General features: G+C 45.0%; 3 protein-coding genes and 1 pseudogene across 5 annotated transcripts; 2 read left to right on the top strand and 2 right to left on the bottom strand.

Annotated features, from left to right (window-relative positions):
* The window catches only part of LOC115400742 (homeobox protein cut-like 1), a 54359-nt pseudogene extending 34820 nt beyond the window's left edge, over positions 1-19539 (bottom strand).
* Positions 19540-28014: 8475 nt separating this feature from the next.
* cux1b (cut-like homeobox 1b) lies at positions 28015-93274 on the bottom strand. 3 transcript variants are annotated; one of them, XM_030108124.1, is made up of 23 exons: positions 93119-93274; positions 74845-74955; positions 70679-70726; positions 66638-66716; positions 63811-63948; positions 60033-60156; positions 56671-56747; positions 55704-55770; positions 51007-51055; positions 48436-48540; positions 47493-47684; positions 47234-47292; positions 46895-46937; positions 45915-46011; positions 43804-44613; positions 42971-43054; positions 42372-42473; positions 41698-42251; positions 41304-41445; positions 40284-40571; positions 40008-40196; positions 38425-38689; positions 34693-38317 (listed from the first exon to the last, which is right to left on the bottom strand). In XM_030108124.1, exons 1-23 carry the CDS (start codon positions 93179-93181, stop codon positions 37810-37812), a joined length of 4194 nt encoding a protein of 1397 aa, XP_029963984.1. In that variant the 5' UTR covers positions 93182-93274; the 3' UTR covers positions 34693-37809. The 3 variants fall into 3 exon arrangements, with proteins under 3 accessions (XP_029963985.1, XP_029963984.1, XP_029963983.1); XM_030108125.1 differs by lacking the exons at positions 34693-38317; positions 38425-38689; positions 40008-40196; ... (4 more) ...; positions 42971-43054; positions 43804-44613 and adding exons at positions 28015-28814; positions 28923-28987; positions 29165-29245; ... (3 more) ...; positions 30215-30327; positions 31738-31941 and having other exon boundaries at positions 93119-93273; XM_030108123.1 differs by lacking the exon at positions 42971-43054 and having other exon boundaries at positions 93119-93273.
* An 8960-nt stretch (positions 93275-102234) lies between these two features.
* Positions 102235-103571, top strand: LOC115401236 (alpha-(1,3)-fucosyltransferase 4-like). Its single transcript, XM_030109470.1, has one exon. The coding sequence runs from the start codon at positions 102436-102438 to the stop codon at positions 103537-103539; it is 1104 nt and encodes a 367-aa protein (XP_029965330.1). The 5' UTR covers positions 102235-102435; the 3' UTR covers positions 103540-103571.
* A 19885-nt stretch (positions 103572-123456) lies between these two features.
* LOC115400741 (alpha-(1,3)-fucosyltransferase 4-like) lies at positions 123457-128342 on the top strand. The gene is made up of 2 exons (XM_030108760.1): positions 123457-123574; positions 127399-128342. The coding sequence occupies exons 1-2, from the start codon at positions 123457-123459 to the stop codon at positions 128340-128342; spliced, it is 1062 nt and encodes a 353-aa protein (XP_029964620.1).
* Positions 128343-143712: the final 15370 nt, after the last annotated feature.

The raw sequence follows: 143712 nt of genomic DNA, 5'->3' as shown, positions 1-143712 counted from the left end.
GCCTAAACGCTAGCTCGCGCTAGCCTTTCACAAGGGACTGCAGATAACGATTTATATACAACAAATTCAAGAAATGTGACAAGACACTTAGTGAACATACCATCAAGTTAACAGCTGGAATGACCCTTTTGTCTGATAACCAGTGGAATGTCTGTGATTTAATGGAATTATGAGATGTGTATTTCAAAGGAGACAGAGCCATCTTGTGGTCATTTAGCACAACTGCAATAGAAAAAGATAAATCTATGACGCCGTGTGTAGAAAAAAATTGTAAACGTTGTCACCCCTAGTTTTAGATGTGAGGCTGACATGTCAATGCATTTAATTTATTTCATAGTTGAAAAAAATACTTCATTTTTGGCAGAAAAACAAGTCACAGTTCTGTGAAACCCTTTTCTTAAAGGATGCAGTTTTTGCTTAAGTTGGGATTTGATGTCATTATATTTGATACACTGAGTTTTGAGAAGTTTGACCATGTGTAAACAATTACAGGAGATTTTATTTTGATTTATTTTTGAAAAAAATAGACTGTTACTCATTGTAATTGTTTAATATTTTCGCAAAAAATAAATGAACATGTGAAGAGTCTGTACTGTTGTTTGTGTTACAGTCAATACTAAAGTATTACTTTTCATCATTGCATCTTCAATGTTTTATTCTCCTTGGTACACAATCTTCAGATTATTTTAAGATTATGAATATAAAAATAGGAATTTATCGGTTATCTGTGTCGGCCATGAGAAGTAGTTAATAATCAGTTATCGGTATCGGTTAAAATTTTCCATATCGCATCCTAAACAAAAACAATCTAAACTGTAGTCCAAACTACTGTTTTCATTCAGGCAAATGGAGAAAATGAGAAACCGACAGCGGGTGGTGAGGGCTGCAGAGAAGATCACAAACAGATGTCTTCCTCCCCTCGGAGACTTTTACACTGAGCGGCTGCTGACGGACGGCATCGTTTCGCAGCAGGAACACTTGGGAACAATTTTCAGTTTGAAAATTCTTGACTTCCACTGACTTCGTGATCTCAGATGTTCCTGCTCTGTGCCACCTGGAAGCACAATGACTTAAATTATTCCAAACACCTGATGCTGTGTCGGTCCCTTTCATGGAGGAGACTCGATTTATGTCCCGTTATCAAAGAAAACCTTTGTTCCTAATCATTTTCAAAAACCTGTACGCGCTGTTCACCTGCGGCGGAGCTTCGCTGCACTTGCACATAGGAGCGTAACGTGATGTCAGCCGAGCCTCCGGATTCGAGGGGGATCGGGTGGGCGTGGAAGTGTCTCAGCATGTCCGACACGGTGTGGAACCACAGGTGGTGGACGTGGCACTGCCCGTTCTCGTTCACTGACAGACGCAAGTGCTGGGGAGGAGAGCGAAGGATCAGAACCAAACGCCGAGCGGAGGGGAGTTACAGGCAGAGGTGTGAATGGAAGAGGAATGGAGAGGGAAGACATAAAACACAGAGGGACAGAGTTGCAGTGTGACACAGAGCGAACATCTGAAACAAACACACGTCAAGAAGGAGGTCAGGACATTATCTGGCAGTCGGAGCAGAGTGACAGCATGCCGAAGCTGACACCAGAGGAAGAGGAGGCAGCTGACACTTCCTCAACGCTGCCGGCTGGCAGGATGTGATGGGCAGGGCTCACGTTACATAAGGACGCACGACACTGACATTACTGCAACTTTTTCCAAGGCCTGAACAAGCTGGTCTGCTGTGAGTCCCAGCGAAACAATCAGTAACTCAACTCATAAGTAAGAACATCAGGATATTCGTCAAGTAAAACAGGAATTTTCATAACACCGGTCATTCGGTCAGCAAAACCCTTCTCCCTCCCTCTCGCGGTCTCACCTTGGCTTTGCCCTGGAAGTTGAAGGTGAGGACGTACTCGCCGGGCCTCGTCTCGCTCTGGCGGATCACAAAGAGCCCGTGGCTCCTCGCCCCGCCGGCAAGCACCAGCTGAGCTGCACGCACACGAGACAGCGTCCCGTGGAACCACGGGTAACCCGCCAGGCTGGCATCTCCGTCTGACTCTTTCGCTCCTTCACCACCACCTGACAAAGTGGCGGAACCGTGGCTGAGACAAACTAATGAACGGAATTCTGAACAAAGTTCCAAAAACAGTATGGATTCAGTCTTTTCTCTCCAACCACTCACCATGACCCTGTGTTTCACATTCATGAAGTATTCACCTGTTCAGACGCTGGTGTCTCACCTGTGGAGGAGCCGGAGCCCTGGGCCTCTGGGGACTGGAGGAAGCGCTCTAAAGGCATGTGGGACGGGTGCTGGGTGAACGGAGGTTCCCTGCATCGAACCGAGGGGGCGCTGTAATGCTCCGCCGCGCGGCACACGACCTCTCCGGAGCGCGATACACTCCTGCAACCACGATTTTAGCACGTCAGCAGGTCAATATGACGCGGCGTGGCCCCGCGGCGCCCTCGCTCACCCTCAGAAAGCAGCTCGCAGCTGCAGGAGGCCACCATGGAGCAGTCCTTGGAGGCCTGGCCGTGGGGACACGACGCCAGCTCGATGTCGTCGCCGCTGTCCCTGCGCACAAGCAGGCCGCTCAGCTCGACCGCAGGAACGCATACACGTGCGCGTGCACGTGCAAATAAACACCAGTCCCATCGCAGCGTGCACGAATTCACAAACACGGACACAAATAATGTCTCTGTTTATGTCCCGAGTTGCACCGGCTAGCTTCCACTAATTCCACAAACTGAGGAGGAATGTCGGCGGTGCGCGCTCGCCGCTGTTTGTGTTCGAGCGACCTGTCAAAAAGTCAACTCACTGGATGATTAATGACTGTGTGTGTTCCCCTGGTCCCCCCTTCTCATTCACTCTTCCACCGTGGCCCCCTTCCCCTCGTCCTTCATCTTCAGTCAACAGTAAATATTTATCTGGCGGTTTACCCCGGGTCTATGCAGTCCTGGATGTCGGCGACCCACGAGTTTTTCTGCAGGGAGTCGATGGTTTCCAGGATGTATTCGCCGCCGTTTTCTACCTGTGGAAGCAGACAAACACTCTGAGCTGTGCTGAAAGGGTTACAAGAGACTACACTTCTTTTCAGCCTCAGTTTTGATGTATTTTTAGCCTCTTTCTGTCAAGAGTGTGGTGTAAACACTGGTGCAGATCTTACCTTAAGGACGAACGTGTTGTCCTTGTCAGGCATCTCCAGCGGCATGGTGGTCCTCACCTCCACGATGGCCGACAGAGGGATGCTCACTTTGGGCTTGGAGGACTAGAAGCAACACAAACAGGCCAACATCACAATGCTGCAGAACTTTAACACTCAAGATGAGGAGAAAGTTACTTCACTTGACTTCCAATTAATATCTCAAACATTTTTAAGGTATCTTGTCACAAGGACACAAAAATATCTCAGAAAAGCTAAAAAAAAAAAAAAAACAAGATCTAATCGCAAAATGTCATGTTTATGTATTGAAAACCTGTTATTCTAATTTTATAGAACTACAATCATTAATTTGATTTGGTGCATTTATATGTACGAAGTGAAACAGATCAAGTTTTTGAAGTTGTATTAATATTTATTGTTGTAGAGTTTACATTTCATGAAATAAACTAAGAGGGGAATTTTTGTATGTATGTGAATTTCTAAGGTCAGTATGGACTCCAGCCATGTTTATCTGAAGAAGTCAAGGAATTATAAATAAAGTCTCTTTTAGGGAGAGATGTCACTTGTGTTGCTGCGTGTTAATATGTTGCATCAAAACAGTCTAAAATGAAAAAAAACGCTGCTTCAAACTACGTGTTCCTTCATGGTATACAGGGTTAGCCATTCCAGTCATTATTTATCTGGGAATTCCTGCTTAACATAAACATCTTGGAAGTCTCTTGCACATCACAGCAGACTGTTTAATTGTATAACTCAGATTTCTTTTAATTCTGCGGAGAAACCGTCTGATGCATCACTTCCTGTGTTTTGGGGCTGTTTTGTGCCGCTGTGCTATCACCAAAACCAGAGTGAGCCATTAGGAAAAGCTCGATGTTTAATTACATCCTGTGTCACATCCTGCAGCAGACATTTTCAGCCACCATAAAAGGAGTAAGTATATTATTTTAGCTTAAATTAAGGGTGAGGGAAAGTTTGAATGGTACCTCTCCATCGTCTGTCTTAAGTTTGAAACGTGTACGCCCTTTTCCACTCCTGCAACATACAGTCTGGTTTACTGGTGCAGCAGCAGCTTATAGATAAATCAAATGCCATTAAAGAAGCAAAAGAGCAAAAAGAAAAACTGCGAAACTCTCAAAGGAACCTCGTGGCTCAGTTTTTACAGTCTTCTGTTTCACAGCGATTATTCCTGCTGACTGACAAACAAACATTAACAGAAACAGTTTACAAGATGGTGAACACAGAAAATGGGCTGGCCTCCATTTGCCCTCTGCAGAGAGTTGGACCTACACGATAATCTTAACAGATCTGATGAGGGGTGTGTGTGTATGTGTGTGTGTGTGCGTGTCTCAGAAGATGCAGTGCATGGAGGAAGCTGACTGATAGCCTGGCTGAAGCTTATCAGCTGATCTGTCTGGAGCAACACTGTTCTCTCTTGATCTGCCCGTGCAGCTGGCTGCCGTCCACGCCCACAATTCCTCTCTCTGGATCAGATGTCAAAAAGCCACTTCCTGTATTAAACCATTTGACTCTTTCCTGCACCTCTCCGCTGTGGACAACACAAACCAAACGTCAACCAGCACAGTAACATGGGAAGCGTGTCTGGTGGCGTCACTGCACTGAAATGTAGATGATGAGAATAAACTTGAAATAGTGAGAAAACAATCATTAAAATAACTTGAAGCACACTGGAATTACAAATATTAACTGATGCTTATTACAATATAAACAACACAAACTGTTTTATCTTTATTTATGGCTGAAATTCTGGGAAGTTCTTGCACATATGAATAAATTATTAGACTCCTGAGTCCAATATTTAGTCTACTTTAACTTGTTTGGGGTTTTCTATCTTCGTGACAGCCCTGTGAAAAAAGAAGCTAAATAATGTGGAGTGATCTGGACGGCGGGCCCGCCTGCTGGCTGCACTGTCGGTCATAAACACCTTCCTCACATGCAAGAGTTCGCCTCACAGAAATCTTTCAGACCAGCGCATGTAATTTCAAGTTTGATTTCCATCACACTCATGATTTTAAAACGTTTTTCATTTCACAGGCAGGTTTGGGAACAGTCAGACATATGAAGCAGTAAAAGCTTTACCTTAAGATGGAAAACAGCTCTGGTGATGTTTTAGAATATCTTTCAGGTGAGTGCTCAAGACTTTGATACTGTTATTCAGATTCTCTTAATGAACTCACAAGTATGCAATGGTGCATTTTGTATTCATCATTGAGAAAGGAAATAATTTTTGAAACTATATTTGTGTTCCAAAATGTTCCCATCACCTCTAATAAGGAACAGATGGTCGTTGCTTACACACAAATAATTGTTTCTATTTTTAGAAAATGTTTTGGATGTGAATATCGGTGAGTTAACGGCAGTAGCTCCTGGCAGACTGCCATTTTACAGGATATATCGAAACGAATGCTGCACTCCATAACATGTGACACTAGAATGAGGGAGTCTTTCTCTGGTGCGTCGCTGCACGTTGCCGCTTTGCGCGGTGCGAAGCGGCGAGCGGGTCATCCGGGGGCCCGGCTGCTGCGTCATAATGCAGGCGGTTAGCGTACTGCAGTGTGCCGTCGCTGCCACACACGGCAGCCGGCAGATTGATGACCCTGACGGGGACGTGGAGCCGGAGCCAAGAGCGGGCAGGAGTGAGATTTTATGAGTCGGTTTATCTTTCCGACACTGTTGACTCTGCACTGTGATTTGTAAGATCTGAATGGGACGGCGGTGATAAAACAGCTGGCAGAGGGTCTGCGGAGCGGGCCTGTCGAGATATGTGAGCGTGTGTTTAATTAAAATGTCACACACTCCGAACCCGCTCCACTCGGCTGATAATGATTTCCTGGTGTGTGGATGCTAATGGGACACGGCAGATCAAACTACCGAAGCTCAGGTTTTCTCTGACTCCGCAGAGCTCAGGTGAGTCAAAACTATTTCAGTTCCTATTTTCAGTTTGTCGCCGCAGCAGTCTGCCAAAGACGCGGAAGCGATCGATATTTATTTTTGCACACTAAAGGGAAACTCAGTAATCCCCTCGCCTTATAGAAATCAATGTGGCAGCTTCCTCCGGCTCTCCACTCTCACAGCCTCTGGTTTTCTCCACCGGCTCCTTCTCCCCCCTCCCATGCCAGACTCCCACCTGTCCTTAACCCCCCCCCCCCCCCCCACATTCCCACCAGCCATGATCAAAGGACAGCGGCAGATTTACACACACTCAGCTGCACAGCCTCATGGCCCACTTAAGGTCAGGGGCAATGATCTGGAAATCCCATATAGACAAATGCAACGAGCGCCTACATGCACAGGAGCGTGTGGGTTGACCCGTGTTTGTCCGAGTCAGCAGAGCCTCATCACCACGTTAAATATAAATCTGGAGTTTGTGAAATGCTGTAACTATTGTCACTTAGATTAAAAGTCTGTTCTGGATTTTTTTCCCCATGAGCAATCAGATTTGGAAACTTGGAAATCAGCAAAAAAATTAGGTGAAAAAAGAATAAAAGGTCAATTTTGTTTAAAAATGAAGAAACTCAATGAAAACCAAAAGGGTTAGTTGCTGCTTCCTAATTTTACTTCATGTTTTTGGTGAGAAATGTGTTCACGTCAGGCAAGCTAACGTCTGACTGTCTGGGAGGGAAGAGGCTGCAGGAGTGGATGTTCTCTGAGCAGTGAGTCATCAGGCGAAACCTAGAAGTCTGATCGCTACTACAGTTTCTGTCGAGAGAGAAAACACTCGGTCAGGGAAAGTAATGTGCTTGTTTGAAATAAAATGGAGATCTTTGTGCTTCCACGTCTCTGTGAATGGTATTGAAGTAAAAAGTAAATCCTTGAAGGACATGTCAACAAGTTTCCATCCAATAATTTCAGCTACTGAGATACAACTGAATGTGTGGGACTTTTTTTGTGGAGTTATGCCATTCAACAGCGTTTGATAAGCTATACAGTGATCAGGTCGCCATAAACTAAGTGCACATTTTATATTTGACTGCAGTGAATATGTGCAGAGATGTACGTAACTATAGTCTGCAACATTATTTCTGTTTTTTTTCCCATCATGGTAAAGCTGAGAAATGTAAAGGCAACAGAGATAAGAAATTTGGTTTGTGATTCATGTTTGGATTTGTTGCTTTGCTGGACAGAAAGTAAACTCTGACTGTATGATAAAAAAATAGAAGTAACTGGATTATGTCACCCGGGACTCAAAGAGATTAACTGTTGGAACTGAACTAATCCTGAAGTATTTATTTGCTGAACGGTTCCGTGTTTCTGCGTGTGCTTCTGCACCTTGGGTGGTACGTAGAACTCCAGCAGGAATCTCTCCCTCCTTCGTCCCTCTTGGTCTTCCTCAGCAGGAGGCGGCACTTCTGCCACTGAGCTGCTCCCATACAGTTTGTGTCGTCGGCCACCATGTAGCGCAGCGCCCCCTCCCTCTGGATCTCCAGCAGCTCGGCCTTGTGGCCCTGGGAGCCCTGGGAAGCCGCAGCTTCTGGGACCACTCTCCCCCGCTGCCGCCTCGCCTCCCGCCGCCGCTCCCCCCCCCGCCCCTCCGACTCCCCCGTTGGTCTTTCTGGCCCCGGAGGGAGCGTCGGGTTCGGGGGAGGCCCGCCGATGCCACATCTCCTTCACGCCGTCCACCACGCACAGGCTCATGTTCCTCAGAGAGAAGCCCTTCTTGAAGCGCGCCTTCGGGTGGCTGACGGACGACCGCCGAGCTGCGGGACTGTCCGAGAGCCGGCACCTTGTGGGCCGCCTGGGGGCCCCTGGCGGGGTCGCGCCGCTGCCTCCCCCATCTATCCCGCCCCCTCCGCTGTCCATGCTGTCCAAGGACTCGCTGGAAGCCCCGGCGTCCTTGCGTCTCTGGTAGAAGTCGTGGCCGTAGGACAGCGGGCAACCCTGGATCCCCAGGAAAGGAACGATGCTGTACTTGGGCGCCGCAGCGGAGCCGTCCTCCCCGGGCGACGACGCCTGGTTTTCCCGGGCCTGGGTCAGCGCCGCCGAGAAGCACTCCAGGAAGTGATGGGCGAAGTGCTGCGAGAAGCTGGCATCGGCGGGCGAGTCGTAGCACGGGTTCTCCGACAGGAAGCGCTGGAACTTGTCAGCGAAGTCTGCAGCGGAGGCTCGGGCATGGAGCTCGCAGAACTCTCGCCAGTCAGGCAGCGGGCACGGAGGAGAGCTCCGGGCTACCGGGCACCGCCGCTCCGTTCATCACTGGGCCATGCCAACCCACCGAGGAGAGGCTGCGGAGAGGGAAGCGGAGCAGAGCGTTACAACGGATAGGCAGAACGTATTTGTGTGGCAACGCTTCCATCCCGCACAAAAATAATAATGAGCTCTAGACTTATTCTTTATGTACTTCCATCAAATATAATCACAAATCGCTGATCAGCTGTTCGGCCTCAAAGCGATGCCAAATTTTAAAAAAGGTGGAGCTCATGAGGCCAGGAACCAACGCCACACAGTTAATGGATTTCATTTCTACTGCACATTCCCGCCGCTTCAGCAGTCTCAAAGTGATTTACATTATTACATTATCAGGCACATTCACCCATTCACACGCAAATTTTAAACATTCAGACATAGCAAGATTGGCATAAGTGTGATATTCTCTTGGTAATGAAGGATGCATTACAATAATTATTCATCAAACCTGCTAATTATGTAGATATGAAAGGCAATAGTCATCTCTACAACTCAGCTGAGAGCTCAACATCAAGCTGTTCAATTTTCAACAGTTTAAAACTCCCAGCACAAAATACACCTAATTTAGTATTACTGTAATGTAATTGTCATGATTTGACTATAAAAAGAATTAAAAACTTAAGTTGTAACTTTTTACTTAGGAATAAAACATTTTAAGGTTGTAAAAAACATAATATTCATCATGATTTGATCTTTTCAAATACTGAATATTGGTCATGTCACTGTGTGTAATAATACATTTTAATACAGTTTCAGAGAAAGCAGGTGATGCTTTCAGATGGAAATGTTTCTTTATGTCCAGTGAGGTTGAGCCTGTTTGTTCTTTCAAATATCATGTAAGCAGCCTGAAAATTAGAAGTTACCTAGTAATGAAAGGTGTTTATTCACTTTGACCAGTGTGGGCTGCAGATTATGAGCAGAATTAAAACGTCATAAAGATTTGATTTCACCTTGGAAGAGATCTAATGTGACGGCAGATCAAGAGGCAATGATCCAGAAAGCTCGGCCTCCATCAGCTGTGAGCTTTACCGAGAGATGATTTCTGACGTGCACTCTGATTATTTGAATTATCCGGAAGTGAGTTCTGTCAGAGCGGGTTAACGCCATCGCGGATCCAACAGGAACTGATCACAGGGCTCTGTGTCCCGTCCGTCTAACTCTTCTCTTTTCTCAGCATAATGAGCAATTTCTAAAGTCCACAGTTCCGTCGTCTTTTCGTCCCTCTGCTCCTCAGCATGTGAGCGTGTATGATTCAATTCCCTGAGCTGCATCCCTCTCGGCCCCAGCAGTGCCAAACCACATCACATCACAGCTCAAACTCTTCGCCACACAGACTCATGCTAACATAGTGTCAGTAGCAACATCCAATGACAGCCCACCCCTCCTCACTCTTGGCAGTCCCGTCACAGCGGGAGCTCAAATGTTTGCTTATTGAAATCGCACTTCTAAATCAAATCACGCATATATTTGCATGGCAGAGTTTCCTGGAATTTCTCCTGCAAGCAGCTTTATTGTCATTTTTTGAAAAGCATCAGTCTGGGTTGTCTGTTCCGAAAGGATTAGAATGAAAAAATTATAAAAATAAAACCCTCTGCTGGAATTAAGTCTGACATGCAATGCTCAGCTACAAGTCGACTGCTGCATCTTGTTTCTTCTCTGAAAAAAGCAAAATGCCCGATCAGAAAGAGGATCTGATAAAAGAACCGGGACACTGAAGAAACATTTCTGAGTTTTTCACGCAGAGAAACTAAGCTGCTGTACCTGGTAAGATAACCTGAATGGAAAAAAGGAAGTGAAAAAACTGGATTAAAGAAAAACATTAAAGAAAAGGCTACAATCGAAATGTTTTTCTTATGTGTGAAAACGTCAATAAGGAATCTTGACACTGTGGACAAATGATTCTGTTTTACATCCACACTTGGCTTCATGTAGAACAAGGAGGGCTGGAGGTCCTCCTACTGTCAATCCCTGTGTTTTTTGTGTGTTTTCTGATGTTTTTCCAAGCAACCACATTCCCATTTGGTTTAACTACTTCCTGTTCTCTGAGTCTTCCTGTTATATTACTTCTTGCCGATGTCCCTGGTCTTTCCTGCCATATTATGTTTGTTATAAACTCCTTGTAGTTGTCCTGTAAATACTACTTGATTGTTTCTTTCTCCTTCTTTGAAGGTGGAAATAAGGGGCAGCTGCATCACAGAAGAAACGAAAAAGTTCCACCTCTAAGAAAAATAAACCTAACTGGTATAAAACTGGATTGTCCAATTCAAGAAAGTAAGTAAATCTCACATCATTCATGAGTTCATCAGTGAGAAATTATGTTTTTTGTTAAAAACTATGATTATGTATTCATTTATGAAACATAAGGTTGAAATACATGGAAAAAGTAAAAAAAAAAAAAAAAAAAAAAAACACTGTGTGGAGGCGAACCCTCATCTGGCCAGCTTATGTATACAAATTAAAAATGGAAAGAAAGCATAAAGGAGGTCCAGAAAAACAGCTGGAGTTGGTGGGTGAACCTTTAACACATTTTGCGGTGAAGCCCGGGAGCTTCCTGCGTCGGGGTCCCGGTCCGTTATGTCCAGCATAAACAACAAAAAACACAAGAAGTACCAAGAAAACAGACGGGTATTCAAATCAAGGTTCTTAAGAGGATTTCCAAACTAAACAGAGTTCAGATCCGAAGCAACTTTATGAGAAAGGAGTAAAAAAAAACTGCACACACCTCTTTATGCAACACACACACACACACACACATGTTGCACACATGATGCCTCGGTGTGGATAAGCCCATTCAACTGAGAGAACAGAAAGTGAATTAAAGAAAAACAAAATGTCAAAACAGGGGTTCTAATTAAATCTATTTCATATTTTCTTTGCAAATAATGTTTTACTATAATTATTGTCATTATTTTATATTATAGAGTTAAATGTATATTAAAACTCATTTTCTTCATAGAGCCGCATTTTATGCTTTGTGGTTATTTGGAAGGTTGTGTGTGTGTGTGTGTGTGTGTGTGTGTGTGTGTGTGTGTGTGTGCACACTTCACAGATAGTGACTTTTAATTTCTGGCCTTCATTCATCGCGGCTCACCTTTTGTCCAGCCTGCAGGCTCTCTAGTGTAACTCTGACACTGCTGTCATTGAACTCCGGACAGCCTCTCAGCGCTGGTTGGTTGAGCAGTGAAGAAACATGAGTAAGCAGCATCGCTCTCGCTCCCACAACCTCCCCTCCGACTGAAGCTCAGGTCCCAAGACGGAGACGCTTCCATAACCTGTCCTCAGGTGGAGGAGACGCATCCGAGCAGGAAAACAGAGCAACTCATCCTCATCTGAACAATACAATGTCTTCACTGACTCCCAAAACAACATATGTGGGTTTTTACATGAGACCTTTTAATAAACCGACACATCCTCACACCTGAATGACACCAAATTAAATCAGGAACGATGACTGGACCTTCTCTGTTGGCTCAGTCAGGCCTGATCTTGGGCTATAAAATCATCTGTCCAACTAACTGACTGCAGAGACACGGCGTGTTAAAATATCAGATGAACTTGGCCGTACACACGTGAAGGTTCATTAAAAAACCATTCATCCAATATTACCGCTGTTCCACTGCTGGTTGGATCAATATAAGCACATCTGCTTAAAAAAATAAAAAAACCTATTCATGCATAGATATACAAAACATAGATATACATATCATAGACAAGCAGTGACCCTTTGAAATGAGGAAATATTGCACCCTACATTTTTCTTTCTCACTTATTGTAAATTCATGACAATCCTACAGCCATAGGATGAAGTTAGTTCACAGTCATAAGGAGGGTTATGTAACTAAAACCACCTGCTGAGCCATGGGGTAAACCCCCCATGTCGCAGATGGCGAGTTCACCGCTCCACACAGTTAATGTTTTTTTTTTTTAAATATATCAAAAATCTGAATAAATAAATCTGTCACTTGTGCTGTTAGTTTAGTTTTTTTTTTCTTAGATCCCCAGGTTCTCTATAAAAAAGGCTGCAAACCCCCTCACTCAGTTTCATATCAGTTTCATAACATGATCAGTGGACCCAGATCACAAAAGTTTGAAGGTTCATTCATTTATAAGCACATTGACTTCATTCATTAAAATTTCCATTCATTCACTCTCACTGGAAAGTCACAACAAGTACGAATTCAACAGCTGATAATCAAAGTGTTAACTGTCATCATTTCAAACCTCTTCTGTGTGTGTGTGTGTGTGTGTGTGTGTGTGTGTGTGTGTGTGTGTGTGTGTGCGCGCGCGCGCGCATCAATGAGGTTCTGCCAATGAGGAAGTCAATATCCATTCAGCTATTTAAAAAGCTGCACAGGGCCAACTTTCCACTCATTCAGCAGGAAAACAACACACACACACACACAGAGGTGTGTTTCTCAAACTTCTGCCCTTCCGCAGAGATGAGTATGTGCCTCAAGGATACTGAAGTGAGTGTATGCTTGCCGCGCCCACACACACACACACACACACACACACACAGTTATCGAGTCAGCATGAAACTGAAGCCGTGAGACGCTGGAGGAAGTGGACAGCATTATGGTTTTCTCAGGATCAGCAGACTGGAGCAGACTAAATATTGTAAAAGCACACAGATGGATGTAAAGTTAAGAATCATTGCAGAGAAAGCAAATGGAAAGAAGTGAATAAGAAGGAATCAGTGGGGATTAAACTGCAGTGCGAATGTACGTGTTTTTTCTGAGAGTTGTACAAACTTTGAAATCTTGTTCAGAGAAAAAAAAAACACTATGGAATAAAATGCATGTGATTCATCACGTGATTGTTGGTCACCAAAACATGAAGGACTCCTCAGCGTCACTGATGAAGGGACCAATAACCCTCACTGCTGCTCCATGACCGGGAAGACCTACAGAAGAGGAACTGGATGCTTTACTCACAAAGCTGTAAATTCCAAATGTGCACGCATGAAAGTATGTCCCCGCACATTTGGGGGGAAAAAAAGAAAATACATAAATAACAAACCTTTACTAGAATTACAATGTTTTGCTTAGTAGAGTAAAAACTCCCCTGTTTGCAGTGACTTCTTCACTGTGGCGGTCAGAAAGAAATCCTTTATGGTCTTCAGGGGGTCTCAGTAAATAACGAGCATCCGGGCTGATTGGAGGGGTTGTAATCAGTTCTCCATTGTAAAGCCAAGAGCTACGATTCCCAAATCCAGGTCTGGGACCTCTTTCAAAGATATCTGCGATCACAGAGGTGCCAGCTCTGAATTTGATTTGCACATGTCAACGGAACCACAGCATTACTCTCTGTAGACTCTGAAGCACATCTAGGAATCGTTTTCATAATGAAGGCTCTGGCCTTCACCGTATGTCAGTGAGGAAGACTCTGATTTCACTATATTGTTTTCAACTTTGCTTTTCACCTGATGGCCACAGGGGGCAGCAGAGGGTTCAACTCTGAACTGAAGTATGAGTAAAAAAGGTTTTCAAACTTTTGTTTAATAAGCTATTTTGGCAGGCACATGTAGTAAAGTCTTTAAATTCCAGAACAGAATAGAATCGTCATTGTAAAACCTGACAGCGAACTTCGCGAATCAGAGGTTCAGGCGGCAATTCTGAGAGATTTTTCACCGGACAGGAGATGCAGTTTGACACATCCTGAGTCAAAAACCCGACTCCTTTACATCTAATTCATTCGGTATCTTTATGTCCTGTCCCAGACTTTGTACGTCTGCCGTTTTTATAGAAAGTCAGATTTCAGTCTAGAAACTGTTAAACTTCACCATAAAGCTGTAAACCTGAAGGCTTCTGCAGATCCATTTCTCATGTGTTCATCGCCAACATGTCATATTGCCACTTTTTTGTTTCTCTTCTGACATGTTGATTAAACTGATTGAAGCACCTCTGACTCTTCTCCTGGCGCCTTTTATTTGTGGTGATTTTCAGTCCAGGCCTTTAAGTTACAGTCAAGTACTTTTGCATCTTGTATTTTTTTTTTTTGTTTCACTTTAACTTTCGCCAGTGATTTAGATTGTTTTTCCACCACAGGAGGGGGGCATGTTTTTCGCTCCACAGGCCAGCTGCTAAAACAATCAGTGAGTGTGTGGAGGTGGAGGAGACAAGGGGCGCATAAAGAAAGGGAGACATACTACCGGACAAGGGGGAGCCGAGGCACCATGCAGGTTTTTACATCCCCTACAACTCTTTTTTTTTTTTTCTTTTTTCAGCCTCACTGGACCAGAAGCAGAAAAGACTAAAAATGTTCACCTCCATCCTTCAGGGCTCAGAAGTCCTTCCTCTATCTCTTCCCTATCGCTTGTAAAGATCTACCACGACTGTGCCCCCCCCCCCCCCCCCCCCCTCCTCCTCCACCCGGGGAGCGGGGCTGGTGTCCCTGTCAGATGGTCGGGACTTCTGTCTGTAACAGTAAACTAACCGGGGAGCAGAGGAAAGAGACATTACTGCACGGCGAGACATGATCGGCCACAGCCTGCAAAACACATCGTACAAGATCCGCTCACTTCGGGCTCGGCCTCGCAGGAGAGCCGAGCACAGCCGGGCTTCACGTCGGCCTGATTAATACTGTGGTGTTGTGGGTAGCCGACGCCGTCCAGGCTGGCAGGCAATCACACTGCAGCCAAGTGGAATGGCTGTGCGCACATTTGTGTTTTTAAAGCTGTGCATACCTTCATGCACTTGCAGAGATAAACACAGTACATACTTTTACACAGCGGTTGCATACTGTCAACATTAGTATGTATACAAGCACCACATGATCATGTATTTATCATTAGAGGACATCCAGACTGTTGCTTCTCTCATTCTTATTAATATCTGAGGTTAACATGAGGGGAAACATGATGAATAAAACACAACTAGATGACAATTCTGTATTTTAAGGTAAACCACATGTGCTAATTGATCCAACAAAATTTCAAGAAGAAAAATCACACCTTATCAAAGCCCACTTTACTTGTGATATTGTTAGATGTCACCATGGACTCATGGGAACTGTCTTTTCATATTAAAACTGATTTGGCAGCAGCATGAAATCCAGAGACTTCAAAGATCACTCCTAATTAAGACTGATTGTTAATGAAGGAGATCAATTGAACAAGACGCTGCTTTAGTTGTTTTGTGATAAATGACAGAGTCAGGCCAATCCCGATTCACCCTCAGAAGTCAAAATCCAGTAAATTAAAGCAGATATTCAGGCTGTCGCAGAGTCTCAGAAATCAGATGAACAGGCGGGAGGAGATGGAGACGCGAGATAAAACGTCCCAGGAGGAAGAGATCAGAAACAGGGAGGTACGACGAGGGTCGGAGATCAGAGTTTGCAGCAGGAGTAAGAGCAGAAACAGAGGTCAGCAGTGATAGACCCCCACATTCACCCACTTTTAGATCTGTGCACTTCAGAGCGGCGGGTCAGCGACCTTTGACCTGAGCACTGATGACCTCGTGCTTCCTCAATGTGCCTAAATGTAATTTGTGAGAGTTTCTGTCAGTCCTAATGTGGCAGAGCTGTGACCACCACAGAGGAGGAGGCCGCCGCCGCCGACGACGACAAGGATGATGATGATGATGATGATGATGACGATGGCACACCACACATTCTCAATGAAATCTGTGCTGTCTGGAGGCAGACAGATGAAACCGATGATAAGAAGCCAATCCTGATGAGAAAATGATGGGCATTCCTGAGGATGTGATCTCCAGAGTTGAATCTGCAGACGGACAGACTGAGCAGCGCTCGCCGTTTCACCTGGACTTTTTTTTTTCTTCATTCTCAGCCACTTCTGACGAAGACAGCAGGGCTTCATCGCCTCAATATTAACTCCTGTCCATTAGCGTGTCGCTCACATGGAGGCTGTCTGGTGCTTCCTCCGGCACGCCGTGACAATGTAAACGCTGAGCGAGCTCAGGCATCCATATGGTAACCCGTGATAAAGGACAGAGCGCGTGGGAGATGCACGCTGAGCTACTGACTTCTATTTCCTGTCTCTCACCCACAAGGTCTAACTAATTTCACAGATGACCACAGGCCTCTCGTGGAGGTAAAAATACTGTAAAACCACTGTGCACAGAGAGTGTGTCTAAAAGCACAGAGCAAAAGTCATTAAAAAAATAAATTGTGTCGGTGTTTCGGTTTTGAAGGCTTGTAAGTTTGCTTACATGTTGTATGTGTTGATTCTAAAATCCTAAATAAAAATGGTAAGTCATGATGATTTGGAGAGGGACAAAGGGTGGAGATGTTCACGTCTATTTACTAGTTACTTCATGCATTTGAAAAAAAAATTCTCCAAATTGAAATAAGCTAATTACAAAATTGCTGTTTAATGGTTAGAGTATGAATTACAATCAATACAAGCATTAAAATAGATGTTAAAGGTGTAACACAGGATGTTCCATTTGCTTTGATTTCCGGGTGGATCATCTAAATAATTGGTGGGTCTGTTTGTCAATCATTCTGACGAGCTGCTTTCATAAGGCGGTTCCGTGCTGCGCCCAATACGCTTCTCCCTTTTGCGCATGCGCATTCAGAGTTTATGTAGCCGGTGAGCTTCTGAGCTAGTACTTACCGATGGCGAGTCTGACATAATGAAACTGTAACTGTTTCGGAAAACAAGCTTTATGTATGAACGAGGCCGATCGCAGAAACTGTAAACAGAGCCGTGCACGCCCGGAGAAGAGGAGATCGCGCTCGCACGCTTCCGCATTTCCTGGGAGAAGCAGGAGAGCCGGGCGGATGGTCTGGCGCATGCGCGATGTTCAGAAAGTGAGGAACAGACGTTTGGCTTCGTCTTTTCGAGAAAATCCTGTATGACACCTTTAATGTTATTGTGTTTCTTTGAAATCACAGTGCTCTTTCTCTTGCCACTAACACCCCTTTCGACCCCTGTTGACCCGTGTTTTCGATCGGCATCTGACTCCTTTCCCACTGCCTGCAGGCGAGCTGCATGGCTGCGTTTTCCTGCACTGATGTCTCACGTTCATGACATCATCAGCGCGACGAAGCACAGCGAGGTAAACAATCGAACAATGCCGAGGAGCACAGTCGCCGTTACCTGTCGACAAATCTACTCTTCCCCACGGATCAAGAGAAGCTCTCTGATCTTGCTATTTTGCCAATGCTGGCTCATCTTGACGAAGGATATCTCACGCTGTGTCAAAAAAAACAAGCGTACTAACGTAGCCACGTAAATTACAGAGTCAACCCAGTTCTGCCTTTTCCCACTGAAGCCGACGGAGGCGAGTCTTATGGAGAAGACTTTTTCTCAGAAGTTCTATATGTGTATGTGTGTTATTCTATTCTCTCGTCTCTTCTTACATTAATGGTTGATCTCTAGATAATTTACACTCCAGATCCCAGTGACCATACTTAGATTAGAAGAGAAGATGGGGGGATGTTTCCTTACATTTAGGATTTTCAAACAAACACTGGGCCATATGAGAGTTGGTTTCTACACACACATCTCATACGTACATGTCGTAAGAGCACAGGTCTGAGAAATGAGGGTCGTCGTGAAAGAATGTCATCAGTATTTTTCAAATAAATCCAATATTTTTTTTTCTTTTGGATCAAAATAAAATCTCATAAAGATACATACTGCAGCTTTTTTCTGTACCTTCAAACAAATTCAGTGACATAAAGGCAATTAAAGATGCACCTTGAAAATTAAGTGATGAATTAATCTTAAAAATGTTTAGTAACTCATAACAGTGCAGGTTAATGTCAACAGTGTTTGCCCGACTTTGGTCTGAAGGACTTGCAAAATGCTGAAGGATGCTGTACCAAATATCCATTTTGTTCCTCTTATACAGAACAGAAATCAAGAAATGCAGTATAAAGTCCTATTGAATAGTCACAGCTATTATTTTATCCAATGATCTGCTTATGGACTTCAGGTTTTGGAGAGAAAATGATTGTTTCAATGTGAAATGCACTTTTTATCAATCACACAATGTCCCCACCACAATATGGCAGCATTTAGTTATAGAATAAGAAACTTAATAGTTTATTATCATGTATTCTATTGTATGTCGTGTGTAATAAAACTCTTCTCTGATGATCTTCAGTCATGTCAGTGTTTCTCCCGCACTGAGCACACAGTCACAACCTGCACCAGACCAGCAGCAGCGCCTCATATGAACAATATCGGGTTGATACAGAGAGGTATACATAAGAGCAGCCCTGTATCTAGTTAAAATCAGACTTATTGCTTCATATTAAGTGACTGTCTCGCACAGCCCATAAAGAGATATATGAGAGAAAGTCAATAGCAGGCCTATAACGGGCCTGTGCTGCAGGCCCGGGGAGCCTATTTAAAGCCAGCAGCAGCGGATCGTTGAGCAGGCTGCTGCACGCTGGACTTCATGAATGGGAATCTGCAGCAGCAGCCTCCTGCTGAATGGCTGACAGATCCAGGTCCGAGGTGAATGGGAGCCCTGCGTGCGCGCGCCGAGTCCGGCTCATGTGGAGCGGGCCTGCACATCACATCACATCACATCAGACCGGACCAGACCACAGCACGGCAGGCCCCGGAGCCGCCAAGACACTGACCACACTTTGACCCCTAAAGTCTATTTAGATGGATTATCGGGAAAAGCCCCTTCACACCGCGAGCCCCCTCAAAGTCCAGGAAGCCTCATCCACACCGTGCACGCGCCGCAAAGCCCAAACAAGCCGCCACACCACCAACATCACCACCAACCACCACCACACGTCTGCACTTGTTCTCCAGGTTTCAGCTGGATGCAGGACGAGGAGCCGGGAGGAGGAAACCGCAGCAGCCTCCTCGCGCCTCGACACCTCCAGGTTTGTTGTTGTTGTTGTTGTTTTCCTCCGCACATCACGATGCTGATGCTTTCCCTAACCGCTGCGTCTGCACGCGCACAAACACACCGCGTGTGAGGAAAAAAAGCCTCATCAGAAATGTCAGGATGGTCCAGACGCGGTAAATAAGAGACAGCGGGCTGCGGCGGCTCGTGCAGCAGCAGCAGCAGCAGCCGCCGCGCGCTCACCTCAATGCAGGACTGGCTCCATGGCGCCGGGCTCTCTCAGCGGGTCCCGTCCCAGTCCCGGGCTCTGGCCCGGAGCCGGCTCAGCTGCTGCTCCTCTCTCCGGTCTACAGGCGCTCGCTGCCCGGCTGCGCTCCTTCCATCTCCGCTCGACGCACTGAGCCGCTGAACGCTCCGCTCTCAGCCTCTCACAGCCACAGCTGCTTCCGGTCCGCCACTTCACAATAAAGCTCAGGGGATGGCTCAGAGATCAGCATCTTTCAGTGTAAATATCTTTCAGCGTGTGTAATATACATTTAAGCAAGTCTTACTTTAAAAATAAATGTTTATATTATTCATATTATAATGATTTGAGGCACCTGATTGTTGCATTTATTTCTGCCGGGCTGAGCTGTCTTAGTCTAACTACAATTTTAAAGACAATATTTGAAATCGGACTGTCAATACCAATATAAATTATGCAACAACAGGAGGTGAAGATGTATGTTTCCGGAGCAGTTAAAACACATCAAGAGAAACACACACACACACACACACACACACACCCACACACACACACACACACACACACACACACACACACAAACACACACTTTAGACTGTGATCTCACGGGGTTTTTTTTAATTGTCACCTGTTAGTTTAGAGAACTGTTTTAAACTTTTAAAATTGCCTGATAGAAAATTAGTAAAAAAAAAAAAAGGAAAACCGATTTTTGGTTTTGAATATTTGTGTTGTTGTTTTTTTAATTCTGTGGTCACATGCTAGATATTTGTATGTCTAGTGTATTTACACCACACCGTCACACATGCACAGGCGCGCACACAGCAACGTTTTCCAGATTACGACACAGGCTTTTATTTTGAAGGCCCTCCGTTATCTTGTTACATTCAGTGTGTCTTTGGCGGACTTGACCAGACACCCCCCAGGTGTGGTGTGTGTGTGTGTGTGTGTGTGTGTGTGTGTGTGTGTGAGTGAGTGATCTATTTAACACGGCCCTTAAAGGAACCACGCCCTTTTATTGTTGCCACAGTCCCCCATGTGCTGTGTCTCTGTAAGAATGTGTGACATAAAGCAGTAAAGGCAGTAGAACACACACACACACACACACACACACACACACACACACACACACCACACACACACACACACACAGTCTTGTATTTCTATCCTTGTGGGGACCGTCCATTGACTCCCATTATGTCTAGCCCTAACCCTGACCCTTACCCTAACCCCTAACCCACACCACAACAAAGCCTAACCCTAAGAAATGTTTTTGCACTTTTACTTTTTCAGTAACAACAACATGGTCAAGAAACACTGTTTCTCCTACTTAGGACCGGAAACGGTCCCCACAAGGCACGTCGTTCCACGTTTTGCTATCCTTGTGGGGACATTTGGCCCCAACAAGGATAGAAATACGAGAACACACACACACACACACCACACACACACACACACACACACACACACAACACCAGATTTGTGGGGTCCTGATTTCACTTTCTCTTAAACTTCATATTGCAGCTGATGGCTGCGTCGCTCTGCAGCACTGAGGTGGGTTACAACAGATCAGCTGCTCAGACGACCATCAGAGAAGATGGTGCATGTCCAACATGATCTCACAGTGAGTCCCGGCCGAGGATCTCTGCACACACACTATTATTGGTGGTCATTTTGTCCCCGTTAGTGGCCATTTGTGTCACTCTGTGGTCAATTTGTTTGTGTAAGTTGTCACTTTCTGACCATTTGTGGTCATTTCGATTATCTGTTTTGAATTGGCGGTGTGTGTTTTGTATCCCTGTGGTACCTGTTTTTCTATATTTGTTGTATTTGTTGTCTTCTTATGATGGTTGATGTCTGTATGTCTTTGTGATTGTAGCATCTCTTTTTAGTTGTTTTCATGTCATTTGGTGCTACTTTGTTATCATGTGAATTTTTTGTGTCTGTTTGTTTCATGATATATTTTATGTCCAAATTTTTGTCATGTTCAATCTTTAGTGATAATTTTTCATGTATATTTAGACATTTAGTTGCTACTTTGCATTTTAGTTATTTTGTACATAAGGTTATTTTATTGCAGTAGTACTCACTCGACATTTGATCAACTAATCCTCTGCTATGGTGTATTTATATGAACTTTGAGCCTCTGAAGTAAAGAACTATCCTTCAACACAAACTGACACATATTGTAGTTTGGCCCTATGAAGAGTTAAAATGCATTTAAAATGCATTTTATTCCAGAAACACTTCAATAAACATCCTCATAAGACTGTCTGTTTGCATGCATGCTGTTTCGGTCCTCTCAGTCTTTCCGTGCGGTTTAAGGATGTTACTCTCAAGTGAGTGACAGAGAGACTTTAGCAACAACATACCTCATATAATCCCCCATGAGCCGATTGACTCCGTCGGGTTAGGGGCTGAAATAATAATCTGGTCAAGGCAGGTGGGATCAGGGGACGACGAGCTGCTCTGGAAATCTAAAGCTGAATATTTCTTCAATAAACCCAACATGAACTCTGACCTGTGTCCCTAGACTCTTTGGGAAGCGATTAATTTCAATGACAAGCAGTAGATAAGAGATTAATTGAAAGCAAGTGATTGAAATATCACCAGTTTTGCTCTCCGTGTGGTGAACTGTTTTTTTAGAAAGGGGCTTAAATATCATCTCAGTGTAAGAACATTAAAGCAGATGGTTATGCTCTGTGTCTGATCAATAGAATGATTTGATAATTTCAGTAGAGTCAAACAAGGTGAGCTTTGTGTAATAAAGTCCTGCTAAGAAAAATTTGACTGATGAAGTAGCAGTAAAAAGATCATTCATGGTGATTTAGATACATGGAAGAAGACAAAAAAGAAAAAAATATTATCAAACAAAAATAAAGAAAACAGGGAAAGACAATCCGAGGTTAACTTTCATGGCTAAACCTACAACAAAAGGTTGAAAATAGTTTATTTAAAATACTTCAACTTGGCTTTGGTTAAAATGTTTTGAATGAAAGCTTAAAAAAAAAATCTTAACATGAAAGTTTTCAGAGTTACACACACGTCTGTGACTCCAGTGTCAGACTTTACTCTGATCAAGCTTCTGTAAATAAACATTAACATTAATAATTTCTCCAACACAAAGCAGTCCTGTGGTAGAGGAATAAATAGTAAAACACAGTGAATGAAACCGTTTAAACTGTGCTGTGGTCAAAAATGTAATCTCAGAGTTGTGAGATTCCTCATGCTGTTTATAAGCAGCGATTGTTTCACGATGACGGCAGAAATCTTCAGCTTATTATTCTGAATTCGGGCCCAGAGTAGAGCGCAGGGCGGCCTCATGAAACAAAGGGAGAACTGCGCTGAGTGAGGGCTGTCTGAGCGTCTCACTCCAGAGACCCTCGCTCTATTGATCCTCAAACACTTCCTGCGCGAAGGATGAATCGACAGAGGCCTCCAGGGCAGCGGCCGCCTCAGCCTCCTGCTCGCTCACAGCAGATACCCTCACTGCCACCGCTGCAACACGTCTGAGTGTGTTTGTGTGCGTGTGTGTGTGTGTCCCTTCTTTCTTCTGTTTCATATTATCACAGTTTCCTTTATTTTCTCTTATGTCCTTTTAGTTCACTTTGGTCTCAAGGACCCATAAAACACACACACTCACACACACACAGGACTCCTCAGTGGGCGTCATTGATCAGGACTTCAGATCCTGTACGTGCCATATTTAGACTTCAGAGGGTTGAACCCGGGCGGGAGGGAGGAAGACAAAAGGGAATAAAACAGAGATGCTTCTGAGTTGATTTCCTGTGAAAGCATCTAAAGTGCTGGGGATGGAGATTGGCCTCCCGGGGCTGTTTGAGGATCAATGTGTCAGCAGGCTTTAATAAGAAACTGCCCCTCAACTGTCCTCTGACCTGGAAAACACGCCGCTGATGTGCGCAGCGAGAAACTTTGAAGACGTCACAGTTACAAAAAACATCCATCTCATTTCAGTTCAGGGGCCACATGGAGCCCCACTTAATGTCATTAAATCAGTAATAAAATAACTCATTTGTTTACAAAATCAGAACCCGTCTGAAAAATGCAGCTTGTTTGGTCAAGTCACAGACTTGTATTTGTCACCTGCAGAATTCAGTTATCATCTGCCGTTTTACCTCTAATCAATATCTTAAAGCTGTATTAACGGACGGGACAACAATATTAAATGGGGAACTCTCAATCTGAAACTAAATTAGAGGTGCAGTGGTTAGCTCTGCCACTTCACATCAAGAAACTTTACTGGTTTAAACCTCCAAACTTATGGAACCCGGTCGAGTGGAGTGTTGTGTGTCCCGGGACCGTCTGCAGTCCATCACAGGGCAACGACTGAGAAACACACACTCATGCATGATCACACTCACACTCACATCCAGCGAGATTCACCAACAGACCCAGGACAAACAAACAACAAAACACGCATGAGGAGAAGAATGTAAACGGTAAAATATGCACCATCACACCATGAACACTGAAAATATCAGACTTTAATAATTATTTTCTCTGATTGACGACGGCACAGTGGCATGACCAAGATCCCAATCCACCTGTCCCTTCTCATCATTTCACCAACATGAGGTGTGATGAAAGGGGGGGGGGGGGGTGGGGGGGGGGGGGCAGGAGAGGCGGGGTCGCCGGGGTCACAGGGTCCTCATCTGGATGGCTGCTCCGGCGTCACGTGGCCGGATGAGTCAGCCAGCCGGTGTCAGAGCAATCAGAGAGCGGGGGGGGGGGGGGGGGGGGGGGGCGTTCAGCGTGGAGCCACCTGACAGAGGAGACCTGTTTCCATAGCAACACTCAGGAGGGGACGGGGGGAGGTGAGGGTGAGGGCGGGGGTGATATAAAGGGGTGGTAAACCCGTTTCCTGCAGACAGAGGGAAAGGATGAAAGCGAGCGAGCAGATCGGGGCCTTCCTCAAGGGGGTTTTCACAGGTTGAAATGTTAATGATTTTCCTTTTTTTTTCTCCCTTAAATAAAATGAATGGCACCTCTAATATCACGTGCACACGCACGTGCAACACAAACCAGCCAACTCCCCAGCAGCAGCCCTCCCCTCTGTCACACAAGACACACTCCCACACACTCTCTGTATCTATGCAACAGTCCTCAGCAGTTTTACGGTCGGAGCTGCTCGGCAGCACAAAGGGGGGAAATCCTGAATGGTGTGTTTGTTCAATGGAGGCGCTGAATGAAGCGCTCACGGCCGCGAGAGACGTGAATGAAGACGATGCCTCTGAATGGGAGCGACGTCGGAGAGGAAAGGAGGAACGTCTCACCTGCCAAACCGAAGCGGGATTCACGGGGAGAGGTCACACGGTTCCTCTCTCACACTGCAGACGACTGCAACACACATGGATCCAACATCTTCATTATCGCCACTGTGACAGCCAATCATGCAATAATAACATTTAACACGTAATCATCCTGGCAATTTGAAATGTCATAACCAGGAGATAGTGCAATAAAATATTCAAATCTAATAAGTTATATGAAGGAATAGCATTTTAAAAAAGTCTTTCAAAATGTAATAAGTGCAGCCAATAGTGTAATAGGCCACAAATTAGGCTGTATTTCTTTGAAATAATATCAGAAATTACAGTTGTAAACAATTATTATGTTACAGGCCTTTATTTTATTGTTTGCCATTATTACATTATTGGCTGTTACAAGACAAGACAGAGAAGTGTGTGTAACAGTATCTTCACAGTAACTTCAAGTGGAAACGGATGATGGTGGTAAAGATGGGTGGAGTTGAATTGGACCAAACTGTGTTGTAGTGATGACTGATGAGCACCCTCACTTCACACTGAGTATCCCCGGATTGAATTCAAAACAGTCCAAAACCTGTTTTGGGAGACTGAGGATGTATGTGTGTTTTCTGACTTTTTCCTTTTTCTCAGTGGACTGGTGATCCTGCATTATACCAAACATCAATAAAGTACATGATGGTTGTTTTGATGATTTCAATTGCTTGAGAGAACCACAACTTCAAGTGGAATAGTCAGATATTTATGATTTCATTATTCACACAATGTTAGACACTAGAATATCTACAGACGTTTAAAAAAAAAAAGCTTGGATTTGTTGATAATGCAATTAATGCAGATGTTGCCAGCAAAAAAACAAAAACAAAAAACAGACCTGGTCTACATACAGAAAGCAACAGCATGTAAAGAACTGAAGCTCTGAAACATGCATGACCTGTGTGTCCTTGTCAAACGCTTCTTCAACTGTCTTCACTTTTCAGAAACATCAAACATTTTATGGGTGAGATGAGGAACTGATGCATGCAAAAAAAAAAAAAAAACAAGATCATTTGACAAATGAATTATTAAACATTTTGCTGGAGGAAGCTCTACGTCTGTCTAATTGTGCTATTAGGACTGTTTAAAGGACACCGGAGGAGATGCTGGAAACGGAGAAAACAGAGGACAGTCAGAGGAGTCAGCTAAATAATTCATACTCATAATAAAACATAACTTTACTGCCCTCTGCTGCAGCCCTGATGGAAATGAAGCAGATGAGCGCAGCACACACATCTCTTCTTCTTCGGTCAGTTTCCCCTGGCCGCCGCATGACATTTGCTGGTTATTTGAAACGTGGCGTGATGCAGCAGAAACAGAAAGCGCTGAGCCATGTTGGAGAGACGGGAGTGAAATAAATGAGCAGCACAGTAAAAATAACATGAGGCCATTAGGCTTTACTTAAGACCTTGTTATTCCACAGATGGAGGCTGTTAATATTTATGGGGCTGGTGATGGGCAGCAGGAGGAGCAGAGAGGGAAACGGTGATGGGTGAGAGTTGGGGGGGGGGGGGGGGGGGGGGGGGGGGGGGGGGGTAAAAGCCGTGAGCATCAGATTTGGGGGTTAAAGGTGAACGGCGCTCTGGAGGGCAGAATGAGGCTGTAATTATGCCGAGATAGCTCGGAGTCTCTGCTCTGATTGATAAGCAAAATAAGGCTTCAGACAGAGGGCAGGGTGGAGGAGGCCGGGGGGGGGGGGGGGGGGGGGTACGTCTGTGGTCTGCCGGCCTCGTCAGTCTTTAATGGCCGTGAGCCGTGGTGCTCTTTAAGAGGAGGCCTCTCATGAATAATGCAGTCTCGTTCAGTCATGCTCAGATGCAGCCAGCCGTCGGTGGGACTGCCGATTCTCAAATCACTGATCAGAAAATCCACTCCCACCGTGAGCGTGTCTCAGTGCAGACGCAAGCGAGCCACGATCGGCTGCTAAATACACCCCTGGGTGCACGGCAGCAGACAGCACTTGTCTCCCCCCCCACCATCATCAGCTCATTACAGGAGAAATATCAACCGTCTGCATCTAATAACCGCTTCACTGTTCCAGCTTGAAATCATTCATTTTAAATGTTATTAATACATTAAGTGGCACAAATGGTGGCAATGGGAAAAGTGGCAGAAAATCCAGAGTGCAATTCAAGGTTTGGGGCCCTTCAGTACAGTGTGTGTGCATGTGCGTGTGTGTGTGTGGTCCTCCAGTTTGGACCGTTCAGTCCATCTCAGAGCCGCAGATCCAGATCCAGACCGCAGGCATCGACTCTGCGCTCTGCACATCCATCACGGTCTCGTCTGGATCGGACATCAAAGGGAACATGAACAAATTACAGCAAACGGGATCAATGGGAAGCGACGCGCACGTGTCTAACAGAGGCAGGAGGAAAACGAGAGCACACCCTCAGCAGACCTGCTCACCAGGCGAGAGCTGTTTCCCGTCTCACCTCCAGTAGAGCAAAACCAGCGACTCTCTGTGTTTGAAGAGATCTGTGGCAGGAACACACACAGTACCGCATTCATAACCTCTGAGCCTTCCCAAATGAAGGCTGCCACTTGTCTCCAATTCGAAAATATTCCCTCCTGCCTCGCCATTAACTCCACCCCTGCTGGAGCCAAAATAAAACAAGGTCAAATGATCCAGAACTGCTCATAAAACCACACTCTGTTCAACATCCATCTTCTTAATTCAACACGGGGTCAGAAAGGCTGCAGTGGATTCCAGCTCACACTGGGTGAAGGGCAGCGTACAATCACAGCCGTCCATCACAGAGCTCACACACACACACACACACACACACACACACAGCTGCTTCACCTAACAAGTGTGTGTACGTGTAGGAAAAGCCCTCCATGGTGACCGTGGAGAACCGTCAGCTGTTTCTTACGAAGAGTCCCTCAGTCTGTATTTCCACAGGCATCAGCTGAATGAATGTCTTTGCTGTGAAGTGGCCGTACGCGTGAGTGAGAGCGTGATCGTCTCTGTTCGCCCCGTGATGGACTGGTGATCAGTCCAGCGTGGTCTCTGCCTTTCCCCGCCGGCAGCCGGGATTCGCTGAAGCCCCCCCACCCCCCCCGCCTGCAGCACAAATGATGGATGGAAGCATGTGTTAACCTTGCACTTTTCCTCTTTTCATTACTACACTGAACTCATAATGAAAATGTTACCAAGGCTGGGAATGAACACAGGCAAAAATGGGTAAGAAAAAAAACATTACATTTTCACCAAATATCTAAAAAAAAAAAAAAAAGCTAAATTCAACTTTGAGTTAATCCTTTCAATCATTCATGTTCCTTTGACGGTTCCCTAAAAATCAAATAAAAACATGACACAATTGACTGCATAGCATTTATTAGGTATATATATCCACCACACCAGGAATAAAGCAGGTAAACATGCACAGTAATTCAGATTATCATGAAAACAACAGGAACCATGAACGCATCAAGGCTCCGTCATCAGATCCGACGAGCTCTTAAAGCAAGTCTGAGATTTCTGAGGCTGCAGGCATCACTGGACATTTTATTTACCCCTCAACTATAATCTATGAAACTCTAACTCAATCGAAAACAACCTTAGAACCGTTTTTTTTTAATCCAAACACAGTACCCTGCAAATATAATCTCATCCTCAATACACTGTAAATAGGGATATTTAGATCACAGTAAACCTATTAATCAAATTACCTTCATCCAATAATAATAATAATAAACTTACACCAAATAAATCTTAACTGAATGGATTTTCTAACCTTTCAAAACACCAGTTATTCCCACAAAAAACTTAACAAGACCCAAACTATGTGGTCCCTTTGGTTCATAACAGCAAACACAAAATTAACCTTCATTATTTATTTCAGAAGCAATGATCACTCTGACTTACTGATTATTGACTGATTGCTACTGATTCCCTTCACCTCTGTGTTAATCTAAGACTATATAAGAAGAACTCTCAAGTTCTAGTTTTAATCAACTTCTGTATCGATGACTTATCGGAGAGCAAAAGGTGGGAACCTGATGACCCTCGGCTTCTTGATTTAAAGCCCGAACACGCCCCCTGGTGGAGAGGCCGGCTGATCCATGCAGGGCGGCCTACAGGTTTGGGTCGTTCTCGTGGAAACGGTGGAGGTGGTCGGAGTACCTGCCGGAGAGGAGAGGAGAATCACCGAGGATCGGGTATGAAAGCTGTTTTTAACTCAGGCACGACGTGACATTTGTGATTTCTGACATCTGAAGGGCTGACGCTCACTTTTTAGCACAGAAAGCGGAGCAGTCTCTGCCGATGCTTTCGCTCCAGGCGGTTTTGTACAGAACCTGGAAATAAACAAATCGCAGGTGACTGATGTTCCTCTGCAGCTCAGAGGTGAGAAGCTCCTCCAGGAGATAACGTTTCAGGAAACACAATAAAGTCACTACTAATACCACGAACACTTGAAAAGCGGATGACGCATGCAAATGAGAAGGAAGTTTAGAAAATGGGCAGAAACTCACCAGGAAGACCAAGCAGTGGAGGAACAGAGTGTAAAAGAAGGCAATGGTCCTGGCCGTCTTGTTGGAGAGGATCCCACGTCCCTGAGAAGGAAACAAATCCACACATTCAGTCACCAGACACTTCAGAAGCGTGTAGCTGGTGTGAATCTGAGGTTTACCAGGCTGAGAGTGGCTTTGTCCCACGGGCTGAGGCTCAGGTATCGACGCTGGCGCTCCTAAAAACACACAATAGAACATTAACATACAAAAACCTCTGTCTGTTTCTACATTTCTGACAGATTTCTGGTGAGAACCTCATACCTTCCTGCTGAAGGAAGCGAATGGATCCAGCCTCTCCTCGTACTGGGAGGAGTAACGCATGACTGTGTCGTCGCTTCCTCCGGCCTGCAGCATGGACACAACAGGAGAGAGACGACATCCGCATGCAGGGACGGGAAACGATCAGATTTTTACCGTTCCATTTTGGTGGCGTTTTCTCCTTTTGATGAAATATAAACTTTGCAAGTATTGTTGTCATCCTTGCTTGTTTTTGAGTGTTCCCTTGCTGGCTGCGCTGGTGAATGACGTCACCACTTACACAGTTTCCAAGGAATTGAAACACTGGCAACCTTTTCTCAGCAACTGGTTTTCAATTGTTATAGCTCCAAAATGCAGAAATACAGGTTTCATTTAACAGTGACCAGAAACACAGAGATCCTTCGTTGATAAAAACACAGCGTGACGTACTTTGCCCGCGTAGCTCTGCAGGAACTTGATTTTTTCGTAGAGCTTGATGTTGTCGGCTCTCAGGCTGTCCAGCTCGTTCTGCAGGGCCTGCATGGTCTGCTGCATGGAGCGGTTCTCCTGCAGGACGAACACACGCCCGAGGAATCACTTTTTAACCAGACACAGGTCTGAGCACAGAGGTGCATGTTGGGAAAGTACATTTTATCCAACAATTCAAACTGCACAGTGAAATATTTCATGATCCTCTTGTTTTAATCGATTTAAACTCTTAAGTAACGGAAATCAAAACTGTGTGTGTGTGTGGTGTGTGCGATGGTGACTCACAGCTTCCAGCTCCTGGTTGCGGGAGCGAAACCTTTCCCTCTGGCTGGAGATGATGGAGAGCAGGGAGTCCATCTGTCCCTGAGGCAGCTCAGGATGGGAGGTCGGGCCGGAGCCTGGAGACGACACAGTGCAGAAACAAACACACACACACACACACACACACACACACACACACACAGACACACAGACACACAGACACACAGACACACAGACACACAGACACACAGACACACACACAGACACACAGACACACAGACACACACACACACACACACACACACACACACACACACACACACACACACACCTCGTCACGCAGCTCTGCTGTTGGAACAAATATCCGTTTCACACACGTTCTTTTTTTTTCCCCAACCAGTTTTGTTAGCAGCAACTAATCTGCCATTCCTGTTGGTGTGTGTGTACTGTGCACTGGTTATAGGAACCAATAATACAATTAATAAATCAGCTGATTTTGTGACCCACCTACTTCCCGTCCTGTTGTGTCCGTGACCCCTGACCTGTGTCTTAACCGATGACTGATTCGTACCATTTCGTGTTGTTTCCTTGTCTTTAAAGGCTCCTGCTGCCACACCGACATTCACGGCTTCCAGCGCATAAAGAAAGAAACCCTTGATTCTCTTTAATCAGTCCTGACTGCTGTGTTTTAAAAAGGCGGACTCCTGCGGAGCTTCCACTCAACACGTTGACCCCGTTTCACTCATCAGACTTCAGAAACGTTCGCCGCTCCGTCTGCGAGGACAGACTCCGCGTTCAAGTGTCGCCACCTCCGGCAGAACAAAGAGGGGAATTTCAAACAAGCATCAGAACCGGGTGATTAATTCAGCTTAAGAGATGAGAAACTGAAGCTGCTCAGAAAAGGAACTCAAACATCAGACTCTCCCAAATGTTATCATCTGTCTCACCTTGATGTTTTGTCACTTGAAATATCTTCACTACCGTGATTAGATTGTTTTTTTTTTAAAGCTAAAAGGTCCTCGCTATGATGGAAGGATTTTAAAATTATTTTTTTTCTGCCAAAATAACAACCCGTCCCCCCATCCTGCCTCTAACGGCCGTAACACAATCGGTTTATGAAGTCTCTAAAATAGAAAGACGAACAGTAAACAGAGCAATACAGCTTGGTGAACACGTTATGAGGAAACCCAGGACTCCAAGAACGGCAAACAGTGAAAGAAAAACGACAGCTTCTGAAATGCATTCCAGTATAAATCTCCAGGAAAAATGTATTTTCACATTTTACGGCATCTTTAAACTTTTTGTTGACACATAACTATTGTCAGTAATCCTATCAGTGTGGGCACACCAGATTAATCAATCGCTATGGCAGCTTAATGTAACTAAATTAAACTAAATTCAAGGTTTAATATGCATTGAAGCTTCCCAAAAATGTTTTTTTGGTAGATGAAGCCAGAATTGTGTCTCCTGATAAATGAAACTCCAGAAACGTTCCTCTGATGCAACACGACCTCCCTCCCCTGGCCGCTCCTCTAACCCTGACGTACCGCTGAACATGGCCGTGGCCTCCTTGATGGGCTCGGGGATGTTGCCCATGTCGCTGACCTCTGACCCATCCGCGTCGGGGCGCGGCAGGGAGGACATGGCCTGGATGGTGCTCAGGTCGTGCTCCAGCTTCAGGATCAGCTCCTTCTGCTCCGCGCTGGTTCGCACCGCGGCGGAAAACTCCACCTGGAGTTCGGAGTAACGGCCTGTCGAGAGCAGAAAGGAACAAATTAATCCACCGCCCGTCAGTGTCCTTATTTTTGTATTGATGTTATCTTTAATTTCTGGAGGAACTCACCTGTTGGAGCTATAAAAATGGCAGAAGTGGCCTCAGAATTTCTGGTAAAACTACTTTTTCCCTGATCTTTTTCTCTGAGAATACTTATGTCACAGAATCAGTGCAGACATTCAACAGAGCGCAACTTCAGAAAAAGAAAAACTACCACAACACACTTTTAGTATTTGTATAAAAGAGATTTACTTCAATTATCACACCTAGGGTGCATGTGAATAATAATGATGATGAATCAAATGTCAATCATAACAAATACATTGTGAACGTTTCATACAGTGATATTGCTTTTCAATGTTGTAGAAGGGACTGTTTTACAGTGCTGAGAACAAACAACATGGTACGTTTAGTAAATAGAAAGATAAAGAAACAATGATACATGAGGAAAAAAAACCAAAGGAAGGGTTAGAGACCCCAAAGGAGGGGGACAGCGAGAGAGAGAGAGAAAAAAAATAAAAGCATCTCAGGAGTGACAGAAGTGCTCGGGAAACGACTTTCAAAAAACATACTAACCATCCCTTTACAGTCATGCAGCCTTTTGTACTACAATACACACATACGCGCACGCACACTCACAAAAAGAAGCTGTGGGAGAAGTTATGAAAATTATTACTTCCACATCGTTGATGACAGGTTGGAAAACAAAACAAAAAAACAAAAAAAAAAAAAAAAGAATCACCTAAAAACACTCTCGCTAAAGCCTCAACAAGCATCTTAAAGCTTTCCAAAGGGGGGGTGAAGATCTCCCCAGGTCATTTGGTTGTCAGACTACACTGTGGTTTAAGCTATGGGTGAACTGAAGCGACGACACTAGGTAGCAATACACGGACAAAACAACTGTCAGCAACCTTTCAACAGAGGTGGATAAACTATTTCACTATTTGGCTTTTTGCTTCCTCTTTTTAAGTCTTGCGAGTATCGACTGAAATGTTTATTGTGCCAGAGCTCGTTCTCTGGGTTGTTTAAATCTTAAAACGTCAACTGTGGAAACAAAACCGAGGAGAGGATTTAAGACTCAAAAATGAACCGAAGCCAACGTGTGAGAGAAACAAGTAAAAAGTACGATGGGTAAAGTAAAAAGAAGGGTGGGGAACGAGTTTAGAGGATGAGTGTATTGTGCTGTATTATGTGTGTATGTATTACTGAGTGTGCTATGCATACAGCACCGCTGATTCAGAAAGTGTTTCCTTACAAAACCCACTTCATAAGATATATTTTAAAAGTATTACAAAAAAACATCTGAGGTTTTTTTTTTCTCTCTATTTTTTTTTCTTTTTTCTTTTTTTTTTTTTTCTCCTGAATATGGTGACCAGTGCTGCTGTTCGGGCTTCCATTACAACTAATATGTCAAATGAATAACCACTACTTCAACAGATCATACAGTAAAGCTTTACGACTTCAGAAAACATGATATGATATACAGCATCTGTTACACCTTTACAATGTTATTCAACAGTGTATAGAATCATCTGATTTAAATTTGTAGAAAAATATCTGTGGATCATGGAAAAGTCCTGAATCGTCCCTTCTCTCCTCCTGCCTTCAAAACAAAAGCATACTGTGACAATAGTGAGTCAATAGCTACTTGATCGACTGTATTTACACGTCTCTTTTTCCAAATAACCATTAGAATTGGCACACGTCATTATCAATACCTGTAGTGCCGTTATTAATGTCACAGCAAACCTGACACAAAACAGAAAAAATACAAAAATGCCCTATGAATAAATTCAGTGTTATTACAGTGTATGCTGTTTCTGCATGCTTCCTCCTTCATTCAATGCTCTGGCCTTTTCGCTGCTCGTTAGTTTTATGTACAACGTAAGAAATGCATTGTGGGGCGGGGGGGGGAAACAAACAAACAAAAAAAAAACAGCCGCCTGAAATAGGACCTGCAGGTCAGTCGTTAAAAGAGTACACGTAAAGTTCCTTTGCTCCTGTTACCGTTTGACTGCATGCCAGCAATTATGTACACCCCTCTCTCCGGAGAGCCGGGAAAAGTCAACTTTTCAGTACCAATGCGGAGTCTGCGAGGAAAAAGAACATGAATTTGGATGAAACGAATCGGGCGGGATCGTCTACGTCTGACGACATCACTAGTTCGGTGCCCTGCTTGGCAGTTAAAGGCACAAATCCGACGATCTCGCATGGTCTGGGCGCACCGATGGGTCTGGCTATGAGACGGCCCGTGGGCCAAGTGCTTCCACTTCGCGGTAGCTATCCGTGACCGTAGGAATGCGCGGCGGGCCGATCGGTCCGAGCCGGCGAGACGGAAGGCCGAGTTGCTTCAGTGTGTTGCAGAGGACAGGTGTCACACAGCTGTCGTCCGCGGGAAGAGCCAATATCTGACAAGTTTTTTTTTTTTTTTGTTTTTACAATTATCAGACACGTTGGAAAAACCAATTTTGTGCGGTAATGCAGCGCAGTGACGCTATCGGTACGGTTTTCCAGGCTGCATGCACCATCGGGGGGCGGGGACGGGACGGACTGAGGAGATTCTGAACAGGAACCCAGACTGGAGGTTCACTCCACGTATCTACAGCTGTACAGGACTACGGGCCTTTGAGTCACACGGACCTGTGAAATTTGAAATGAGGGCTTGTTGGACACGGTTACAGTTCATCATATAGAAAACACGGGTACAGCTATTTTATGCTTCTTCTTCTTTTTCTTTTTTTTTTCCTTTAGTGTTAGGATGTGGATAAGAGTCTGTGCTTGGTTCACAACCGCTTAAAAAAAAAAAAAAAAAAAAAAAGGCAAACACTTCCCAGGACCCTGGGATCGTACTCTGTTGTAGTGTTTACAGACCCTGTCCTAGGTTTTCATCTCAAAAAGATCCTAATAAGTGCTTTGTTACTAACTGCAATAGAAATTCTGCATAATCATAGGCTGGCTATTTCTGCTCGATCTGGCGTAGCACACCTGCTCGCTGGTACACTTCTCTAATCTCAATTTGGCAGATATGACCTCTTTCAAGTTAACATGTGTTCTCAAGTTTAGGTAATTTCATTTGACCTATTTGACAAAACGCGTAACAAATTTGGACCGGTTAATTAAGTTGATGTGATTAATGAGTGGGCGAACTCTATCAGAAGAAAGCTGCATGCCCTGTTAGTACAGGGCTTGCCCTAAAAATAAAACGAGAAGAAGAAAAAAAAAAGTTGTATCGGAGAGTAGAAAACAGGAAAAGAGATATGCTATCATATATTCACCAATCTTGATATGTCCTTTGATTCTCTAGCTAGCAATTTTAAGAGCATAAACAGTTGTGGTAAGAGCTTTATGCTTACGGGAGCATGAACTGTAGCAAACACATTTTAAAAAGCTATTGAAATGACACTAAACTTTAGGATTCATGAATATACAAACAAATGAGAACTAGTACATCTTTGTAAATATTAACCAATACTGCCGGCAGTCTATACGTCTAATAAAAATGTTACTTGCCCTCAGGAACAGTATAATCCCTTAAAAAATAGACAACTCAAATGATAAGACATTAAATGAAAAAAAAATACAGCACCTATAAATAAGCAGAATAAAAACCAAACTATAAATGCAAAATAGCAATAAAACCAAGCTACAGTAAATCATAGTATTACACTACTTTGTGAGAAGATTAATGTAATGGTAACGCATCAAACAGCTTAAAGAAGGGTGTCAGTTGTGCACTAGTAGTGTGTGCAAGTAGATACGAAATATGACCCCACTCATTGGAAACACTGAACACTCCTCGATCACGCACACACACACTTGTCCACACGCATGTATCGACAGGCATGCGTGTGCATGCATCCATGCACACACATACACACACACACACACACACACATAAAGGGGAGGCAGTGGGCTGACAGGCACTGAGGGCTTGTGTGGGACAGGGAGGAGGTGATATGCCTTAGAATTTGTAGTGTATACAGTAGAATTCAATGCAAAAAGACTTACATCCCTGGATACAGGATAGACTGGAGGAGAGCGGAGACTACTCGCACCAGGGTGGGGGCGAATTCACGTCCACGGCAGATCAGTCCGCGTGCAGCAGTTCGTTCATTTGAAACCCAGTTTTCAGTCAACAAGTTCATCATTACGTCTGATTGTGAGTGAATTGACCTCGACCCTGTCTTACATGCAGGCAATAACAAGTGCACTCCACACACACACACACACACATATACACACACACACACACACACACACATATACACAGTCACACACAATCTCTCACATGCACTCTTCCTGATTTGGCCTATAAAAAGATGTGTTTGTGAACAGAGATAATTTGCCGGTGTTTCAGACACACACTCATATATACACACACACACACACACACACACACACACACACACACACACACACACACACACACACACACACACACACACACACACACACACACACACACACACACACACACACACCCCGGCAGGTCCAGTGCCGGGTCAAGCTGTGACATGCACAACCTAAAACAGGACACACACATAGTATCACCATGTCAGACAGCTACAGTACTACGTGGATTCATCGTATTGTATTTTAAACAATGCAACATCTTTCCATTCTAATTTGCTTTCTTGTGTTACTCCTTACACTCGTATTGTCTGTTCTTATTCGTGTACTAATCAAAAATGGTTCCTAAGATTCCCTATTTTGTACTCTTTAGAGTCAAAAAGACTGTGCAATCTCTTATTGGCAACCAAATTGCAATATTAAAAAAAGAAGAGATCATCCTTCGTCCTAAAAAGAAGGGCTTAAAGGAGGCAAAAAGAGGGTTCCTTCTTTCCTTCCTCTTCAGATGAGTGTGTGTATTTGCGAGGAATTACGGATCCTTCTGGCCATCACATGGCTGTCAGCAGGATAGGATATGGGACACACGAGGTCAAAGTTCATCTTTCTTACATCAGTAACCATGGCAGCTCAGCCAGCAGGCCTTCCACTACCCTCGTAAGAGTGTAGGAGTGAGATAAAGAAGAAAACATGCTGCCATTGAGAAGAGAGCACACGGACACACCACTTTTTGGGTGTGTTTCCAAACAAACACACATACATACACACATACACACACACAGGTGCACACTGACACAACCCCTAATGTACACACACACACACATACATACATACATACACACACACGCAGTGAGTGAAAAAGGCAAAGGGTTTGTAACAGTCACTCTACAGTGTGAAAAATGAGGCGTCTCACTGAGTGAGGGGAGGTTTGTGGACACTTGGGAGGTGAGAAGAAGAGCGGAAAAAATCTCCTTTAAGAAAGTGAGAGTTCTTGTAAGAGAGTTCCTGTCTCTATCTATCATCTATCAGTGTCTATCACTGTGACAGCTGCTGTGTCAGGCCTTGCCTGTGTTTACTGAGTCCAGGTTTCAACCCCAGCTGTGGGTCAGACCCCAGCTCAGGACTAACCAGTCTGGTGCACCAGTGGCTGGTGATAGGGGGGAGGTACAGCAGGGCCAGAGGCCAGCAGGACGGCTAAGTGCTTATCTCAGTACAAAAACAAAACTCAGTTTAAAAAAACAGGAGAGACACTCAAGTTCTCTTATTTTGTTCTTCTGTGTATTCAGTAAATCTTCTTTTTAAGGGTTTTGCCAACCACTCTCTGCTCCTTTCCTCTGTTTTTTTTTTTTTTTTTTTGGAAAGCTTCTATGTAATAAAAATGGCTGCTGAGCTTGACTTTGGCTGTGTCCACTCTCCAACTGGAACAGAGCAGGAGGGGTCCAAGGTTAGAGGTTGTGAGGTTATGAGACGAGAGGGATGAGGGATGGTCAGGGGGGAGCTAGAACTCCCACTCTGAGGGATCCTCTTTGCTGGCAGCCTTCTCCAGCCTGTGGATGATGTTATTGAGATTGGCTGCTTTCTTCTTGCGCAGATTGTTGTCCCTAGGGTTTCTGACGGGGCCAGAGGCTGGGATGTTAGTACTAGAGGCCGAGCTACTGGAGGACGCCTCTGTGAGGCTGAAGAGCCCCAGTCCAGCTTGTCCGCAGCTGGAGCCCGGGCCGGATAAGCCTGAGGTGACGCAGTCTAACTGAGTGGGGGAGCTATTAGATCCCCCTGCTTCAGACTCGGCCTCCATGTCGTGGTCTTTGCATGCTCCTCTGTGATCCTCCAGGCCGATGCCGAGTCCCTGGCGTGTCTCCGCCGTGCCCTCCGATTCTGTCCCATCACAGCTGTCCCCCTCGCCTGATTTGGACCCACGCAGGGAGGGAGACCCCCCCTCGCTGCCAGGCCCTACCCCTCCAGCTGCCTGGATCTCCTCTATAAAGAGCTCCCGTCGGATACGTGACCTGGGAGACAAACGTGGGTTCAGTCAGACAACGCAGTCCCACTAAATCATACACAGGAAATATTTCACAAAGTTCTAATATACCGAACAGCTCTGTGAAACACTGACCTGTAATTATGGAACCAGTTGATAACAGTACTGGTCTTCAGGTTGAGCTGGGAGGCCAGCTCCTCAATGGTTTTGGGGGAGGGGTAGGGCTTCTGCTGGTAGGCCTTCTTCAGGGCCTCCTTCTCCTCGGGGCCCAGCACCACTCTGGGCTTCTTCAGCTGCTGCTGCCCGGGACTCTGTGAGCCCTGCACGTAGTCTGACCCCGCCAAAGCTCCGTCCACAGAGTGTCCGTCGCTCAGGGAGCTCAGTCGCCTCTTCATGTATGCTGCAATGACACAAAACAGCGAAGAAGCGTTAGCACAATTCTACACAATATGGTAAACTTTCAAAGGGTAATAAAAAAAAAAAAAAAAAAAAAGTGCTAACGGATTTGGAATAAGAAATTCAGATATATTCAATTAACTGGATGAAAACATATGGAAGACGGCAGGAGAGCCGCTTTAGATGCACAGATTTCATGATTTGAACACGAGCCATGCTGTCCTCTTCCATAACCACTAGGTGGAGGGCTTGTCTTACTTTCTGCTTCCAACAATGAACGCATCTCTTCCATTTTACAGCAAACAAGCAGCACCATTCACTGAGGGCACCAGCAGGCTGAAAATGAACAGCTCATGGCAGCTTCGCATGAGGTTGACATTTTACCCACCCCATAACGCGCTGCCAGATATATCAGCGTTGCGGGGGAAAACCCCTCAGAGCAAGGTTAGACCACGCTGAAAGTTGCGCGCTGCCTCAAAGGCTTGCACCACCAGGGTGGGAGGTCAAATGTGGCTGCTCTAGATGAGGTCCATGTCTTTCCTCTGGGCTCCGCTGGTAGCCAGGACTATTGCCTATTTCTAGCCGGATGCATTACTTTTGGTCAATAGTCTAAAACGATGTTGAGTGCAGAGTAACCCCACCGGTCCAAGCCCCCAAACACACTGATGTAAGGTCAGTGTTGTTTTTCGCCCTTGTGTGTTTAGCTTGTGATATCAGTGGCGAGAACGGATGCTGGACGGCTGAGCCCACCGGCAGGTTCAAATATCTCCTCTGCACAGAAAGCGAGCAGGACAGAGGGGGAGAGGGCTTCAAGTGAGCAGTGTGGCGGGGAGCGAGGCCTCTCCGCTCTCCCATTCTTTAAAAATCTTACAAACGGAATGATGAAGTGATGGAGCGGGCTCCGGACTCGCAAATAGTAAAAACACGAGCTTATAGACACTGATGATTATTATGATGATGACGATGATGAAGAGGAGTGCTGATGACTGTGAGTAAGCAGGCCCCCGGCAGTCCCCGAGCTGTCACATCGCATACAGTACGTGATGTCTGCAGTCCTGATTGGTACTGACATCACACCAAGATGACTGTGATCTGCACAACATGCTCTGCTGTCCTGCACAAAGGAGATTGTGTATGCAGATGTGCATGTGGTATTCAGGGGCTGCGTGCTGGGCTTTTTTTTTTTTTTTTCCTGAACGCATTTTGAAAATAAACGAACACTTACACGGATAACATGAAGGCTTTTACGAGCCTTTGCTTATCTACTTGAGTTGTAGTTGTTTTTTTTTGTTTTTTTTTCTCAAGCAGTCTTTGTGACGCACCTTTCTTTTCCAGGCGTTTCATGTGCATGAGTTTCTCCACGCTCTGAGGGTCCTGGAGCCAGAGCTGCATGCGGACAAAGGGCTCCCGACCCTTCAGGCTCAGCTTGTGCCAGGGTTTGGGCCTGGCCAGCAGGTCTGAGACTGAACCCTGAGTCAGACCCAGGATCGTCTCCCCAAACAGACGCTGGCCTGATATGAAGAGAAAGGGGAACAAAATTATAATTTCAGAATATTGGAAACCAATCGAGTAAATTAAATTTAATCCAAGTTTCTCACCGAGGTTGTTGTCAGTGAGCACCTCCTTAACCTTCTTGGTGATGGCGTAAGTATCGAGCTCAGGAGACATTGCGACCATCTCCTGGATGCTGAGACCCGAGTGACCTGGTACGGGGAGCGGGGTTCCGGGCTGGGACTCCCCGCCCGAGGGGTCCTCAGACGCAGGCTTGAGACCGGAGGACTGCGAGGCGAGCGGATCCCCGGCGAGACCGTTGACGGACTCCTCAGCCGAACTGAGCGGGGACTCGGGGGCCGGGCTGCAGCTCGCTGACGTCTTGGGAGTACCCTCTGGTGGAGCACAACAGTCAGAGCGAGAGAGATCAGAAAGGGGCTGGGTGGCATGTTAGCATGTCAGACAAACACAGCTTCACTTCCTCCCCCCGCTGGGTTCAGGAGGGACTTCAGTCAGGCTGCATCAACTAATTTAACTCCTGTTAAACAAACAGAAAAAGGTGCTTAAGTTTTCAGTTTGAAGCTTTTTTGGCTTCTTCCTCCGATTCCTTCATCTCCCTGTCTCTGTCTGTGTAGCACTGCTGTGCAGCTCAGCAGGCTGGAAGAGAGCAGTCATGAGGAGCTGTCAGTGTACATTAGCTGCTGTTTACACCCCCAGAGAGGAAAAGACACACACACACACACACACACACACACACACACACAGACATACACAGACACACACACACACAGACACACAGAGCTGCCATCTGGCGCTGCAACACTAACTTGTCTATGACATGACAAACCAGCAGCTTGCTGGCTGACACTGCCACAGCACTGGGGATGGGGGGATGGTGGGGGGACGTGGCGGTAGGTGGGAGGGAAGCATGGAGGAGGGGGTGGGGGCGCGTTGGGCGGGGTGAGTGACAGACTGACAGAAACAGCTCATCACGAGCTCTAATCAGGTTTTCAGATTAATACTGCAGCCCAAGGAGCGCAGTTGTGCTGGTCCGTACAGTGTGTGTGTGTGTGTGTGTGTGTGTGTGTGTGTGTGTGTGTGTGTGTGTGTGTGTGTGATGAGTTTACCTTGGTTCTGAGGTTGCTGGGTGTGTGTGTTTTGGCCCTGGTCTCCGTTCAGCCATGGCTGCATGCAGAGGTATGGCTCTCTGCTCCTCTGGTTCAACTTGTTCCACGGTTTGTGTCGAGACAGACTGTCACTCAGTATTCCCTGAAACACAGGACGGGGAGAAGAACTCAGATGTGCAACCATGTAGAGCAAAGGGAACACCGAGCCGCGACACAAACGTGAGATATTCCAAAAGTTTTGTGTGTGTATGTGTGTTAGCGCTGCTTTGCAAAGTCATTTGACCTGCAGTAATAGTGAGAACAGATACTAGTGTCTTCCTTATACCTGTATTATATCAAAGTTTAAAAATGAAATGTTGTGAGATTCCAGACAGACACTCCCCCCGACTCTCACCTCTTTGGAGTCTTCCTGGTTATGGTTGTCCTCTCCTGTCTGCACAGAGAAGCTTCTTCGAGTGTCTGTATGCATGTTGCTCCACCACTGCTCCCTCCAGTAACCCACTCCTCCGGCGCTCCCCGAGCGGCCCGAGCTCTCAGAGCTCCGGCCGAGTCTGAGAGCTCCGTCGGCGGACATGTCGATCCCCGAAGAAGCTCGGCCTTCTCGCTTCACGCTGGAGCTGAAGTCCAGGACTGGAGACGGGGACGAGGGCGAGGACAAGAGCGAATTGGGAGGCTTCTTGAGGGAAAGCGCCAGCGGGTTGTAGGGAGGGAGGGGGGCTGTGAGCGGGGAGCCCAGGAGGTCCCTCTGGGACAGCGAGGCCGAGGAGGAAGACGAGGATGAGGCTTTGAGAATGGGCTCCAGCGCAGCCTGTTGGGCCTCCATTTCTCTGCGGGCTTGCTCTAAGATGGAGCGGATCGCTTCGTCTGATCCGCTGCCCCCTCCACTTCCCAGTCCACCTCCACCCCCTCCTTTCAGTCCTGTGTACGACGGCTGAGCGTGGGACAGATCTAGGAGGTGAGCAGAACAGGCCGTCAGGAGAGCTGCAGACATGATGTAACATCTTCTAAACTCTGACTTTTCCGCAGCTGAAGAGAGAGAGAGAGAGAGAGAAAAAAAGTTTATCTCACCAGCTTTCTGCACCTGCAGCTCTCTTTTGGCCTGCTCCAGAATAGACTTGATGGCCTCGTCTGAACCTGCCTCTGGGGTGCGGACACGAGCCGTGATGTTACCTGGAAGGAGAGGAAGAGGGAATGGGAGGAGATGAAAAAAAAAGAAAAAAAAAAAGCTCATCAGATTAAAAAGCAGGAGTTACCAACAGAGGCGATGGGAGAGAACACTGGCAGATGATTACGCCATAGCACAGCACAAAGAGCAGCATTCCCACCACTGAGCTACGAGGAAGCGATACTGGAGGGATCGTCGAGATTTCCCTGGTCCCTCTGGAGCTCACACATGCACACGTGCTACAGGGTTCGTACAGTAAACGCTCCCAACAGAATAACAGCCACCAATAAAATCCCTAAATACACATGCTGGCTTTTCCTTTGACGCAAGCCACTGAAACTGTGTGGTTACCTTCAAGGCACATTTATATCTCGGCGCCTTCCCACAATTAATAAACGGCAACACTTCACACGCACACACAATATAGATACAAGTTCACCCCGACACAAACATGCCACACAGACAGAACGTGCTCGAATCTCTGTGTGTGAAGGGGACAGACCTGTGTGTGAAGCTGTATCGGAGAGGGTTCTCCGCTTCGGAGCATCCTGAAACACTCGGCTAAGCTGGGGCTGGCCTGAGCCCTCTGTTAAAAACAATATACCACACACTATGTTACAGCACTTGTGTGTTTTTGTTTTATTTTTACAGCTAGACTGTATGGTGCCTCGAAACGTTGGGCAAACATAAGGAGTGTCTGTTCCATCCAATGCACATTATAGAGTACTATAAATGCATTGATCTTCACCATCTGTGGCCCCAGAAGAAATCAAACGTCTACCTCTCACAGAAATGTTAAAACCACTACAGAGACAGACTAGTGAGGGATTCATTATTTAAAAGGTTTTCAGACACTAACAACAGCCTCCTCTTTTTGTCGTTTTCCTTTTTTCCCCCCCCCTCTGTCTTCGACTCTCTGGTAAAATTTGTCGTATTTTCTGTACCACTGAGACCACCTTCTATCAGAAATGTCCTGATGCGTTAAGAAAAGCAGGCCCGGGCTAATCGAATCTCGCCGTAGTTAACAGTACCCCTGGCTTCCTCCTAGTTCCCACCGATCAATAGTATCGACGTGTGAAAGGTTTCTGTATTGACCGCAATAGGTGGGAGAGGCTCTTGGGATCGGTGCGTGACTAGGAACTCATTCAAAACACACAGGTGTGGCACAGAATGGGAGTTAGGAAAGAGAAAGGAAAATAAAAAGCTAGTCCATATCGACACGCTAATCAATGTCTCTGTGCAGGGCTGTACACACACACACACACACACACACACACACATGCAAGACACACGCACTCCCCCACGCACAGGCGCATTAAAGGAACACAGACTGACCTCTTTGCCGCCCCTGGATGCTGCGCAGTGCAAGGATGTTCTGCTCGTCGGCGAGGAACTGCCTCATCTTGTGGAAGGGCTCCTTCCCACGGATGGTTAGCTTGTTCCAGGGCTTCGGTCTGGCCAGGATCTCGCTGACGGAGCCCTGGGACAGTCCCAGCACGTAGTGGCCAAACACGCGCTGGCCAATGTTGTGCTTGATCAGCTGCTCTTTCACCTGCCGGGCAATCTCCGCCGTGTCCATGTCCTCGCCGTCCAGGACGCTCCCCGTGGTGGCGTCGGAGTGGCTGGGCGACGGGGACGGGGCGCTGCCGGCCGTGCTGCTCCCGTTGACGGGGGCCATGTCGGGGCTGGCCGGGGGCGGCTGGGGGCTGCTGGCCGCCAGGGGGATGGCGGCGGACCCTGAGCCTGGGGTGGAGGTAGGGATGGAGCTGAGGGTGGGGGTGAAGGGGGTGAACAGTAGCGCCCCACTGGGGATTCCAGACGACTCCTGCAAGGCTTTGGAGTAAAAGGTCTGGAGCAGCTGCCGCTGAATCAGGGAGTTCAAAGCCATCTTACCACCCACCAAAGGGAACACGGGGGAGTAGAAGTCCTGCCCAATGCCCGTGGGAGTGAAAGGGTGTGTTTCGCTGCTGCTGCTGCTGCTGGTGGTGGTGGCAGTGTTGAGGGGGTCCGTGTGAGAGCGAGACAGGGGCAGCTGAGAGGACGAGGGAAGAGAGGGAGGGGGAGGAGGGGGCGAGGAAGAGGAGTCGCCGGGCATGGTCTCCTCCTTCGTTGCGGACTCTTCTGTCCCTTTTCGCCCGGCTGACCCTACAAGAAAGGTCAAACACACAATGCATTATGGGGGAGTCAACAAAAAAGGGGTTCCAAAATGAGAGAGGAAAAAAAACAAAACAAAAAAAAAAACAAAACAAAATAACAAAAGTTGAAGGTTATCTTATTCAAGTCTTTTCCAATTTAATGAACTTTGTTTTCCTTTTTTGCCAACCCCCCCAGACAAAGTGCCCATGCATTTGTGATTTCAACCTTTCTTGTAAGCCACAGCCTGGAAGAAAAAATAAGGACAAACAAAACAATTGACACTGTGCCACTTAACCAGATTAGCTTGGCCTAGAGCTCAGTCGCTCTCTTTCTCTCAGAGGCAATGAGGAAGCAACTGGATAGAGCAAAATGATGTCCTCAGATAGCCACGCGAGTCCTCTTCCATCCAGCTGCAGGACGCTCCGACAGTCTGAATTCTTCCATTGTACATGCAGCAGTATTGTCTTTTATTCACATGAAGCACATCCACAGAAGAAAACATTTCATATGGCTCAAAAAAAAAAAAACAGATGCAGGTCACCAAAAACACTGAGCACAGACTATTTTACCTTTTTCTTTTTTATGTTACACCGATTAAATTTTTACAGTCACCAGAGAAATATACAGCATGCATTTTCTCAGTCTTGTAACTAACTGAATTCATCTTGATGATAAGCGCTGAGAGAAATATTATTCTAATGCATAACCATTGAGACTTAACATGATCGAGTAAGACAGTAAGCTTCCCTTACTGTGAATGTTAATCAATTCAAAGCTATTCAACAATTCAAGCCTAAAGCCATGACATTTCAAACCCATAAACACTGTTGCAGAGGGCAAGCATCCTCGTGTACAGGGCAGAGGATGCTGTCCTCATTTTGCTGTAATGCAGTCTGCCTACCATGTAGGTTGACCTCCTGCTGGGGGGATTTTACAAACACCAAAGACGCCTGTTTCCCCTCCTCAAACAGAGCGCGGGGGCTGAACACACAACATATTTGTACCTTGATGGGAAAAAGTTACGACTCGAGGCATAAGGAGGCCGAAGAGGAAGATTCGAGTATTGCAAAGCATTGCAGAAACGTTCACAAAAAGATAAGTATTCTCAGAGAAAAAGTATCTGTATGCATTGATACATACATGTACTGATCTGATGTAATCTCCACATAACTCCATTTCAGCTCAACTCTCCCTCCGTCTCCAGAGTGCGACGCTTTCGGCCACGGTTTTGTTGGTTGGAGTGACTTTCACGCAGGCGGTCTGTCCCGTGTGCGCGAGCCTTTTTTCCAACGCTAACGTAACGGACTTACCACTCAGCTCGGTGTTGGCGATGCGCAGAGCGGCGCTCTCCGACTGAAGACTACGGTTCCTCTCCAGCAGCAGTACCTCCAGGGGTTTGGACGAGTCCTGGCGGACAGGGGAGAGGAGGGGAGGGGAAGTGGAGATAAGATGAGGCTTTTTGAGAAGCCAGTTGTAGTTTACAGGACTACACCATTTGAAGATTTAAAAAAAAAAACAAAAAAAAAGGGGTCCAAGTTTGTTTGAAAAACTCCCGGGAATGTCCTTTCTGATAATTTTTCAAGGAACGATTATGGATGTATTTAAACCGACTGGCATTGCTACTTAGTTGCAGGAGAATTTAAAGTATGCAGTATCATTTCAAGCACTGTAAAGTCAGGCCAAGTGGCCATTTAACAGGGTTCCAGTATGAAAATTTGGATCAAGTGAAGGAACAGTGTGCTGGTATTACAACAAATAATCCTTGAATTCTCCTTTGCCAGCATTTTAGACATTCTGTAAGTCTTTATTGATGATTTTTTTTTAAGGAAGTTTTCACTCATCTTTAGCCATTTTATCAGTTTTAGATGTTTTCAACACGTTCATTTGTCCTCACATATAAAATGTAAAGAGGAACCAACATTGTTATTGCAAAAAAACCAACCTGCCCCCTCTCGATACAACTCAACCAATTTCCTTCAAGACTTCCCATTATTTGGATTCATCCAGTATTATCTTACTAGTAACTGTAATCAGGACCTCAAGTTTTATCAGCTGCTGTGAAGGCACTGACCAGATGGCGTGTTTCAGTTGATAAAACTACTGAATCACTTTTGAAATGTTAAGAATAAAAATAAATATATTTTTTACATTTTTCACACAACATTACAAAGGAGCTGAAAGGCTCTGGAGCCGTGGGTCACAGATCCAGGGTCTGGGTGTACAATTTCTTAAGACATGAGGCCTTAGAACTTTATTGGTGCAGCATGATGTCCAAGGTCCCATCCTTTACCTGCACGGAGTCAGATGACCCGAACTCCATAGCCTTGAGGATGCTGAGGAAAGAAAGCGAAAAATAAAATCATTTTAAACACTCAGAACTACAGGTACACCTGCACATTTAGCCAAGCTTTTCTATTTCTGTCTCGTTAAGGACTCCAAAAGGTCGAGGGTCAGGGAGCAAGAGTATCACGACGTAAAGCGAGAGACATACAAGCGTCAACTTAATGCCGCCGCTCAAACCTTAAATGACGACGTGCATCTTATTTAACAATTCTAAAGACATTAAATGCGGTGAAGACATGTCAAGGACACTCCTGTAATGAACACACACGCAGAAATGACTCCTCACCTCAGCTCCTTCTTAACCTCCTCATAATCGGCTTGTTTCTGCAGTTTCTCCTCCAGTTCCTGGAAAGCACAAAGAGATTAGAAAAAAGACATGAAAAACCCCTCCAAACAATCATTTATATGTCATGCACAAACTACAATGCCTACAATTAACAACAGTGTCAGTTAAAAAGATTGCAAAGAGGAAACAGTCCCAGTAGAAATGGCCAAAAGGGATGAAAATAACTGAAATCCTTGAAAAACACGTGCTCTGCTGGTACCTTGAGAACTGCAGACTTGCTGCTCAGCTGCTGCTCCAGCTGTGAGATCTGGGAGCTGGTGGTCTCTCGGAGTTTGGTCAGGCTGGCCTGCAGTCTCTGGACATCTTCCACCAGCTGGGCGGTCTCCCTTTCTTTGGCCCTGAGCTCCGCCTCCAGATTCGAGTGGGATGCCTCAGCCTCAGCCGGCTGCTCCTAAAGGCCAGACGGGATGATAAGCAATCTGTAACCTTCACAAGTATCTAGAAAAAGCTATTTAAAACCCTGCTCGGGAAACATTAACATAACTTTACAAATGATAATCATAATGCCTTTTTTGGCACCTTCGAAGACTCGCTTATTAGACTCGCTAAACTACACAGATTTCTATAGATCTCACCTGATCATCACCTTAAAAGATCTGTCGCTTCATTTGAGCAGTAAGATCATACATCTCCGAGGAGCAGCAAATAGAGGAATCGGAGTGTAAATTGCATGTGCTTCCAAAAAAAGGGGGGAACGTTTTTCAAACAAACTAATTCTGATAGCAAAAATTATGTTCTACATAAACTGATATGTGGAGTGCTTCTCCTGTTCTATTCTAAATTCTATATTTCAAAATGCTGTGTGAAAAGGAGGAACAATAATATTTCTAAAAAATCATTTTAGCTACTTGTTTATATACTGAATGTTAAAACACGCTTAACAGGAAAATGAAAAAAAAACCCAACATTTTTTTGAGATGCAGCTGTAAATGTCTCTCCTATTGATCCAATAAATCACTTAATCGATAAACCAATCACCTGTTTCCACTTAAAAAGGCATTACAGATGATGCCGGTGCATGACCTTTGATATCAGCGTTCCATAAATCGAGGCTGTAATCGGTAAACCGCCTCTAGCGTGAAAAGAGCCCTGCTGGTCTGCAGGCTATCGATACCTCCCCGCCAGTCAGAGAAACAAGTTACCGCGTTGGGGTCGGCCTTGGCCGGGCTGCCGAGCTGCTGGGACTGGGAACCCGAGGACAGCTGCTCCCGGAGCGACTCCGCCTCCCTCTGAGCGGTTTCCGCTCGCTGGAAGGTAAGAAAGAGAAACGTCGTGAGGGAAAGCCCGCGATGGAGGCTCTTACACTGTCAAACCTGATTAATCTAATGTTTAATGCAGTTCGATTCACGGGGGCTGGAGCGGTAATTTTGGTGTGCAGCCTTCCCTTTTTTTTTTTGTCCCCCCTTTTCTCAACCTGTCTGAATTTTCCTCCAGCCCCTGAACAAAAATTGGAGCCCTATTCAACACATGCAAATTGCAACCTGGCAAGAGAATGAGAGCAAGAAAGCAAAGGTCCAAACTAAAGGCTAAAATCAAGCCCTATGCTCAAGATTTAATTCTGTCAACACAAGTCTTGAGTATGCAGTCATTTAGAAACAAGTCGCTTTTTTTTTTTTTTTTTAAATAATTTTTTATTCAACCTCAACATTGAGCGAATGGCAATCAAACTGAAGCAGGAAAGTTTTCCAATTCACAATTCCTTCCTATCAGCCAACTGTGGGTTTGCAAATAGCGGGAGCCAACCTGCTTGCAGCATAAACAAACGTATACTCGAGCGGAGGAGGGCTGAAAGGACGCAAAAAAATGTGAAAAGACTACTGAGAGAGGATGCTTCACTTAATTAAATATATTAAATTATTCCTGATACTTGAGATGATTCCTGCTGCCTGAGATTTATCGCCAAACTGCCATGCTCCGGCTGGAAATTATCCGCCACGCCGGCCAACTCGCCGTTATTAGGAGTTACAGGGAGCCGATTCCACAGCGCTCCTAATTGCAACCATATTGAGAGCCGCTATTGACTGGGTGGGAGTTGGACTGCTGGTTGCGAGAGAAAAACCCTGTTTTCCATTTTCTTCTTATAAAAAGCATTAAAAAAAAAAAAAAAAAAAAAAAAAAAACGTCTGTGACTGAGCTGCAGGCCATGCTGTCATCCTCTGTAAACCTCAAATCAGAAGTGTGAACAGTGTGTGTATGTGTGTGTGCGCGGCGTTATAGTTGGAGCGTTAACCTCTAGGCTAATATTAACATTACATGCCTATGCTACCCCTTTAACCACAAATCATACTCTTGGGCTAATAATGAAAGTTAACAACAATGACATGAACAGATACCACGGGAATATTTACAACACAGGGGCAGAGGGTGTGCCGGGGGGCTCCGTTCAGCTGGATGGCTTTAGTAGGTGTGTAATAAACATGTAAAACAAACAGCAGCCCTCACGGTGATAAGAGAGTCCTTATTTGTTAGCGTACACCACATTGCATTAGTTCTGACTAGATAAGCACGTTCTTATTATAAAGAGTGAGGAGGGTAATGCTCTGCGGTCTGACTGGTCAACAAATCTCATCAGCGAAAGGCCCGAACAGATCGTCTCAGAGGCAACTTCGTTCATTATCTGATAGCGATTGTTCTGACTATAAGGATCAAGAATGTGTGAAGCCATTTATGGGGGGGGGGGGCTTTTATTTTCCCTTAAACTGCTGAGGAGTTACTCAAAGAGGGAAACTTTAATACATCTGAAAATGTTACGTTTATTTTTTTATTTCTTTTAAATGAAAATAATGCTGCATTTAAAATTATATCACCAGTTTTCATTCAACAATAATCTATTAATTATTTTCATGTTTAAATGTCATAGAGTGATATTAAATAAATGTGGCCCAGCGTTTTCCAAAGAGCTGACTCGGCAATAAAATTCTTTCAGCTTCATCATCAACCAGGAACAAAATTAAGAAAAAACAACAACAAAAACATAGCAATGAATATCTCAAACATGTAGAACTAGGCATGTGTTTTGTACCAGTTTTATTTTCTTAAAAAAGGCTTTAAGCAGCAAACACATTATTAAACCCAGGTATTGATTTTGTGGCACCTAATCAGTTAATCACCAAATCCCTGCAAGTCTCGTCTGCAGGGGGATAAAAGTCGCGGAAACTGGAAATTCTTCCTGGTGGGATGTTCTCAGTTTTTCGTTGTGGTGAATATTAACAGCAGCGTAACACTGCATGTGTGTTTCAGCTTGGATGGCCTGGATACACAGTCATTGTGATTAGACAATACGCTGCCTGCAACTCTGTGTGGCATTTTGTGTTTTCTGAACAACAGTGAAGCTCCAAAGCAACACGGTTAAAATAAAAAAGAAAGAAAAAGAAAGAAAAAGAAAGAAAATTGCCCAAAAATGAAATTGATTATGTTCTGTTCTCTTTTGCTGATGGGAGGCAAACACTGACTAGTCCCATTCTGTTAAACTGATTACCTGTGTGAGGCAAAGCACGACAGCATCCATATTTTAACTATTTTTATGTAAGAACCCTATATTGAATACACTAACATCCCGTGGTGCCGCTTTGGACTCTTTTTGACTATCAGAGATAAATAAAGTTCTTATGATCAATATTTAAAGGAAGAAAATATGTATTTTAACTCAATTCATTCTTAACAATAAAACATGTGCCACATAACACGGACGACGGTGCGTAAAAATAGGTTACCTGATTGGCTCTTTCCAGATCTGTCATCACCATCTCAATCTCATCGGCCCTGAGAGAGGAACACAGAAAACGCAACCGTTATTCAAGGAAGCACATTAGAATGCAGCCGACAGAGAAAAGCAAAGAATGGATAAATTAATGGATGATTCTCAGGAAGAAAAGTACACTCTGCACACATCACGTGTGTGTGTGTGTGTGTGTGTGTGTGTGTGTGTGTGTGTGTGTGTGTGTGTGTGTGTGTGTAATTGTTCAAAGGGCACGCATTTAGAAAATGTTGGTGCTGTGTCCATTAAGCTACTGTCTAAATTTCACCTTAATCCATTGATTGTGAACCCCATAACCCAAACAGCTTGTATGTGTGCCTGCGTACATGTGTTTAAGTGTACGCGCGTGTGTGTGTGCATGTGTGTGTGGGTGTGCACATGTAAGCCCCTAAACCCAGGCCACACTAAAACAGAGGGATTACATTAATAGAGCTCTAAGTCCTAATACAGCAGACTAATCTGCTATGAAGCTGTGTGATTGTGTCTGACTAATGGTCTGGATGGAGGCCATGGTTCACCTCTCACTTGCTGGAGGTCAGACGGCAGGGCTACGTCCCTGTGACGCCACCTCTCATTGGACTTGCGAAAAATAGTTTGATAACCTTCTTACACGAGTGACACGAACATCTATCACTTTACGGGAAACGTAAGAGAAATGGGGGGGAAAGACAACAAGGGGAAGGAATAAATAACACTGAAACTCAAACAATGTTAAAATTCTTCGGCTGTATCAATTTTCAGGTTCAAACACAACAACAGCTAAGTTGTCTCAACATGGGTGCGCTGAAGATGCCGACCTCACACGCTGCCTTCGCATGCGTGCGCAAAACGCCGTGTTTATCTAAGACATTACTCGCCGATAACAATACATGAGCGGCGGCGCTGAGTACAAAGACGGAAGCTCGCGTGTGCACGGCCGCATCCATTAGGACCTTTTGATTTCGCCGCAATCTTTTGATAGTGAACCCAATAACCCACGCAGCTTTTGTATTTGTGTGTCACAGTATGAGAAACAGTGTTATGTCCCATAGGCTTGAGTACTACTGATTTGAATGTGTTTAACAAAACAGACACAGTTGATATTAGGTCAACATTGTGCCACAGGCAATGCAGCAAAAAAGAATCAGATGTGGGTGGGAGAGCTTTTCACTCTCCGCTTTTATTCTTTCCCCAACAGTTAAAAGGATCTAGTATGCATTTAAGCAACAATAATAGTACACTACCTCAACAGCTTTTATCCTGTCTTAAGCTATAGTGTGCGAGACCCGCGTGCGCGCCCGCTCGCACTCCCGCACACACGAATGCGAGGTCAGGGAGCCAGCAAGCTAGAAAAGCTTGTAATGGAGAGCGTTTATGGATAGTAATGCAACCCAAATACACCACCGGTCCTGCTCCAAATGTGATCATTTAATCAAAGTACAGATGCACAAAGTCTTCTTAAATAACCTTTGGATTTGGCTGTATTTGGGAATTATAAAGGCAAAGCTAGAGGCTGGGGGCCAAAGCAGATCACAGGGAAGGGATTTTCTGCATATCCTGATACAGTCAGTCAGTCGCTGGGCAGGGCGGGAACTGTCCACGGACCGCCAATGCACAGAGTGGAATTAATTCATCAAACACCGAACAGTAAGGGGGGGGTGGGAGGGGGCGGCGGCTTGATCATGATAACGCCTGATTTGACACCATTAAAACTTTCCTCTGGAGCTTCACGCAGCGGCCACAGGGAGGAGCTGCAGAGCAGACGTCCAAATGCACTTCAAATGCACACAAACAACACACAGTGGCAAAGATTTCCATGCACACACACACACACACACACTCTTGCGCCGCCATGAAAGCCAATGGGTGCACCCAGTGACATCAGTCAGTACTGTAGGACTTCTGAAACAGGCCCAGAGCCTCTAAGCCCCTACTGTACTTCCTCCATCGCAGACAGGCCTTTTCATCTCTTATCATCTTCTCTCCCTTGCTCCTCACTCAACTGCTCCTTTTCTTTTCCACCCTCTATCCTTTCCCCTCAACCGTTCCCTTCCCATTGCCCTCCACTTTCTTCTTCTTTCATCTTTCTTTCCCCCCCTTCCACCTCCCCTCTCTCATCTTTTGCCCTCTCTTCCTCGGCCTCTGTCCTCGGTGCCAGCAGGATATTCCCCTGATTTAGATTTTCATTTCCCTCCTCTATCACACTCTTATCCCCTCTTCCTCGCCGAAGCCTCCAGCCCCTGGTTTGCTTTTTGCCCTCCAGCTTTCATCAGTCCATTCCTTTTCTTTCCCTGGCTTTCTCCACATTGCGTTTTCACAGCGTGTTACCTTGGGGATTTCAAGGAGGCTTAAAAAGAAGCTAGCTGTGCGAGTGTGTCTCTGTGTGTGTGTGTGTTGTGCGCCATTTTGTGTTTATGTGTGCTTCAGCTGGACACAGGGAAGAAAAGCCCATTGACTGCTGCCTAATTATCAGCAATTAGGTTTTTTTCTTCTTCTTCTTTTTTTTTTTTAAAGAAAGAAAAATGATATCAAGCTCATCGCTAACAGATAAAGCTGTACACACACACACATGCACATGCAGAGGATCCTGTGGGGTTGAAGATCAATATATCATTAATCTTTAACAGGGACTAAACGGGTAAAATGCGGCCAGCCGGACCCTCACAGCGTCTGCTCAGACAGGGGGCTACACTGCATCTACAGCCCCGCCTCCTCCTTTCACACACACACACACACACACACACACACACACACACACACCACACACACACACACACACACACACACACACACACACACACACACACACACACACACACACACAACACACACCCAAATTCTCAGAGTGTGTGTTTGTGTATTCGTGTGTATTTTAAAAGGCAGATTACCCAAATGCAGCAAGAGGATGGGGGATTTGTCACGCAATGTCCTCCTTAGTGGAAAGTTTAAAGCAAGTGTGTGTGTGTGCGCGCATGTGTGTGTGTGCATGTCTGTGCTAAAAGAAGCGCCTGATATATATATATATATATATATATATATATATATATATATATATATATATATATATATATATATATATATATGTTTGTATTTTGTGGTGCCAAAATATATGCAGTTAAAGGGTTAAAAGTTGTGTTCAGCCAAACACTGGCGATTTGCTCAGCCAAGCAGTAAACGGGGGAAGGACTCCAAGGACTGGGAGGGTGCAGGGTTAGAGAGGGTTTGTGTGTGCTTTAAAGCGTTGCATTAAAATTTCAGATCACAGCACGCCACATAGTCAAGGACCCTGACTGCCTCAGGCTCACGAGTGAGTGAGCGTGTGTGTGTGTGTGTGTGTGTGTGTGTGTGTGTGTGTGTGTGTGTGTGTGTGTGTGTGTGTGTGTGTGTGTGTGTGTGTGTGTGTGTGTGTGTGTGTGTGTGTGTGAGCTCATGTGTGGATGTGGGCGGGCATGTGTTTATTAGCTTCTGTAAGCAAATGGGCCCTGCTATACGTGTCGTCTCAAAAAAAAAACTTGTTTTCTTCTGACTTAAAAGGAAGAGACAAGGACAGAAAAAGGGAAGTCTGAAGAAAAGGTAGAACCGCTGCGCAATATAGTCATGGGAGGGGAGGAAAACAAACAAGGACAGCTCTCTGATAGACTATGAAACCTATTGATTAGTGCCATTACACTGCGTGCAATATCTTCCTGTGGCCTCTTCTCACATTTACAGACACACAATACGGGAGATAAAAGACAAAGTGTGGGAGTGAGGGAGGCAGAAAAGACGAAAAAAAAATATTGTGAGGAAGACAGAAGAGGGATCGATCTGTTTTTAACAGCCAATCAATTTAACAACTCTGTTAATGGAGAGACACAGTGAGTTTGGGGCACAGTAAATGGGGAGGGAGCCAGGGACCTTAAAAGCCAAGTTGATACTCTGTCGGTGAATGCATACAAGACACCCTTGATGCCATATGAATACTCTTACATCTAGCACCAGAGATTTTTCTTTTGTTGAGAGGAAGAGCCGTATGTTTCTCCAAAGCGACAAAAGCTAATAAAACCCTATGAAATGCTTTGTTTTCTCCCCAGGAATTCAATTTTTTTTTTTAAAGTTTCTGAATTCAGTTTGGGATGCTAAAGTGGTTCCGGTTCCAGCCAGGAACCCTGAGGGGGAAGACGAGTGTGAATGTCATAAAGTGCCACTTCACAGCGTGGAGTGCCGACATGGAAAAGCTTCTGTTCTTGCCCTGGCCCCGCTATGGGATCAATAATGATAGATGCCCGCAGCTGGAGTAATTGAGGCCTCTTTATCGTACGGTTCCCGTTAGAAAACCTGCGTGGCTTTAAAGTCTGAGCTCTCAAAGTGACCCCCGTGAGCCTCCTGTCTGTCCTGACCCAGCTGAATCATCGCGAGCACTTTAGACTTCACCACAAAACAAATCTATTCTGATGCTTTTCTGTGGCTGCAGAATACATTACAATCCCTGTCAGTATTTACAGTGCGTGGGTAATGCTGGGATTTGGAGGCCGCTGAGCGTTACGGGAGACAATCCAGCTGTCAGGGAGAGAAGGGGGAGTTTCCAGGCAAGGAGATTCACTAAACAGGATGATTATGTCAGAAACAGACTATGGAGGAGCCAGAGGGGAGAAGTCACCCGCAAACACACACATAGATCAGCCAGACACGTACTTTGCTGTGGATTCCTCGTCATACTTTGTCTTCAAATCAAAGAGCTCGGCCTGAGTTGTTTCAAGTGCTGCGAAAGATGGGAGAAGAGCCAGTCGTGAGTGTCACTGTCACAAGGCAGCTTATAAAGTGCATCTAAAGCACGAACAACATGCTTAAAGGCAACAATAACATCCTTTTCCCCAGCAGTGACATATTATGCATTATGAGCAAAGATATGAGCACAAAATGTTGTAATAAAAATTAAAGAGAGGAGTCAAAAGTCATGAAACCTAAAAATAATGACGTCTTTGTACTGCCAATTCCGTGGTCCAGAGGACGGTTTTTGGGAAAAGAAATGACTGATTGGCAGGTAATGGTTAAAAAAAAAAAAAAACTAAATCTTTATTAAAGGTTCAGCAGATAAGTTCCACTCCACAGCCCTGCAAAACACTTCTACTTGGCTGAATTTATTTTTAAAATCAAGGTGAAATATGAGTATTTTTGGTAGAAAAGCAGAGCACGCTGAATCAAATCAAAGCTGGCGGCTCAGCAGCGGTGAACCAATGCAGCTGACTTTCAGCCTAACCTTAGCTTTTTGATCTTATTGTATTTTGGCTTCCAAAACCAGAATACTAATGTTTAGTCCTATAAATGGGTCTTCCTAAATATTGGAGTCAGCATCATAAACATTTGCTTATCATAAAGTTTATTTTCTCAAAACATCCCAAAAAAAGAAAAGAAGCTAATGTAGAAAACCCTTTGGCATCCTGCATCAGTGAGATGCTAACGTCTTGGGTGGCCAACGAAAATACTGCATCCCTGCGGCACACATTGTTTTTTTTCCACAGTCTGCTGATGGGTATTTATTGAGAAATACGCTATATTTTAAACAAAGGCTGCGAGGGTTTTATAGCCAGTTTCATTGATGGATGCGTTATAGCTGAGCTGGGTAAATCTGCGGGCCTGTAAAGTGTGAGCAGGCAGGTACCTGTCTGTAGGGACTGGGCCTTGTGTTCGGCCTCCTCCAACCTTGAGGACATGGAGTCTTGGCTCTCCTGGAGTTTCCTACAGAGGCAGGCAGAAGGCAGGAAAATGAGAGCGGGGAGCAGAAAGTCACACTTAAGAGATACTGACTCAGTAAATCTTGTGTTCACACTTTGTGGCGACTGCAGCTATTCTCTATTTTCCCACCATTTCTGAAGTGTTTTCCCCACTAAAATCCTCCCAACACAACCCACTCCTCATTAAGCAGCCCTATTAGGCAGGAATGTCTGGCCACTGGGGCACACTGCACCCAGGGGGAGAGAGAGGGAGAGGGAGAGAGAGGGAGAGAGAGAGAGGAGGGAGAGAGAGAGAGGAGGGAGAGGAGGGGGGGGGCGACAGAAACCACAAGGATAAAATAGATTCATTCTTAGCATATAAAAAGTTGGGCTTTGCTGAGAAATTGCCACTGCGTGTAAAAACATCAATAATCTAGCACAAAGACGGTCTTTATGGCACTCTTTGATGCCCCCCTTCTCCGCCAATCTGTCTCTCCTGTCATCTCTATTTTTCTGCCCGCTACTTCATCCTTTCATCTCCCTCTCTCTCTCTCTTTCCCTCTCCTTCCCTAACTCCTTGCAGGATGAAATGCATCAGAGGTGCCATCCATTTACTACCCCTCTCAGACACGGGAAGTCAGCTCTCTGCAGACAGGAAGGGGCCTATAAAACACTGACGTACAGGAAATACAGTTGGACAATTGATCTTCTACCATACGTCTGAAAAGGGAGGGGGGGGCAACCAGCTCCAATACGGCTTCGGGATGGCTGGCACCGGCAAACTGACATTTCCAAACGTCTATTTTCAAACAAACCTTAATATAGACCGACCGAGAAAGTGGGAATTTCATCCAAATTATTTCTAGCGAAGCATTTTAATGACCACGAGCGGCTCCGAGAGCTCAGTCTCCCTCATGTAAACTCACAGCTGAAAAAGTTATGAGTCAATATATCATTACTATATCTGCACTGTGAAGTGTAGTGTAGCAGTAAAAATGTCATGCCGTGGATGTTGAACACATCTGCTTACTTCTTTAAGACAATTCGGACGCGTGTTTTCAGCTCATGATTCCGGTTTTGCCTTTCTGAGGAATTATCTTTTTTTTGCATCGTGGTGCGGCTTTCACACATAAAAACCTTAACAGATGGAGCAACAAATATCAAAGAACCCCCCCTTTTGTGAATCTCTCAGCTCATTTCATGCACAACAGACATGAAAAGACTAAAACAACATAACGAGACAAATCTAGCGATGAGAGAGAGAGGGAGGGAGGGAGAGAGAGAGAGAGAGAGAGAGACTTGACCGTGAAGAAAAGCGATCCATCTAATGTGATGTCGGTGACGGGGAGGACTAGTAGCCACACAGCACAAAGTGAACCAGATAACATTGACTGCGGAGCAGATTTAGAGCAGCAACACATTCCTCATCCATGGCCTTCTTTAGGAGAAAACTTTAACGTTGACGGCTCGAGAGACAAAAAAGGAAGAAGATGCCCTTTTAACCCTCTTATGAGGAGTCTGACTGGATTTATTGTAGAATTAAAGATTCAAAAATAATGAAGTTTAAGTGTGAAAAATGAGTGCTTTTTCTGGAAAGCCTCGACCTGCAGTGTCTGGTTGTTCCTCTAAAGGAAACTGCTCTTGAGAGGCACATGTAAGAAAGTGTGCCGCGTTGTTCAATCTCCTGTCTGTGATTGGCCGGTCATGCTGTGGAAGCCCCTGGGGGCCACAGTAATGACTAGGATATGTACACAAAGCTCCATTTCTCTGCAATCTGCTAGTTTTTCAATTTTCTACTTATTATAAATGGTATGAGTCGGCCATGTCCAAAGTTCAGTCACAAGGCCATTTCAGAGTTTCCTATGTAAGAAAGAGTTTGTTTTTTTTTTTTATTCCTAAGTCACAAACAAACGAGACGAATACAACATACAAATCACATTTTAAACTCTTAATAGCATGATTGATGACGCTGGTATAGAACACAGGTGTAGCTCTATCATCTGCTATTAAGAGTAAATTCTTCCAGGAGCTTTTGGAAATTGGGATCTTTCACGTGATCAAACCAGAACCTCATTGAAAAAAGTTTAGATGCAGTTGCGACAAGCCTTGCAGCACAGTGACGACAGGAGAGGAATCAAAGGAGTAAATCATTTCTTTTTAGCACATCACAGAGCCTGTATTTTTTTAATCTTTACCAGAGAGAAAACCTTTAAACAATCCTGCTTTTGCAGGGTGTTTATTTTATTTTATTTTTTTTAACCACAGTATCTGTCTTTCTGCTCTTTTGAACAGGGACTCTACACAGATATTTAATTTGCTGATTTGAAACAAGATCACATAGTTATCCACACTCACAGGGTGTCTGAAGCCAACACTAACTGGTTATCCTACATTAGGGTGAATTAAATAAGGAATGGTGGTGAAAGAGAGCTTTACTGAAGCAATGTCATTGCCGACCGCACCAAAGGCAATTAGTTTAATAGTATTTATGCCAAAGAGTCTCCTTCCTGGAAAAAGACAGCAGTGAGGCAATGTAACATTTACAAGAATCAATATATCATCTCAGTCGTCCGAATATATTTGTCCATGTTTCTTAAAAGTCTTGCTGCAGTTGTGAGCTGACTTATTACAGCCGCAGACTTCCTGTGCATCAGAAAACTACGGACACTTCAAAATCCCTTCCTTAAAGAGGAAGTGGCCCGCTGCGTCGGAATGAGCTACTCTGCATCAAAATAAAGTGACAGCTAAGCATAATTCCTCACTATATTTATTTGGTGGGGTTCATGCCGGTGCTGGGTATTTCCAGCCGCAGCAGAGGACTGCGAGAGCTAAAATTACAGCCATAATGGCTGAAAAGCATCTTGATGAACTGAAAGAAAGAAAAAAAAAAGAAAAGTAGGTCTGAGGTGTTGATTCCCATCAAAGCAGGAATGGCAAGCACCCACATGACAAAAATGCTGGCATTGTCTTTTATGTAGGTTATCTCCCTCTGTACATTCATCTGCAGAGCGGGAGACATAAGCAACAATTTCTTGATTAAGCTGATAACTCCTAAAAAAAGTCCCAAGAGTATTGCTTAATAAGAAATTATTAAGCTGTGAATAGCTCGGCTAAATAAAGTCTTAAATAAAGCTATCATTCAAAGATTACAATCAGCGTTTTTGCCCGAGGGCACAATGACCCAGAGGTTTAAAATGGCAAAATAATGCAGAGGTTATTACTTAAAACACAGCTGCAGCATACAGGCACACGCACGCACACACACACACACACACACACACACACACACACACAGAAAGTTATACACTACCTCTCCTTCTCTGCATAGTCGTTGTGTAGCTGGAGCTGCTTTTCTTGAGCCAGGTTCTCAGCTTGATTCTTCAAAGACTGCTCGTACTCACGGATCTTCTCCTTCAAGTTCTTAATGGTCACCTCTGGAGAAATTTCACAACAGAAAGTCAAGTGTTAGGAGGTTAATGAGAATAAATACGCAAGTAACTTGGCAAAAACACGAGAAAAAGCAAGAAGTGGTGTGTATCAGTTCACTGATCGATCAGATCGCCCTCTATGGTTCATCCTGCGTGTGATCTGCAGGTTAAACGCACATTTAAACTGTGTGATGATGCCTGTCGGTCTCTTCCGGAGAACTTTTGTGCTTCAGGACAACATAAGGAGGAATTTTAGTTTTGCCAGTGAGACATGCAGCATGACAGAGGCTGACTTTTAAATCCCACCGGACCTCACCGTCGTGGACTTTCCCTCCCTGCTGCAGTAACGCCACAAGAACCGATCCAGGAGGTGTCTGTGTTTATTCCTCAGATTAGTCACATCGCACTGAAAACACAGCCGCTTCTCACGGGTTCAGGCTGGACCGCGGCTGTTCTTCTCCATCACGCCACATGAATCTTCTGCACCAGTCCAGACTGGCTTTAAACTCCGTATCAGAGACTTTCCATACCTTCAGCTGAATAACGGCTCTGGTTACGTTCATTATGTCTTCACGTTTCTCGCTCAGTCGTCGCTCCCTCTCCCATCTATGTCCGTACACCACTTTGAGGGCCACAGTATGATCTCCTTTGACTGTTAGTGTTTCCACACTCAGTGACACCATATATTTTAGCAGCTTGACAGTTATTATAAGTCTCAGCTGCATTGATCACCATCAGCTTAAAATTAGCCTCATAACTCCCGGGCAGCAGATTAATTTGACCTACTTTTCAGGTACTTTTCTCCAGGTGGTTGCTGTACTGCACCGTTTTGAAGGCACAGATAACCATTATCTGGATGTTAGGGATACTTTTACTTCTTTATGGAAAGCAAAATATATGAGATTACATTTACTGACATTTAAAGGAAGGAAGGAACAAAAAAGGAAAAGAAAAACCTGCCCTAAGAATTCTGCCCTTCGGATCTGCTTTTCTACTGACTGAAGAGAACTTAAGGCAAAGTTAGTCACAGTTTTAGGGTTCTGTGTCCTGCTCAAGGACACTTCAACAAATGACCAGACGGGGATTGAACCTGCAACATTCCAATAGAGACAACCAGCTCTCCCAAGTGAACTGCAGCCGCCTGGTGTGGAAGGCAGAGTATTGTGTAGCGAGCAGACTAAACAATATTTAAAAGAACAGAACTGAGAGACAGTTTGCAGCAGGATGATGCAGTAAAATCTAACTTCTTTGCGAAGGGAAATTACTTCAGCTTCAAGTCCATGCTGTGAGTTTGTAGAAACCAGAAATCAGGCCGCCTAAGAAGAGACGATTTTCACTGTGACAAAGAGGATCTCACTTTCCGTCACTCTGAAATAAGGAAAACATTTGGAGTTGCTATTTTTTCTAAAATATTATGTACTAATTTTACTGGTCTCAATCAATTCAGGTAAAATACAGATGCCTGTGGCTTCTGTACTAAAATGAGTTTGGCACTGCTGTTAGAGATCAAAGCCAGGTTAATAATCAGTCAAAAGCAGGACAGTACTGTTGTGATTTAAAAATAAATGCTTAAAATCAAAGATATTTTAAATAAAAATGATGATCCACCAAGGTTTCAGCACACCTTTCAATTTCGAATTCAATTAGAGAAAAAAAAAATTGGATTTACATCTGAAAACTGTACAAACCAACTACTTTTTGTTGTGATAGACACCACGGATGTGATAGATGGCGGTGCTGACAATGACGTTTCTGACGGGATATTTGACCTTCACTTAAGCAACAGCGTTTCATATCCCACATTCCTCCTCTGTCGGCGCGCACCAAGACCTTGGCCCCGATGGCTCCTGTTTAATCTTTACATCCACAGTCGGTATAGAATATTCAGCGCTCACCAACAGCAGATACACCGTATTCATTAGGACTGCATTAGGACTGAAACCCCATAACCTGCTGACGGCTGAGCGCTGAATGGGGCAGCCTGAAATAAATCTAACACATAACTGGAGTAATAAATAGGCCTCTGTGGGTGTGTGTATGTGTGTGTTTCTCAGAGAAAGATATAAGTGAGTGAGACAATGATATAGAGCATTCCTGCCTTTGACTGAGGGCTCTTAGCAGTGCGTGTATGTGTGTGTGTGTGTGCGCGCGTGTGTGTGTGTGTGTGTGATTTAAACTCCAGTCTCACTGCGCTGACACATAATCAATAGAGGAGAGTCCCCTCAGAGCCCTCTTACCCCTTAACTGCTTAACTGAACTTTAAACATTTAGGTTGCGGGGATCAATGGCCCCTGCACTGTGTGTGTGTGAGTGTGTGTGTGTGTGTGTGTGTGTGTGTGGGCGGGAGGTCCGCGTGTGCGAGTGTTTAACAGGAGTGGGAGTTCCACGGTGTGTTTTGGGGTTTAAATATCCCCCATCTATTGAGGCGGGAAGGAGGGATAAAGGATGAGGGAACAGGAAAATCAATAGCAGAATGGAACCCTGCCGCTATCGAGCTGTTCCAATTAACTCTTGCTGAGGAAAAGGGGGATTCCAAAACATTCCCCTCTCACTCGCTCGCTCGCTCCCTCCCTCACTCCTCCCTTTCCACTGAAATTACTCCACTTTTATTACCACTTCTCACTCATCCCTCTGCCTTTGTCAGTTTCTCCATCTTTTCTTCCCCGAGGTAGCCTGGCATTTTTTTCCCCTCCAAAATTCATGAAAAACTGCCTTGTGTGTTTTACCCCCTCCAAAACAAGATAGAAAATGTAAAAACTTGTACATTTTTTGTGTTGTTGAAAGATTTATAAGTCATTAAAGACGTTCAAATATGGACTCTTGCCTTGAAAGGAGCCTCCAAATAAGTTGCTTTGATGTTACATTTGCACTTAAAAGTTGTCTGCGTCTTATCGACAAGCTGATCTAATAGCCAAAGTACCCTTGAAGTACAGCTGCACAACAGTGGAGAAGTACTAAATAATAGCGGTCAATGCCAACCCCCACCAATAAGAATTAACAATCTGTTTGACAAAACATTCAGCTGTCATCAACTCTGACTTTCTTTAGTTTAAACATCATTCATGATGTGGTGTGATTTACTGAAAATTAGCTACTGAATACAGTTCCAAGCTACTTCTTGCAAAAGGAGGAAAGTTACTTTTACTAATAATAAAAGTAAGTTGTCATTTGGAAAAAAAAGTTGTGAATTACTTTTAACCATCCCTCTTAGTTAGATTATCTTAATTTATACACAAATTCATACGGTTACTGTGTTGCTGTGAGACATTTGTCAAGTTGCCAGCACTTTGCGGAGTCAGTCTAATCTATTGGGAGTCAATATTGGAGCCTTGAGAGCATGCTGTGCCCTAAAAACAGTGGTCAGTACAAAATTAAAAAAAAAAAAAAAAAACTCTATGTAAAAATGTATTGACCGCCTAAACCCAAAGTCAATAAAATGATAATTTGTACAAAAAAAAAATGTCACAGTTGTGATTCTATGTGTGCTTATTTTGCTTCTTTTAACAAGTTAGGGTGGGAGCTCATTAGGACGGCGCTGATCCTCACGAGTATTAATTGGGGGAATATGAGATTGTGATGTGTGATTAATCAATTGCTTGGCCTACATGGACGTTCTCTCCCAAAGTCAGGACTCTGTGCCCGTGCGCGCCTCTTACTAACCTTGGTTTTTAACGTCCGCAAACTCTTTGTTGTAGTCCTCCAGTGTCTCTCGAAGTTTAGTGTTCTCTGTCTCAATGTCGTGCATCCTCTGGAGCTTCAGCTGCAGCTGCTGAGCCAGCTCCAGCACAGGTACGGGATCTGGTAGACAAAAACACACACACACACACACACACACACTGTGTTAACACACTGCAAAGCAGATTAGACAAGCAAGGGCAACAAGGTGGCAGAGTGAGCTCAGAATAACTACATTCAGGGCACTGCGAGAGTGAGATTTTTTCTTTTTTTCTGTGCATGTGTTTTTGCCCTGGTGAGGTGTCCTTGAGCAAGGCAATGAATCTCTACAAGCTTCAGGACAACTGTTCTGGAGCTGACCCTGATCTTTGATCCCCCCCCACGGAGAATTACTGGCACCGGCAAGAACCACAACATATCACAATTAGCAATAACATTATGATAAGGTGGGCTGTGTGTGCTGTCAGTGGAGCGGTGGATCGCAGAGGGCCAGAGCACGACTTTATTTGATAAACTAATATCATCTGATATGGCAATAAAACAGATTTGAAATGCTCGAACAAAGCTGTATTTTTTGGCATAAGTGAGACACGTTCTTGTGCAATTTCTGCTTTTTTTTTGTTAGTTTTGGAATTGAATTCATTCGTTAGGCTCACACTAAGATGTTCAATAATTTTATTGATAATAAATTTATTTTAATATTGCCTGTGGAATTTGAATATTTATTTACAACCATTCAACAATTCTCTGTAAAAAAAAAAAAAAAGGAGTCTCTGGTATGTTGCTGTTCTGAAGCATTTCCAGCCAATTTCGAACAGTAAAATTCTGAATCTGAACGATTATTTAAAATGAAATCAGACTGACACGACTTCGCTCCAGGTCACTGATTAGACACAAAAAAAAAAAGAACAAGATACCTGACAATATTCTGCATAAGCAAAAGATTATCCATGAAGTCTACTGAAAGACAGGCTATCATATCTGAATCAAGAAACTTGTTGAGTTGCAAGAGTAACTTTTATTGAGACCGAAAAAAAAAACAAAACAAAAAAAAAAACAACTAATGTGTCAACTGCTGACACAGCACGAGAACTGGATAAGCGATACCTGGAGAGGCACACAGATGGGAGCATAGATGAGACGCATTAACATGAGAGATTACTCGGCTGTGATCAGTTTAAAGTGTTCATTACGATGCTTCTTGAGAATGAGAAATAAGAGAAGCGCAGGAGGAGACAGATGGACAAAGCGGCGCTGTGAAACAGGCGTTGCGAAAGGTAAACAGAAGATTAGAGAAACGGAGACGGGAAGAAGAAAGGCAACTTTCTGGAGGCATTTTACTAACATCTCTGTGAACACGCAGCGGGGTTAACTGTCAGTGTGATGAAGAGAGCTCTGTCAGTCAGGCCAATCACATCTGATTGGTGCTCATGGGTGGCAGACTGGTGACAGGCAGCCAAGAGACGCAGGCGACGCTCATCAGCATGCCAGCTAAAAGAGCAGTTTGTGTGTGTGTGTGTGTGTGTGTGTGTGTGTGTGTGTGTGTGTGTGTGTGTGTGTGTGTGTGTGTGTGTGTGTGTGTGTGTGTGTGTGTTGTACAGATAAGAGGAACTGACAGTTTACAGCTGGGGGTAAGGGCTGTGCGTGTGTGTGCGTGCGTGTGAGTGTGTGTGCGTCTCATGTCTGACGCAGTTAGATATCTTAACTATGCTAATGAGAGATCAACAGAGAACGATTGGGGAATTTCATGCTGATTTTGTGCTGTCAAGGTGACACACCACGCAGGGCTCGACTCAGACGCACTCGCGCGCACAAACACACAACGCTCGCTCACAGAATCTCACACAAGTACAAACAAGCGCAAAGTAACATAACTGTGTGCCCTGAATCAGGAGTCCTATCTGCCTCGGCGCCCTTGAAAATCAACTTTCTCTCCCTCTTATCAAACCTTTGTCCTTCACATGGCCCCCTCCCTCCTCCTCCTCCTCCTCCTCCTCCTCTTCAAGTCAACTGTACAGCCTGTTAAAAGCAGTTTGACTTGTGGGCCACTGGTGCTGAACGCTCTCTCGCCAGACACCTTTAATCTAAAGCAGAGCACACTGAGCTGACTAACCAGGCCTTCAGCTGATAGAAGACAGAACAAAACACACTGTTTCCTCTTTCAAGACTGCTGCATTAGTCAGGCTGGTCTCTGTCTGTGTGCGTGTGTGCATCAGGCATTACATCATTGTCTCGCTGCAAGTTAAGAATAGCCCCGTCAGAGCTGGCGCTGACTTATTGGGAGCAGTACAATCCAAAGATATTACTGTAGGTCTATCCATGTGGGAATATGATGACCTCCTTACGCTATAGATGAACTCAACTTCTCTCTCTTTCCTACATGCGCGGCCCCCCTCCGGGGCTCCCATACAGCTGAACGTCTCCAACCAGCAGCGCTGTGACTGTGTGTTCTGTAACACTCTGTGCCTCGCGTCCCCACTCGGCCTCAGTGTGCTGAACGTGACTGCTCATGTGTGTGCACTCCGCCGCAGCCAATCGTGGGCGCACTTGTCATCCATATCAGGAAGCACCTTCTGTTAAGATCCTCTAAAGGCTACACCAGTGGGGATGAGATCTCGTGGGGACACATTAAGGCGTCGCGCACGCCTGGATGAGCAGTGAAGGAGCACCAGAGGGACGGTGTCATGTTTTTCCCTTTTCTTCTGTTGGTGCTGTCTACGTGGACAAGTGTGTGTGTGTGCGTGCGTGTGTGTGTGTGTGTTTGAAGGCAATGCGATGATCACGTGTAGATAGACATGAAACGCAGTCTTACCTGGGACATCGATTATTTTCTTGTACACGTTCAAGAAGGCGGCCTCTGCTTCTTTACTTCTCTTACTCAAGGCATCAATCTGCGGAGATGAAAAGGCGACGGTTAATTGTCAGTTATGTCAGCTCACATCCCAGTGTCAAATCCATACGCCGCAAACGCAGACCCATTAATTTCACGGTAGGAGTCGTCTACATATCTGTCTATCCTCACTATGCGGTGGTATGTTGCATGCGATCACGGCTGTCTTGACGGTGGCTGCATTGGTGTTTCCTTCCTGTGAAGCCAGTTCAGCTGTTCAGCCGATGACGGATGCCTTTCGTTTGCCGTGCGTCTGTGTGTGCGTGTGTGTGTATGTGTGTGTTCGCTGTCCGTCTGTCTTCAAGTGAGTGCACCTCACTCCATCAGTCCATCTGTGTCTGTCTGTGTGTGTTTGCATGCATGCGCCTGTGCGCAAATGTGTGTGTTCGTTTCCCCTCCAGCACGCTGACATCATTAAACAGCTGGCTCAGTCTTTCCAGCCACAGCAGGGGCAGATTATTCAGTCAGCTCTTAGCAGCAATACAGTGTGGATCCATTACTGATGCAGCCATTAACACAAGAGGGCACGGCATGCATTCCATCACCGATATTATTGAAATGGACAGCATTAGAATGGATCCATAAGAGATTAATTCTAAAGTCATACTGCGGGAACTTTTACGCTGTTGTCAATGCTCAAACGCGAGGCAATGAGCTCTACTACTGGCTGCGTGTCACACTTCAATGTGAGAAGCAGACAGAGTAGGCGAAACGCATCTGAAATCAAGTCTAAATCGAGGGAAACAGATGCCAAATAAAGACATTCAGATGGTGCTACTGTACTGGGCAGAGCTACAGCTGACTACTCTGGCTCACGCACCCAGACTAAACAGCCTTGTGTTTCTCTTCCAACTCCTTCAGCACAATCGCTGAGAGAAAAGGAATAAAGACAAAAGCCTATATAAGTCCAAATATAAAGTCTTCACATTCCCAGCCAAGCCAGTAGTGTAGTTGATGGGTGGTTTAGGGGTTCTTGCCACTGTAAACAGAGCGGGCTACATGTAATACTGCCTGGGCTCCTATGGGAACCTAATAAATCTCTTCACATGGCTTTGATTCATCTCTAGTTTTTTAGCCGCAAAACATCTGGCCCCGAGTAGGCTGGTGCCAGCACCCCTCCCTCTCCCCCCCTCTTTATATTCCTCTGTGTCTTTCTCCCTGTTTCTTTCTCTCTCAAATTCTCTCTTTTGTCACTTCCATGTTCTTTGACTCATTTTTTTTTTCCTTCCACCTCAATCTTTTTCGGTGTCACTCTTTCTCACATGTTCCTCTGTCACACACTCATGTCTCACTGACATGCACAGAGCTCCTGTCCTGTCCGTCTCTTTACGAACACCCAGCTCGCATCATGCCGTTCTTGGCCATCTTCGTGTGCTGTGCGACACTGAGCGATCGACATCCTTAAATGCATTGCCATTAATGGGAGATTACCGATGCGGAGTACTAATACCGCTCACACACCAACAGCAGACCTGTTCGTCACTGTCGAAGCGTGTGTGCGTGCTATCAGAAATTCTGACAACTATGAGAATACGCTACCAGAAAGTCAGAGTACGAGAATACAACTTTAGGATAAAGGAGAAACGCACACAGACACACTAACGCAAAAAATGATGTGCCGATGGCAGTGAAGGAAGCCAGCTGCGTGACTGTACAATGACTGGGCCAAGGTCAGTGGTACAGCAGCTTTATATAGCCCAACATGGGAGGCAGGAAATAGACATTTAATGTAGGACACACCCTACAGTTAGAGGCAGGTTAACTGCAGGACCAGAGCCATTAGAAGACCACCCAGGATTTGCAAATACAACCCTGCTGTTCCAAACTGCAGCTCTTTCAACCAATCCCAATGACATCTGCTATTACATGCTTCCCTGCCCCCATCCCACACACATACACAGACCAAGCAAAACAAATGAAGTGACACAAATGATACCTCACCAGTATCAGTAGGTTACCAATGAGAAGTGCTTGCAATTGCAAAAGGTATCCCTGACACATCTGCGCACACAAACACATACATACATACGTCAGCACCTTGTGCCACCATCACTCAGCACCGCCTCGCTCCCCTATCTTACCCATGGTGTGTGAAGGGCATCAGGCTGACCCGTGTGTGTGCATGCATGTGTGTGTGTGCGTGTGTGTGGCCCCAGTGGAGTCTGATAAGGGGGAAGCTATGGGAAGCAGAGACTGAAGCCTTGGATAATGGAAAAGCTTATCTGATCGATGGACCAACAAGGAACACTGAGCATGCAACATACACACACACGCACACACACACACACATAACCTGTTTACCAAACTGAGGCCTTGCGGAAACACTACTGTTATTGGTAATAATTATGACCTGGGGGCATCCACCTTTCAATGACAGAGATTAAACCCAGTATTAAGACCTCCAAGTTTCTGGGCTAAAACTTTTTATTGTTCTGTGTGGGCTCCACATTCACTTTGTAAAGATTCAAGCTCCTGGGTGAAATACTTAAAGGATGAGTTACTGTGGGACTTCAATAGGACCCACTGGCTTCTGGTGCTGTCTTGTCCTTGATCAAAGCATCGGAGGGGTAAGCAAACAAAGCCGGGCTAAAATTACACATTCTCAGAGCGATTCATGTCGTGGCATGCAAGTGTGCAGAATAGTCGACTGATTGATGGGCTGCTCTAAGACTGGCGCGGGTGTACAGTATTATCTCAATAATCATAAGATAATGTCTTTCTCAGTTCCGCGACCACCCACTACGCGTCTCGGCGTGTTCTGGTGTGCACGCCGTCGAGGTGTGTCAACACGCCGATGGTGGAAACAGCTGACAAAGCCCCAATTATACTGCTGCTGTTTCTATTTTCTATTCTCTAAATAGACTGTGGATCATCAGCAGAACATGGAGAAACCACTATAAATTACAGCATTTTTACATAACCACTGGCTGCGGTTGACGCTCTAACACAAGAATATGGAAACTAACCCAGTGTTAAACTGTAATATTCTATGGCCAGTAGCAAAGCAGCCCTGTCACTATCTGTTGAGATGATTTTGTTTGTGTGCATGTGTCAGCGTGTGTGTGTGTGTGTGTGTGTGTGTGTGTGTGTGTGTGTGTGTGTGTGTGTGTGTGTGTGTGTGTGTGCGCGCGTGCGCTAGAGAGGAGACACTGCTCAACGCCCACCCACTCCACCCCAAATAACGCTCCAGTCTAAACCAGCCGCTTCCACTCCTACCCGCCGACATTCACATATGGGAGTGAACTGGAAATGCATGGCTGCCAGTAAGGAGGAGTCACGATGGAAATAGGCCAAAATGATGGAGGAGGAGATAAAAGTGGTGCACTGGGAGTATGGTATGGAGCGCATACACACTCACACGTAAGCCGCCTCATTTTGGTCAAGGTGTGTTAAAAAAACTTTGGGCTCAACGCGGAAATTCAAGTAAATAAATCTGCGGCGACGAACAGAAATGGGTCATGATTCACCAAAATCGGCTAAAAACAACAAATAACCTGACCAAATCATGCAGACGCACAAAGTCTGAGGAAATAGCATTCGGTGAGCTGTGACTGGCTGGAGCTGGGGTTTTGTGGTGCCTTTTTTTTTTTTTTTTTGCAGGATGCAATTTAAACACACCCTCGGGCTACAGGACTTCATGAATAGGACAGAAAATCAAGAGCAGAGCAGAGCGAAGAAAAGAGGGAGAGGAAAGAGGGGAAATGAGATAGTGACCAGAGAAAGAACAGGAGACGGCAGAGAGAGAGGAGGAAAAAGCCGTGAGAGAGAGAGAAGAGATGGCCGTTGAGGAAAGGAGACGAAGGAAGAAAAATGGAGGGAGAGAGAGAGAGAGAGAGAAAGAGAGAGAGAGAGGCCAGTCAATGAATATCAAACAAGCTTCATAAAACACTTTGCTTAACAGTACAATGGGCATGTTTGTCTATGTCAAACATGTCAATATAAAGTCCCAAATAACACACTCACCTCTCCTTGGAAGCTCTTAAGCAAGGGGGCAACCTGTTTCCGTAAATCCTAAAAAATAAAGAGCAGAGGAGATTAGTGAGTATCAAAAGGAGATAATCGACCCAACATTTTTTAATCCGAAAATAGCAGTAAATACACGGGAACATGTGGTGATGTACAGAAGCAGCAAAAAACCCACTGGGTTTTCATAATAACAGGCCCTGTTATGTTCAAGAAAATGATTCACTGAAATCGAGCAGAGGCTGTTCCTGCCGCTGCCGATGGATAAAACGTGGTGTGTGAGTGATGAACATGCGGGCAGGGAGGAGGCCACGTTTGTACCCGGAGGAGCTCTGGCGGACTGCGTTTCTCATAGAACAGGTGCAGCACCACCTGGGCCACCCAGAGGCACTGCTAGTGCGTGTCAGCCAGGGAGGGAATGAGCCTCGGCGTAGGCCTACAGTTAATGCAAATTGTCTCCGCACACCAAGTTTTTACTATGGAGCCAATGCTGTTCATCCTCCAAGTCCCATCGCATGACTTTCCAGCACGAGTCAGCAGATTCAGATTAGATAGCCAGTCGAGTATGTATCAGGGGAACATGCAAATCACCATGCTGTTAGCTGAGCCTACATCCTGACAAACTGAACTGGAGCGTACGGTAAAAAGCACAGCAGAATAGGACATTCTGTACAGGCACATTTGATTTGCACAGTTTGTGGACACACACAGGCTCACAAAACTGTCTAACGAAGATGTGAAGTAGGGCAACGACAGATGTGCGCTCAAGAGACTCCGCGCCTTTCAGAAGCCCCTCTGCCTAAAAGCCTCGCTCCGACTGCAGAGGCTGCAGGCGGCGCACATCTCAAAGTGACCTGAGACCAGTCGTGTCTGAAGCTGGCCTAATCCCAAGTTTGGTCCAGACAGGCTGCTTGTCTGGGGCTGAGGACAGGTCACGACCTTGGTGACCCTGTCTCATTGTTACCTCATCAGGGGTCAGTGTGGCTGCTTGTCTGGGCCAATTCAATATCCCCCCACTGGGGATAATGACCTGCACCCCCCCCCCTCACCACACTGGCTCTGTCTTTCTCACACAAGCAGGCAGGAGAAGCAAGAACAAAACGCATTAAAAAAAACACTGGATATGTGTTCGTTCTATTAGTAGTATTATTTGCAAGGCAATTCCATTTTTATTTTCAGTGTTCAGTTTCTTTTGAGTGTTAAGGTGACCTCCACAATTTCTTTGCAATTTCTTAAAATATATTATTATGTTGAGTTGTTAACACTATGATGACTGCAAACATCTTAACTGCAACTGCATAAGTTATTATCGCACTTATTGCTCAGTTGTTTGGTACTTTCAAATTATGCCATCACTACCATCTACAAAAGCCCTCAAAAACCCTAAAATGATAGATTTTACTTTATCAAAAGCTACATTTTTTTCCTCATACAAGACGAGAGCAACCACAGATATTCAGATTTAGAAATCCAGAATAAGCTAGTAAGACTAAGTCTATTAGCTTCAAATAAAAAATAAATTGTAGCACTATTTGAATGAATGGCCAATTTTTTTTATTCGTCAGCTATATCACCTCTAAATCTGTCGCCACATTTAAGCTGGTGAAAAGAAAACTCTTCAAGGAGTAACATTTTTCAATCATATCCATAATTTTCATCCTTTGCTTTACAGAAAAATTCTTGCATGAGGACTCACCTATTAACAGTCAGAGGTAGCTCTTTATTCATAGTGGTGACTGCATACAATCCCACATGTTATACTATTCATGTAGCTGTAGCCTTTGGGGGAGACTAAACACTGCAGCCACCTTAACGAGCCCCGAGACAAGCTGAAAACCACACTGTAGAAACGCATTTTGAAACACCGTGCAGCAGCGAGTTCCTGCTTCTGCTGAGTTCTGAACCCCTTCGGTCCACTCTGGAGTGGCGCTCCGCCCCCTGCCCTCTCCACTTCCAAAGATTTATGACCATATAATATAACAATGCACACAGACACCATGGTCAATCTGTCTGTCTCTCTCTCTCCGTGTGTGTGTGTGTGTGTGGTTGTGTGTGTGTGTGTGAGTGTGTGTAGTGAGGGGAGTAGAGTGGAGGGGCCCATGCAGCAGGAGATGGATGGCTGGTGTGTAAGCTGCCGGCAGACAGCAGACAGGCCAGCCCGAGGAATCCTCCAGGGAGTATGGAACTCCCATTCGCTGTCTGTCTGCCCCGCAGCTAAACACAAGCGTGTGTATGTGTGTGCACGTACACACACACTAACTCACACTCACACACACACACACACACAAAGTTGTTTTACTACCACTGCCTCTGGCTAGCAATCTTTGGGACATTTTACAACCATTCCCACCCTTGCCTTTATAACAGTATAGTCGAGGAGTCCTGACTAACTAAAAGGAAATTAAGAACTGGATGAATAATTTAGGGAACTTAGGAAGCACAGTGAGATGTAGTCTGGAGGAAAAAAAAAATTTAACAGTGTGTCAGTCCTAATGAATTATGAAAACTTTGTTTTCACGCTGCATTTCTTTGCACTACTTTCAAAATGCTACAAAAGCCTGTGTGTGTGTGTGTGTGTGTGTGTGTGTGTGTGTGTGTGTGTGTGTGTGTGTGTGTGTGTGTTATTATGCAGACCATGAGTGCAGTTCACACTGAGTACAGCTCAGCAGACTAGACACAGTCAACGTGGGCCGGTCTCCTGGTTGCTGAATAATGGATCAGAGACGGACTCCCGCTCAGCCTAATGCAGTCTGATCTGATGTGACTGTGATCTCCGCTGACTGGTGCGGACCACAGAGAGATGACAGCCCGCGCTATAGGCTGGTCAGCCACACACATACGGCCGCGCGCGCGTGCGTGATGGAAGACGCGGCGCCACAGAGCACACACACACACACAAGACGATCGGGGCATTTTTAATCAAGCGCGGGCCATCACGCGTTATGAAGCTGCCTGTTTGGTAGGCAGCCTTGATGCCTCCGTACATTCAAACGCCAGGAGTTTTAGTGCTGATTCTTATTGAGCCTGTTACAGCCCTGTAATGAATCCTGTCGCTCGTCTGGCCTGGCTCAGATTCCTCCTCCACATACCAGGGAGATGCCAGGGGCCACACAGACGCCAGAGGAGTCTTCCTAAATCACAGCCTTGTTACACTGATGAATGTGTGTGTCCTGTTCTGTGATCTAGGCTATCTGCCTGTGTGTTTGTGCCTCTGCTCCTCTGCATGTTTTCTTTGTGTGCACGCCTCGTTCTGCCTCTGCATGTGTGTTTCTCCCCCCTCGGAGTCTGCCTTGCCTCCTCGTGTGTGTGTGTGTGTGTGTGTTGCTAGTTATGTGGTTATACTTGGAAATGAGATTAGAGATGAATGTGTATGGGCGAAGTGAAATTAGCGTCTTTTGTATGCAGGTACTGTTTCCTCCAGTGTATATTCCTCTACACCGGGTGGGCTACATGCTCAAGTCAATAGTCACAATATTCATCCTGTGGTAACTATAATAGGCCGACTGTCAACTCCGCCGAGAGTTGACAATTTTCTATCCACTGTCTACACCATTCATACATAATTCATAGCGCCATCAATAATTCACCATGGTGACATTACCAATAATAACACAACAATACTTTGTTTTCACTGGGAGGATTGAAATGTGTTGCCTTGGTAACGGAGATGAAACAAATATTCCCAGGAGGAGTGATGGGAACACAGGAACAGGACAGAATTCCCTCCTGATCCCACTTAGTAGTGTTGTCACACTCTCTTTCTTTCTCTCCCTCCTGCTCTGGCTCTCTCTCTCTCTCTCTCTCTCTTTCTTTCCGCCTTTCTCCATCTCGTATACACATTCACGGACCACACTCTCTGCTCACATAAAAAAAAAAAAAAAAAAAAAAACTAGGTCAGATAATACAAACTCCTGAGGGGTTTTCTGTTTTGTCTCTTTAGGATTTCAGGGAAACTAATGGAGAGACTATTTTTGGGAGCAAAGCCCGCATATATGTGCCGTCTACTCCTCCCCTGCTTTCTTGGTAAATAATCATGGCTACACTTATGAGGAGGAAAGCAGACGCTGAGAAACACTGACGCCAAAAAACCGTGTTTGTCAAAAGAATTGTGGGGCGTGTGCGCCGTTATGTGGCAGTGCATGTCTGTGAATATCTGATTTTCTCACCTCTGGAGTGTTCTTCTTGAATTCACGGCTCAGGTCGATGAGTTTCTTCCTGGACTGCTCGCTCTCGTCCTGTCTGCTGGCAAGCTGTGTGGCGGTGGTGTCTAATTCTTTCTGCAATGCAAACAAACAACTTCTTTAAGGTGTGCTGCACAGTTTATCGTTTATTCCACAGACATGAGACGACCAGAATCACAATCACAACATTGTTCTGTAAATGTTCTAAACATTTCCCCAACTTTTCAAACAAAAAAAAAATCACTAAACCACAACTCGAGCTGTCATGCATTAGTTAGTCTAATAAGTACAGGAGGAAGTGTTGTGGTGTCAGAAATATACTTATTACTAAAGATAAACACAGGAAATATGCTGCTGTTTAGAAAGTGCAGTCAAGAACAAAACTAAGTGAAAACCTGAAAAAAAGGTATGAAAGTTCTTTGAATTTGAACAATAAGCTTCTCTGTTATTTCGAGTCAAGTCAGGAAGTCTAATCATAAATGTTGTAATTCTGTCTCCATGCTGGAGGAGTCCAGTCTGATCACAGCTAGACCACAGATCCCAGAACGTCTGAGCCAGTTTCCTTCAGAATAGACAAATTTAATTATGTTGAACGTTGCCTGATTTTAGCTGAAGACAACCAAACAAAAAAATGCTCCCACACAATTTATACACACAAACTGGTGTTACTTAGAAGAAACACACAATGTAGGTAAATGATGAAACTAGGTCAGAACCTAGCATGTGAGCAAGGGAGGACACGTTTAGAAAAGGTTTCATCATAAATGACACAAAGCTACAGAACTCTACCCTAAAAACAGGAGTTTCTTTCAGCTTGATTCATAGGTCCAACAACTATCACAAGACTTTGGCACTCAGAAATTACCTTTTTACATAACATTTGTTACTGTGTAATAGATGTGTGACTAGAGGACTGCTAATTTAACAAAGATCTTTTTTTTATAATTAAAATAGGAAATTCCTGTTTATTCAAATAGACAAGTTTATCCTCATATGAACCCTTTTCTTCAGCTTGAGCTACAGAAACAGTATATATCTTCCACATAGTCCCTTCCTCACTTAAAAATAAAAATGCATGATGTGGTTTTCACAAAAGGTAAATGGATGTCCTCGACCCTGTTCTCCGCCATTTTTGCACTGACCCAAAACAAAGCTGTCGCTGCAGACTGCACCTGCACACCTGCATCTGACAAAATGTTGCCAAGTTTGGTTGATGTCAAACAATACCTCTGAGTTTTTATGGATTTCTATTATCATCATTATTATTGTAATGCTTTATTGAAATTTAGTTTGTGGTTCATATTTAGCTGGTAAAGGTTTCACTGAGATCATCACTGTTAAAATCATATTCATCAATGCTGTTATTATACAGGTTAAACAAAAAAAAAACAAAAAAAAAGAAGAAAGGGGGCTGTTTCTGACTAAACAGCAGCCTCTCAGACCCATCTGGCATCCTGCAGACTACCCGTCCTGCCTCGACTAAACTCCTGCCTCGGCCCGTGTGTTGCAGCCGGAGAAACAGAGGGGAGAATGACAACACTGATAAATTACTGAGGAAAACCGCATTAGTTTGATCTGCTACCAGCGCAGCCAATATCTGTACCTTTCACGTCGTCCGTCAGTAACAGCCCTGTCAGGCTTGACAACCGCTGTAGCAATAAACCAGGAGTTGTACATATACAAGCAGTCCACAACAATTATCGACTACAGTCACCAGACAACTGCTCCCCTCTCCTTGTGTTTACAACAACAGCACAATTATCAACAACAGCGGAGTTGTCAAGGCTGGACTAAGCACCACCTTTATCCACATCCATTTTGCATTGTTATTAATAGCTATTTATGGGACTTGTTCCAGATGATGGGCCGAGTGCTGACATTAACAAGACGTTCCGGCCTTGTAAAGATTGTATCTCCCTCTGCTGAGTACGTGAGTGTTGCTGGATTATGTTTCTGTTGGATTCTTGCCCTCTGTCACGCTCACTACTTCTACTTCCCCCCCTCCCTCCACTCGGTTTTCCAGTCTGTACAGATCATCCACTCACTCATTCAACCAGCAGTTCCCACCTCCTCAGTCGAAAATCTTCTCGACTCCCTTTACTCCGCCTCCTCCCCTTTTTTTTCTACCCCCCCTCCACCTCCTGTGAGGCCGCCCACCCCTGAGAGTGATTAAACGCTGCTGAAGGGCCGTTATGCTAACTAACGCACTAATCATTTAATACACACATTACCACAGGGGCCCTTGTGGCTCAGTCTGCTGACAAGGTCCCAAAACACACGCACGCACACAGGCCCACCACCCCGACTCCCCGCATCACAACCCCTCTTCATCAACACACATACGCAAATACAACCCTCTGAAGAAATAGTGTGATCAAGTACTAATTAGGAGCTTTTCCCCCATCAGCATTAAGTTTAATTCCCTGACCAGCCGTGATCTTGTTCTATCCACAAACCATTAGGAAAAAAAAAAAAAAAAAAAAAAAAGAAAAGAAACCTAACAAATGGACTTGGTCGACTGTCCTCTGCAATGGACTTCATGCAGTAGTACAGGATGTTTTGGTTTTTTTTTCTTCTTTTTTTTTTGGGGGGGGGGGGGATGCTCACTTGCTTACATGCCATCTTGCTCTGGCTGCCCATGGAGCAGTTGATGTAGCAGCCTGTCCGCCCATGGCCATGGAGCAGCTGCGCTGTCTGTTAGTGAATTCGAGCATGCACACAAGCTTGTGCAACCCTTGATGAACGGAGGAACCTAATAAATTTTAATCATGTTAAATTAATTGTCATAAAAGCGGAATGCTCCACTTCATGAACAAAGGTGTAATTATTATATTGTTAAAGATTAGCTACAGGATCATGAACACAGAGCCCAGTTGGTTCCTCATATCAGTGGCAAATTGACAAGATATTAATCAAAATATGATTATGTCATCTTTGGCCTTAAAGCTTACTGTTCTGGGTGGTGGAGGCATCACCAATATCATTCAACTTTAATAGGGTTGTGGGGATTTTCATTTATTTTTTTAAACTTGATCTGAATTCAGATACAATAAGCAGCAACCAGCATGTATTTAACTATATCCCTCAAGTAAAGAGATAATGCTGTTAATCATTCAAGCTGTGCCACTAAACATCATGAATATGATTTAATATGACAGAAAGTCCCTTGAACACGATGTGGACTGAATCAATGCAGATTTCAATTCCTCCAGTAACAGAACAGGCTACTGAATTAAGTGCAACAACTCCAAGAATTAAGAACTCAGAAAGATCATTGAAAATTAATCATGAAAATGCCCCACACTTTCCTTCATTAGTTATGATTATATTTGTCTATCTTTGTATTTGGTAGGAGCATAAACTTTATAGAGCGCAGCAACTTTTTAAATTGAATGATGCTCTTGTCCTTCTTATACCCATAGTAAATGAATAGTTCATACCACTGCTTAACCCACTTTAATCAAAGAATGTCTTCTTATATTCTATAGATTTATCAAAAAGGTTCGAATGAGCAAATCTCACGAAGCAAATCTGACAGTCATTAAACAGCATTCTATTCCACAGGCCAGTCTATTCACTCATCAATAAGAGAATCAAACTAAAATAACCTCAGTCTTCTGCTAGGGTTGAGCTTTAGGAGGTCATGTGCCAATCCCTGACGCCCTTGATTCTGCCCAATCCCTTTCCAATACGCTGCACGAATCCCAATGTGTTACCAAATCCCCCATCCCAAAAAAAATTCTCACTGCTAAGCTAAATAAACACATCACACATGAAAGAGGATTGATTCTACGCCAAGTGGGCAAGTAATTATGGGCATGGTCTTAGTTAAAAAAAAAAAAAAAAAAAAAAATCAAAAAAAGAGGACCCTCAGACCCAGTCAGATTCTGACTATGCAGCAAACTCTCTGCCCACATCAGCAGACACAGGCAGACTTTACACTCATCTTGCTGATAGAGCGTAACATCCTGAAAGTGCACAGTCCCAGCTGCATGCCCGTTGTTCACACACATCAAATCTTACTGACCATTAAGAGGCCATTACTATTCCCATTTTAAGCCACATATTATTGCAAATGATAACCTGTCATATTTAAGTACCCTGAGTGAAATACTGAAAGAGGAGGCTCGGCTATTTTCTCTGCTGAATGATGTTTTTGTATGATGTGGGCTTCTGGCTAAACAAAACTGAACTAAAATGCGGTCAGTCTACAAGTTACAAAGTTGCACCGAAGCAAAAAGCACACTGGAGCTGTTATATTCCCACCTCACTTCTTTGTTCTTTGTTTCAACCAAGTATGAACATATAGGTCTGTCTATTTCGAGGTAAGTTTGATTCATTTTAACAGTTTGGCATTGGATGCATACTTAACAAACATGTCACTGTCTTCTCACCGGGTGACCGTCTCGAAGTTTGAACATTAGAAGGTTTATACTCCGTAAACCCAAAAATCCAATATGCAAGGCCCTGATGAGGATAACCACTGAAGCTGTGTGAATTCCTTGCAGTGAGGACTGTCAGTGCCTAATACATCGGGTTATCCGATCCTTTCCCACACCCACTTTGCAGTTTGTATCACTGTCATGCCTAAAGATAGCTGTTAGCTAGATTAATGGATGGCTAAATAGAAAGATGAAGACCCTTCACTTTCATAATAACTAGAATGGTGATATGTGTCACCAAGCTACAGCAGATATCAGAAAGGGCCAGTCCAAACACAGAGGCGAAACTCAGATTATACCTACGCTTACACCTCTGATTGGCTCAGTAAACACATCCTGGAAATGTTGAGCATTTCCACCCAAAGCTGATATACAAAGTCTGTTATTACAAAATTTCTATCCATTATCACTAAATATAATCAATTGGCAGCAGTTTGTTTTTCCATTAACAAAAATTAGCATCATTAAAATTGTTCAAGCTCAAAACATTTTAAGGGAATCCTGTTAATGTTGAATAAGACGGCTCTGTGGGGGCTCGAGCCATCTGGCATGCCACTGGGATTTTCCTTCTATCGCTGCTGACAACAGTGAATGACATCGTACGAGTTTGATAAACTTCACAAATCAGTTTGACAGTCGGAAAACACACAAGCAAAGTGGCTAATTGAAAATGACAAAAACATGCAACAAAGGGAGGCCACGATTTCTATGACAGGAGGTTAGTGAGGATGATACATCTGAGGACACAGGATGCTTCTTGAAATGTAAATAGCAGAGTTGATCCTGTTGGCCCTTGAGTGCAGTGACGTGACCACGATGTCAGACACCACACAGACCGTGAAAAGTTTGCGTCCACTGTGTTAGGGCCTTCGGGCTCAGACTCTGAGGTCAGCGCTCTCCCGCCGTCCTTGGGCTGACTTCAAAACATTTGACTTTTCCAGTATGAAAAACTGTATAATTTATTGGTGAATTAACTTATTTAACCATTCACATTATCTGCAGCACTATTTTCACATCCAGCCACGGCTGGTTAGGACTGCGCTGTCTAGTTTAGCAGAGGATGGAATATGGTGTGTGCAGGGGAGCATTAAGTGGGCTGTAATGTCTGTGTGATTGCTGTAACGGCACTGCTTGGCTTGGCTGGACTGGCCCACAGCAGCAGTCCCTGTCCTGGTTCATTTGGTCGTCTGGTCAGCTGTAAAGACGATTGGAACAGATTGCCAACACTCCCTAGAGAGACTTCAACACCGACTTGGCCAAGAAGCCTCTTGCACGCTGCTCCACACGCGTGTGCTCTCACATGAATGCACAGACAGGCCGCTGCAGTAACTTGGGGAGCCCAGTCTTTCCACATTCTTTTTAACTCCGTTTCAAAAGCGGAAGTCTGCTTACACGTTGGCCCGGCGAAATCTGGCATGGAGAGCCATGTTTGCGGCTGGGAGGGGAGGCTGGGCCAGACAGAAATGAGCATCTCTCCATCCAACCACTGTCGTAATAACACTAATCACTGATAACAGTCACGGGTAAACAAATCCTATTACCACTGGCCATCAGACCCAAGGTGTATGTATGTGTGTTCTCATCTGCTAATGAAATTCCTTCCACTCGTCTGCAGGCAGAGAGAGGCCTTCTATCTAACTAATTCGCTCTAATTACTCTAATGAGCCACAGGTGATGATACAGTGCGACTGATTAATTAAATGGGAGGCCCCAATCAGGCATGTCTGATTATGCCAATCATATTGACTACAGACTAAATGAGATAACAGCAGACAGACGCACTTTAATTGAGGTATCAAAACTTTGTGGAATTCCTTATACCCTCACGCTCCGACGATGCCGAGACAGATAGGCTGCTGGAATGACAACAAAGTTATTGTTATGTACACAGTATGAAGTCAATCTGCAGCTGCTGTCTGTGCTGCCACGGTGACCGGGAGTGCACGCCAAGGAGAGAGCGCCGCACAAGGATTTGCTTTAGATCTCATTCGCCGCTGAATAATTGGGACTGTAACTGCTCGAAACACTTTGTTTACACCTAGCCTGCAGTCACACATGCCAAGTAGGCTGCAACTACTTCTTTAGTCCAAACATCGTGTAGGTTAACTGCTCCACATTCAGTGCATGTTTTACACATTAATCTAATAGAGTACCACCCTTGAATCCAAGCCAAGCGTAGAGAAAAGGAGAGAGTGAAACAGACAAAAATATATTCACTCCTTCTCAGTAACATTAACGGAATATTAGTCACACTACAGAAGAAGCTCATATTCAAAAAATAAATATTGCCTTTTCTGTGTGCACTACAAAGTGAAGAGCCTTTCACAGGCTCTGTACTTGGCAACATAACACAGATGTTTAGGAGATGAAGTTTTCTGTCCTGCCAGTGCAGTCACTAATCTTTCCTTTTATCTCTGACATGTCTGAGGCTGTTATGTGGTTATGATAGTAAACAGTAAAGGCGTCTGGAAAGATGTCTTATCTGAAATCTACGAGGCCTACCTTTCAAACTCCCCCTCCGTCTCCCTTCCTTGGCGTTGCGCCTCCTATGTGGCTGACTGTTCTGTATGCCAAACCTACTGTGTGGGGGTGGAGTCGCGGGGTGGCGGCTCAGTCAGAAGCGACAGCCACGCTTGCTACAACGACATGGTACATGATCACAGATCACAGGCACGCCCCCTCAAAACACAGCACAACAGCGGCACAGATAAGAGGCGACGATCCTGGCTGCCTGGCTGCCTTCCTACCTTTGACATAGCGGGGTGCAGAACTTTAAATGTGCCAGCAGATGCTGCCTTCACAAACCACATAGGTTTTGAAGACACAAGTCATATCCTCCTAAATCTCCCCGTGTGTAGCTTTTCCTCGCAGCTATTGGAGTGAAACCCACAAAGTTTTCTTCACCACAAGCTAACACAATAGTTTCTCAGTGACAACTGAGGTCTGCACACTTTTTTCTGTGCGCGTGTGTGTATTTGCACAACTGCGTGTGCACATCCATGTTTGTGTGCAGAGCAGTCGGGGGCGGGGGTCAGCCCAACACTCTCCACAGTCTAACAAGACGCTTGCGGTCCCTTAGCGTTTTGCTCCTTTTTTTAAACACAGATCCATATCTACCAACAGCACAGGAGCTGTCAAGACTCACCTTAGTGATGCTGACGCAAGCCTGGATCAAAAACAGCCTTTTTACACCGCAGCTTCGTTTGTATTGATCCATGTTTCTCTGCTGAGAGACTGGTTGTTGTTTTATCTCCCCAACATCCAAGCCTTAACTCTCCTCAAGCTTACTGAGAGCTAGTCATTATTTTGCCTGACCTATTGTCTGACAAGGGGATTCAGAGGCCCGGACTGAGCCTAAATACAAATATAATGAGACTAAGATGGTTTCTGGCATAGAGGAAGTGCAGCTCACTTGGTCTCATTTTGCAGAGTTCGAATTTAGCTGGAGGCCTGTGTCACAAAGGGTGAGTGGTGTGGAGTGTGCAATGGGAGGAGAGGGGTATGGCGATATGCTGGGGTGTAATGCATTGGTGAAAGGGCAAGATTTTTCATCCCTGCGTTTACAGGGTGGAACGGCTAGGATATTGAGATCTGAGATAGGATCAGAGGGTAGTGAGCTGTTTCAGCTACGATAAAGGCCACGCATTACAAACACAGCAGAGAGAGAGAGAGAGGGAGAGAGAGAAAGAGAGAGAGAGAGAGAGAGAGAGGGAGAGAGAATCACACCTCTCATCCCTGAATTAATGCCTCCATTCTGCCAGGAAGCCATTCTGTGCCAGTGAGAGGAGATTGGGGAGGGGATGAGTGCACAGATACGGACTAAAAAATGGAAACTGCGATCATGGAGGGGGGCGATAGGGATTAATCAAGTCTGGAAGACGAGTGGGGTTCTCCAGGGCTGGCCTGTAGCATGTATCCAAGGCTGAGGCCCAAGGATTTTTGCAGGCAACTTACATTGCTGCTATTAGTTCTTGTGACATCAAATGCACAGAAGAACAGCCATCAGGGGATGACAGTCTTTTTGGCCTAAGAAGTCTGTGAAACTCAACAACTGCGCACTTTTCAAAGTTGTTCAAATTTAGTTAAGACGTGATCTGTTCCCACTTCGTTACTCCCTTTGATTCCCTGTAATTCACCCAGACTTCCATATAAGGCCGACGAGCAGCTTCACGCTGTTGGCACAGTTACAGGACAGTGAAAAAAGGTGTGCATCACTCTCATGTGCCTCTGGTACATTAAATCCCTGCTCTGCGTGATGCCCTTTTTCCACGTTTTAATTTAGCCTCGTCTATCTGTTGTATCCAGTAATTTTATAGACGCCTGATGACACATCAGCGTGAGTTGTGCCACGGCCTATAAAAGCAGCATGTTGATTTCTCCGCATAAATTAAAAGCATATATCAAAATGCCTCATTAGGCAGGACGTATCTTTATGTCTAGACTCTTTCATGTGTCCAGCCCATGCTGTCACTACTTTCTAGCGTGGCCCAGCCTTCTGACTGAGTTTGACATCCATGGTCTATACGATCAACGTCAACAGAACATGTCCTGGGGGTTAGTCTTACTCAGCCTTTATGAGCAAGAGTTTTCTGCTCCGCTTGCACGACTTTTGGAGAGGAAAATGCCGGGAAACAGTGAGAAGGAGAGAATGAGCATAGCTAATCCTTACAGTAATGACAGAATAATTAGCTTGCGTTAGGCTAAGTAATGGGTTGTAATTATATCATTTATTCTGTGTTGAGAGAATGTGATATAAAGCCTGCACAATGAAGGAAGAGGAACTGAGCTCAGTGGGAAGTAGGATGGAGCATGTGTAAGAGCTCAGGCTCTTTCTATTGATTGATCCAAACATCAAACGAACCACGAGAGTAATGGGGGGAGTGAAGGACAGCTAAAAGCTATTTGGAGCCTTCACTGCATAAAAGACTTGACCTGTTCCACACAGCCTACATATCAAAACCATCAAACAGCAATCAATAGACCAAAGCGGTCAACTCAACAAACCGTCACCCTACTAAAACATCAAACCCCCGGCCCAAGCGTCAGATGATAGGCTACACTCAGCTTATCCATTACCATCAGATAAAGAGGAGATAAAACACAGAGCCTAATCCTTTCATGTGTCGTGACAGCCACAGCAGCCTCCGAGGCATTCCTTCAGTCTGGCTCTCAAATAGTTTTATGGCGGAAGGCAGCCATTCAGTCAGCTAGCCAGCCAGCCAGCCAGGGCTGTTCTGGTCTGTTTGTCTTATTTCACAGTTTACACGCTGTTTTATAGGTAGTTATTATGGTCGCCATGGTGATGCCATACGTTTTTATGGTCTTTTGGTCTGAGGGCAGAGAGTGTAATAAACGAAAAAACACACACACACATGAAAACAAAGACTCACAAAACACACTCCTGCTGTGGAAAGGTCTCCTGTCCCTCCCTTCCTCCCTCTCTCGCTCTTTATCAGTCGCGCCAAATGCCTATCTCCCCACTTTCTGCTTCATGTGAAACATGGATAGGCTAACGCAGATTTGTCCTCTCTCATTCCACATCTGGAGCTGATCAGAGGGCCTCCTGGAAGTTGAGGCCTCTGGGCCTATTAATAACCATACCGCTGAACTCAGGGTCAGACAGCAGTCAGCGGATGAGCCTGTGTCTACTAAACACACAGCCCCTTCCCCCCCTCCCGCAACAGGACGAGTTTCACTTTTAAAAATGAGACGGTCGAGTACCAAGCTCAGCAACGTACAACCAATTTCACGCCTTTTAATTGAGGTGCGCAGAGACTCCTCTGACTCACGCAGAAGCTCACAAAATACGCATAAACAGGTAAACAAGGACTCAACTTTTACACTTCTGCCTTCACGTTGGCTCATTTAGCTTATAAAAAAAAAATTAAAATGGGCAGATCTACATATCCCAAAAAACAGAATCGGTTGATTGTGTTAGTTTTCTCTCTTGAGCCAGAGCCCCTCTTCTCTCCATGTCCAAACAAGTTCAAGTTCAAGGAGACTAGACCTGTTAAAAGCAACACAGATGGCAAAGTCATCATCTGTTAGCTCAAAAGGTTAGACCAGTCAGACAGCCCAGGTCACACTGGGGCCTTCAGGGTCACACTGGCGCTGAACCTTGGCTCCAGTCAGACAGCTGCTCAGGTCAAAGGTCAGGAGGAGGTTAAAGTACTGTCTGAGGACCTCAATGAATTTAACAGATACAGGGCATTATTTGGATAGAATTTGCCAAATTACTGTCGGCCACAGCAGAAAAGGGCCCAACTTAAGTTTTTAATGGGCACAACAGCAAGGCTCTGGCACACACAAGTAGTTATTTTGGCATCTAGGACAGGTTAAACTGGCATTACAAGCAAATTAAACCAAATTGATTACACCTTCACGACTGAAGAGCAGTCAGCACACACAGCTCCTCGGCAGCTGTGAAATTTTTTACCGACTTCAGCAAAGTTTTGAGAACCTCCAAAACAACTAAAATGTAAACCTGTGAATCTCGCACTCCGTACTGAGAACAATTTGTTAAGCATAACCCACCCCCACCCAGCACGCACACACACACACACACACAGACACACACACACATGTACCTGTGAATACAGGGTAGTTGAATCATCATAATCGGTGGTAGTTTTCTGCTGAGCCCAGCCAGCAGTCTGTGTTATTTTTAGAGGGCTGACACAGAAGCAGGACGTCCATTTACTCTGTGAGCTGGCAGTAGGACCATCGGAGCTCTGGTTGCTTCAAAACTACCAAAATGGGAATGAGCTCAACATAAACACTGCAAAAGGTGTGGACACTCACTGCAATTAAGTTAGCTTGGATTGGGAGCCATTACACTTCCATTACTTAAACATTACACTCCTTATAACACAGGGTGGTGTGCGAAAACACCACATACGGACCACTTAAAAAGTGGCAATCAATAAATTGCTTCACTTTATCTAATGTCTATGAATTGGCGTGAGCTTGTTATTAAAAAAAAAAAACTACTGTCTCTTTGTATACCCATTACAAAATATATGTAAAAGAAGACAGACAAAGATAACTAATACATTTTTCAATCAGAAAATGAATTTCATTGCAAAGCCCCTGAATGAACTTTATACAAGATGGAAAAAAGGAGCTGTACTATAAAGTATAATGGAACAAGAACTGAGGCTAAAGGTTGAAGCTTGCTCCCCTCCGGTGTGATTGATGCATTGAGCCTGAGGGATGGCGATGGATCCAGCAAACTGAAGCCATGATTGACATTGAAAATTACACAGAGTGAGCTATTAGCAGATAGCAAACCATATCATAATTCAATCCCTTCACCATCAAAGTGCACCAATATCATAATTCAATACCAAGAACCATTAGCCTGCAGCAAACCAATATCATAATTCAATCTTGAGGCCATCAGCCCATGCCAATATCATAATTCAATACTTGGACCATTACGACACACCAATAGGCCTATTAGAATTCAATACCTGTGGTCAATGATCTAACAGGACACTGATACTGGAGTCATGGGTTGACATGGGATAAGGTCTGCACATGCAGCTCCTCAGACCCTATTTAGCCCAGACGCCTAGATAACAGTGAGATAAACAACACTAAAATTAGGTAGAGCAAATGGTTCACCAATTGCTTGGCTTCGCCAGATACTGATGGCCGACCAGTATTTGCAGCAGAAACAAATTTCGGGGGACTCATGCAGAGTGACACATTTAGGGAGCAAAACGAAGCAGCGTATTAGCATCAAACTCAGCAGTGCGCTGAGCCAAACTTGTCAAGTCCTCAGTGTGCGACCATCTGCAGTCGGTCTATATTATCACATGGTGGGACGTCGGGAAAATAAGAATCCATTTTGTTTTCTGGTCCACTGCCTCTGTTTATATTTCCATGCTAACGTCTTGTTTAACTCTTCAAAATGCTGTAAATCGCATGCAGGCTCTGCTCGCTCGGTCATCAGAAATCCACACCTTAACAACCAATCAAACTGCTTCTGTAGGCTCAGATTTCCTCGGTTGTTTAAAATCATTTTTTTTTACAAAACTTGTCATTATTCAGACTTAAACTCACCACACATTTCTAGGGTTTCCACACTTACATCTCATCTTTATGTGCCGCACGTGGAGTGTAAAATGCCTCTGGAGAGTGGAAAATAAAATCCAGACTGATGCATTACTGAAAAACAAAATTACTCACATGACAGAAGATCAAATACTTTGACGAATCGTCTATGGCTGAAGATTGTTTTGTTGTTGTAAAACCAAACAGCTTTTGCTGTAAATTTCAAGAATTTTACTTTTTTTTTTTATATTTTGTCTATTTAGAAATAGTTTAGCTTTCATGCCAACGGTTGATGCACAAACATCTGATTGTGCTTCACCAAAATGCATCAGGCATTAGGTGAATTTTTTGACAGCATAAAAGCCAAAAACTAATGAAAATTTGGAGAAGTTAGCTGCCAGATTTGTAAGAAGTGATGCTATTTGGTAACACTGTGTTGAATAACATTAAAAGAAAGGATCTCATTATGTGCAGGACACGTAAATCTAAAACAAATAGGGGGTGAATGGATAAAGACAGCATATAAAATCAGACCACCTTGATCAGAGTAGGATAATTGACAACATGTGGTCTTAAAGCATAACAAAAGAGTTTTGTTGCACACGAGAGTCAAAACCCACTGCCAGTGCACTGCACACCTTGGTGCGAGTGTATTCTCACTTTGCCAGTCAGCTACAGACAAGATCAGACATTTTCCCTCCTGGGAATTCAAGGTTTGTGTTTACTGAAAACCACGGGCTTAATATTACAAAATGAACAACGGCATGTAAGATTGCATCAGCCTCAGAGGCGTTGTTTCCTCCATACACTCATTTTTCTAAATGAAGTGGGACTCCTCCTGAAACTTAAAAAGTAGGAAGAGACAGTATTCCGACGTGAGCGTAGGGCGAGGTGTCCAGTCGCTGACGCTCTCGCTCCACAGGAATACAGAGCAGCACAATAATGGATGCTTCTGTCACGAGATACGCTGAAACTCTATGATGCTGAGGGTGAAAGAGACTCCAAGTGGGTCTGTAAGCAATGCCTGCCACTTGAAAACAGGTCTCTGGAAAGTGTGCCCCCCCCCCCCCAGTATTCCTGTTACTGGTGGAAGTTTTGCTCACGCGTGTTAAAGTATATACAACATTAAACACGAAAAAATATCAGGGAAAAAGATCGAGTGTTTGGGGCCATTTCAAGTTGCGAGACACTTCATTATTGATGCATAATAAACTGCATGTATACATTTGCCATAACTATAGAGCGGGTATATTGTTCTCAAGAGCAACTTTCATATTTCTGCTGACAAAGGGACAAAGCACACTGCTGCCCTTAAAAGAATGCATGTATTATATCCTCGTAATGACCACCACAACATAAAATATTTTTATCCTGTACTTGTAGGCAACCGCTATATTTCTGAATATCTGATTCCAGCAAAAAAAAAAAAAAAAAAAAACTGGCACAAACATATTGTCTGAATTTTAGCGTGAGTGTGTAGGAGCCAAATTCAGTCAGTGGTTTATAAAATAACATCACAAATTTGATGACCCATATACTAAAAACTGACAGTATAAATTCGGAGGAGGATTTTTTTTTTTTTTTTTTTGCCCAAAGCTCCACATTCTGTCAGGAAAAACGAAAACACACACGATGAAATTCATGTTATAGCGGCCAAATTTGTAGTTTTGAAAATACTGTTTTATATGCAATGTCAAGCAACAGCAATACATTTTTTATATCTTCTGCCTGCCCTCGAATTTGACCACACTACCCCCTTAATATTATCTTTCCATTTATCAATGAAAACAAAAGGATTTAAATCAAAATCCAATTAAGTGTTAGGATTTTTTTTCCCTCAATTAGAAATTCTAGTGTTTAGAAAGACAGGCCCAAAGTCTTTTTTTTTTTTTTTAATGGAAAATATATTAAAAGTAATTACACAATGGTTGAGATAAATGTTTTCATGTCCATCCTCCTGGAAAAAACCTGAATTAAGAGCTGCTGAATCCATCTGTTTTGGAAGTCCTATTTTTAGACTGCTGTTAAGTGCTTTGTATCTTTTGCTCGAACATCAGAGGACACTGGTCCAAATTTCTTTAACCGTGCCAAAGAACAATTTGTGTCATTGAAGATTCAGATTCTGGCTCTCGTGTAGACACGGCACACTGTATTTACTCTGTGTATTAAATCGGATATCTAAAGTAGGCGCTCCTAAAATTAGGGGAGGGTGAAGAAACAGAGCCAGAGAGTGACGTGCACTTAATCGCTGAGGAGTTGGGGAGTACGGGCCTCTGCCGAGAATTAGCTGCTGATAAGGTATATGAAGAGCGGTTCTTCAGGTTTCTGAGAGGTGCACGTCGGCTGCTGCGTGGGGTGAAGCCACCGTCCGGTTACACTCGAAGGTTTTGGAGAGTAGGAAGCGCCGACTCAATCAAACTAGACTGAGGACAGACCAAAGACCTGACATGCACTCGTCCCTCTCTCTGACTCATGCTTAGTCGCTCACCACCCACCAACACAGTGAAACCTCAGTCCCAATGCCAGGTTTTGTCACTGGGCAGAGAAGCGGTTGGCTACAGTAAAAGCATGACGTTATGCCCCTTCCTCTATGCTCCCCCAGCCTGTGCAGCAACAGAGGGGTAAAAATATCCTAGCAGTGAGTTCAGACAACCAGCTCATAAATTAACACTAAAACTCCTGCAGACAACAGCGAGCCAGTCGCTGAGAGATTTAAACCACTCAGGTTGCCACTGACCACAGCTCTGGGATCAACTTACAAAACCCTTTTCCTAAATTTACCCATTAGGGGGTGGTGAATAAGAACAGGCTCTAGATCAGTTTTCATTTAAGTCACTATTTAGCTGTCCGCTAACATAGTGAACTATTTTTCAAAATGGCTCTAGGGTGGGTTGTTCCAGGAAATGTTATGAGGTGAGATGTAGTGCTATTAAGGCCTTAATTGTGACTTGCGTTTAACAGAATGGTCTGTTCTTAATTTTCCGAGCTTGTACAGAAAATACAGAGTGTAGGTTTAGGCCCAGCTATGCACTCATATCTTATTAAGGCTCGCCTGTAATGAAGCGCAATCTCTCATCGCTCTCAAGCAGAAACGCAATGTTCCAGCAAACTGCTTGGCTGGGTCAAAAAAAAAAAAAAAAAAGGAAAAAAGAAAAAACAACAGGAGAGAAGAGTGATGATCCCCTCTAAAGAAACTCAACTCTGTAATGGACGGACAGGGATTACAGACGTTAAAACCTCCTCCATCTGTAATTCACTGTCACCCTGCCATCATCTCTGAATCACTGATCCACTTTGCAAGTGTGCAAGACCTTGCTAAAAGCATCACTGTTGCACCCATTTGTGTTTGTAGTGGAGAGGGGGAGAGGAAAAAAAGAGAGGAAAAAAGCATGCAGAGAAGACAAGTTAACAGCTCGCTGTGCTGTTTCAAAGCACTCTCTGTCCTGTAACAACCACCTAGCTAGTTTCTCACACAAGGAATGGGACACGCTGATCAAATAGGATTTTAATGAACATCAGCAGTTGGAGCCTGAGGAATAGACGCTATGATGGCTTAAAGCTACTGACATCTAGGTTGGGTTGGATTTTCATCATCAAACGGAACGAAAAAAAGAGAAAGAGAGAGAAAACATTCCTTTGCGGGAGCTTCTCACACAGACAAAACAGACTGTGTACAGTGCACATTGTCCGTCCGATCACCTGGAGGAAGCAAATGAGAAAGCAATCGGCTGACAAGGCCATGTGTAGACCATGATCATATCATGCTAACCTCACATTATGCTCAAAAAGTAGATCAGAAAAAGAGTTCTTCTCTGAAGGCTTTCCTCTAGGAGCCTCTCAGTGGGAGGGAGAGTAAATAAGATGTCATCAATAATAGACAGTGAATGTTCTGAGCAATTCTCTACGCGCGCACGTGTACACATACAGACGTACGCACACACACACACAGACACACACACACACACACACACACATACACAGACGCACACACACACATACACACCAGCTCCGACTGATTCCTATCCTGCAGACAGGCCTGCCAACCGCCAGCCTTTTTGCACACGCTCAGATTCACTGTCCTGACTAATCGCTTGTGATAGGGGCCTTTGCCATAATTACCCAGGGCCTTATCACAAACTTATGCGATGCATTTTTCATGTCCTGGCTGCTGGCGGTGCCTTCACTGTCCGCGCTGGCAGTCAATATGAAAAAAGACTGATCTCAGACAAATTCTCTCTCTCTCTCTCACACACACACACACACACACACACACACACACCAGTTCAAACAGGGCAAGATAGGTGAAAGCTGGGTGAAGGGCCAGAGAAGAGAGAGGAAAAAAATATAAAAGGAAGGGAGGGGGGGGAGGAGAGGGGGGAGACAGGAAGGGGGTGGGAGATAGATAGTGAGGAAAGACAAGAGAAAGCAGTCTGATTTTTTTTTTTTTTTTTTTTTTTTTACATAATGCATGAACAAGGGGGCACACGTAGGAGGACCAAACAGGATCAAATAAATAGGAGAAGTGAAGCCTTGATGATGTGGCGTAAGTGCAACACAAAGCCCGCTGGGAAGACTTGTTCACTGTCCTTTTGTCTACCCAGTCATAGGGGCATCATGACCTAAATAAAAGTTTAAATCCCAAGCCCGTGCAATTCACACAATAATGTATGAACAATTGGACTAGTCTACATAATGCAATCTTATGTTAATGACGACGGCAACCGGGGCTCGCTAATATTCATAAATTGTGATTTGAAATTCAGCAATGCATGTGAAATGCCACGGGAAACACACAACAGTGCCATTGTCTGCGTGTCTTGTGATAGGTCAAACACGCTCTAATATACACAGGCTATATTCACACACAGTGAACAGGCCCAATATTTCCTCCTCATCCCCGCTCTCCTGTCCGTGGATATCCTCCGTGCACGCCGTGCACGCAGGCTGGGGCAGATCAGGAGTTCATCACCATCACAAGGTCATGATCTATCACATCTTTTTCTTTTATTTTTCTATTTATTTTTTTTAATTGCACCGTCCCGTCACTTTACTTCCACAAACGTGGCAACGTCTGAAAAACACACACACACGCACTCACTCACACGCACATCTCCCTGAGCGTTTGTGTGATTACCATGAGGAGCAGGCGAAAAATAGCGAGCCGAGTTCATCAAGCGGAATCACGACTTCAATATAAACTACTCCAAAACCGTTAGCCGATAAGGCTGCTAATGTTTCCCTTCAAGCGCAAGTGTTTGCGAAAAGCGCATAAAAGAGGAGAAAAAGCGGCTTGTTGTGTGTCTGTGCTGCCCGTCTCCACGGCTGGTGTCACCACAGCGCCACCGTATAATGAGTCGCACTTATTTTTTCCCCCAAATTATCCAACCTTACAGCGGCTAAAGCGTCGGGCTAACTACGGCTACTCGCTCCGGTAAAAGTTGAAGAACACGCAATAAAGACAGCCAACCGAGCGCTTTCCGGCGGAGCCCGGCCGTTTAGCCTCATATTTCGGCGCATCCCCGCGGCGTCGCCCCGGCTTTGCCCAGTTGCAGTGTCCGATCGATGTTGAATTGAACAAAGAGGATCAATTTCTGATCAGCGAGAGAGCCACTTTCATCAATGTGAGGAAGAGGTCTTGAATTCTCTTCCGAAACACCTCCGAGGCGGCCGCCCGACAAACCCCGAACCCGGCCCGGCGGAGGAGACGAGGCGGCCGCGGCGGAGGCGCCGCAGACGGTAGGAGCGGAGGTGGAACTGACCTGTAGTTGTTGTAAGTCAAAGCGCTTCCAATATTGAAACATCGATCCTGCATTGGCCGCCATCTTGAGACATATTGAGACAGGAATGAGATGCTGATAGAGAGCGCGGGGGTTGGAGTTCAGTGGAGAGGAGCGGGCGGCTGGAAGACCCGGACCGGAGCCAGGCCGCGGCGCGCGCCCGACAGCAGCGGCCGCGCGGACCGGGATCGCCGCGCGCTGCTGTCACCTTAATAACGCCATTATAATTGCTTAAATAGCGTTTTGTCAACACTCGGATATTACAGGTAAACAACCGAACTGGCGTTAAATCACTCTGAATTTTAAAATGCATGAAGAAGAGGGTTCAGTCTGACCCCATCCCCCTCCTCCTCCTCTTCTTCCTCCTCATGTTTCTGTTATTTTTTTAATTTGTTTCATGAAGACCAAAGATCATGCAAAAAATAATGTCATGAGGCTACTTGGAAGCCAAAAGACTAACAAAAAAAAAAAAAAAAATGATAGTGGGCTCTTTAAAACTCAGAGTCTCCTCTGAGCTCTCTGATGGAGAAAAATACATCCATTACTATTAGTATTGTTTTTCACAAATGCCATTAATCTCAAGCAATATTCTGTTCATCAAGTTATGATCCAACAATATAAAATGTGATGGTGGAGCAGTGGTTAGTGCTCCCACCTCACAGCAGGTATATCATGGGTTCAAACACTTGTCTGGAGTTTGCATGTTCTCCCTGTGTGTGTGTGTGTGTGTGTGTGGTTATCATGACCTTCCCTTGCCCACAGTGAACTGATCCTGTATTATCCCACGCATGATTAAACAGTAGAGAACGTGGATGTGAGTAATATTCTGTGATTCAACATATGATCCAACAGTTAAAAAATGCGAATATATCATGTGTTAAAAATTGTCAATTAAAAAGTGGAATAAACTCCCAACAAGTTAAAAAAAAAAACCTGCACGTCTCTCCTTATTTTTTTTTTAGTTCTTTTTAGTTTTTTCCTGCATTTCATTTTTTTTATTGATTAAGAAATGAGAGCTTTATTAATATATGAGCTGAATTATTCTACTCATGCCCTGAAGTTCAACTTTAAGCTATGAATTTAACACCAAATTTCCCTATTTATAATGATTTAACCAGGGAGTTTACATATTTTTTGTGATTTCTGGTGCACAAATAAACCTTGGGCCTTTGAGAGCCGGTAAAAGATGGAGTGGATCCAAACTGGCTCCAGGTGTCTTCAGCCTTTATTTTTCTTTAATTACACTGAACTGTTGCATAACCACTGTTTCCTCTGAGCACATCATGTGGCCATCACTATTTAAAGCTCTAGCATGTATGCTGCTTTATTTTTTTGTTTTTAATTTTTTTGCAACGTGAGAAAAACTGGTTTGTTTCCTGGATGCAGTCGTCATTCTACTCTAGTTGTGGGTAGTTCATCTGAATAAGGCAAACAGTATGTTTGAATTCACTTTCTGTTCATAAAGTCACAAACCAGTTTTTAGTTTTGAGGCATTGTTTAGGTATTCTTTCGCAGCACCGCCACAGCGAGCAGCCCAGTGGTCAGAGTGTCAATGTGCATACATCTCCTTTGTTGAAGTGACCTTGAGCAATGCGCTGAACCCTGGCTGTTCCTGAGGCGTCACTCCTGCTGACCATGTCCTCTGACCCTCTCAGTGTGTGGACGTGCCTCAGAGGGATATGCAAAGAATTTCTAATTACACTGTATGTACCGTGTGCCCTGAATTCCTGCTTCAAACTGCACAGCTTCAATCACCTTAAAACGCATCGCCCGCCACAGATTCCGCCTCGGATTGCTCGACACACCAAACCAGAGCCAAGCTGCTCAGGTTTATCAGGTTGACAAATCTGCCATACACATTGTTTTCATTTTAGCACTATGTGGCTTCCCACATGTGACTTGTTGAGTGTTCTGAGAAGCCAGGCTGTGGAAAACTCCACGCCTGCATTGACGTGTTCTTCTTCTTTTTTTTTTTTTTAATGTCTCGAACATTCAGACTTTTTAGATGAAATGGTTTACCGCTCATTATTCCTTTCAATCGTTATAATTTCTTCACAACCATTCCACTTTAATAGTAGTCACCAAAAATAGGCCGAAGGAGAATTTGCCATAAATAATAACACCTCTAAAAGTACATTTGTGTGGGCACAAAAGTGGGAACTTTTGTGCTTGGAATTAGCTGAACTCTCTGGCCATTATTTGATTTGAACCTGTCTTTGTCTCATACATCATATCATGTTACATAGTATAAGTAAAGTATCCTGAGATGTTGGCCACGTTTGGTTAAACAGTATGTTGCATGTGAATGGATGAAGGCGGTGTATAATCCTCTCATTCCTTTCTCTTTGTTCACCAGTGTTCCTTGACCTGGCCTCCCTGACTTGTGATGCTACCTATCATTAAGCCAAACCTGAAATACAGGTCTGACATAATCTGCATAAGCTCAATAGCCCTGCAATGTGTCCATTATGCTGCATGTGTGCAGTTATCTCTGCCCATCGCACAAAGGAAAGCCTGTCAAAAGAACTTGATACTTTTTATTCCAGCATGACTTGTGAAACAGAAACGACGTTCAACAATATTTGCTCTAAACAAAAGCAGTGTAAATGATTTTATGATATGCATTTGTACAAAGTCCCCAAAGGGACATGCAAAAAAAAAAAAAGTGTGATGCCTTATGTTGAACTTTGAATGGAATTAGAATTTAAGCTCTACTGATAATTATTGACATGTACAGCTTAGAGATGAAGTAAATGAATAACTTCGGTCTTGTAAAGGTGTTTGAGAGCACTGTGACAACAGGAATGATTTCTTTGCATTTATTCTCTAAGTTTATGAACTTTACTGGAAAAGTCAACACCTTCGCTTCATGTTTTCATAATACTGAGAAAGAAAGAAGTTTACAAGTTTCCCACTTTGTTAAAATGTAGCAGTTGCAAGATCATTTTTACCCATCAATGTATCCTGTGGAGGTTTGAGAGATACATTTACTTCCTTTAGTCAAAATATTAATCAGTTCATCAAAACCCATTTTTCTGAGAACTGATTATGTCAAGTATGATTTAGTGCAAAATCACAAGTGTAACAGTTACAAAAGTTACAGACTATGAGATATTCTGTTGCGACAAATATTCTCACATAATCTCCGGAACATCCAAACGTTGGTTGTTAAACCAAAGATTTCACATCTCCAGCGTGAGAGATGGGGGATGTGGGAGGGCCGTGAGAGGGGGCTCATCCTCCCACACCTTGAAAACCTGTCAGTCCCAATCTTTTGTGTTTTTGCAACTCTGGACCGCCAGATTTGCATTAATCTTTGTCATGAGTTGTTTATGCACTGCGCCCTGGTTTGATACCCTATCTATCTCATGCAACTGTTTGTTGACTTGTCTTAGTGACAGTCACACCCTGCAAATGTTCACATGAGGAGTTGGTTTTCTATTTTATAATGAATGTCAGTCTAGTGTACAGACATTGCCCTGTGCTGAAATGTGCACTGACCACACTTTCCAGTTCCACCTACTGATGTTTTCAAGATTTCACGATTTAAACACACACACCAGTTAAGACACACATTCTCCTGAAACAATAAGCTCAGCAGGCTTGGTGACTGAACCTCCAGTTAATACAACCCAACAATCAACCACATCTAAAAAAAATCGCTCCACCATTTCCCTCTTGTCTTCTTCAGAATTCACTGGACCTGCAGAGTGTTTTTGTACAGAATGTAACTGGGTCATGCAGTAAACACATGTGGAGGCAACTGAAATTTCAATTTTTCCTTATGGATTTATTTTGTGTATTTTATTTGTCATCCATTTGTGAAGACTGATAATGCTGTTGCTGAGATCAGGCCCCCGTCAGGCATGAAGAAAACTTACATGTGATGTCGTGCTGTAAATTTACAAGTAGCCAAAGATCCTTTTGATCATCTATGCAAGAGTAAACCCTAGAAATAAAGTGCCGCAAAAAAAAAAAAAACAAGCCCATAAATAATCTTATAATGAACAATTGCACATGAAATGAACTTGTATCTCATCTCAGACACATAAAAACACCTTTTCTTTAGGGAAACAATCAAACCTGCTTTTCCATTGCTAACAGTGCACTCTAAGATCTTAACTTTCATTCTAATTCTGCTTCACAGAATCTCCATTTGAGTTGTTGCTTGTTCTCATGCAAAACCATATCCTTTTCAGCAATAATTTGATCTGATGAATGTGGAAAAAAAAAAATCCCAAAGTGTGCACTAAAGGTCTTACAAGGCATGTACAGCCAGATAATTTGTACTGCCAGACTCTCCTCTCATCCCCTCTGCATTTTAACACGCAGCATCTCCACGAGGATTTGACTGAGGCTTCACTAGACTCTGGATTACTTTGAAGCAGCAGGGGGCACACAGTGTAAGTCGGAACAAGTAACAGTCCAAGTTATCAATCTGCCTACAAATTATCATGTTCCAGCTACAGAGGTTCATGCATGTTTGCAATGAATGAGTTGAGAGCGGTTTTTCTTTTCCTAACTTGCCTTTTTATTACACACTGTGGTAAAATTAGAGAGGAGGAATCAAACAGCATAAATTGTTCATGACAAGAGCAGCAGAAGAAAACATGTTGGGGCCCAGAAATGCAGCCTCTAAAAAGCAAAGCCTCATCAGTTCTCTTACATTTAGTTAAAGTTTAAATATAGAAAAACAAACGCACATTCTTTGTGTCATTGCCATTATGCTGCTGGATCTTATACTGCGACAGAGCTGCGGGGTATGAAATAAAACAGCCTTTCTGTCCTTTAGCTTTCCCACTTTTCTCTGTTTGTGTCCCTTTTTCCTCCTGCTCATTGACTCTGCCTGTAAGGTGCTTTTAGCGGGCCTTGTGTGGCCGGGTTAGAGATGGATGTGTGGCCCTTGGGAGCCGCAGGCAGAGTGCAACACTGATCATGTCAGACAGGCTGGGGAGGCTGCATAAGATCATCATCACCCAGCAGTGGAGTGAATCGCCGCAGTGGCACTTTCACACAACCTCTGACCTCCGGGATAACCTCAGAGGTCATGATCAAGGTCAGGGGTCAGACTGGGCCTCAGTGATCAGGCCCATCACAAGCCCCGCCTTACCCTTCCTCATGTGTGGGTGTGCTTTCTTTTTTAAGTTTCAAACTCTCTTTCCCCCTTAATTTCTCTCTCTCTCTCTTTCCTTCGTCTTCTATCTGTTTCTTTATCGCTCACACTCTCTTTCACCAGCCGGGACCAATTGAGACATCCCATCCCCTGGGATCGCAGAAAGGAAAGCAAGAGAAAATCAATAGGAAAGATGAGTGAAGACCTGGAGGTCCCATCAAAAACTGAATGCTCTGCTCTGTACTGGTATGATTCACAAAGCCACAAAATACACACACACACACACACGCACGCACACACACACACACACACACACACACTGGTGTTACAGGAAGGCAGCAGTAAACATATCTCTGTAAAACGTGCCGGAACTATTGGAAAATCTGCAAAAATGGTTTCCAAGGTCAACATGAAATATATCTTGTTGTACTGTGTTCGCATGATGTTAGTTTCAGCTGTGATGCTCATACCGAGGAGGGAGCAACACTGATGCCTCCACGGAGAATCAAGGCCTGCAACAGCAAGCGACCGTACGCGGTGGCACATTAGCATGTCACCCACATGGAGATGAGAGAATTAATGACATGAGCACAGCACTGAAAATGATCTCTGGAAAAAAAAATCTCACAAGAAATAAAAAGGACATAACCAGGTGAATAATATTTCATATATGGACAAATAAGTCATTGTTTGATTTAAAAAGAACACTTGAAGTTTGTACGGATATTACATTGCTTTAATTGAAATCAGTTACAAATGAAGGTATAATTTAACTCTGTCAAGAAGTATATCTTTCATTGTTGTTGGTTACCTTGCTAGTTGGATCATTACCAGGATAACTTAAGCTACAAGGATGGATTCCGATTGGCAGGTTAATACATAATGAGTCAAGGAGAAGCATTTTAATTTCTGGATCATGTTCTTGCCTTGAGGAGGTATGCAGTCTCCGTGTCTTTTATTCCTCCTATAAAATCATAGAGTATTATTATATTAGATATAAAGAAACTGCTGTTTTTATTAAGAAAAAAACACTCAAAGTTCTTCTTACTTTTTCAATGTAATTAGTCACATTGTCAAAATCAGGTATTGGTATAGATTTGCTCAAATTAAATATGTAGGTTCAATAGAATAACATACATGGTGAACAAATGTGAATATGAGGCAGGAAATTATCTAGGCAAAAGGCAAATCAAAAGGCTTTAACAATTGAGGTTGTGAGCAAACAATCTTGACTTATGAGTTTAAAATAGTACATTGTGCATATGATACTCAAGCATGAGAATCAATTTCTGCTTGAATAAAAACCTCAACATCCAGAAAAAATACAGTAATGTATCTGCGATTTAAAAAGTACGAAGGTTTGAATACTACAAGTCAAATCACAGCCAAGGCTGGTACATGGTCTGCATGTTTTTCTTGGTCAAAAGTCATACTGATTGAGAAACAAAGCTTTATATCTTATCCTGATGTCCTGAGAATGTGTTCATAATGTTGATGCTCAGCTTGTCTACATAACTTATGAGCTTGCCGTTTCTTCAACACCAGATAACCCCAGGCAGGACATTAAATGATCAGCCCAAAATAGAACTGTTCAGATGAAAGGGAGGATAAATAATGCAACAAGAATACAAAACCTCTTATGGGTAGAACCAGTCACACACACGCACATGCACACGGAGACATGCTTTTTTCCCCTCTTGCTTCACGGTGAAGAAAAGTGAATGGATGTAACAGGAAGGAGGAGGACCCAGTGGGGACACACATGCTTCTTGCTTCACCTCCTCCCACTCCTCCTTGTCTGCCTATTTTTTTTTTCCGCTCGGAGTCAGACTTCATGACATACTCCGTGTCCGTGGGGAGGAATAATGTTGTCCCAGCCGCGGCGTGTTTTTCCTGCCCACCAGAGCTCAGACACAACACGCAGCTCAGGACTTCCAACTCATCACTTTTTCATGAGTTCTGATCAGGATGCATCCAGAGCCGCACAGCGGCCCGGACAGCCAATCCTTTAACACGCAAAGTCATGTGTCCCTGTCTTCAAGACTGTGTGTGTGTGTGTGTGTGTGTGTTTTTTTTAATTGTTTTTTGTTTTTCTTCCAGTATTTGTGTAGGTTAGATCACCCTGCTAAACATGTGAGTCATTTATTAGCATTTCCGGTTGCAGGGTGTTGCGGTGCTGGGTCATATCTTATAAATAATACATCGGAGACAAACCTTTTCAAAGCCTCGCTGCTGCATGCCTAATTTCTAGCTGGATATGTTTATTCATTTTCAAATTAAACATGCATGTTTCTAAAGGGGAATAAAATAAGCAGCGACTACAGCAAAGGGATGCTGCTTGTAGAAGCTTTTGAGCTTGTGCAGGGAGACATCTAGTGGTGAAAAGTAGGTACAGCAGTTTATATCAGGACACGCGCATGACTATTCACGAGCTTTCATCAGTCAAAAGAAAACACGTTTTATCTATTAATTTCTTTTTATTGAATCGATCAGCTATTGTTTTATATTTTGGTGTAGCTGTGGGCATGTATAACAGGGAGGAGTGCACCGTGTGGGTATAAATGTGAAACTATAATATTTCTAAACTACTAACCCACTAATTAAATAAGCTTAACTTATCCCTACTCTTCTCAAACATGTCGAATAAGATAATTGTGTTACATGTGTGTATATATATGTATAGGAATGTATACTTATTTTTCATGAAATCTGTTTTTCATACAGTATACATTTAAGTATGTATACAGAGAGGTTGGGTTTATGTTGATGTGCGTGAGATGTGAAACTATATGTATATGTGTGTGCATATATCTGTAAATAGGTATAGATAAACTCAAATTGATATAGATTTTTATCCTTTCGTATGTATTTGTATTAGTAATTTGTATGTTTTTCATGTGTCGAATTAATTCATAACTAATAAAAACACAACCACCTTGTTTGTCTATAAATTCCCCATATAAGAGGAATGACTTTCACTGATTAAACAGCTGAGTTAAACATTGAAATAGGTGTGTTTTCTCATCTTTACTTTTATAAACCACCCCCAACCCAAAGCACATTGACTTGGAGAATGTTGGATACTTTTATCACATAATACAGAAAACACTAAGTGACAACAGGGCAACTGCTGTCACAGAAATCTAATTAGACATTCAGCCAAATGGAAAACAATGTGAAACGTGGTTTTGTTTATTTTCACTCTCATTTGAATGGATTATTTAAGATCAATATACCTTGACAAAATGAATCAAGGTTTATTGTTGTAATTGAGTTGTAATCACTGCGCTGACATGTTGAATCTCCTCCTGCAAACATTTCTCCATCTCACAGTGCAAAACGTTTTTTGTATTTGTTCTTTATTTGTCCATAGAAACTGAAATCAGAGTAGTGTGTGAGAAGAGAAAGAGTCAAATTAGAATAGAACAGAAATATTTCATGAATTCCAGAAGGAAATTCTTTAAAACATAAACCAATTAAGGACACTGCCATACATAATGAGGAAGAAACAGTTAATCATAACACGAATATTGTTTATTGTTTATTTTCAAAGGCAAGCCAATATTTTACCTGAAAAAAAAAAAACTCAAGTTGTCAAATCACTACTTGACACTGCAGCTCTCTGTTGGAAACCCAGGCCTCCATCTCTCCATCAGCAACAAACAACCTCACAAGCCAAATGGAAAAATATAGCTGGTCCTCTGTAGAAACTGCTTCTACCTTTTTTTTTTTCCATCAGTGGGGCACCAAGCCTTGGATGAAGTTGTTTACTCAACCTAAAAGTACCTGGGAGGCCCTCCAACAGTCAACACGCCTCACAAAAACCCCATTCAGTGCTGACTGAAACCGTCGCCAGCCAATGATATGGGCATAGCATACAGGATGTTGTTTTTTTATGATGTGATTACATGGGAGATGACTTGTTACACCGGTTTTGCTCTAATTCCAGGTTATGTTGATCACACGTGAAACTGCATTTCCCTGATCGGAGTTCACACGAGGGACAACTCTGAGCTGCTGTGGACACGCTGCTTTTAAATTTGTGGCTTCGGAGCCATTCTGTAAAAAAGTATTGGGGGGTCAGGCAGGGCACGGGGAGGGCATCTTCTGGAGCTGGAGCTGGACCTGGAGCTGGAGCTGGCTCGGTGCGGCCGCGCGCTGCAGGAGCGCACCTGACAGAACAAACATGCGTTCAGACTTGTTCTACAAGGAAAAACGGGCTCTCAGACGGATCTTCTCTCTGTGTGTGGCTGCGGCCGGTTTCACTCTGGTTCCAGGGGTGTGTCTATTCTTCCTTTCGGACTCCCTCCCCGGTGAACGTTCCGTTCCTTCTTTGGAGGACAGAGTCAGGGAGACGCTGCTCCTGGTATGGGTGCATCCCTTCGGCGTGCGCATGCCGATGCCCGACTGCCGGGAGCGATTTGAGATCAGCGGGTGCGAGATCACCGACGACCAGAACAGGTACGGCCAGGCTGACGCCGTGCTCATCCATCACCGGGAGATCTCCTCCGGCGCCGCTCCGCTGCCTCCGGAGCCGCGGCCACCTGCGCAGAATTGGATCTGGTTGAACCTGGAGTCTCCCTCGCACTCCTCCAGACTGTGGGAATATGAGGGCATTTACAACCTGACGCTCAGCTACCGTCAAGACTCCGATGTCTGCCTGCCGTACGGCTTCCTGATCCCACGCGCGCTCTTGCACGAAGTTCCCCGGAGCCGCTCTGCGTATCCGCTCGGAGGAGGAACCTCCCCCTCGGATCTGCCGCGCCCCCGCCTCGTGGCATGGGTCGTCAGTAACTGGTCGGGCGCGCGCGTCGCCTTCTACAAACTCCTTGCGCAACACGTCCAGGTCGACGTGTTCGGGAGGGCGGGCGAGCCGATCCCTCCGGGCGGCCGTCGCGTGGTGCACCTGATCAGACGGTACCGCTTCTACCTGGCGCTCGAGAACTCTCAGCACACCGACTACATCACAGAGAAGCTTTGGAACGCGGTGCGCGGCGGCGCCATCCCGGTGGTCCTGGGTCCGTCCAGGAAGAACTACGAGCGCTTCCTGCCCCCCGAGGCCTTCATCCACGTTGATGACTTCCCCACAGTGCAGGAGCTGGCCCAGTACCTGCTGAAGGTGAAGGACAGTCCATCTCTGATCCAGATGCACCTCAGCTGGAGGAGAGACTACAGTGTGTACATACCGTCCATGTGGGACGAACACTTCTGCACAGCCTGCAGGGCTGCTCAAAAGAACCACGGCAGGATTAATGTGGTCAACAACCTGTCAAAATGGTTTTATTCGTGACAATCACCTCCAGCAGAGGCACACCTGCTGCTGGCCGGTTACAAAGAACAATAATCACAGAAGAAAACATTTATTAATAATAATGTTTGCAGCTCATTTATCTAATTTGTTTCCTGAACTGAAATAGTGACTGATGTAGTCTGAATTAGCTGGTCTGTCCTAAATAGGGGAGACCGGGGCTAGTTGTCACACGGGTAAGTTGTCACACTGCAATTATCTTCTCCACCAGAGGGCGCAACTAAAAAGTGGAATACTAGTTTTCTTCCTTTGCATGGTCAGGTCACATGGACTGAGTGAGAAGAGGACAACACATTGTAAGTTGAGATGAGCACCAATTAACCATTTTCCACCACCCAAAGTAAAAAATATTAACTCTATATTTTTTTAAATAAACTTCGTTCAGATAAAAATCCTAGCAGTTATACATGTGGACTTTTTAAAGTAGATATTAAGGCATCCAGTCATACCTCAGTCATTGCTCTGATTTAACCTGACTTTAAGCTAGAGCTAGCATTAGCAAACATGGCCGTTTGGGGCAACTTGTCACAGTCATTTGGGGGCAAGTTGTCACATGTGACAACTTGCCCCAGAGTAATAACTTTCAAAAATAATTTAAATCAACACATCCTAATGAAAATTTTATTTTATTTTTACAGAAAAAGACTGTTTTACAAGAGCGGAGAAAGTGAGAAGATGGTCAGGAGTTATAAAAGAAAAACAGAGCATGGCAGTGCAGCACCTGACGTGATGCTGAGGGCAGTCAGGCAGGTGACCCTAGGTCACAAGTCCATCAGGAGTACGGCGAAGGACTTTAATGTCAACTACCGTACTTTGGCGCGGTACTGTAAAACATTCACACCAGCTGAAATTCAGGGTCAGACAGCTATCCCAACTACAGTGGTTGGGTACAAATCACCACGGCAGGTTTTCAGCACAGAGATGGAACTGCAGCTTGAGAACTATGTCAAGAGATCCTCTGACATATATTTTGGTTTGTCGCCATCAGAGGTGAGAAAGCTGGCATATGAATTTGCAGTGGCAAAGGGCCTGAAATTTCCAGAGGCTTGGTCAGACAAAGAAAAAGCCAGCGCCGAATGGTTTACAGGCTTCCTAAAGCGGCACCCCTCACTTTCTCTTAGAAAACCAGAGGCAACTAGCCTTGCCAGGGCTAGTGCCTTTAACAAGGAGAATGTGAAGTCTTTTTTTGACAATCTGGAGAAAGTGTTAACCAGACATTCCCTGGGACCAGGAGATATCTGGAACATGGATGAAACTGGAGTGACAACGGTACAGAAACCAGACCGATTGGTAGCCAGGCGTGGCTTCAAGCAGGTGGGGTCACTGACATCTGGGGAAAGGGGTACCCTGGTGACCCTTGCCTGCGCAGTCTCAGCCACAGGGAACAGCATCCCCCCCTATTTCATATTTCCTCGGGTGCACTTTCGTGATCATTTCATCAACAATGGGCCACCAGGCTGCAAAGGAGGAGCAAATCCCACAGGGTGGATGAAAGAACCACACTTTGTTGATTTCCTCAAGCATTTTGTGGAACATGCCAAGTGCTCAAAGGAGAAGCCCTGCTTACTCCTTCTGGATAACCACTGCTCACATCTATCTATTGATGGGCTGAATTTTGCCAAAGAAAATGGCATCATCATGTTGTCCTTCCCACCCCACTGCTCACACAGGCTGCAGCCTTTAGACAGAAGTGTTTACGGGCCATTTAAAAAGCATGTAAACTCTGTCTCTGATTCCTGGATGAGGAACAACCCAGGGAAAACACTCAGCATCTATGACATCCCTGGGATTGTAGCAACTGCTTATCCCCTGGCTGCAACCCCACTTAATATTCAGGCCGGCTTTCGGGCAACAGGGATTCAGCCTTACAACAGGGATGTGTTCTTGGAGACAGAATTTGCGCCATCTTACGTCTCAGATCGCCCCTACCAGGACCCAGCTCTACCAAGCCCAAGCACGAACCCAGCCATTCCAGGCTCCGAAACGGAACCATCTTCTCCAGGCCCCAGCACTGACCCATCAAGCACCAACCCAGCCATTCCTGGACCCAGCACTGGCCCAGCTATTCCAGACCCAGGCACCAATCAAGAAGCTATTCCAGGCCCTAGTGACCCAACCTCCTCCACCAACACATTTACTCCAGAGGATATAAGGCCTTACCCAAAAGCTGGTCCAAGAAAAAAAGTTACCCAGCAGAAAAAGAAGAGTATTCTCACTGACACACCTGTGAAGGAGGCACTTGAAGCTGAAAGGCAGGCACAAGGGAAGAAAAGACTGTTCAAAAAGAAAGGCAAGGCCACCAAACATAAAATGCCAAAGAAGCAAAGCACAGGGAAGAAACAGAGGGCAGATACAAAAAGAAAAACTCCAGATGACTCCTCATCGGAAGAAGATGAGTCCCTGTGCCTGGTCTGCATAGAGTCATTTGGAAACAGCCGCCCAGGAGAAACATGGGTGCAGTGCATGATATGCAAAGGATGGGCACATGAAGAATGCACCCCTGGCAATTCAGTCTACATATGCCAAAACTGCAACTCAGATGAGGAGTCTGACTAGTGAGCTCAGGTTTTGTTTGAGGTTTTGTTTTGTCCCAGGACCAGTTTAAATGACAGTTTCATAATGCATGTTTCATATTTCGTTTTATTTCATGGTATTTCATAAGATGCATGGCAGGCAATTCAATCTACATAAGCTATGCCAAAACTGCAACTCAGAAGAGGAGTCTGACTAGTGAGATTTTCTTTTGTTCCAGGACCAGTTTAAGTGTCAGTTTCGTAATGCATGTTGCATAAAATATAATGTTATTTCATGAGCAATAAAAGTGAATTATTGTCATTTATTCACTTTGAATAAAAAAAATAACAATAATTTTGTCCTTATTTTATTGGTTGCAAAATCCAGTGTGACATCTTACCCCACATGGTGTGACAACTTACCCGTTGGTGGGGCAGCTTGTCACATGGTGACAATCTCCATTAGACTGCTTATAACTCTGCACTGACACAAGATATGAACATGGCATGAATACAAAATATATACCTGAGACTTTGGTCTTTCATCTGGTACATATTTTTTTTTTATATGATGTTTTGATTCCAAGATATATATATGAGTGTAAAAAGTGTGACAACTAGCCCCGGTCTCCCCTACCACCTTCATTTCATATCACATCATAAACAATAAAACAGAATTCTTCAAATTAACAAAAAAGCCACTAATCACAGAATTGAGTCAACATTCTTGTTTTATTTAAGATAATGTAATATACTTGTGATGTTTTTGTTGTTGTGATGTTTTTGCTCTGCAACTTTTTTTTTTCTCATATCTCTTACTCGCACCTGTCAGTAATTTCCTATGGATCTGCTTTTGAAAACCTTTATTTTATTATTAAATCCAGGAGTCCACCAAAAATGTCTGTGGCCTGAGTTTAAAGTAAATGATTTCTTTATGTGTGAAAGGTGCAGGGTGGGCTGGGCAGGATGGGAGGCTTGTCCCTTGCACTTTGACCTCTATGGGCATGGATGTTATTGTCATTACCACAGCTCCATGACCTGTCATGCAATACTTTGGAAATTCTCTTCTTAAAAACTCCTTCTCATGTGCATCCCCTGTAAGTTCTCCAGGTCAGAGAACATGGTAGGAAATAACTCCGCTGAGATCACCTGACATGAACATGAAGAAGTGACATGCGCAAAGCTTTTGATTTCTCATCATCAAAAGGAAAATAACCAGTACAGGTAACATACAAGGTCCAAATGAAGCCCTATTGCACAGTAAGAAACCAGAGAGGAAGCAGATCCATTTTTACAGATTTTTCATTTTATTTTTTTGCAGTTGAGCCGTGATAAAAAAAATCCTCTGATTTCAGTGCATGTTCACTCAGCTACGCGTTTGAGTTAAATGAGACAAACAGTGAAAATGTCTTTCAACGGGCATCACTTTACCACCTGCCAGCATCCTCTGCAGCTATAGTGGAGGAATTTCGTTTCTCTCCTTCATTACAGCAATCACCTCTGAGGTGAAAAGCATTTTACCATGTCATGAATACTGAAGGAGCCAAAGGGGTGACATTTTCCCTTCACTAACCCACAATATGAAGGTTGAAGCAAATGGAAACAAAGATGTTATTAACTTTCACTCTGTTTCTTTTTCCTGACAAAACCTAGAATTTTTTTTCTCCTGTATTTGGGATTGCCTTTGGAATCAGGCGCTCATAACCCAGGACTTGAATGGGCCCACAGTTTCTTAATGGTTTATTAAGGCTCCATGGTGAAGTGCAAGAGTTTGATGAGAAATAACCAGCATTAAAGGTCTAGTTTGGTAATTGAGGCTAATATTACTGTTAGAAGCGCAGTTATTGGCAATTCCGCTCTCAGCTAATTTTTACAATGATTTGTACTGGTCTCGGTGAATCTCACTTTGGTTTGGTTTATTAATGTTAAGATTCAGTCATGGGTCAGATTTCGGTACATGTGTTGGATAGTAACAGGAAAGCTGCCTTAGGATGCTGAAGTTTGTTGCTGGAGTTGAAAATGAGTTTGTTTTCTAAAGAAACTGCTTAATAATGGGTGACAAAAGGTGGCTTGAAAATGTATTCTTACCCCTTGAACAGTTCCACAATTTGTCATATCACAAGCACAAATATAAATGTATATTTATGGGATTTTATGTGACAGATAAACACAATATGCCACACAGTTATAAAAACGGAAGGAAAATATGTAGGAGTTTCCTTTTTTTGATTACCAAAAAAAAAAAATCTGAAAGGTGTGGCATGCAAATGTCACTTTACTCTGATACCAAAACTAAAATCCAATGACACCATGTGCCTTTAGAAGTCACCTAATTAGTAAAAAAAAAAAAAAAAATACTGGGAGGAGACCCTGGGGAAGACCCAGGACACGCTGGAGAGACTATGTCTCTCGGCTGGCCTGGGAACGCCTTGGGATCCTCCCAGAGGAGCTGGAGGAAGTGTCTGGGGACAGGGAAGTCTGGGCATCCCTGCTGAGACTGCTGCCCCCGCGACCCGGCCCCGGATAAGCGGTAGAAAATGGATGGATGGATGGATGGAAAAATAAAAATAAAAAAACTCTAGAAAGAATTGACTCAGAGGTTATCGATGCTTTTGTAGACCTTTCAGTTCTGTAACTTTTTTTTTTAAAACTTTGTACTCTTTATCTTCTACTTCACAATTAAAGCCAATACTGCTGTATCAGCAGCATGAATAGGGCAGTGTGTAGCCATGTATCGAGGTTGTACTTGTTGCAAAGTAGTTTACCGCCATGGGGTCGTCGATGGATCGGTCAAGAAACCAATTGAAACTCATTCTTAGTATTTAGAATAGAATAGAATAGAATGTCTTTATTGTCGTTGTAACAAGCACAACGAAATTGCACGTTGTCTCCTCGCTAAGTGCCATTAAAAACATCAAAAAAGAGATAAAAAAAATGAGTGCAAACAAGGGTGTGTACGCACATCCATATGTATCCAAATTCACACACACGCACACACCCACACCCACTAAACCTAATAATAATAATAATAATAATAATAATGAAAAATAAAGTATTTACATCACTCAGACAGCGACCAACTCAAAATTGCAAGGCATAGCCAGTACAGCAGTATCAGGACGTGTTTAGCATAATGATGGCTCTAGCATAGAAGCTGTTTTTTAGTCGGTTTGTTTTGATTTTTAATGTCCGAAAACGTCTGCCTGAGGGCAAGAGTTCAAAGAGTGCATGCCCAGGGTGGGTTTTGTCCTTTATTATGTTCTGTGCTCTTCTGAGGCAGTGAGAACTGTAGAGTTCCTCCAGAGATGGAAGGGGGCAGCCGGTGATCTTCTCAGTTGTGCTGATGATCCTCTGAAGCGCCTTCCTGTTTGCTGCTGTGCAGCTGAAGTACCAGACACAGAAACAGTACGTGAGGATGCTCTGTATGGAGCACCTATAAAAAGACACAAGCAGTTCCTGTCTGAGGGAGTTGTTTCTTAGAGTCCTTAAGAAATAGAGTCTCTGCTGTGCCTTTTCAATGATGGCTGTGGTGTTGGCACTCCAGGTCAGGTCCTCTTGCATGTGCACGCCCAGGAATGTGCAGCTGGAGACCCTCTCCACGCGATCTCCACCGATGAAGAGGGGAGATAGATCTGTTTCCCTCTTCCTCCTGAAGTCCACGATCATCTCCTGTGTCTTCTTCGTGTTCAGGATCAGGATCAATTTATTTTCCAGTTGTGTATTTGTAGTCATATTGCCCAATTTGGCACCAAGATAAGCAGTGACACTGCAAATTTTAGCTTCAGGTGCAACCCAGCAGGCTGTAGCAGCGAGCTATATATGAGCTAGCTTCCCACACGGCGTCATCCACCTTATCGGAGGTTACAAAGCAGATTTCTTGCCCTTTTCACGGTGTCGTCCACACTGTTCACTCCTGAGTGCGCATTTATTGCACCATCATCTGGATCACATGCAGTATTTCTTAAACATGCCCCATGACATGCTAGAGCCGACCAATCACAGCTCTCGTGACTTAATGCCTCAGGAGACCAGGAGCAAGAATTAAGGTCTTGATGTATGGCATTCTGTTAATCCAACTCTGAAAGATTATCCATTCTTTTCACATGTAGACACAAATCATTCTCTTTTCATCCTTCTCAAAGCTTTTTCAAAGCCTCAGAAAATTATAAGAGTGTCATGCCGGGCTTCCTTAAATAGTTTATGGAACATACCACTAGATGGTGCTTTAATTCCTCCTTATTAAAGAATAAAGAAGAAGAACATTTCTGTCACACCTGGGTGAATTTCTTGCTTTCAATATTAATTCAGTTGGGGACCCAATAATTTTGAGGGATGCAGTAAAAGGGGTTTGTTAGAAGCAACATGCACAGATTCTTTCCTAATTTAAAGAAAGAAAAAATGGCCAAACTACAAACTCATACCAGCTGATTTTCATTTTATTACATTTGATTTTGGGAAATAATTATTCTCTAGATATTGGCATCAAACATGACAATTTCTGAAGACGAGACCATTTGTCTTTTCAACAATGACAAAAGAATGTATCTGTAATTCCTTTCCCTGGCTGCTTCCACAATGAACCTTCATTGCTGAGTGTATAGTAAGTATTTCAGATCAGATGGCGTGAAATGACTGACCGACAAACTGACCAGAACAAACCTGGCAGGGACACGTAAACACGCAAAGCAACCAGACGCAGCTGAAAATCATCAGGGGTAATCAGAGGAGGAGCAGGAGCACAAAAGAGAACACAGGGGCGGAGCAAAAAGACGCTGAACACAGACAGGGAATTATGTTTTCACTCACCAAGTTGTTAATCTGTGGTGCATTACTTAAAATCTTCATCCAATTCTTATACTTCAATTTTTATCATACACTATCAACTTCAGTATGTCAACATCAGGGTTGGGAGGGTTACTTTTAAATTGTAATCCGGTACAATTACAAGTTTCTTGTAAAAAAAAAACGGAATCAGTAACTTACTCTAATTACTTCAATTAAAAAGTAACGTACCAGATTACTTTTAGTTACTTTTAGATTACTTCACCAGCAAACATAAAAAATAAAGACAACTACAATGTGTCATCCTCACGGTGTATTGACAACTCTACACAGTAAACAACACCAAATGTTCTGAACTCTGCTGAACTCTGTGTGTTCAGCCCTAATTAACACCAACAACATGACCTTTAACCTCTAAACCTACTGAGAATCTGACTTTCTTTCTGACTCAGGATCAGAACCATCAGTTCACACTGTGTTCCTCTAGTAGTTCTACAGTCCAGCAGCAGCACCAGGAGCTGTACTGACAGTGTTAACACACATTTACAGGACTGTCTCAGAAAATTAGAATATTGTGATAAAGTTCTTTATTTTCTGAAATGCAATTAAAAAAACAAAAATGTCATACATTCTGGATTCATTACAAATCAACTGAAATATTTCAAGCCTTTTATTATTTTAATATTGCTGATTATGGCTTACAGCTTAAGAAAACTCAAAAATCCTATCTCAAAATATTAGAATATCATGAAAAAGTATACTAGTAGGCTATTTAACTAATCACTTGAATCGTCTAAATAACTCGAAACACCTGCAAGTGTTTCCTGAGCCTTGAAAAACACTCAGCTTGGTTCAGTAAACTAAATCACAAGTATGGGGAAGACTGCTGATCTGACTGCTGTCCAGAGGACCATCATTGACACCCTCCATCAGAGGGTAAGACACAAAAAGAAATTTCTCAAAGAGCAGGCTGTTCACAGAGTGCAGTTTCAAAGCACATTCACAAAAAGTCTGTTGGAAGGGAGAAATGTGGCAGGAAACGCTGCACAACCAAGAGAGATGACCGCAGGCTTAACAGCATTGTGAAGAAGAGCCGCTTCCAGAATTTGGGGGAGCTTCAAAGACAGTGGACTGAAGCTGGAGTCCAGGTATCAAAAGCCACTGTTCACAGATGTGTCCGGGAAATGGGCTACAATAGCCGTATTCCCATGGTCAAGCCACTTCTGAACTCAAGACAACGGAAAAAGCGTCTGACTTGGGCTGTGGAAAAGAAGCACTGGACAGTTGAAGAGTGGTCCAAAGTCCTCTTTTCAGACGAAAGCAAGTTTTGTATTTCATTTGGAAGTCAAGGCGCCAGAGTCTGGAGAAAGGCTGGAGAGGAGCAAAATCCAAGTTGCTTGAAATCCAGTGTGAAGTTCCCACAGTCAGCGATGGTTTAGGGAGCCATGTCAGCTGCTGGTGTTGGTCCACTGTGTCTCATCAAGTCCAGAGTAAATGCAGCTGTGTACCAAGAGATTTTAGAGCACTACATGCTTCCTTCTGCTGAAAAGCTCTATGGAGATGATGATTTCATTTTCCAGCATGATCTGGCACCTGCCCACAGTGCCAAAACCAGCAGTAACTGGTGTACTGACCATGGCATTACTGTCCTCGATTGGCCTGCCAATTCCCCTGACCTGAACCCCATTGAGAATTTGTGGGATATTGTCAAGAAGAAGCTGAAAGACACCAGACCCAACAATGCAAATGAGCTAAAGGCCGCTATTGAAGCATCCTGGGCATCCATAACACCTCAGCAATGCCACAGGCTGATTGCCTCCATGCCACGCCGCATTGATGCAGTAATTCGTGCAAAAGGATTCCCAACCAAGTACTGAGTGCATTAATGGACATTTTCAAATGTTTGATTTTGTTTTGCTGTTATAATTTTGTTTTTTTACTTGGTCTGAGGAAATATTCTAATATTTTGAGATAGGATTTTTGAGTTTTCCTAAGCTGTAAGCCATAATCAGCAATATTAAAATAATAAAAGGCTTGAAATATCTCAGTTGATTTGTAATGAATCCAGAATGTATGACATTTTTGTTTTTTTAATTGCATTTCAGAAAATAAAGAACTTTATCACAATATTCTAATTTTCTGAGACAGTCCTGTATATTATATACTCAGTCTGCTGTGTGGCTGTTCTGCTGCAGTGAGGAGCAGTGCTTTGTGTTCAGGTCGGCCATGCAAAGTATTTTTTTCAAGAGTTCAGAGTTCATTTATTCCACGGTGACAGAAGGAAACATGCAGTCTCCAATAAATCCTCCATACAGGCTGAAGATATTATTGCCTCCATCAGATTCTTCTGAGTTCAGCCTGGTGAGGCTGTGGTTCTCAGCAGCAGGTTACTGACAGGTAACACTTTAGCTTCACTGTGAGTTCAGGCGTGTTTCATACCTGTAGATGTGTCTTCAGGTTTGATGAGTTCCTGGACGTTGAGAGCATTTTCACAGCTGGAGGCAGAATTTACATTGTACAGAGAAGTTCTGGGCCTCTGCCTTAAATACAAAATGTCTGCGTTTCCAGTCAAAGAATGAGTTTCTCTCTCTGGAGCAGCCATGACTCCAGCAGCAGGTGGTAAAATTCATGGCATCGTGGGTTGTTTCATTCTCGGTTAAACATATCAGTAGAGCGGGAGGCTGCTCCAAGACAGTGGTTGATGCGGCGTCTATCATTTATATATCTACGGTGTGTATTGTTTCTAGATCTACGGTGTGGCGGTTTGTGCCATAAAGTGCTGTAAAGTGTCACAATGTCTGTATACGGCGCGGATGTCTGTTGTTGATTCTGTCTGATTTTCAAAGTAATCCCGCTCAGTAATCCGTGTTTTTATCCGAAGTACCTGTAACGAGATTACATATTTTTTGTGTGTACTGTAACAGATTACAGTTACAATTTTTTGGTATCCTGATTACGTAACGCTGTTACATGTAATCCGTTACTCCCCAACCCTGGTCAACATTTATCTGAATGTTATGTGCATCGACTTTGAATTGAAAATAAGCTTACATTTGACATGGTGTTTATGTTGCATTAAGAATAAAATATAGATTTATGGGTTTTAGCAAATTGCTGCACTTTTATTTGTAGTTGAGGTTGCAGTTTATTATTCTTAGGATATTTCTTGTTTATTGATTTCTGTCCCTGAGACTGACATGTTTCTCTTGATCCTTAGACCCATGGCTTTATATAGAGGACAGCAACACTGTCTGCCTGGCTTTTCTTTGCAATGTTCATCTTTCTGTGTCATCTTAAACAAAAGCCATGGTATCGCCAGAAGTGCTTTTTAGGCAGTGGACAGATTTAGAATGAGTTTCACATTTTTTCTTGCTAAAGATAAGAAAATCCAATTTACTCTATGAAATGCTTTTTCTGCATCTGAGCTGATTAAACTCAACAGTTGTTGGTTTGGATATTTTTAGGCCTTCCATCTTTGTTTTTGCCTTAAAAAATGCTTGATCCAAGTCTGATAATTCTGACACAAATGTGTGGGGTCTGTAAGAAATACAGTAAATGAGCTGCATGTATTCTTTATTACAGTGGGGGGGTAGGTACGGTACTTGGTGTGGGTAGTAGGTACTGTTTTATCATTTATACCCAACAGGGGGTGCTGTGTCCATTAAAGTAAATCCAAAGGGACAGTGAAGTGCATCAATGATGTCCATCCTTTTTTTTTGTGCCATTTATAATGAAATGCTGCACTACACAATGTCTCAGTGGATATGTAATTTCTCCATTGCTTCTACTTCTCTGATATTTTTTTTCTCATTTTTCTGGGGAAAAATGCCATATCACAGTGGCTTAGTTCTGTGAAAAAGTTGTAGATTGAGTGAGTATTCTCAAAAAATGTTTTCTATTTCTTTTGGTCCATTTGAACTCCAGATATGTGTAATTACTAACAGTTTCTTAACAGCAGCTTTGGGGTCAGGGTTATTTTGCTTTAGGTAAAGTCTTTGTTTCTGTTTCATTTTGTAATTTATAAAAAATTTCCATTCCTTTTTATATGCTGCTGGGTGTTTTCCTGACAGTTTGTTTTAGAAATTTCTGCCAATCATATATTACGGTAGAGGAGCGAGCAGGAGGGGGCCTCCTGCTCGCACACAGCCCTCCTGTGGTGTCCACTGTCCAGAGTGCCAAGGCCCCCTCCACTGTCGGGGCTTACAGGTCTCGGTGGCGCCTCTTTGCGTTGTGGTGCTCAGAGAGGGGTGTGGACCCCTGGGTTCTGGAGTTCTGCAAAGTTTGCTGGATAGCAGTTGCTCTGCTTCCACCCTCGCGGTGTTGCATTGGCCATCACGATGGGCCACGAAGGCTTTGGGATTCTTCTCGGCACGGAGCCACCCACTGGTGAAGCGGTTCCTGCGAGGTGCGTGTAGGCTGAGGCCTCCCCCTAGACACGATGTTCCCCTGTGGGACCTCCACACCGTGTGGGACAGCCCGGGGGGGCCCCCTTTTGAGCCTTTGGAGCAGGCGGACTTCCGTTTCCTCTCCTTCAAGGCTGCCCTCCTTTTGGCTCTGGCTTCTGCCAAAAGGGTTGGGGATCTCTGAGCCCTGTCGGTCCTCCTCCTGCATGTCTTTCAGCCAGGATGGTGGACTGGTTCATCTCTGGCCTAACCCGGCCTTTCATCCCAAGGTGATCACCTCATAGTTTTCATCGAGACTGACCCAGATCAGGACTCTTTGCACCTCCCCCGGTGGACGATCCATGACTGCAGTTGCTATGCCCGGTCAGGGCTCTGCGTTGTTACATTGAGCGTACAGCTAGTTTCCGCACTACAGACCAGCTGTTAGTGGGATTTGGAGCCAGGGGGCGAGGAGCCCTGCTGTCCTCCCAGCGCCTTGCCCACTGGATCGGTGGAGCTAATACAGCAGCTTATGAGGCACGGAACCGCCCGCTGCCAGCGATGGTTCGCGTCCATTCTACACGTGGTGTTGTCACCTCGGCGGCTCTGTGCAGAGGTGTCACAGTGGGTGACATCTGCCAGGCTGCCTCTTGGGCTTCTGCGTCCACTTTCGTGCGCTCCTATATTGTGGATATGTGCGCAGATTCTGTGGCCATATAGGTCTTAAAGGAATACTCTGAAGATTTTGGACCCACGCCCTATCCCGTTCATTTACACAGTGAGATAAGCTCATAAATACCTTTATTGTGTCCGTTTGTCCAGCCACGGGCTACCAGCTGTTAGCATCGTAGTTAGCTTAGCTCAGCTGCGGGAGGTGAAGAGGAAACAGAGCCGGACTGACAAAAGTGGACAAAATACTCCTTCCAGTGGTTTGGTTTATATGCATGCTTTTATTTTCTGCTTATTTATTGTAGTTTTTATGAAGTGTGGTTTGAGACCTTTTTATTGGGTTTTATGTGTTTTGCATGGTGTGAACGGGAGTAACGATGCATGCTGTGGACAGGAGATAATTGACTGGACACACCCCCCTTCCCTACAAGTCCCGATTGGGTAATTCAGCCAGGGCGCGTAGCTTAAAGGGAGGTTTGGACAGATGTGGAGGAGGAGACAATAGAGGACGCACGGGGCAGTGTGCGGGAGCGCGGATGCAGAGGACGGAAGGAGGAACGCCCGAAACAGCAGCCGCGGTGCCAAGGAGCGGAGGCTGGCCACGGAGGAGTTGCATCGGACGGAGCAGCCCGTGAGAGATCCGAGGGGGGCGCGGCCGGCGACGGGACGCGAGGAGAGATTCTGTCAACGCTCGGTGAAAGATAAGTTCAAGGAACGTGAACGCTGAGAGCGCCGTGCGCGTGTGGTTCACCCCGACTCTGTAGAAAAGATTTGAGGGTGCTCTCCTCTCCTCCTCTCCCCCAGCAGCTCCACGCTCCGCGTCCAGGGAGGTACGCCGACCCGGAAGTGCAGCAGGTTGGAAGCGGACGAATCGCGGAACAGGAACAGCCCCACGTGACCCTCCGAGGCCGTCTGACTGGACAATCTTGTTTTACTTTTTTAGACTTTTTTTAATTCTTTTTTCTTAAAGACTGTTATATCTGTGTTCTTCCCCTTTTAAAGACTTTTTTTTTTCCTTTTACTTTGCATGTGGCTGTTATCTTTAGAGAATAAATTTCTCTGAAACTACGCTGTAGTTCTCTTTTAACAGTGGAATCATTTTTAAGCTGGTGTTCCTTAGATGCACCCTTGTGTATCACACCTCACATTATATTTTGGCGTTGTCGGCAGGACACCAGCTCCACTGTTGAAAGATGAACACAGCACAGGGAAACAGGACTGATGCACCTGTTACCGCACAGTTTTGTATACCGTGGTTTATGGGGGCTGCTTGGATTCCAAAATTCGACGGTGACAAAACAGAATTTGCAGAATGGAGGGTTAGGTGGAAGCCATGCTGAGAGCACAAGGATTAACCCCACAGCAGCAGGCCGATTTTGTCCTGTGTGCTCTAGAAGGGGAAGCAAAGCGTGAGGTACAGCTCATTAGTCCGGGAGAGAAAGAGACTGGACAGAAAATCCTGGACATTTTACAGAGACTATATGACAAACCAGCCACAAAAGCCCAATTACGCGCAGCCTTCTTTAACTGCAAGCAGCGGTCAGAGGAGACGGTGGGAGCATTTGTGCTGAGGTTAAGAGAACTGTTTTCCAGATGGCAGGGACGGGAGGACGGTGAGCCAGATGATGGAGACGACCTCCTACTGGACCAGCTCATGATTGGCTTGCGGGCTGGACCCATAAAACAGGAACTAAGCAGACACCTGCGGCGGAATGAGCAGGTTACCTTTGAGGCCATGTGCAAAGAAGCCCGGGCCCTCGAGCAGGAGTTACAAGATGGAGATGATGTCACCTTGTCGCAGAGGGTCACCGCACCAACACCACAGCACGCCACAGCTACCACCAACCTGGGGGAACTGAAAGGCCAGATCCAGGCCGAGCTACAGGAGAGGCTGACGGGAGAGATCAAGAGGGAGATCATGGAACAAATGAAGGCCCTCTCCACTAACCTGGTGGAGGAGGTGAGATCCCAGCTGTGCGCCAGGGAAGCACCATTAATCCCCACACCTCGGAGTGTGGACCGTCACCCGCCTGCCACAGCTACCCCTCAGAGGGGATGGCGGCCAACACGCACGAGAGGACCCACCTACCAGTGGGATGCGCAGGGCAGACCTATTTGCTGTAGTTGCGGTACTGCGGGGCACGTACAGCGCCGGTGTCCACACAGACCATCGGGGCACCAGGATTTTTGACCTCCCCTACAGCTGCGGGCCAAGCAGTGGGGGCAATCACTATGGAGGAAGAGCCCACAACACAGTCGAAGTCAGCCTTGGTGGGTGAGTGCCCTGACGTTATTGTCAAAATTAACGGATGCCCGATACCCTTTATACTTGATACTGGGTCGCAGGTCACATTGTTGAGCCAAAGTTTATTTAGGAGACACCTTGGAGGGACTGGGGTTGCAAGTCCTGACCATGTACCCTGGCTGACCCTGCGTGCAGCTAACGGCCTGACCATCCCTTATGTTGGCTACGCAATGGTGGACTGCAGGGTAGGAAATATACATGTTCCTGAAAAGGGGGTGATAATTGTCAGTGACAGGTGTCTGGGCCCAAATAAAGGCATTCTTGGCATGAATATTATTCAAACTGTGTGGTCTGCTCTCACTGAAGGAATCCACCCGGGGCTGTCAGCCTTCAAAACCACCATGCCCCCAGCGGAGGGATTGACGTGGGCCCGCGCGTTCACCGAGTGCCAACGGATCGCCACCAAGGGCCCCTCTCCCCCTTACCAGGGTGTGGCAAAGTTACCCAGACAACCTGCAGTTTTCATCCCGCCTCAATCTGAAATGGTCCTGTGGACGCAGGTATCTGAAGGTGCAGCTAATCCGTTCTGTACTGTACTCGTAGAACCGCTCCCTGACAGTCACACAGAGTGGCGTGTGGGTCGGACCCTGGGCAGCCTGAATGGAGGACGGGTGCTCTGTAGGGTCTGTAACCCCAACCCCTATCCAGTGGAGGTTCCGCAACGTCAGCCACTGGCACAAGTGACAGAGGTGTCTAAGGCAGACATACAAGGAGAACAAGAGTTGGTACTCCACAGTGTGGGCCCAGATGTGGTTGAGGTGACGGTGGGACGAGTAGGGGTTGACTCAGAAGTTGACCGGCCTGAGGAGCACCATGTGATGTCCTTAAAGGGGGATGGGCTGACCTTGGACCAGCAGAGACAGATGACAGCCCTGCTACAAAAATGGATGAAGGTGTTCTCCCACCATGACGAGGATTTTGGCCGCACCGGTGTCGTGAAACACCAGATACCAACTGGTACCGCACCGCCCAGCCGTGAGAGGTACCGACCTGTTCCCCCAACTCTGTACACTGAGCTGCGAACCTTACTTGAGAATATGTTGGAGACTGGGACGTGGCGGGTGACTCCGCCGCAGTCCCTCCAGGCCACGGCTCCACGCTGTAAGTGTGGAGCCGGTGGGTGGGGTGAATCCCCACCCACAGCCCGGAGACCGGACCAGCTACCTGGGCACTGGGCCCTGGGCAGGGCTCCACGCTCTAAGTGTGGAGCTCGTGAGTGGGAGGTTCACCCCCCCCACCCACAGCCTGGGGCCCGGAGCCCGGACCAGCTACCTGGGCACTGGGCCCTGGGCAGGGCTCCACGCTCTAAGTGTGGAGCTCGTGAGTGGGAGGTTCACCCCCCCCACCCACAGCCTGGGGCCCGGAGCCCGGACCAGCTACCTGGGCACTGGGCCCTGGGCAGGGCTCCACGCTCTAAGTGTGGAGCTCGTGAGTGGGAGGTTCACCCCCCCCACCCACAGCCTGGGGCCCGGAGCCCGGACCAGCTACCTGGGCACTGGGCCCTGGGCAGGGCTCCACGCTCTAAGTGTGGAGCTCGTGAGTGGGAGGTTCACCCCCCCCACCCACAGCCTGGGGCCCGGAGCCCGGACCAGCTACCTGGGCACTGGGCCCTGGGCAGGGCTCCACGCTCTAAGTGTGGAGCTCGTGAGTGGGAGGTTCACCCCCCCCACCCACAGCCTGGGGCCCGGAGCCCGGACCAGCTACCTGGGCACTGGGCCCTGGGCAGGGCTCCACGCTCTAAGTGTGGAGCTCGTGAGTGGGAGGTTCACCCCCCCCACCCACAGCCTGGGGCCCGGAGCCCGGACCAGCTACCTGGGCACTGGGCCCTGGGCAGGGCTCCACGCTCTAAGTGTGGAGCTCGTGAGTGGGAGGTTCACCCCCCCCACCCACAGCCTGGGGCCCGGAGCCCGGACCAGCTACCTGGGCACTGGGCCCTGGGCAGGGCTCCACGCTCTGAGTGTGGAGCTCGTGAGTGGGAGGTTCACCCCCCCCACCCACAGCCTGGGGCCCGGAGCCCGGACCAGCTACCTGGGCACTGGGCCCTGGGCAGGGCTCCACGCTCTAAGTGTGGAGCTCGTGAGTGGGGGGTTCACTCCCCCCACCCACAGCCTGGGGCCCGGAGCCCGGGCCAGCTACCTGGGCCCTGGGCCCCGGGTCTGGGTCTGGGCCTGGGAGCGGGCACAGCCCCACACTCAAAGTGTGGAGCTGGTGGTGGAGGACCCTCCTCCCCCACAGCCTGTCCCCCGGACCTGGGCCTGGGCCTGGGCCTGGGCCTGGGCCGCCCAGGTGGGAGTCCAGGAGCACCAGGGGCCCGAGGCCCCTGGGGGCCGGGCTGGAGGTCTTTATCCCGGGGAAGGGTGCTTAAGTGTGGGTACGCAGGTTCGAGTGGAGAGCCGGGTGAAGCGGAGCTCCAGGCGGTGCCCAGGATATTTCTAAGTGTGAATGGGACGAGTTTGGCAGGTGCTGTGGTCGAGTTGGCACTGTCCAGGGTGCTGAAAATGTTTCTAAGTGTCAATGGGACGAGTTGACCGAGTTTGCGGCCGAGTTGGCACTGTGTGAGTGCTGAAAATATTTCTAAGTGTAGTGAGGGAAAGTGCGAACCCTTGGGCAGCCCCAATTGTGCTCGTTAGGAAAAAGGATGGAAGTTGGAGGTTCTGCGTGGATTACCGGAAGTTAAATGCCCTTACACATAAAGATGCCTACCCCCTGCCTCGTATTGAAGAGTCCCTGACTAGCCTTAAAGCCGCCAAATGGTATTCCACGCTTGACCTCGCGAGCGGCTATTGGCAAGTGGAAATGGACCCGGCCGATAGAGAAAAGACAGCATTTACCACTCCTTTTGGCCTGTACGAGTTCGAACGAATGCCGTTCGGCCTGTGCAATGCCCCAGCAACCTTCCAGAGATTGATGCAGCGCTGCCTGGGAAACCTGGTAAATGACACTTCATTGATTTATCTGGATGATGTGGTTGTGTTCTCGCCAGATTTCAGCAGCCATGTACGCCACCTGGAGGAAGTGTTTCAGCGGCTCCACCAACATGGATTGAAGCTGCAGCCCAAAAAGTGCCACCTTTTTCAGCGGGAGGTGACCTACTTGGGACATGTCATCAGCGAGGAAGGCGTAGCCACCGACCCAGCCAAGACCGCTGCGGTGAGGGAGTGGCCGGTACCCAAGACGGTGAAAGAGGTGAAATCCTTCCTCGGGTTTGCTGGCTATTACCGCCGGTTTATACCCGCATTTTCAAAGATCGCAGCACCACTGCATGCCCTAACACATGGCACCGCTACGCCGGATAAAAGGGCAACCCCAGTCAGCTGGACTCCGGAGTGCCAGCACGCCTTTCACTGCTTGAAGGAAGCTCTGCTGAATGCACCTGTGCTGGCCTATGCTGATTTCTCTCTTCCCTTCAGGCTGTACACAGATGCCAGTTTTGAGGGCCTTGGTGCAGTCCTAGCACAGGTTCAAGGGACCAAGGAGCATGTGATCGCCTATGCCAGCCGCAGCCTCCACCCGGCAGAGCGCAACGACCAGAATTACAGCTCCTTTAAACTCGAACTGTTGGCTTTGAAGTGGGCTGTTACAGAGAAGTTTAAAGACTATCTCTATGGTGCCGAATTCACTGTCTTTACAGATAACAACCCACTGGTGCACCTAGAAACGGCTCGCCTGGGGGCAGTGGAACAACGATGGGTAGCCCAACTTGCCAACTTCCGGTACTCCATCAAATATCGACCAGGTACCCGAAATAAAAACGCAGATGCATTATCTAGGTTGCCAGAACAACCTCAGATGGCTCCCATACAGGCTAACCAGATAACAACCGGAGAAGGTATAGCATGGGCAGAACAGCAACGCAAGGACCCAGACCTTTTGCAGTTGCAGCAGTGGAAAGGGCAGAACGCGCCCCCACCAGAGGAATGTGAATCCCCCTCATTCTACCTAAAACGGTTACTTAGGGACTGGGACAGAATCTCGTTACAACATGGTGTGCTGGTGAGACGGTACAGAGACAGTGGATCTGAACGTGAGATCTCCCAGGTGATTGTCCCAAAGCAGGAATCTCGGAGTGTGTGGAGGAAGTACCACGAGGGAATGGGCCACCCGAGCAAGGAGAGGACCTTGGCAGCTCTACGGCAGCGCTGTTATTGGCCCAGGATGACCCAGGATGTGAAGGAGTGGACTGAGGCTTGCCAGCAATGCGTGTGTGCCAAAGCAGGACCTGAGGTGAGGGCTCCCCTCATACCCATCATTACCTCTTATCCATTCGAGGTTGTTGGGGTGGATTTTCTGTCACTGGGCCACCCCGAGGATCGGTACCCCTATATCCTGGTGATGACTGACCTCTTTTCAAAGTATGCCTTCGCAGTACCAACCAAGGACCAGTCTGCTAGCACCACAGCCCAGGCCTTATATAGTGGACTGATACAGACGTTCGGCTGCCCAGAACGTATCCTGTCAGACCGGGGGGCGGCATTTGAATCATCATTAATCGGTGAACTGTGCCAGCTCTACGGGTGCCAGAAGACTCGCACTACAGCTTATCATCCCCAAGGAAATGGGGCCTGTGAGAGGTTCAACCAGACCTTGCTAAAGCTGTTAAGTTCACTGACTGAGACAGAACAGACACACTGGCATAACCGATTACCAGCCCTCCTACAGGCCTATAACAACACCATCCACAGTACAACAGGGATGACCCCGCACTACGTGGTCTTTGGGAGGCATGCCAGGTTACCGGTGGACTGGATAACTGGCCTGGGCCCTACCAAGGAGTTACACACACTACAAGGTTGGGTTAAACAGCATCAACGAGCATTGATGAATGCCTACCAAGTAGTAAAGAGACAGACGGAACATCAACAAGACCAGAATCAGACCCGCTACAATCGCCGGGCAAAGCCGGCATCACTTCTCCCAGGTGAACGTGTGTTGATTCGGAATTTCCGCAGGAGGGCCAAAGGGAAGTTGGCCCCCAGGTGGTCCCCAGAGCCATTCGTAGTGGTCAAGCAACTGAGGGAGGACCACCCAGTATATGTCCTTCGGCCAGAGGGTAAGGAAACACCGATGCGCACACTACACCGTAACAATCTGCGGTCATGCCCCCTGGTTGTATTACAGGAAGACAGAGAACGAATGGAGGAGAGGGACCCTGAGGCAACAGTCCAGTCAAATCAGCTACCGCCACCTACTTGGTTTCTCCCACGACTAATTGCAAGCTCTACTCAGCAGCCAGCAGCCCACATAAGAGATGCGGCCCCAGCCCAACCACCTGACCCTCCAGAAGAACCAGCAGCCCCCAGTGAAGAACCTGATCACCCTAACGTACGGCACTCCCAGCGAGCTAATTTCGAGTTACCCCCGGCCAGGTATCGCAATGAGTAATTGGTCGGGACGACCAATGTTAAAGGAGGGGGGGAAATGTCAGGGAGATCCCAGCCACTGATGCAATAGTTTGGTTTATATGCATGCTTTTATTTTCTGCTTATTTATTGTAGTTTTATGAAGTGTGGTTTGAGACCTTTTTATTGGGTTTTATGTGTTTTGCATGGTGTGAACGGGAGTAACGATGCATGCTGTGGACAGGAGATAATTGACTGGACACACCCCCCTTCCCTACAAGTCCCGATTGGGTAATTCAGCCAGGGCGCGCAGCTTAAAGGGAGGTTTGGACAGATGTGGAGGAGGAGACAATAGAGGACGCACGGGGCAGTGTGCGGGAGCGCGGATGCGGAGGACGGAAGGAGGAACGCCCGAAACAGCAGCCGCGGTGCCAAGGAGCGGAGGCTGGCCACGGAGGAGTTGCATCGGACGGAGCAGCCCGTGAGAGATCTGAGGGGGGCGCGGCCGGCGACGGGACGCGAGGAGAGATTCTGTCAACGCTCGGTGAAAGATAAGTTCAAGGAACGTGAACGCTGAGAGCGCCGTGCGCGTGTGGTTCACCCCGACTCTGTAGAAAAGATTTGAGGGTGCTCTCCTCTCCTCCTCTCCCCCAACAGCTCCACGCTCCGCGTCCAGGGAGGTACGCCGACCCGGAAGTGCAGCAGGTTGGAAGCGGACGAATCGCGGAACAGGAACAGCCCCACGTGACCCTCCGAGGCCGTCTGACTGGACAATCTTGTTTTACTTTTTTAGACTTTTTTTAATTCTTTTTTCTTAAAGACTGTTATATCTGTTTGTGTTCTTCCCCTTTTAAAGACTTATTTTTTTCCTTTTACTTTGCATGTGGCTGTTATCTTTAGAGAATAAATTTCTCTGAAACTACGCTGTAGTTCTCTTTTAACAGTGGAATCATTTTCAAGCTGGTGTTCCTTAGATGCACCCTTGTGTATCACACCTCACATATCAAAACCTTATTTAAATGGATTAAAAAGGAAAAAACGTCTTTTAAAATGTTTTATAACCGATTCGGATTTACTTCACGTGCTAATACGCCGTCCCCTGGACCACTGGAAGAAGTATTTTGTCCACTTTTGTCAGTCCGGCTCTGTTTCCTCTTCACCTCCCGCAGTTGAGCTAAGCTAACTACGATGCTAACAGCTGGGAGCCCGCGGCTGGACGAACGGACACAATAAAGGTATTTATGAGCTTATCTCACTGTGTAAATGATCGGGATAGGGCGTGGGTCCAAAATCTTTGGAGTATTCCTTTAAGCGGAGACAGGGGTCCCGTCGCTTAAGTGGACTGGTTCTTGACCTGGCCAGCTGCTGTTTCCCTGGGGGGAATTCAGGCTGTGGTGTGGGTCCTGCCGCCTGCCGGTGTGACTCTGGGAGTCCTGACCGGTGTGGGCATGCTCCGTTGACGGTGTGTCACGGTTTCTATTGGGCACGCATGCGGTCAGCGCCTCGGTGCGAGGGTGCTTGACTCAGTGTCTTGGAAGTTTTGGTGTGGTGGTACTGGGCGTACAGCCTGCCTGCTTCCTCTTCTGCGCCAATCTTGTCAGCCGGTCCAGCTGGGCATACATTTATTCCTACGGCTTCCGCCTTGGTAGGATACCAATAGTGAAGCCCGTCGGTGGGCTAGGCACCATACGAAATACAATACAAATTATAGTTACTGGACGTAACTACAGTTCTACAAGTGTGTGCGTGCCCACCTGCCTGCATGCCCAGCTGGACTGCTTCCGCTTTTTCTCCTCGGCTGATCCGAAGAAGGGAGAGCTACGGGCCGCCCGGATTATATCCACTTAGGAGCGGGGCGGGGCGTGTGCCAACGCATGGTCATGATTGGCTCGGCAACTTTTTTGATCTGTCTCAGTGTCTGGCTGGCGCCAAAGGAGGGTACCAATAGCGAAGCCCATAGGTGGGCACGCACACACTTGTAGAACTGTAGTTGCATCCAGTAACTATAATTTGTATACTTTGTAACCTCTAGCCAAAACAATGAAAAACAATTTTTTTCAGGATGTTATGAAGGCCCAACTTTCATCAAGATCCCCTGAACAGGATGTGTGACATTAATTTAATTTCTCATGTCATCGAGGCACCAGGTCCAGTTCACATTTCATTTTCAGTTTTGAAGCATGTTCATATTAAAAGATGATCAAGTACTTTATATTAAATTGGTAATGTGGTTTTAATTATAGCAGTGACAACACATATTAAAGGGCAACTCCGGGTTTTTGACACCTGGACCTTATTTATAGGTGTGTGCATGCTCACAGAAGACGGTAGACGAGCTGACTTTATGATAACACTGGCGATGGATGAAAAAATATAGCCGAAATTAGTGATTTTGCAGAAATTATGTCCCGCGCTGAAGCTCCCTTTAAAAGTCACGACAAGTTACAAGATACATTCCACACATACATGACATTACATACATAACAAGTCGCTCTTCTTTATGAAGGTACTTACATGAATCACAGGGAAATATGGGGTTTGGAAGGGGCTCAAGACCTCTCAAGATCAAGTCTGAAATATATGGATCAAAAACATGAAATTTGGAGACTTCATGTGTTATCAAAGAGTTTTGAGGTTTCCATTAAATTCTGTATGACAGATTTACAAACAGCCGGTGGGTCACAGTTGTATATTTCACATGCAAAATCATCCATTCACTGATCACAATCTCAAAGACTTGTGTGTGCTTACCATAAACATCTATAATTGTTAAGTGATCTGTGAAGTGACAGTTGCAAGCTAAGAATCATAATCCACCAAGTAAAAGCAAATGTAGAAAAGACAAGTGTTTTTCCACTTGAACTTTCTCAGTTCAACTCCACTCAGTTTTCAGTGTTTTCCATCAGGGTCCAGTACCTCCTAACAGGGTACTTTTTCAGCTCTCACTTGAGGTTTGAGTTGAGCTTAAGAATTGCTGTCATCGGAGGACGAGTCACAGCAACTCGTTGACAATAACACACCTGTCTTGTGAGTGTTGAAGTTAACCTTGAAGAAATTGAGATCCTCATTTCATGCAACTCTCAAACGCACGTGGCATTGATCCAATAAAAGACAGGCCAAGAGGTGTGTTTGATTATCAAACTTGATATGCGCACACACAACAATGCTTTGAACGTCTTTTGTGATCCCTCATTAGAAATATTGATCAAGTTCTTCCTTGTGCTTCTGGATTCTTATTTTGGATTTCTGCTCGTGTTTTAAATTACTCATTTGGATTATCCGTCCGGATCCCATCGCCTTGTTAAATTTAACTTTGAACTCCACGGATGCAGGTTTTAAAAGCAAATATTCAAACTGTGCAATCAATTTTTTTTTTAATGAATTGATTCACATTCAAGAATAAATAATTCAAATTCACTATGAACTGGGACAGGATTTTCCCCATACAATATTTTTTTTTACCTTTTATCACTGTGTAGGAGTCTGCTGTTGGGTTTGCCACTGATTCATGACAACAGCACTGGAATTCTTTCAAGCACACTGTCAGGTGAGACTGGTTTCACCGCATAGTCATTTAATTCTTCACTACTCTGAAACCAAATTGCACTTGAGGTGAGGTTGTGAGAAAACCGACATTTAAACTCGAGCTTGCTTGGTACCGGCTGGCTGCTCTGTGCTTGCAGGCAACAGGGCAAACATGCATTCAGATTTGTCCTTCATCAAGAACTCTGCTTTTAAAGGGATTTACTCTTTGGTCGGATTGGCAGCAGTGAATTTTCTGTTGCTTCCAGGAATCTGCCTCCTCCACCTGTCGGATGTGTCTAATGCTGAACCATCTGTCCCTGTTTCAGAGGACAACAATGCAGAAATACTACTCCTGATCTGGCATTACAGTGTAAGATCACCTCGTGATTGCTGGGAAAGCTTTCGGATCCGTGGGTGTACAATCACTGGAGACAGGAGCATGTACAACAAGGCTGATGCTGTGATCATGCGGCACCGGGCTGTAATCACTGCTAAAGAAGCTCCGTTGCCTCCAGAACCACGACCACCTGCGCAAAAGTGGATATGGTTCGACATGGAGTCTCCCACAAAAGCTCTGTCACTGGGGCAATTTGAAGGTATTTACAACCTCACACTGAACTACCGAGAGGATGCTGATATTTTTCTGCCTTATGGGTATTTAATCCCAAATGTGTTATTAAATAAAGTTCCTCAGGCCCATTTTGCACATCCGCTCAACTCCTCCTCGGATCCTCGTCCTGGCTTTGTGGCCTGGGTGGTCAGCCACTGGGAAGATCGTTTGGAGCGTGTGGACTTCTACAACCATCTTAAACAGTTCATTAAAATCGATATTTTTGGGCGTGCAGGGACCAGCATCTTACCAAAAGGCAAGGACAATGTGGTTCAAATGATCAGACAGTACCGGTTCTACCTGTCCTTCGAGAACTCTCAGCACACCGACTACATCACAGAGAAGCTGTGGAATGCGGTCAATGGCGGCGCCATCCCGGTGGTCCTGGGTCCGTCCAGGAAGAACTACGAGCGCTTCCTGCCCCCCGAGGCCTTCATCCACGTTGATGACTTCCCCACAGTGCAGGAGCTGGCCCAGTACCTGCGGAAGGTGAAGGACAGTCCATCTCTGATCCAGATGCACCTCAGCTGGAGGAAAGACTACAGTGTGTACATGACGTTCTTGTGGGGTGAATTCTATTGCAGAGCCTGCCAGGTGGTGAGGATGAGGAAAGGCAAGATTGATGTGGTCAAAAACCTTACAGCATGGTTTTATCCATGATATCTCATGAAAAACTATGGAGTATTTGCAATTCCCATGTAACATGATGTGCTTTTAATAAGATTTTGTTGTTTGACAGGTTAAATTACTGAACTAATAAACAAAGATAAATATTTTCCCTCCATTTTTCTTGCTAAATTTCCAGAAATACTGCTCTACTTGAGATTCCACAGCTGTGTGTAGTATTTTTTACTTTTGCATGATCATAAATAATTGATGATGATTTTCTGTGAAATTTCCATTCATTCAATGGTAATTTATCCTCTTGATACTTTGATCATGCACAGCTTTGCTTGTGTGTGTGTGACATATGGGTTCTCATTTAACACAACCCTCAATCATGTGTGGTATGAAACTAATAAAAGACTGGACAAAAGATATCTATCCATTGCAAGCTCACACTATAATTTCTTGAGAATTTTTATGAGCCTTTATTGGTTGTCAACTATGTCCCTCTCATCATTAGTGAGCACAACAGTATTGCATCAGTCATTCAGTCATTATGCATTTGTGGCAGGATGGGTGTGTTTAGTGTTGTTCTCAGCCTATTGGCTGGGGGCGCTATAAAAACCCCTCTCACGTCTGTGTTGTCCTCTGGCTCGTGCACTTCCGGGTTGGCTCTGGCTGGTAGCGGTGCTCCGTGAGAGCAGGTAAAGGCTTACTCCCTTTCTATGAAATATAACATCGTATTGATCCTGATGAAAGTTATGCCTTGCAGTATTGCGATGGCTCCAGGGGAGCGGGTCAAGCGCATGCCGCAGCAGCTGTAGATCAGGTGCGTGGGTCCCGATGGTCCGGTGCTGGTCTGAGCATTTGCCCCGCTAACGGAAGTAGGAAGCAGTATGTTGTTGTGGTAACTTTACGTTAATCAACAGGTGTGCAGGCTGTAACACACCCTTCTTATTTATTAGGTCCTGCCCTGTTCGAGTCCCGTTTCCAGCGCAGGCACACCACGGCTGTCTTTGTCTCTGTCTTTGTCCGTCCTGGAGCTGCTGTCAGGTTAAATGTTATCCTGTGTCGTGTCTTCGGTACGATGGCGTGTTGGTGTGGGCCAGCCCAACCACGCACGGGACTTTGGACCGAAATGAAGCGCTCGCCTCTATGTGTACTTCAACACGATAATTTAAACAAACTCAAGTAAGAAGAGAATAAATTATTTTCAACTTGGAACCTCTGTACTCCTTTTGTCAACCGGTGAACCTGTGTGTCCTTCTATGTCACTGGGAAAGCTGGGAGGAACATACAATCATCCAAATTGACCAGGCACACCACTCCGTTACACATTATTAATACATGCAGGCAGTGTTGGTGATAACGGCGTTAAGAATATAATGGCGTTAGTAACGTTTTTTTGTTCAGTAACGAATAATCTAATTAATTACTTTTCCCATCGTTGCAACGCCGTTACCGTTACTGAAAAAATGAAGTAGCGAGTTACTACAATCAGACTGAATGAAGCGTGAGTGTCCGCTTCTGCCGCACACAATAGCTGCAGGAGAGAGCGCGGGGGGGGGGGGGGGGGCCTTAGGCGGATCATGCCCTGCACGCAACCGGTAAACACAACAAGACAGAGGCTGTGTTCGTAACCGCATACTGCCTACTACATACTGCCATGCCCATATTGTCCATACTGCATACTGCATACTCAGTCCATCAGACAGTACACAAAGCGTTTACACTATAGCATACTACATAATAACCCACAGTGCACTGCACTCCTCACGGGGCCGAAATCGACCTGCGAAAGCTGATTTCACTTTAGCTCTAAACTCTTCAAATGTACAACTTCATCGAGATTTTTTTTTAAATTAGGCGACAAAGTGGTCGTTTAGGGCCCGAGTGTGTCGTTTATTTGTCCGAATACCAACCGTTTATGATTTTGTTCGGACGAATTTGGCGAAATTTAAGCCAGCCGCAGTGAGCGGCTGCCTCCAGCACGGAGTTGTCAGAGAAGCAGAGAAGCAGGGAGGGCAGCAGAGCACACACGATCCCTGGACCTACCGCGGGGGGCCCCCCGCCACGGCCACGGCGCTGGGCGGTCGGTTCCCCCGACCTGGCGGCCCAACGACCCCTGTTGGGCTTTGGCGGCGGGCGACCGCGGATCACACCGCTCGCTGCCCCTGCCGCTCCGACCGGCTCCCCGCCGACCCGCTCGGCAGCGGGACCGAGATGCGCAGTCTCACCCAGCGGTCCTATGGAGCGGGCCCGCCCCGGGCGTCACACCGAGTCGGTTCCGGAGGTCCGGCGGCGTACCCCTGGGTCCCCCGGTGCGGTGCGCCACCCCCAGCGGCGGGCCAGTCGGCGAGCGCAGAGTTTCTCACACCCTCCGGGGCCGGACCCAGATAGCGGGGCCAGCCCCCCCCCCCTGTCTGGCACAACCGCTGTCCGTCGCGTTTTCATTTTTCAGTATGAGTAGTGAACACACGATGTATACTCAACATTTCTGGCGAATGCAGTATGCATCCGGGAACTTCTCACACAATCAAAATCGCATACTGCCAGTGTAAACGCACTGCATACTCAATAAGTTAGTATGAGTAGTAGGTAAGTATGTGGTTTCGAACACAGCCAAAGACAATGGCGTCGAGCTCGAGCCCAGGACGTTCAAAGATAGCGTTCTGAAAATGGAAGTCTCACTGGAAGACTTTATCCACGTCTGCCTCAAGCAGCTCGGACCTTATGAAGCGCCTCACATCAAGACATGCTAGCATGGCATTTGCTGCTGCTGCTGCTAACCCAACCCCGAGCCCAAATGCAGGCAGGAGGGACACGGAGCCTCTCTGTTAAAACAAGCAACGCTCGATTTTTCAGGGCAACAGATGACCAAAGCCAAGCTGAACACACTGACTGCCACTGGTACACAGTAGGCCCAATGTACAGTTACAGAGATTTGCACTACTTAATGGCCAGAAGTTTACATTTGTGTTTTCTTAAAAGGCTGCAATTTAGTTCAAATAAATACCAAATGTTCTAAAATACTGTATGTAACACCCGCCAATGTAATAATGCCCAAAAACGTAATAAACCACAAACGTTATAAAAATATGCAGCTTTTAATGTAATAATCCTGCAAACATAATACATTTTCCACAAACGTAATAGCCGCTGCCTACTGCAAACGTAACACGCAATTTCCTGCAAACGTAATAACCGTTACATTCGTACAGATTTATTACGTTTGTGGGGAAATGAAAATCTTCAACTTTAATGTTGTAATAACTTCCCACAATAATAATGCAATGAATAATGGTTGCTACTGCTGTTTGACTGTTGTTGTTCTTACCTACTAATAGCCTACTGACCGTGGGTACGGAAAAGCTCTCTCTCTTTGGTTTCAGTGGTAAATAATTGAATTAGTAAACCTTGAAATTCTTACCGAGACTGAAAAGTGGTTTGTTTACTAATGAGCAATAAATCAAATTTTCTTCTTTTTCTTTCATAGTTGATGGGGGTTAACCCCAACCTTGAAATCTGGTTAGTCAAAAACAAAAACAATGCCAAATAAATAAATACATAAATAAATGCATAAATAAAATTGGCCTACTGAAATGTCAAGATTGCCACATACAACATAGCAATATAGGCTAGATAACACAGACACACATGCCTATAATGAATTTGAATTGAATTGAGTTGTGTCAGATCTAGCCTATTTAGGCTATTTATAAGTGTTGTGTTTACAAATAAGCAATTAATCGAGATTTCTCAACATCTTTATTGAAAAAAATTGACGAGTGACTTATACACTCTCAAACTCTAAAAGGCTGAAGGCTATAGCAAAGAGGTTGATGAAAAAAAGAATGCACAGGCTACAAGGGGCCAACTGGATATATAGATTTAGCCCTATTTTATTTAGGATATTTACTTTATCGTCGAATAGTTATGGAGAAATAAACCCTATTTTAAACCCAGTTTTATTTATCCATATCAACCTGCTAACTCCATATTATCTTGCTTAATATGCCAATTGCATAATTTATGATGTATGTATTTGTGTATCGTCACATCTGTCGGGGGGCGTGGTGCCACCGACACGAGAGGGCTATTATTGGATTCAGAAGGAATACGATCCCATCTTTAAAGGCGCTATCCGCGATTTTAATTTTACCAGGACGAGAAAAATGCTTTTTACATCATGTACTACGAAGTCCATGCTATATTTCTGTGAAAAAAAATCACACATTGATCAGCGTGTTTTGGATATCTGGCCCCGCAAAGCGCTGCCTGAGGATTTAGCGTGACGACCTCTCTGCTCCACTGGCAGCAGCAGCAGGGGGGGGCGGGGCGGGGGCGGAGCCAACATCACAAATTCATTTTTGCAAGCCACTTTCTGCATTGAACATGTAGTGACAAGGTAAAATATGGTTTACCTGAGACGAAGTGGCCATTTATTTTGAACAAAAAAGAGTCGAAGTGGCTTCTGCTGTGTTTCCTCTGGAGGATTGTGCACGCAGGGATGTGCATGTAGCGTCGTGAACGCTGAGTAGGAGCAGAGCGGAGGGGGGAGTGGGAGGGTTTTCTCAATGTGAGGAACCAGTCAGAGAGCTCGGGGGAGGAGCCAACATTTCAAACTGAAGTCAGGGCTCAAGGATAGCTCCTTTAATGATATGTTAGCTATACTGCCTGGTCTACATTCAATAAACTACAGTAGATTAACGTGTAGTCGGAGGGTTCACCCCATACCTGTTTATTGACAGGGCTGATACTGACAGAGGACGTAAACTACAGTATGTGATTGACAGAGAGAAATTATTAAAAAAATCCTGTGAAATTATGAAGAAATCTGGATGTATTACTCATTTGTAAACACAACAGTTATCAGTCAATGAACCAAAGCGCTGAGAGAGAGAGAGAGAGAGAGAGAGAGAGAGAGAGAGAAAAAGAGAGAGAGAGAGAGAGAGATGCTTGCGGTTTAGGGGGACTGGGGCGGAGTGGGGACGGGGGGATCTGCGTGATCGTGATCATGGATCATCTGGATTCCGTACCCAGTCGGCTGTTAGTAGGTAAGAACAACAACAATCAAATAGCAGTAGCAACCATTATTCATTGCACTATTACATATGTGGGAAGTTATTACAACATTGAAAGTTGAAGATTTTCACTTCCCCACAAACGTAATAAATCTCTACAAACGTAACAGTTATTACGTTTGTGGGAAATTGCGTGTTACGTTTATAGTAGGCAGCGGCTATTATGTTTGTGGAAAATGTATTATGTTTGCAGGATTATTACATTAAAAGCTGCATATTTTTTATAACGTTTGTGGTTTATTACATTTTTGGGCATTATTACATTGGCGGGTGTTACACTGTGTAAAGTGTTTTTATTCTTCAATCAGTTGACATAAACATCTTTGATGTTATAGATGTTATAGAATGTGGTAACATATACGTCAGTTACTTTGCTGAGTAAGTAATTACTTTTACAATGAAATGCGTAAATCTAAATCTGAACAATCTCTGAAGGCTTGGAAATGTAGCTTGTTCAGCTATAAACAAACTCTTTTTAAAGCCAAGACATTATATTACTCTTGTTTAATAGAAATAAACAAAAAAAATAACCCTCGGTTTCTGTTCAACACTGTAGCCAGACTGACAAACAGTCATACTGCAGTGGAACCAGTAATCCCAGAATCTTTAAACTGCCATGACTTTCTTAAATTCTTCAATGATAAAATCATAACCATCAGAGGCAAAATCAGTGAAGCGCTTTCCTCAGATCAAGCGCAGGGAATCCAGCCACTGCCTCCACCTGAAATACCTGAAATACTAGATAGTTTCCCATCAGTAGATGGGGCGGAGATTACTTCGATTGTAATGTCTTCTAAAACTTCGACCTGTCTCCTAGATCCAATTCCAACAAAGCTTTTCAAAGATATTCTTCCAGTTATCTTAAATACGATCATAACTATAATAAATACGTCTCTAGAAAATGGCTATGTGCCACAGTCATTTAAATTCACAGTAATCAAACTACTGCTGAAAAAACCTAATCTTGATCCTGATATTCTAGCTAACTACAGATCGATATCAAATCTGCCTTTTATTTCAAAAGTTCTGGAAAAAGTCGTGGTTAAACAGCTTTGCCGCCACCTACAGGACAATAGTTTATTTGAGAAATTTCAGTCAGGATATAGAGCTTATCACAGCACTGAGACTGCGTTAGTTAAAGTCACTAATGACTTGCTATTGGTGGCTGACGCTGGTCTAGTCTCAATCCTGGTTCTCCTAGACCTCAGTGCAGCTTTTGATACAATTGACCACAATATTCTCCTGCAGAGGTTTGAATGTGAGGTCGGCATCAGAGGAAAAGCCCTCTGCTGGTTCAAATCCTATTTATCTAATAGGTACCAATTTGTTCACGTTAACCAACAGTCCTCACCGTGCTCCCAGGTCAGTTATGGGGTTCCTCAAGGGTCCGTACTCAGGCCAATTTTATTTCTGTTGTATATGCTTCCTTTAGGGAAGATAATTAGAAGTCACGATATCAATTTTCATTGCTATGCAGATGACACACAATTGTATTTATCTATGAAACCTGATCAAACTAATCAAATAGACAGACTCAGTGACTGTATCAGAGAAATTAAATCCTGGATGACTACGAACTATCTTCGTCTTAATCCTGGCAAAACAGAGGTCATTATACTAGGCCCCCATAAACTGAGAGAGTGTCTATCTGAACAGATTATCACCTTAGATAACATCAGTGTATCCTCCTCTTCTACTGTCAGGAACCTCGGGGTCTTATTTGACCAGGATATCTCCTTTAAAGCACACATCAACCTGGCTTGTAAAACAGCATATTTCCACTTGTGCAACATAGCTAAAATAAGAAACATTCTACCTAGAAGCGATGCAGAAAAACTCATCCATGCATTTGTTTCTACTAGACTGGACTACTGCAACTCCCTTCTTGCAGCCTGCCCAAAAAGTGTATTAAAAAACTTTCAGTTGGTTCAAAATGCGGCCGCCAGATTATTAACCGGAACTAGAAGACGCGAACACATTACTCCCGTTCTAAAATCTCTTCACTGGCTTCCTGTCGAGTTTAGAGTTAGATTTAAAATCCTTCTCCTCACTTACAAAATCCTAAATGGGATGGCTCCGACCTATCTCCAAGATGCTTTAACGCCTTATCAACCAATCAGATCACTTCGCTCTCAAAATGCAGGGTTACTGGTGACTCCTAGGGTCTCTAAATGGACATTAGGTGGAAGAGCCTTTAGCTATCAGGCACCGTTTTTATGGAACCAGCTTCCAAGTGGTGTCAAAGAGGCAGACACAGTCTCCACATTTAAGGTTAGGCTCAAGACGTTTCTCTTCGATGCAGCCTATGATCAGGTCAGTTAGGGACTCTAAACTAAACTAAACTAAACTAAACTATCTAAACTATACTAACTAAATACTAGTTTAAATACTAAACTATCCACAAAGCTGCCCTAGGAGCTAGAATGCTGTGGGAAGTACGGTGCACTGAGCCCTATCCTCTAATGTCTGAATGTTATTCCCTTTAGTTCGTTCATTGCTTTTCACCTGCTGTACCCCCTTTGAGGGGGAGTCTTCTCCAGTTTCAGTTGCTGACTCCATTACTACAGGGCCTACGAACAAGCTCCGTCCGGACCGGGAGGACACTCCTGTCAGTGCTGTGCCCGTGGACTGGCTTCGGTTCTACTTCTGGGATCCATGGTTCTTGTGCTGGACCGTCCAACGGACTGTACTCAACATAGTCCTAAGCTTTACTTCTTGTTGTCTCATGCTAGCTCTTGCCAAAGCTGTCCGTCCCTGGGAGTGGGATCCCTCCATACTGTGGTTCTCCCCAAGATTTCTTCTTTTCCCACTGGGTTTTTGGAGTTTTTTCTTGCCGGATGTGAGGGTCTAAGGCGGTGGTTGCTTCGTTTTGTCTCATTACTGTGAATTTGACATATTAACATTATGCTTATTCACTGTTTTTATTTTTACCGACCAATGTAACATCTTGAAGCCCTCTGAGGCAACTGTTGTTGTGATACTGGGCTATACAAAAATAAATTGATTGATTGATTGATTGACAATGAGGTAACTGAGTTACTAATTCAATTCTCCTTTTTGGGAGAAGTAATTTGTAATTCTAACTAATTACTTTTTAAAAGTAACTTGCCCAGCACTGCATGCAGGAGCCATATCATGCCTTTCCAAGCCTATAAGCTATTTTAGCACCCCAAGCACTACCACTTTTATATTACAAAATATTAATAATTTTATATGCTGTGTTGTCAACACAGAAGTTCAACCAACTTGACTTCACGTTACTGGCATAACAGCGCCTCACGAGTATAGATATATGATACATAGACCCGTGAAGACTTAATGGATATGACTGCCAAGTCTATATTGTATGGTGTCTACCTTGTCAATGGAGCAGCAGTGCATGAAAGTCTATGGAGATAGGAGGTTCTCCTATCCAATGCTGCGCATGTGCATTTGATGCTTTATGATTGGTGTCACTGCCTGATGTGGACTGGTGGCAAGGCAGTCATTTGGAGGGGAAGGAGGAGGACAGAGATCTGACTCAATATTCATATAGAATACTTAAACATGCATGAATAAAGAAAAACACTGTCCTCCAAATCAAGAGGAGCCAGGTGAGGTGGCTTGGGCACCTGTTTAGGATGCCTCCTGGATGCCTCCCTGGGGATGTCCCACCTGGAGGAGGCCCCGGGGAAGACACATGATGCGGTGGAGAGACTATGGCCTCTATTATTGTGGACTTCGCTTGGTCTCAGGCGGTCTGGGCGGACTGTCGGCTCAGGAAGTCAACTGGGCATGCCCAGAACATTTTGCAATTTTAGTGAAGGGGCACAGAGCAGTGCAGTCATGCCTCCGTCCCACCCACCAACGCAGGTGTGTTTCATCCAGCTGAGTGTAATCTCTGCCAATCACATGAACACCTCTCTTTATTTTTAAATGGACCACAGGTAAGCACACTGCTAAATTAACATGATTAAATACATTTTATTTCCTGCCCGCTCTGCCACATCACAGACTGTCTGAGGGGAATTAAGCTTACTTCTGCTTCTTTATACCACAATTCCCAGACAGCACACGTACGTCTCGCTGGCGTCAGCCTTAGAGAGGAACGTCAGCCCCCAATTTATAACGTCTGATAAGCATCGGCTGACAAGCCATTATTTCCCGGCTCATTTAATGTCCCAGCAAGGTCGGTTTGATGTCGGCTGGTCGATTGCATGCAGAGGGTGACGCACTGTAAAATGTCTGTAAATCACTGCAGGTAGCCGGTAACCCAACGACCGGCTGCTAGCAAGCTAGCCGCTGTTAATAAACTACTGTTACCCTGTTACTATTGGCCACGAAAAAAAAAAAAAAACTTGTTTCAGCGGATATTCTAGTTACAACATGAGTGAGTTAACAAAGCAGTTTTGCATTGCTACTTGTGGTATTTGTTCAGTTTTGGGGATTCCCGATGTCATTCCTGCCTGCAGGAGTTACTGTAACTGGACACAGAAATGCTAAGTGCTAGGCTAAAAGCACTGGGCCACGCTGATACATCTGTTCAGTATTTGCAGCTGATGTCACACCGGCCTCGCAATGCATGTGGGGATGTCGCTGCCATGTTGGAATGAAATCAAACACTGAGCAGTGTGTCATGTGTTCGGCAGAGAAATCTGCATCAAAGTAGTGAAAAAATGGTTCTCAACTGTGTAGCAGCTAGGTGTACAAGCTACACAGGAGAGGAACACAAAAAGAAGGAGAAGCGACCAGCAAGAACCAGTTGAACATTTTGTTGGAGGTGTGTGTGCTTTTATATATTTGCTCTGGTCCTCTGTTTAACTGATGATTGATACGATTAGGTGTCTCTGTAGGGTGATGCACAAGTGTGTACTTCCAAGGAACACCAGCTTAAAATTGTTCCACTGCTGAAGGAGGACTCAAGCGTAATTTTACAGAGTTTTATTCTCTGATAAAAATAAAACAACCACACGCAAGTGAAATAAAAGTTATAAAAATCTCTAAAAGGGAAAGAATAAAAAAAAGTCTCTAAGTAAAGAAAATAAAACAGAACTGTCCATTCAGTTGGCCAATGAAATCACGTGGGGCTGTCCTATTCTGCAATTTATCTGCTGTCGGCTTCCTCCTTGCAGCCACTTCCGGGTCGGCGTTGCACCCTCGACGTGGAGCGTGATTTTGCTGGGGGAGAGGAGGAGAGGAGAGCACCTTCAGATGTTTTCTCACAAAGTTGGGGGTGGACCACACACACACGGGTGATCTCAGCGTTCACTTTCCTTGAACTATCTTTCACTGAGCGTTGACAGTATCTCTCTTCGCGTCCCCGTCACCGGCCTCATCCATCCCTTTTGTCCCCACGGGCTGCTACGCGCCGATGCAGCTCCTAAGTGGACAGCCTCCGTTCCTCGGTGCCGTGCCTGCTGTCCTGGGCGTTCCTCATTCCTTTGTGTCTGTGCTGCCCCATGCGTCCTCTCTTGCCTCTACCCCTCCATACCTGTCCCAACCTCCCTTTAAGCTGCACACCACAGCTGAGTTATCCAATCAGGACTTTTTGTGGAAGGGGAGTGTGTCCAGTCAATTATCTTCAGTCCACAGCATGCATCATTCCTCCATTTCACGCCATGCTAAACTATAAAACCCATAAAACAAGTCTCAAACAACACTTCATAAAACTTCAATAAATCAGAAAAAAGAAGCATGCATGTAAAACAAAACAGTGTAGCATCCGGTGGCAGGGATCTCCCTGACATCTCTTCCTCTAGTACTGTTTTGTAAACCTTGCACAGGCAGCAGAACCAGTCACGGCCGCATTCTGAGACCAAAAATAGATCTGCAAACAATATGCAGTCTTGAAAACTACTTTGTTTGTTTAAAAATTCCTTTTGACGCATTCCGAATTGTTTTGGAATTACCTGTCCTGTGTTTTAGTCCATGCTGATTGGAGCCTTAGCCAGGCATTTCCCTCTCTTCATCAAGGCTCTTGCTCGCTTCTCTCTCCCTCCCCTCGGGTCTCCTCTGCACCCAGACAAAATGTGTATTTCACGTTTAATGTCATATTAGTTGCAAAATGTCCCATTTAACCCCAGACCCATACGACTGGTTCATGATCCAAATTAATGAATTTTGTAAAATGGACTTAGTACATTAGCCTTAGCAGTGATCATAATCTTGTTATCTGCGTGGCATACACACTGTTTAATGTTGATTTTCTTTCCCCCTTTTCTAAATTATTTCAGGAACTGTCAGCAACGATCCTGTTTCTCCTGCATACATATCATCTAACTCCACCTTAAAGTGGACCTTTTAACAGCCGCTCTACAGTCAGTTGTTGCAAACAGAGCACCTAATTCAACACCTCAGGGTAACGAGTATGACAGATGCCTCTCCATTTCCACATCAGAGGAGCTAAACAACTTTGATGACCGACTTTGTCAGGACAGCAATTTTAAGAAACATATGGTATGTCCTTTACTACCCTACAGTATATTTACACTGGATTATCCTCATCTTGAAAAGTAACAGGAATATGTAGAAAAAATGGGACTTGGACTGTCTGTAATAAAAATTGCTTTAATGTTCTATTTCATGACACATCACAAAGCTGTCCATGACTGAGGGAAACTCAAAAACTAAAAAAAATTGGCGAGTTTTCAGAAAGGTCTTTGCGCCTGAATTACCCACCCCGCTGAATTGGTGTGGAAGAGGACTGAAGACTGGGATCAAATGACGACCAGTGCATGAAATCCTTTTGTGTCAGTCCTACATGAGGCGCTACATTGGTTAGAAATGCATACACTCTTTCACTGACTTCCCACCTGCCCTATTGTAACGGGGTAGAGGGGGTAATTGCGAAATAGATATTTCTGGAGACGTATGTAGAAGTTAGTGGCCGGTGAAGTTATGAAATTTTGATGAGGAGGCGCAGGGTGGAACCAACCAAAGAGCAAACCAAGTAATTAAATACAGGACCCAGTTTATTTAACCTGAAATATTAGAAATTCAGCTAAAACTATAATTAATGTTAAAAGAAGAATAAAAGGTTAAAATAGAGTGATCAAAACCATTCTAAAAGTGTCTTTAAAATGGTGCGTGGGAGGTCTGAGCACTTCCAGTCCAGTCCCTGGGTGCAGCGCCAGAGGCAGGGCTTCTCCACCCTGCCACTGCGCGGTTTGAGGCTGGATCCCTCAGGCAATCCCGACTCCGTCTGGTGCGCACGCCACGTGTGGGGTGTAGTTCCTCTTCCCCCAGTAACTCTGATCACCAGGGGGACGTCCCGGACGGCACCTGCCACATATACAAACCGGGCCAGCACAAAGTGGGAACCAAGCAACTCCAAGCTCTATGCCATGTAGTGAGCACCACATCGGGTGAGTATGATACTCACGGGCATGGCAGGGTTCCCTTCCTGCCGCTGCATATCAACAGTGTGTGGTGTTCGTGTTGGATCGCTCTGCCGGTCCCCGTCCTGGTTCCGTCACAGTTCCGGGGTGTGCTCCCTTGGCTGGTGTGGCTGCTCTCCTCCCGGTGCCCTGCTTCCCCTGTGTCTGTCCTCCTGTATCTGCCCCTACTGCCAACAGCCACACTGCCTTTTATGCACCTGTCAATTTGCCACAGCCCAGATGCGCTGATTGAAGACATGGGATTGGCCAGAGTCTCACATGGGCAGGGGTTCCAATCCAGGTGACCGGGAAGAGCTTATTTATGATAAAAAGAAAAAAAAAAGGCAAACACAGCAATCCACAGCACACAATAAAAATAAAGCCCTTTCCCAGGCGCCCGATTACACTATTGTTGCTGATTTTTTTTTTTTTTTTTTTTTTTTTGTGTTTTAGCTTGTAGTGTTAGTTCTCAACAACGGGCTTCAGACCAAGACCACTGAGGCCGAGGTAGAGGCTGCCATACAATCTTGGCTCAGGCTGAGCCAAGATTAGCCTGGTATGCCAGACTGAATTTATTTATGTGTTACACACATAAAGACAGTCTGGTACCGCACCATTGGGGCAGCATTTCAAACTGGCAACAAGAGGCGGGACTATTGAGCAGAGAGAACCAATCCAAGAAACAAGGCTGTGACGCAATCACAATGCGACGTATGCAGCGCTCCGTTGTAGTCGTTTTGTAGTCCAAAACATGGGATCATGGCATGTAGTTTTACGTCCGTTTTACCCTCACATTCCACCGGACGCTAAAGCGCCGTGCCACGCCGGCGTCATGTTCCTGAAGTCAGGTGTAACCCTGGGTGGAAATATTAAAATTCCCACTTTCTGCAGGTCCCTCAAATGCATCACACACACCTCACAGGTCACATGGTTCCCACAGCCAATCCAAGGTTTTGGAGGGAAAGTTACCTGTGACCTCACTTCCTCTCCAGTCCGTTGTGTGGAGAGAGGAGCTGAGGAAGCAGTGCACAGGTTAGTTCCACATCTAGACCTTGGTGACAATCCCTCTAACTGCAATATTCCTCATTGGGTCAAATAAGACGCACTGATGAAGCTTGTGGTTGCCGTTTATTAACATTCACCTTGTCACCTTGACATCGGGCTATCAAGTCCCTAGAACAACATATCCCAGCATGCATTGCCAATCTCGCCTGGACTATGGTGAGCGAAGAGGGACACAGGTCACAATCCACAATTAAAGCCGCAAGCGGCACTGGGCGGGACCGAGCCCCCCGCCGGTCGGCGACTGAGGCCATCCTCGTACCTTGCTGACCGAAGTCCAGGTCATCAGGAACTTTGCCACTCCATAAACATCCATTTTCATCATGATTTTACCTCAAAGCGCACATATGCTTTTTTTCACTTTGTGAAGAGTTTCTTACAGTAGTATGTGTAGCCGTAGCCTCATTATGACGTTCAAATGTGAAAAGTGTTTCCTCCCTGTGTTGCTACACCACATTTTTTTCCAAAAGAAGGATGAATTTGGGGCAAGCAAACTTAAATACTATGTTCTTGGCCTTCAGAGACCTATATGATGCGAATGAAAAACAGTATTATATGTCCCCTTTAATGACAGCTGATGTCAGCTCAATGACTGCACTGCATGCCCATATATGGTCAGTTGCGGCCTTCCTGTTGGATTTAGGTCAGAGGTGTCAATGGGTGATTTTTAGATCTTGAGGAAATGAACACATGAGCAATTGGTTTTATCTCTCTGCAACATTCCCACAGGCTGTAGCGACCATTTTTTCAAAAATGTGGCTTTTATTTTGAAGGGTTGATAAAATCCACACTGTGTGACTTTTGACAAAGTTTGAAAGAACTTTTGTAGAAAAACTTCTCCTCTATCAGGCTGCATTACTCTGATGTCTCTACGACAAGCGGTCTCAGGTGGTATAATGTTTAAATGACGAGTGATTTTTATTTTGAAAGGGAAACAGGACTTCCTGTTGGATTTAGGTTATTGGTGTCAATGAGAGATTTTTAGATCTCGACGAGACGAACACGTGAGCAATTGGTTTGATCTCTCTACGACATTCCTACGGGCCGTAGTGACCATTTTTTCAAAAATGTGACTTTTATTTTGAAGGGGTGATAAAATCAGCAAATGTGTGACTTTTCAAAAAGTTGTGCACGTTTGTAGAGAAACTTCGCCTCTATCAGGCCGTGCTACTCTGACGTCTCTACAACAAACGGTCTCGGGGGAAAAAAGTATGTATGATATTATATGTCAAGCCGAAAGATTTATGGCCCCCCAATAAACCCCTCCCCTCGCCATTTGTCCACCATTTGTCCACCGTATGTCCACTGCGCATTTGTTCCCCCCCCCCCCCCCCCCCCCCAAACTTCCTTCCGTCTGAGGTCTTTTGAAGTTTTTACGACGGGTTAGGTGTTGACACATCTGTAGGGATGAGTAGGAGCCAGACAGACGGTTAGAGGGGGGTGAATTTATATTGTACTTAGAGATGGCGGAGAAACGTGTTATGAAGAGGTTCTCTTACAAGCCGAGTCATCCTGGTAGTTTCGGCGGGGTAGAAAGAAAGAAAGTTAGGGTGGAAGATGTGAAAGACTTTTTTATCATCTCAAGACTCCTATACTCCTATAAACCGGCTAGGATACATTTTCCAAGGAACAAAGTTTTTGTTACAAGACCTCTCAAACAGTTTCAGGCAGACCTTTGCGATAGGAAGACAGGCTCACCTTTGAGCGTGGTTGAAAGATTTAACCGAACGCTAAAGACGAGAATTTCACTGCTAAGAACACTAGACGGTGCGTGGAAGTCCTACCAGACTTAGTAAAAAGCTATAATAACACTCACCACAGCAGTGTAAAAATGCGCCCGGTTGATGTGACTAAGGGCCTTCAAGTGTTTCACAATCTGTACGGTACGCCTACACGACGAGACAAGAGAAAAAAAATAATCAA

Source organism: Salarias fasciatus, chromosome 14 (genome assembly GCF_902148845.1).
Source record: "Salarias fasciatus chromosome 14, fSalaFa1.1, whole genome shotgun sequence".
Taxonomy (NCBI): Eukaryota; Metazoa; Chordata; class Actinopteri; order Blenniiformes; family Blenniidae; genus Salarias; species Salarias fasciatus.
The sequence above is the reverse complement of the archived record's forward strand: the minus strand, read 5'-3'. Positions and strand labels throughout refer to the sequence as shown.

Coding starts and splice junctions, on each gene's coding strand:
- cux1b (XM_030108124.1), bottom strand. CDS start 93,181: ATGGCGGCCAATGCAGGATCGATGTTTCAATATTGGAAGCGCTTTGAC. Junction 41,446..41,697: donor ACCAGGAAGACTCCAAAGAG/GTGAGAGTCGGG, acceptor CCTGTGTTTCAG/GGAATACTGAGTGACAGTCT. Junction 40,197..40,283: donor GCTCACTGACAACAACCTCG/GTGAGAAACTTG, acceptor TCTTCATATCAG/GCCAGCGTCTGTTTGGGGAG.
- LOC115401236 (XM_030109470.1), top strand. CDS start 102,436: ATGCGTTCAGACTTGTTCTACAAGGAAAAACGGGCTCTCAGACGGATC.
- LOC115400741 (XM_030108760.1), top strand. CDS start 123,457: ATGCGGCCCCAGCCCAACCACCTGACCCTCCAGAAGAACCAGCAGCCC. Junction 123,575..127,398: donor TTCGAGTTACCCCCGGCCAG/GTATCGCAATGA, acceptor TCCCTGTTTCAG/AGGACAACAATGCAGAAATA.